The sequence below is a fragment of the Scardinius erythrophthalmus genome (genome assembly GCF_964197995.2).
Source record: "Scardinius erythrophthalmus genome assembly, chromosome: 3".
In the NCBI taxonomy this organism is placed as follows: domain Eukaryota; kingdom Metazoa; phylum Chordata; class Actinopteri; order Cypriniformes; family Leuciscidae; genus Scardinius; species Scardinius erythrophthalmus.
Window position 1 is genome coordinate 41,235,179 of NC_138223.1, and position 115,586 is coordinate 41,350,764.

General features: G+C 37.7%; 1 protein-coding gene across 24 annotated transcripts; it reads left to right on the forward strand.

Moving 5' to 3' along the window:
* Positions 1 to 17,303: 17,303 nt before the first annotated feature.
* On the forward strand, positions 17,304 to 111,735 carry nfixa (nuclear factor I/Xa). 24 transcript variants are annotated; one of them, XM_081361955.1, is made up of 14 exons: positions 17,304 to 18,345; positions 25,255 to 25,338; positions 60,480 to 61,011; positions 93,861 to 93,923; positions 94,139 to 94,213; positions 95,409 to 95,529; positions 95,701 to 95,736; positions 95,864 to 95,991; positions 97,463 to 97,543; positions 100,019 to 100,150; positions 102,985 to 103,154; positions 104,377 to 104,533; positions 107,432 to 107,526; positions 110,599 to 111,735. In XM_081361955.1, the coding sequence occupies exons 1-14, from the start codon at positions 18,343 to 18,345 to the stop codon at positions 110,611 to 110,613; spliced, it is 1,692 nt and encodes a 563-aa protein (XP_081218081.1). In that variant the 5' UTR covers positions 17,304 to 18,342; the 3' UTR covers positions 110,614 to 111,735. The 24 variants fall into 24 exon arrangements, with proteins under 24 accessions (XP_081218081.1, XP_081218092.1, XP_081218082.1 ...); XM_081361966.1 differs by having other exon boundaries at positions 107,435 to 107,526; XM_081361956.1 differs by lacking the exon at positions 104,377 to 104,533.
* Positions 111,736 to 115,586: the final 3,851 nt, after the last annotated feature.

The following is a 115,586-nucleotide window of genomic DNA, read 5'->3' on the forward strand; positions in this document are numbered from 1 at the left end:
AACTACAGATCTTATTAGGATCAACCAAAATGCAACTCAGCTGAAATAAACCTGCATCATGTTTTGGGAAATTATAATTTGTCCATTTATGTGTTTGCTGCAGTCATCAAGTGTTATTGTAAGATACTTTAAAAAAAAAAAAGAAAAAAAAAAAGTATTCATAAACCATACAAACCAATAGGCCTATGTCCCTATTTTTCTAACAGGCTTGAAGACATAGGCTATTTGAAAATATATGCCAAAATGATATAAAATAGTGGATAACCTTACCCCGATTAATTTAGAGCTGTCGGGACGGATTTCCCGGGAAACTTCATAGGCTACTTCCGTCCGTAAGTGTGTACGTCATGATTGTAAATAAAGGTCCCTTCTACGGCGCGTGTATGGTGTAACGTGTGAAAATAAACGTGTGGTTGAAGTTGTTTCAATTGATATTACTATAGGATATTTGTCTCTTTTTCTTTCTTTTACTATTTTTCAGGAGGGCGATAAGTTCACTTATAACCATACCAAGCCTCAAATCAGATTAATCGCGCGCAGAACAGCAAAGCAAAGCCTAATGTAGCCCAAACTATTTATTACACGTATAGCCAACGTAATATTATGCTTTAACCGCCAGAGGGCCAAACATAGTGTTAAGCAATTAACATCTAGAAATTAAATGAGTAAAACATAAAATAATTCAGATAAATGAATTACAAACGCATTAATTATGTTTTGATTAATATAGATCACTTCTAGGGACAATTTATCTAAACAAAACAACTAAAATCACTTGTACGCTTTGTTTTAGACATATACTTTGTCCTTTAATTCTTCTTGAAGGTTCTTCTAGATTATTTTTTCTGTTCCTTTTTGTTTGATTCTTTAGAAACACAGATGGTTTCTTTTTCATCTCTCTATCTCACACACTGCCTCCCATCATCTGACAGGTGCAGAACACACACACACACACACACACACACACACACACACACACACACACACACACACACACACACACACACACACACACACACACACACACACACACACACACACACACACACACATTATCAATGACATACGTCTCCTGAGAATGACAGTAGTCAGGGGCATTAAGACTCTGCCAGGCTGAGTTTGGCTCTGTATGAGTCTTTTGATAGAAACACCTGCAAGATGGCTGAGTTTATCTGTCTTTAACGCCTCTCCTGTCTTGGCATGGACTCTATAACACTTCGGAGACAAGAAAAACAGATGAGAGGGGGCTTTTATTCTCCTTAAGGTTGAGTGATCACTAGAACCGTGCGTGAGACAGGGGGTTTTAAGCTTGAATACATCCACTCTCATATGTGCGCCTCCTGATTAAGTGTTTACATGTTTTTTTTTTATATGTGTATGTATGAAAGTGTGTGTGAGGCAGATGGCATGGCTGGGTAGCTATGCCAGTTTCTGAAATATATTCAGTGTTGTGTTCCATCTGTGACCCTGCATGCCAAAACCTGGCCTGACCCTAAATCGATCTAAGTATCAGCAAATATATAGATGGCAATTTTATGTTCCAGAGTTTATATATATATATATATATATATATATATATATATATATATATATATATATATATGAAGGTCACATTATAACTTTATACCATCTCTTCATTAATGTTTTCCCCTACTTTTTAAATACCTTTAGTCTATAGATTATATTTTAGGTCTACTATTTGTTGTCCTGGACCAAGACTTTCAATCGAAACTATGAAAATCTGTTAAAAAATGCATTACATGTTTAAAACTATGATGATATGAATAAAGAGTAGAATAAAAACCATTTCAATATGTATTTGTGTAGATTTTAAAGTAATTTTCAAATGGCTATCCCTCATTTCGGTCTGAATTTCCACCATAAGGAATATTTCTTTTCCCCTAATTGATTTAATTATTATTTTTATTTTGTTATTGTTATTATTTTACATAATGGAAGATTATGAATGGAAAAGTTATGATGTGTGAAGGAAACAAATAGACTATGATAAATATCACTAGTGAACAAAATATTTTAAATCATAATTTAAAAATATAGCACTAAATTGTAAAAATAGCGTGAAATATAATTTAAATGGTACAGGGACAGGGTAAAGAGGGTCAAATAGGCCTAAATATGAATCAAATCACCACATACAACAGTTTGACTTTCTGAATTGTAGGCACATTACACGATGTAGAGAAAAGTAACAACAACTTCCTTTTTATTTTATATTTTAACGAGTTTAAAGTGTTTTTGGCGCATATTCTGAAAAATTGTCACGTGACTGTGTTTGCTGTATCTTTCCCGCCCGAACACTTGCCGCCTCTTTGCAGGGGGAGTCAGAAGTTCATCGGTAAGTGTTGAGCTTTATTAGTCCAAGTGCTCCTTTATGACACGGTGAATCCTGTCTTGTGCAGACTCAGACGACGCTCATGTCTGCCCATTGTTTACCTTTGTCGCTTTTAATTCTGCTATTGTTGAGAAAGCTAAAATGTGAGATCTACCATTACTACCTAGCCTACTATTAGACAAATAAACGGCTGGTTTCAGTTAGGCATCCTGACGAAATTTGTAATTGATCAAAACGTTGTGTATCCTGTCTAGAAGAAGTTTTAAAGATTAATTCGACCTACTTTTTAATAATCTCCATCCTTCCTGTAATTAACGTTTTGTTCAAAACAAACTTCCAGTTATTCCATCAATGAATTATCGAGTGTTGTATCAAACCCTGAAATACACTAGAGGGCGCCAGAGGTTATTTTGAAAATTAGTTTAATTTCCTACAGATAACTTAATATGGATCTACAAAAAAGCAAAAAAGTCACCCCGTCTCAATTTATGATACTCTGACAAATGTGTTTGTGCTTATTTTGTGTGAACAGATTGTAATAGACAGTTTTTTTATATCTATATTTCACTTTAAGAAACTCATATAAGATGAGAGTTTTGCTTTTAATGTCAACAGGTTTGTGTGAAGGCTTGGGTTTAGAGATGGGCTTTAGCAAATGGAATCACCCTCCTTTTTATATATTTTTTATTTTTATCTATTTATCTATGAAATGTCATCAATAATATATAGTGAAACATCCGCATGGATGTTTAAATGAGACTGCAAGTTTGGAAGAGACCCAGTACTGTATGCATTAAAAGAAAACACATTTAAACTAGGCTATATTTTCCGTTTAAAACTTTTACAATGTTCCTATGTTGTTAAGACACTGCAGGTAGATATTATTAAGGATTTCAACTTTTGTTGTTTAATGACAAAATTGACAAATTCGGTTTGCAGTCATTTTGACCTCTGCAAAAAAAAAAAAAAAAAAAAAAGTGTAGAAAAGTGCAATAAAGTAAAAATTGCTGAGTTGTTTCAACCCATGTTTGGGTCAAATATGAACAAACCCAACCATTGGATTTCTCAATTTCTATTTACCCCCCCCCCCCCCCCCCCACAAAAAAAAAAAACCTAGTGAATATCGATAAATAAAAATGTAACAAAACGATGTTTGTGTTGTGAAGCATGTTGACAGAACCTGAGCAGTGTGTTTTAGGTGAAAATATTCATGAAAGTAGAAGAAATCTTAATATGACCCTGTAAAAGTTAAACAAGCATAAATGTGGGGCGTTTTGACGTTTTAAAGTGCAGTTGTGTGTGTGTGGTAGTTGTTATAATGATGCAGCCTAGTATTTTTCAACATTCTGGGCATCTAGAGTGCCTGAGACTTAAAGGAACCTGGCATCGGTTTTTACAACACACACACACACACACACACACACACACACACACACACACACACACACACACACACACGCACACACACACAATAGTTTGCTTTATAAGGTGCCCACCGATACCATGGCAACCCCCATGTTCTCAGCGAGAAAGGATACCGTATGCCAAATAAATGCCATGGTAACTTAAAAAAGAACAACATGTTGCCCGGCAACCTTTGAAAGTTATTAAGGGAAATAAGTGGGTACAGAGAAATTGATAGGGTGTTAAAAAGAGATGGGGGAGGGGGAAGAGAAACAAACAGAGAAGGAAATCTGACATTTTAGTGTATCCTTTTTTTGGGGGGGGGGGGGGGTTATTGTGTATGGATATACATTTTGTTTGAGTTTATTAGAGGCTCTCGCAGGTCTTGTAACTGCAGATTTTGCTCAGATGTACACCGCTGTGTGTGTGCATGTAAAATCAGGAGTTTTGAAATGTGCTGTTGTAACACCTGGCTTAGAATCTGCTAGGTCTATATATTTTCATTCTTAGAGATTCATATACTCTGCGTAAAGAAATATAAAGAGACAAAATTCAGTTATTTGCTTTTATAAGATTCATAAGAAATCAAAGATGTTTGAAAATAAAGATGCATACCATTTCAATATTTATTTGTTTATAATTTAAAATGATTTCCACCAAGGAAAATTCTAATGAATTCTTTTAAATTATTATTTTTATTTTGTTGGTGCTCCTGGTTATGAGGAAAAAAGTGTCTTTGAATTGAAAGATATGATGTGAGAAGAAAATACAGACAAATAAGGCAAATATCACTGGTAAACAAAATATTTTATTGTGCATAATTTTGAAAATATGAACTCTGAATTAATTAACAGCATTTCTGCATAGCTACATTGGACATAAACATAATATAATATAATTCCAAAGCAGTTAGCAGGAAAGATAAGAATTAAACACAGAAACATACATTACTTTTCACAAGTTTGGGGTCAGTATAATTTTTATTTTGAAAGAAATTAATACTTTTATTTAGCAACGATGCATTAAATCGATTAATAATATTTATAATGTTACAAAAGATTTCTATTTTACTAATACATTTTTATTAATCAAGGAATCCTTAAAATCTGTCACTGCTTGCTTACACAAAAATATGAAGGAGCACAACTGTTTTCAACATTGATAATAATCATAAATGTTTCTTGAGCATCAGATCATCATATTAAAATGATTTCTGAAGGATCATGTGACACTGAAGACTGATGCTGAAAATTCAGCTTCGATCACAGGAATAAATGACATTTTACAATATTTTCAAATAGAAAACAGTTCTTTTAAATTGTAATAATATTTTACAATATTGCTATATATAATTGCAATAATTTACAATATTTTTACTGTTTCTGATGCAGCCTTGGTGCAGAAGAAACTTCTTTCAAAACATAAAAAAAATGAAAAAGTAAATCAATAAAAATAGAATTATGATCATTTTTTATAGTTAAAACACATTTGTGTATTTTCTCCATTCTTTTAGTGCGCTGCTGACGACAGTTTGAGAACCCTGTATGAAATCAACCTCATTACTCTGTTAAACTTGGTGTGTGTTTACATTTCTGTGCTTGGCACACACTTTCTTACCAAAGCCACGGTGAAGAAAGTGCATTTGTTGTGGTGTGATGATGATTGCTCGAGCTGATCGCTGGGGGACCAATTTGAGCAGTAAGACAAAACCACAGCATGCTAATAAGAGTGTAATTCCAACAAGACTTTAGTGCGGCACAATAAAGGAACTAATGTTTTCTTGGTAGGATTAGACAGTGTGCATGTCGAAAAATATATGTTTGTCTCTCTCTCTCTCTCTCTCCCTCTCTACCCCCCCCCTTCTCTCTCTCTCTCTCTGTCTCTCTCTCTGTCTCTCTCTCTCCCTGTGGTTGTAGCTTTCCATATAGCCTGGAGTGATATGGGCCTGGTGCCCGATCTCAGCTCTCTCTCTCTCTCTCTCTCTCTCTCTCTCTCTCTCTGTGTGTGTGTGTCCGTTGAGGCACAGGCAGATTAGACCAGGAATTGCTGCCACAAAAGCGCCCTGTCTAGTGCTCTTTAATTCCTCTAAATTAGCACCTCGCGCCAGGCACTTTACACACTCGCACACACACTCACTGAGGCAGTGCCGTGCTTTTAACTGCCTTGATAATCACAGCGTCAACTAATAGTCTTTCTCTCACACTTTCCTCGCTCGTACACACAGACAGACAGACCCTCTCACACGTTTTCTCCAACTCTTGGCGTCGTCTGAGTTTTTTTCCTCCTGTGAGACGCAGCTCTCAGTTAGCCGCTAATGTGAAGCTCATAGCGCCGGACGCTCTAATGCCCTTTAATTCACTTACCAGCGCTGAACTAACACAATACCTCTGTAGATACAATGAACCAACGTCTCAAATCCCTTTAACCCGCACATTGTGTTCTGTGTTGATAAAATACAGTCTGTCCCGCGGCTGAAAGGGCCGCCGTCCTACTGCAGGTGTGTGTGTGTGTGTGTCTGAATTAGTGCAGACAGAGGCCGGTTTGGTGAATGTGGTTGTTTGTACTTATACTTCCAGAGGGTACTAGTTTCATCTATCTATCTATCTATCTATCTATCTATCTATCTATCTATCTATCTATCTATCTATCTATCTATCTATCTATCTATCTATCTATCTATCTATCTATCTATCTATCTATCTATCTATCTATCTATCTCTGTCTAACTATCTATCTATCTATCTATCTATCTATCTATCTATCTATCTATCTATCTATCTATCTATCTATCTATCTATCTATCTATCTATCTATCTATCTATCTATCTATCTGTGTCTGTCTGTCTATCTATCTATCTATCTATCTATCTGTGTCTATCTATCTATCTCTGTCTAACTATCTATCTATCTATCTATCTATCTATCTATCTATCTATCTATCTATCTATCTATCTATCTATCTATCTATCTATCTATCTATCTATCTATCTATCTATCTATCTATCTATCTGTGTCTATCTATCTATCTCTGTCTAACTATCTATCTATCTATCTATCTATCTATCTATCTATCTATCTATCTATCTATCTATCTATCTATCTATCTATCTATCTATCTATCTATCTATCTATCTATCTATCTATCTATCTATCTATCTATCTGTCTATCTATCTATCTATCTATCTATGTGTCTATCTATCTATCTCTGTCTAACTATCTATCTATCTATCTATCTATCTATCTATCTATCTATCTATCTATCTATCTATCTATCTATCTATCTATCTATCTATCTATCTATCTATCTATCTATCTATCTATCTATCTATCTGTGTCTGTCTGTCTATCTATCTATCTATCTATCTATCTATCTATCTATCTATCTATCTATCTATCTATCTATCTATCTATCTATCTATCTATCTATCTATCTATCTATCTATCTATCTATCTATCTATCTGTCTATCTGTCTATCTGTCTGTCTGGTTCTATCTATCTGTCTGTCTATCAGTCTGTGCACATTGTATCTTGTGTATCGATCTGTTTAATCTATTGTTCATCAGGAAGTTTTTGATCTGTCTCTTTGTCTTTATACTGACACCTGTTGGTGTGGATGCATTGGTTTTAAGCACTGTCTCTCGGGTCTCAACTTTCATGTGTTGTTAGAGGTTCATGCAGGTGCGTAACCTGTCCTTCATCGCCTCAGACTTTCTGCTGTGAGTGGTGTCATATTTTGTTGTATATATTTATAGTTCCTATTGCTCTGCTGGTGGAGCATTGCTCTTCCAAAGTCACGGGTTGGATTTCCGGAAAACACAACCTGACAACATGCATACCTTAAATGCATTGCAACTCGCTTTGGATGGTAGCACCTGCCAAGTGAATAAATGTTTGTTTCTGTTTGCTTACTTTGCTGCGCAAATTTTTTTTTTATAATCTTGCACATTGACAAAAAGCTCTATACTGTATAAAGTAAAAATAATCTTTTACTATTATCAGTAGTTATCATTCTTGGTCATGTGACCTCAACATGGTGACCCCATGTACGTTTTTTATGCGTCTGGCAGACGCTTCTATGCAAAGCGACATATATTGCATTTAAATCATATTTGTCAAAATAACTATTATTATTATTATTAAATGATGAATAAGACAATAAGGGAGCATTTAACTTACTAAGTAATATTCTTGCGCGCTTGTGCGTGTGTGTGTGTGTGTGTGTGTGTGTGTGTGTGTGTGTGTGTGTGTGTGTGTGAAGCAGGCTGCATGTAGAGATCTATTCACTAATCCCCACTGTCCTCTGCATCTGCACACACACACACACACACACACACACACACACACACACACACACACACACACACACACACACACACACACACACACACACACACACACACACACACACACACACACACACACACACACACACACACACAGTGTGCTATCTGGGGCAGCAGAAGGTCTGGGCATGAGTTTTGCACTGTTGGCATCACAGCCTGGGCACTGGCACTCATGAGACTGAGAGAAAGCTGGGTGTGGTGTGAGTGTGTGTGTGTGTCTTAGTATACTAATGAAATTAAGGGAAGTGGCAAGGAAAGAAACAAGATGTATTATATAAATACTATACATAGCATATACTAAAGCACTGTGCATAACTGTTCATGACTGGGACAAGAGAGAGACATTGAGTGAGACAGAAAAAGGTAGAGTAATTGATTGGTTGGTTCAGGGACAGTAATAAAACACCACCCATCATTTCTGTCACAGTTCGACTGATATTTGTAATCTCTTCCTATCTGAGAGGGCAGATGCCCAGGTCATCCGGGAACAGCTGGCTCTCCATGTGCTGTGACCAAGTGTTGGAGGGTGTGTGTGTGTGTGTGTGGTTTCAGCAAGTCATCATAAATATTCATTGTCTCATTGAAATTTTATTGCCAAATGATTCTCACTAATGCCAAAGAATTAACTGTCCGTTGTTTTTGTCCTCATGCTCTCCTCTGTAGCTCTTTTTTTTTGTATTTCTATTATAATAAAGCTATATATATATATATATATCCTGACTATTAAAATGAATTGCATATATCAGTATTTGTTGACAAAAGCCTGCAGAATTACTATAATTTAAGACCTTAAATTATACAAAAAGATCAACAAAAAAGGAAAATTTATTTTAGATGCCGTTTTAATTGAATTTTTTAATGCATATTTAAACAGTTAAATAAAAATGTACTTTATGATCAAATATTGTTATATATATTATCAATGTCCTAAATCATAAATTACAGCCTTTTTATAGCCTTAAATAGTAAGTTTATTCAGTACTGCTGCAGTTTCTTGATGTTTCAGACATCTTGGAAGATTTATTTTCCTTTGACTCTTGCTGTCAGGAATTCATGAGGTAGAACTCAACTGAAATAACACACAGGGATGTTGATGCAACAACAGCAGATCAATACAGGTATGACTCCAGGTATGACTCCCTATGAATTCTGATTGATATGAATCACTTATGTAATCAGGGCCAGATGGAGAATTGGAAAGAAAACAGCTGAAGCTCACAAAACAGAGATGAGAAATGGAGTAAGAACCCAAGAGAAGACGACAGAAGCTAAACCTTTAAAAGACAGATGGGGGAGAGAGAACAGAAAGGCAAACAAAAAGAAAGATGTAAAGGCATTGTAAGGGAAGAGAGACAGGTAGAATACGTGTGAAAAGGAAAAATAGGCAGTGAAAAACATGAGCAGAATTCATCAGGCTTGAATTAAACAGGACGTCATCCAAAAATTGAAGAAAGAAAAGTGTTTAAAACAAAAGCCTCCCAGTCAGGAGTAGCAAACTCAACAAAACGTTAGCTATAAAATGGCTTTATTAAACTAATTCTTGCCTTGTTGCACACCAAGCACTGTGCTTCAAAGCTACCGTCAGCCAAGAGTAAAACAGCCGTGTTAACACTGGATGCCCTTGAGTCAAATCTGAACAGTGCTTCATGAATAACGGTTGAGAATGAAACAGAAGGACGCATTGTGATAAACATCTTCTATGACAACGTCTTTTTGTTTGTTTGTAATTGGAATTTTTGAATTCACCTGAGACTTCTGAAGAGATTTCTTTTCATCGAAGAACGGTTTGAATCTTTTCACATCATGTGCCCTTTTTACCTGGTTTTCGCCCCATTAAAAGTAGCTGTGGTGTTAAGTTACACAAAACCAAACTTGTTTGTAACTGGACATTTTTATTTGCATTATAACAATGCATGTGTGTGTGTATGAGTCCTTGCAATCTACAGAAATCTGACCCCAGAATACACACATCCAGCGATCCCGTTTCACACGCCAGTGACCCCCTATAGCATCTGCCCGAATGCCCTCGGCTCTGAAAGACCCCAAAGAGCCAAAGTCAACGCCCTCGACTCTTCAACAGCGACTGGATTGGTGGCGTCCGCCCAGGAGTCTGACCTCTTGCACCGCAGGGGCTTCCAGAAATGAGGTAACAAGGGCCAACGGAGACAATGAGGACGCATGTTGTCATCAAACAATTGCTTTCTTTGTCAACCTCATGCATTAGACTAGTAAGAGGCAGGAAAATTCATAGGCACTGGGACAACTTAGAAAAATCTCAAACTAAATTGATGAAATTGTCCTCAGTGGCACAGAATGGTTTGTTGTGTTTGTCTGGTGGGCTTTAGCTGTGAGTAAAGGACACGAGTTAGCCTGTCGCCTGAAGAGCAGCCAGGCATATGCAGTGACCCTAGGCGGATCTCCGGCCAAACGCCACGGGCAGTGTGCTCAGCTGATAAGGTCACTTTGCGGTGATCCAGTACAACAGAACATGATTTGGCTTTTAAGGAACATCGTTTGTGTGGAATTGCTGGTGGTCCAGGCTTAGCTAATCACAGACAGGCCTCGGGTTAAGATTGAACTTTACCATGATTAAAGTCAGAGTTGTGTGAGATGCACCTGGTCTTCCGCTGGTTGAAGAGTCCATCGTTGCAGAGGGATATTTTTAGGCCTACACAGACCCTGGTTCCCTCGACAAAAACCAAGTGGAGTTTTTTCATTGGCTTTTGGAAAATAAGCTCAGTGACCAACTAAAGTTTGATTCTTAAACGTTTTGTTCATCATGATAATCTTCACGATTTTTATGAAGCCTAAATACAATTGGCAAAAGGTAAAAGCTGAACGTAGGCTTCAACGTCACCATCACTAAGCTTTTCTGTCTTCATTTAAAAACGTTTTCTCTGAAAATGTGAGTTAAAATAGTTTGCAAGAGTGCGATTATAAACAATGAGGCTGTGAAAGCGGACAAGATAAGTTTACCTGTTCCAACGTTTTAACATACTCGACAAACTCGCATTTAGACACTTGTTAACAACTGTCTTAAGTCAAGTAGAAGACCACACGGGAGTATTATTGACATATTTTATGCCATAGAACAAAATGAAAATATCTTGAGCTTGTGTTCACCACAGATCTTATTTCAGGCATTTAGCCAAAAACACATTGACTTCAGGATGATGGAACCAGAAGAGCTAAAATGCTAGTTTACAGGTTTTGGCCTGCAAAAATACACCTGGGTCTGAAATGACATACTCTCTTGAGTAGGAACTTATTTCGAATAAGTAATTGCTTCACGACCGCTAAAAAAGCATGCTCTATATTCAGTATGTATGTGTAGTATGAATGTAATTCAAGCGTACATGTTACATTCGCCATGTTGTCATTATCATGTGTAAGTTGTGTCACTTCACTAGCATTCACAAATCCTCTCCTGTGGCCTCATGGGATTGTAAAGAGTCCATCTTGCACACTTAAGAAACTCCCCGGAAGAAGTCAGTAATCCAGGTACTTTTTACCTACTTTTTAATGAGTACTGTGAATTCAGACATACTTTTGTCACATACTGTTTTTCGCCTGCTATAAAGGAGGGAAGTATGTGTAAGTATGGAAGTATGCTAGGTTAAATGAATGCAAAAACTGAGTGCACTACACTAATAGTGAAAACTATGCAACAATAACAATGTCCTCGTTGTTCGTGGGAAGATTATTACACTATTTGCTTACGTAATAGCACTGGAACATGGGACACTGCAATGGAAAGTATGACCAGAAATTTCAAAATGACACAAATTGAAACATTAATTTCAAAGGGTTCTTCTGAGGCCCTTGTAGAGGCGTTTTCCCCCCCGGAAAATCTGCCTTGTGGTTAATGCAGGCTGTGTGGGAAACAGACGTGTTAAAGCAAAGAGAGATTATTAAATGAAGGGATGTTTGTGTGTGTGTGAGAGAGAGTGAGTGGAAAAAAAAGTTAAATGTCTTTGTGGCTTTGCTAAGAAAGAAATAGCAAGAGATTTGGATACAAATTTCAGTCACGGAACCAACAAGAGCATTCATAAATTTTGGGATTCTTTGTAAATAGTAGTTTAGAGGGTGAAATTAGCCAGTTAGGTTTAAGTCACAGCAGTGAACCTTTTATTCTTTATCGTAATCCTTCTTTGACATGTAACACTTGAAGAAACTTCCTTTATTTTGTGGTCTACGCTGACGTTTGACGAAACAACATTGGCCTTGTCATGCACGCATGTTGAGGCTCGGGTCACGTACGCCAAAACCACTCTCTTTCAGATTGTTGTAGACCAGGATTCTGCATGAAGATATGGTTATCCGCACCGAAGCGCCCTCGCTGTGGTCTGTGGGTTGCCAGGCAAATCTACAGTTATCAGACCACGAGGCCTGTGGTGGTGAACTGGAGATAAATGAACCGCTTGACGCACCCCTCGCTAAAATACCACACACACTGCTGCCGGTCACCTGAGCTGTGTGGAAAGTTAAGGTGGAATTCTTTTCTAAAGGTTTGTTGTGCCTTCAGGACACATAATGTGTCCGAGTCCTTTCGTTCTCAGAATCGAACTATATTTAGTTTATGATTTAAAATGATGTCAATTCCATTTCCTGTAATACTATTACAGGATATGACCACATGCCCTGCAGTGAATTATAATCCAATTTGTGTCAGATCTGTCTTAAATCCATTTGCACTTTCTGAAAACGTCCTCTTTTAGATGAGAAAATGTTAAGAGCAGCAGTCGAAGCCAAGACTCGCATTCTTGCCACTTTGTTGCTTGGGAGTAACTGTTTTTCTTTTTTTTTTTTTTCATTTCTGCTTAAAATGAACAGCAGAAGACCGTTACAGAATACCAAGAAAAGAAACGGCGGGGGAAAAAAGAGAGAATGTTTTGTAATTCAAAACTGCACGTAGAGAGCCAGATTAAAACAAGAGAGGAGGCTCACATGGCAGTTTTCATCTATCTCTCACAATATAAGTCAACTGAAGTCATGTAGTAATTTTACAGCCATTACTTGTCCTGTCTTATTTGTGACCAACCTGTCTTGTTAAAGAGGTTAATTTGTTTATATTGCAACAAGTACTATTTTTTAATAATTCTAAATCTAGTGTATTATTAAATATTTAAGAGTAATATTTTTTTTATAAATGTAAAAACAATTTCCTCAGTTTAAGAAAACTGGCACACAGTTGTAATTAAGTTATTTTAATGCTTATGATCTGTTTTCTGAATTATAATTACAACTCAAAGGCCTAAAGAGTCTTGCACCAATTTTATAAATAAAAAGTGATTGTCTTCTAGCTTGAGGAAAGGGGCATCACAAAAGGGAAACATCACATTTTTAAGGAATTTCTTATTTTCGTTATAGTTGTGTACATTGGACTGTTTGTATTGCATGTATTTGTTACATTGATGGTGTCTTTATTTAGGTGGCATTGTGCATCAGGCTGTAAAAAATGAAATGATCCATAAGTTATGACAAAATGTTTTTACATTGCTTCAACTCATCAAAACAAGTTTCAACTTAAGTACAAGATTCAATTCATTTTTTAAATCCGTTTAATGTAATTTAAGTTGAAATGACTTAATTTGGTTAAAACATCCAAGTTGATTGTACTTAAATTTAAGGCAGCAACTTTTTTTATTATTATTTTTTTTTTTTACAGTGATGCAGTCTTCATATGGTCAGTGTAACAAACAGAATTTAACGGATCAAGTACATTATTTTAGAATTGAATGACAGTTGTTTGTAATTGAAATTGTTCATACCTGAGCACACCAAATGTGCAGTGACCTCTAATACAAATAAATACTGTTCATGGTCCACACGGGTCAGATGCACACAGGTTTCTACAGCGCTTCTGTGCTGCACTGAGAGCCTTTTTAACTGTAGTTTATTACAGCTGCTGTCTTGTCTTCTGCCAGGTATTAAAACAGCGTGGTACCGCCTACGCTGCATTGCGGTCACATTAAGAGGTCCTGTGGCGAGCAGGGGCAGCGCTAGACTCTCGTTAACTTTAACCGGGATTTCAGTGTGAACCCGCGCCGGTCTCACTCTTTCCCGCGCTGTGCGAGCGCAATTAACGGCGAGTCCGATTCGCTCCAAACTCGACCTGGAACGCATTATTCGATCGTTAAAGACGAAGTTTACTGTTGCTTCTAATTGTTCCGTGTGAAAAAGAGCCACTGGGGAAGATTTCTCACAGTGAGAAGTTCTGCTTTCAGTTCCGTCAGTCGTTCCTCGGCCACTCGTTGCAATAAACTCACATCGGGGATTTAATAGTTTCACAGAATTCGATTACAAGCGGATAAATACACCGTTTGATGATCAAAACTGAGGCTGAATTATATTCCCGGTAGCTGCATGAAAGCGCAGGCCTATGTTCATTTTACACGTCTGAAAGTTATTAATTAGGCTTATTAACCACAGAACAGTTAAAAAGGACACACTTATATTGGGGTGTAAACATATTTTCGAAGAGATTCAAGTGGTTGCAGAACTGTTTGTATGCGAGTCGTTTTATGTTGTAGCCTAATAAATGCAGATTGTGATTTGAAATACCAAATATAATCTAGCCCATAGCCTACGTGTTTTCTTATAGCAAGATACAGTTTTATTTAATAGGATGTGTTTGTTGAAAATTATTATTTTTGGATATGGTCACGTTAATTCACCAATTTCCCCTTGACGTTCAAATTTTACTGTATTCAATTTTCACTGTATTTAAATGGCAAATTATTTTTGTTCTTTATACATTGTTCTTATATAAAATACATTAAAATACATTGATACATAAAATACATAAATATAGGCTATTGGGTTTATTCAGCTGATTAAATTGTTCTTCAATAATAGTTATCAATAAATGCGCAACATTATGTTATTGCTATAGCATTATTTTGTATGATCAATATATATTTGTATTACACAATTAAAGTGAGACATTAATTGATTTAAAATTCTGTTTGGCAAGCAGCACTGAATGGGAATGTATTTTAGAATATCACAATTATGATTAGAAATCATGTAGCCTAATTTATTTTGCGATACGAATGGTTATTTTTAGTTTGTGTTTAAAATAACTAATTGGTAAGTCTCAGGCCATTTGTTAAGCTTTGCTATATTTGTTACAGTGTTCAGACATGTTTTAAAATTATAGGCTATATTTAATAAACTAACGAAATCAATGTTGATAAATAACGAAGGATAAAACAAATTAATCAATTAAGCAATTTATCCGGAAATGCAATATAGTGCTTTTAATGCAAAATATTTGACTCTTTCACAAAGCAACGCTTTTGTTTGATGATCCGCACAATCGGAGCAGTTGTAAGTTGAATAAAATATTATGAAATGCCAAATAGTTTTTATTTTGATCAATTAACAGTTTAATTTATTTTAAAGAATATCTGGTAAGTGGGTAAAAAGAGTATGCGAGACGCTTATTTAAATATTGTTTAAAAACGTATTATTATTATTGTTTAGTATGTCATCTATTAAGATATAGCATTTGGCCAAACAACAGGAACAAAATTCTTCAACGTCTTATTTATTTTATCACTATTAATCATCAACATATAGTTATTTATTTTTTCCATTTAATTTCCCCATATCTAAATAAAAAATACAAGCGACGATGCTTGACTGCCCCAGAAAATGAAGCACTATCCGTGTGTCGGCCATTAAATTATTTTTTATTTCATTTGATCAAAAACTTTAAAAGGTTAATTAAAATAATCATTATATTAACAATAGCCTATATAGCCTATACAACAATGTAATTTTTTTTTAACCCTGCTGGATTTATTTTAATTTTAAGTGAAGATTTGTCAGAGTCAGGCCTATTTTCTCTGTATCAGATCATTGGTATTTTTGGGAAATTATTTAGAAATCCACAGTAATATTTATTATTATTTAGTAAACTGAATTATGTAGTTCAGTAACGGGTTTGCTGATGATTATTCGTACGCTGGAAACTGCGGTTTGTGAAATATGCTGCTCAACTGTTCAACGTTCTCAATTTCAATCAATGTTTATGTATTTGAATCACAATCTTATATCTCATGTATGGCTCTGTGTATAGAGGCTATCTCTCTCCAAGTCTAAAGAAATAGACAATCGGGGATAAACTTTGAAACCCTTTCTGAATACATGCAATCGTATTTTATTTAAACTAACAAGGTAATCTGATGCTACACCTTTTGGACGGTTTTGTATTGGAAGGTTGTGTTGATGCATTTTCTTGTATTATTGATGGGCCGTTGGGTCTTGTTTGTGGCGTTTCAGAAGTGACAGAATCTGAAGGATGGCAGAGACACCGGCTGAACGGGATCATCTTCACTCCTCGTGGCATCGCCGATACACCTGTAAGGATTAAGAGCTTCCCTGGCTTTTCTGATTCGATTGCCTTTAAATTTAGTGACTTGACCATAGGCTACCCCACAAAAAATGAGTTGGAAGGTCATAAGGTAGGCTATGCTCTCCCCCCACGTAAAATGTACGTTTCAACAACGTTTGAAATAATGTTCCAATAACCAAAAAGTCCTTAGAATTTAGTCATTATGCACTCTTAAAAACAGAGATGCAATAGAAGAACCATTTCTGGTTCCCCACAGAACCGTTCAGTAATCCGTTCCTAAAATAACCTTTTTTATATAGCCTACTCTTAAAGGTAAAGGTTTTATTGGCATTGATGGATCCACGAGGAACATTTCAATCCCACAAAATGTTCTTTAGTATTATATAATTATAGAATATTCTTCACACAAAGAAAAGCAAATGCTTCTTTTAAGAACTGTTCACTGAACGGTTCTTCGAGGAACCCAAAATGGTTCTCCTATGACAACCCGCTTTTTGAACCTGTAGTTTTAGGAGTGTGTGAAGAACCTTTTTCCACTATAAAGAACCTTTTTGTAAATAGATAGATTCCATGGATGTTAAAGGTTCTTCATCGAACCATTGATTCCAATAAAGAACCTTTAACAATAGCAAAAGCTGATCGATAACGGTATGATTAACGCAACCTTTAGCCTACTGTCATATTTACCAAGTTATTATAGAATTACACACCATATATAAACGGAGGTGTTTTGTTTAAAACATCTAAAATATCCTGACAGTTAGACAACTGCGCTAGGGGCGCCAAAAGACAATTTGGGTTGCGCAAGCCGAACCTCAGCCGATTGCGCCCAGAAAATTACAGACAGAAAGTGTTGATAAAATGTCGACCCCCCCTGAATAATCATCAGTGCTCCTGCGAGCAAGATAGAACTCATGGAATTTCTACACTTCTCGCACTTTAGCACGTGTTCTATTTAAGTTCTCTTCTTTTTTTTTTACCCGTCTATCCCTGTGTGTACCGTCTGGCTTGGTGTTCAGTAATCCGCGCAGTCCATGATTTTCCCACAGCCCTGCTAATGCCCCAAAGCTGCAGCTGCCACACCGGCCGGCCGCGGAGCGCCACACGCTGCCAGTTGCTACATTGATCAATAATTCACCAGCTCGACGCCTCCCCAAACCCGCTACCCCCGGTGCAGCTTCGGGTCGACTGAGGCGACAACTGATATTTACTCACGCGGAGGGGACGTTTACTCTCCCGTGCGTTTAAAAGCAGCGGTAAGCTTTAGCCAACAGGCGAGATCCCTTCGGTGCGTCTACGGATTAGACTGTCGCAATGTGCACGACTCGTGTTGGTGACTGACTGCGACGCCTCGCGCTTTCATCTGTCCGGGAACAGCGGGGGTCCCGTTATGGTGCGGGCAGTCGGAGGCTCGAAAGAGGGAGATGCAGTCAAGACAAACAGGAACTGACTTCAGGACATAAAGACGACGAAAAGTCACTCACATTCACGCAGAACGTACGTCCCTCACGCGAGCTGTTCTGCGTTCACCGGCGCTCGCGGAGCATTTCGACCGAGCCCGTGAATCCTCCGGTCGGTGCTGACAGGGAGGATCCGTCGCTCGGCCGATGACAGCTGGAGAAACATATTAAACACGGAACAGTGAACGAGCAGTGGCCGAGGACGTCGATAATTCCGTAAAAGTGCCAGAGAAAGCTTTTACTTTTACAGACGGAACAAACTCTGGGAAACAGCCCGACTTGTTGAGTTGTTTTTTCGCTTCCGGTATCACCGAAGAAACCGACGGGTGCACCCGCTCCCTCTCCTCTTTTTTGGACGCTGAAGGTTTTAAAGAAAAATGGGCTTTTGAGGAGAGCTGGCAATTTCCCCTGAACTACAATGGTACGTGCTATGAGAATCAATATCTTCCCCACTGTTTTCAGAAATCTTAGCCAACAGATTTCAAATGTCAAAGAACTGTTTAGAAATGTAAAAAAGGCACACTTTAACAACTTGTCGCTCAAAGATAAATATATACTTCTCTCTTTTATAGGCCATATGCCTGTTAACAAATAGCCTATTATAGTAATATTATGTAGCTTTTTGGAAAATGCTGTAAAAAACCAAAAACACTTTGTTTATATTTTAGTTTTTTTTTCTATCATGTCTGCAGTTAAATAATAATAATTATTATTACTTTTCCTGTAGATATATATAGAAAAGGTCATTAGTCTATTAATTTTTTTTTAAATCTGAATCAGTGTAACAGGTAATTTAGTTTTTTTTTTTTTTTTACCTTTAGGTTAATTTTACTTTTCAAGGTGTACTTGATACTTCATTTTTATTCAAAAATGCACACTCTCTTCAAAAGCAAGATCTAAACTGAAAGCAGACAACGTCTAAATCCACATGCTCAGTTCCACATCATATGGAAAAACTATCTGGCTTAATTAAACTGGTTTAAAGAGGATTTTATTTATGGAGACATGGTTGATGACCAACTAGCAAATGAAGAGTTCAGATGCAAAAGCCTCTAAGTGCCATCTGAAATTTTCTTCTAGAATGATCATTTTTATCAAGCTTGTATGTTTATGTTCAGTTATTTCACTTTAATGATATTGAAAATTACCTATTAATTGTCATTAAAGTGAAATTACTGAACCTAAATATACAAGCTTGATAAAAATACTTATTTTAGAAGAAAATTTCAGATGGCACTTAGAGGCTTTTGCATCTGAACTCTTCAAATATAAATTTTTTATTAAGTAATAAAAGTTTGCAAGACCGGCTTGTTCGAGGTTCTCTTATTAGAGTATTTATTTTATATTAGACGTTTATGTAGGCCGGTGTTGTGATGCTCAAGATAACCTTCTAGTTTAAACTTAAATACAAGACATTTCATCAGCCAGAAGAAAACTGATGAGATGTACTATATCACTGTAATGTGATGAAAACAGGATGATCTTTTTTTGAGGCAGGGTAGTTTGTCTTGAGAGATTTTCAGTCACAGATTTTTTGCACCACAAAAAATAGCATTATTCACATTAGAATATATGGGTCAGTTACATGATGTATATAATGAAACTCTATGCAAGAGAAAACAATACTTGTGATCTTTTCCCTTCACATCGACAGTGTTCGCAGAGACTTTCACAGGTGTGAGATAGAAACTCCAGTGTGTTCAGACGAGCAACTTCATTTCCAGTTATTTGTTAGTTTAGGATTCATACGCTCTAGTAATTGTGTCTGAATAAATATTTGCACAGCAAGCACATTAGGTTGTGTTTAGATAGTGAATTCTGTGCTTTAAGTCAGTCCTTAAATGTGAGATTGACAGGCCTTTGCAGGCTGAAGGGGTTGGATCTGAATACGAAACGCCACATTTGCCTGCAGCGAGCATTTTTTCTCCATGACAAACCTTTTCAAAGCTATGAACATCCTCTTCAGCCAAGCACACCTGTGAAATCTACGCAATAAAAGACATGCGAAGCTGTTCTCCGTGAACGAGGTCAAGCACTCAAGTCAGATTAAAGCGTCTGGATGGCGCACACACTCAACTCGCTCAAATCGGCCATTTAAATGCATTTCGCAAACCCGCATTTGCCGATCTTGGTCATGGAGACTCCGCTCAGGCTATGAATTCCAGAACCGTCTTTTCTAGATTGACTGGATGCCAGGGTTGCCATGGATGCGATGGACTGCTGCATGAACTTGTTTCTGGGTGTAAACTTCTCATGGGAGGACGTTTTTGTGTTTGTGGCATCTGTGTTGGCACATGAGATGCCATAATGCAAAGCCACCTACACACACTTTTATTCAGCCCATGATGACCATGTGCGAACGCACTGAAACACCACTGCACACCTGCACACACAAATGTAACTCCCAGTGAATGCGTGCATGTATAGATGCACCTGGACCAAGAACGTTACGGAGAAGACAAGCCGTGAAAGTGGAGATCAGAGGTGTCGGGTGCAAACGGGGTTTGGCGTGAGCCAGAAAACTCATGTCAAAACCCCAAACAGAGCTTTAATAATTAGCAGCCTCTCGTTCATTCCAGATTCTCTCCATCTCTCTCTTTCTCTTTCTCCTTCTGCTATTGCCTCTGAGATGCTGGTGTGAAAAATCACATTTTTCCAACAGTTCTCCCCGAGGTGCTACTGGCAGACACACAGAGAAAGGACGCTTCATCCTTTTATATAGCACTCGTTCTCTCGTTCCTCCTTCTTTTTACTCCTTTTTTTTCTCTCTCTCTCTCCGTCTCTCTTTGATGCGGTTGCCATAGAGGACAGGTTTATATGCGGTCTGATTTGGCTCGGTCCTGCCAGCTAGTAAATCATAATGATAAAAAACAATGGTGCTAATAGTAATTGCTGTGAGACAAACAAAAGACAAAGAAAAAGAGGTGAAAAAAGGAAAAATCAGTGGGACCTGTGCTGATTGTTCTCGGGCCAGCTGGTTTTTGAATGTGTGGAGGACAGCCAGGTGTGTGTGTGTTTGTGAGTGGGATTATTCTGCGTGAAGTTAGCAGATACATATGTGAATGAATAACTGCATTACTGCAAGCGCTAGGGCTGGGTGGTATGGCGATATATATCGGTAAATATAAGTGTGCGCACAGAAAGCTGCCTCTTTCAGAAGGCGTTCGTGAATTTGGTACGTACTCAATGTTAAAAAGTGTTATTAAGCACAAATAATAAGCGGTGAAAAAGAGCTCAATGCGGTGCTCGCGCTGACTGACACACAGAAAGCCGTGTCTCTCGGCATGCGATCGTGAATTTAGTTCTCTTTCACGTCTTATTGCTCTTGAATGGTCGAAAACACACGCAATTATGTCAAAATGCCCATCGTGTGAAGTATTCATGTAAACACAGCTGGTTATGTCTCAGGTGAAAGTAAACAGTTGGGTGTAAACCGGATGTGTATCAGTGTAATGGATCTGTGCGTTTGGTCTTAAAGTGACAGCAGCCTAATATTCCTGCGTAATGTGAATCAAACAAAAGAGAAAATAACTCACTGCTCTTGACTGAATCACTTTTTTAGCTTTAATAAGAATACATTTATATTTAATTCATACAGTGCAGACCTATGCAATATTTTATTTTACATTTGATTATTAGCTACATTTCTGTACTAATTCTAATATGTTAAATAAACCTATTTTACCTGAAAAACTTAATTTGTTTAATTTAGCCTATATTTTATTTATATTGTATTCGTCCTATTGTTTGTCATTTCCTTTTTTCTTATTTTTAAAAAAAACAGAAATGAGATAAAATAACTCAAAATAACTATATCGTGATATATATCGTTATCCTGAAATAAAATTTCTCATACCGTGAAATAAGAATTTGGTCAAATTACCCACCCTTAGAAAGAGCAAAGTTTTTTGATAAGCAACAGCTCGAAGGGCTATTACTTTTGCTCGTATTTTGGGGGGTTTCAAAACCCCTAACTCGAAGTAACTTTGGCGTGTAATATTTCGGCTTGTTGGGGAAAGATGTGCTATTACTTTTTATAAGGATCTAGGAAGCCTTAAAACAGGTTAAAAACTAGACTTGTATTGAAGAGTGTGGTGGTTGTTGTTGTTTTTGTCCATACAATGAAAGTCAATGTGGTCCAATGTTGTTTACAGGTTTGGAACAACATGAGATTGAGTAAATGATGTCCAAATTTTAATATTTGGGTGAGCTATCCCTTTAAGCAACCACCCAGACCACCCTGTAGCAATAGCAGTGCATTAACCAATTTAGCATGGACAATCACCACTCAAATTTCCTATGAAAAATGTGAAAGCCTAGTTCAAAGGTAAAGTGTGTAATTTTTTAAAATCTGTTTTTCAAACAACATTGGCTTAACCAATGACATGAGTTTGGGGGCGGGACTACCAGTTCGTGTCCGAGCAATAGTCGTCGAGGGTTTGAAAGTAGTTTGAAACAGACATTTATTTTGCTCTTCTATTTGGCGCTGACATTATGTACTTCGTTCTAAAACTCCAGACCACAAAAGTGTGTGTGTGTGTGTGTGAGAGAGAGAAACTTCAGATTTCAGGAATTTAACCACTTAAGCATTCCACTAAACCACAAACGTATTGCCATATGCCTCCAACCCATATACCTCTCTCTCTCTCTCTCTCTCTCTCTCCCCCATATATGGAGGAAACCCCCTCATTTGATTCCGTTATTCCCACCAATTAAACATTTTAAACAAAGAGCTCTATTTATCGGTGAGAGCGAGGAAACTTGTCGTAATTAACACATTTACATACATCTCCATTGACTCCAATTAGGTCAGAGGCTCCCAGAGCCGCTTTGAAATGTCCCTCTTTTCTCTGTGCGCTTCGCCTCTAAAATGTTAATTAAGAAGAGGCTTGAGATTCTGGCTGAGGGCTGGCCATATGGACCCTGCATATGCTCCATATGCAAACAGCCCATATATAATTAATAGATCGCAACAGAAAAATGGGAGCTTTTGGAGGCGAAGACGAGTCTGAAGGTTCCTTCTCTCAAAATGAGTATAATAGTGAAATTCAGAGAGTTCCTCCAGGTGCCAACATAGACTTCTGTTCTCCATCTGTGGACAAGACAAATGAACGGATGAGCTCAGCACCGCGAAATACGGCCGAGTTGAGTTTGTTCAGCTGGTTTGTGCGGCCTGGCCTCACCGACGGCTTTGATTTGCTGGTTTATCTTAAAGAGATGAAGATCGAGTCAATTAAATGAAGAGAAATCGAATGAGCAAGTGGAACGTTTTCCATTTTCTGCTTCAGTTCAGAGCGAGGGGAGCCTTTGGAAAGAGCATATGGTGAAATCTGGTTAGCTGATTTCCTGGAACATGAGAGTAATCAATACCCTGAAACTAAACAAAAGTAAACACTTGAGTCAATCAATACCCAAAATCCGCATAAAGAAATCCAACCATCATTCAGAGTTTATATCAGCCATTTTGACATTTGTGGAAGTGTTTTTAAACCTTCCAATTGCGTCAAGGCCAGAACTTTTTGCTAGACCTTTGATTAGATGTTCTTTGAGCGACAGTCAGGTTTTTTAGGAAGAGCTGGAGAACAAAACATCAGTGGAAAAACTCACCTGCCATTCACTACCCCATAAAATGCTCCTTCCTACAACTTTCACTCTTCGACTCTTCTGTTTTCAACACATTTCTCAGAGCGGCGAGAGCCGTGAAAGTGAACTCGCTTTTTAATCGTTCTCTTTAATTACGAAAATGCATGTTTATGTTCTAATAAAGCCAATCAGCAATTGTTCCCTGCTTGAATGAGATTTTAGCGCGCTGTAGCTAAGACCCTATAAAAGTGAGGGAAATTTGGGAAAGCTAACGTTTCATTGGGTGGATATGAATAGGCTTTGTTATTCACCACTGCCCGAGTCTAGTGCCAATGCCTGGGACTTATTATGAGCGAACCGTGTGTGCGTATGTGCTGGAATAGATGTTGATATGTATTTATGCACACAAACGTGCATTTGTGGTTAAAGTTTATTGTTCATATTTGAACATTATTAGTGTGTGTGTAGATGGTGGATAGTTGTTGAATGAGGTCCTGGTTGGCTCACTGGAAACCTGCTGTTGTAGTCTTTCAAATTGTACTTTTTCCTTTCTTTTTCATGGAGGTGAGGTCTGCACCACTTTATACCTTATAGACGTCTTTTTAAAAAGATTTCCGTCCATATATATCCATGCTTTCAATTCAAAAGTTCATTCACAAAATGCTCCAGACATTTTATTTGCCATCATTTACACAGATGATCATATACTCCTACTGATAATTATATAAGTGACCAAAGAGCAAGCACATATGTATTCATTTTTTTAAATATTGAAATAATAACCACTGTCTTAATGCATCAAAATACATTGCATTGTATGAAATGCATCATTTGCCATAATAATAATCATATGCAGTCAGCATCAACAATGTCAGCGCCAACTTGACAAGCTTTTGGAAATCCATTAGGCTAGCGAGTGCCTTCAGAAATCAACTCAGTGCAGAGGTTTGCATATTAAAATGGATATTACTGTATTTTAAAATCTTTTACATACTTTGTGCTACAATGCTACCATTTATTACTAAATGTTTATGCTCTTATTTATAATGTTTAGTGATTTCCGATGATGTTTTCTCCATATCACTGTAAAAATTATTTTTCAGTCGCAAATAAAACAAAGATCATTATAGAGAACGTTTTACAATAAAATACTGTCTTTCAGTTTGAGTTCATTGTGTTACTTCCCGTTTCTTTTTATCATCCATTTCTGTGCGAGTAAATCTTACACCATTGTTTTTCAGTGTACATACAGAAAAGTACGGAGGGACATGGTGATGAAAAACATTTTTTAAATTCAATGCTTTTGCATTTTCAATTAACTTTTGCAACAGAACACAGAAGCATTGACTTATTCTTTTTCTCCAATTTCATATTATTTTTTTCCACTACCAATGGATGAAGTTGCCTAGCTGCTGATAGAGTCAGATGGATCAATCGGAGTTCCCTATATCTATATTCAGAAAATATGCACATCATTCCTGTGATCAGGAAGGCTAAGCCTCACGAAGGCTCCACCTATGTTAATTGTGCTGCTGTCTGTTTGACGTACAAACATGAGAAACTGGTTTATTCAAGAATTGAACACAAATGGAACATGGAGAAGCAATAAGAGTTATAGACCACGTGACTGATGGAGGTATATTCCAGTAAAGTTTCATGTTTCAGGCTTTGCGATGCAGCTCTTTTGTCAGATTTAACTGTAAAAGTAAGACTAAATTTGCTCTGTATGTTTTGTGTTGTATTACAGGCCACAGAATCGTATCTGGTGCATGAAGGTCCCCATCGAGCCCCGGGCATCTCAGAGTGTTTCCTAGTGCCTGAATCCTACAGGGTACAAGCAATTTTCCTCTTTCTGTCCGTGTTTTTGTTGTTCATTTTCTTTTTTTTCTTCTATAAAACGACTGTAACCGGATGAATTGAACTTTGATTTCTTTCTCATGGCTGATGTAATTAATCTGCTTTCATGCCAGACTGAGTTGGACTTCAGATTGTGATAAGATGAGTTGGAATCAGTTAAGCAAACTTTGATAGAGCAGAGATATTATCTATACGCTCTTAAAAATAAAGGTTCTTGATGGTTCCATTCACTTTGACATTGAATCTTTCCATTCCACAAAAAGTTCTTTATAGTGGAAAAAGTGTTATTTGGATTATTAAAATGTTTTTCACACTACTTCTTCTTTTAAGCACTATTTAGGTTCTTTGGGGAACCAAAAATGGTTCTTCTAATTTATCTATCCTCAGTTTCCTTTTGGAACTTTTATTTTTAAGAGTGTAATGCATTAGATTTGTTTCTGTTTCATAGCCTGTGAAGCATATTTCAAGAGAACAGTGTGTACATATGCATCATAAATCTCATCGGCCGTTTATGATCTCGTGTGCTGCGTTTATATGGTAAGATGGTGGTTGGCGTTGAGAGGAATGCCGAGTTTATGTGGAGAAGCAGCTGCAGGAATTATCTACATAAAATACCATCAGGATTATTTAATTGCCAGCCACGAGGGAAGGGTAAAAAGCAAAGTGTGTGTGTTTGTGTTGGGCTAAAACCACACACACCGACTATATCGCTTGCATATGGTTCTCTTATGCGAGTTTTAATGGAAGTTTTAGCTGCTGCAACCGCAACCCGACCGTGGATCTGCTTAACAAAGAACTGGGTGTGTGCGTGTGTGTGCATGTATGTATTTGCTTGTGTGTGAAAGTATGCGTGCGCTGAAAGCAGAATTGTTTTCATGCTATTTCGTAGAGTAATGGCTGCAAGATCTGTGTGAAGCATGAAGACTGTGGTTTGGGATTTGTGCCTTTCGATGTTGTAATGCCAACCTATGTGCCCTTTCTCTGACCTCGCTCTTAACTTTTAATGTCAGTGTTTTTCTTGTTGTTATATTGGCTGTTTTGCAGATGGATTTTATCCTATTAAAAACATACTGTGTAGGATCTCGGAAAATCATATAGGTTTATGGGTTGCCTCTAACTGTATTTAGACCTATAACCTTATTTATAGCTGTTTTTTGCCATTAGGCCAAGGTGAATGAACAGCATCTATAAAAACAAAACTGTTTATGTGCTCATTGCATCTCAAGCAGGTCTGACATTATCAAATTAAGGGCACGTTTACACAACAACAAAGTACTAAAAACGAAAAAAAAATAAATAAATGTGTGTACAGATGACAACCCTGTGAAAACAATGCCCATTCAGACGGATCCGCGAAAACGGATTAAAAAGGCTGTAGTATTCATGCCAGGCCAGTAGATGGCGATGTCACTTTGTAAAGAAACACTATAGGTGAACACTTAATACACATTTGCATAAAGTCACCATTTTCACATATTTGTGTTTTTGTAGATAGCAAAGAAATTATAACGGTATCGTTTTCAGAAACTTGCACTTTTAAACCAGTTTCCAAATTTTGCGTTTTCAGGCCCCCAAAACGCAGTTGACGTGTAAATAAACGACAAAAATACATTAAAAGTTTTCAAACGGCCCCTAAATCTATTAAAATTCTGAATGGATTAGGGAACTCTTCTGAACTCTTCTTTGTGTCCAAAAAACAAATCAACAGATTGGTCAAATCCGTTTTCTGAACCTGTAGTGGTAAGTTCTAAAACTATTGGTTACCTTAAACCCCATCGTCTGTTTTCCCACATGTTGATTAAGCTTTATGCTGGATTAAGCTTGTAGTCCTGGATTAAATTGTGCAGTAATTGGTAAAACTCCTTTGTGGTGTTGGCTTAAGCAGTCTATGAGAAAGCAGTCCTAATAAAAGAGCAAGCTAATCTGCCTCTTAAAAGTTTGACAGCAGAGGCACAGCAGAGTTTCACGGCTGGAGAAGGTGCAAGATAAGCATAGTTGAGCGTGCTGCTAGGCAGCCTGGGCGCTGTGGTTTGCCACAAAACAGATGTGGATTTAGGAGACCACCCTGCAATACTGTGATGCAGGACTGGGGCCTATAGATGAGTCATAGAGGAAGAGAGTGGGGGAAAGAGGGGTTACTTACCTTCCATTACCTGATTAAAGATTGCAGGAGTATTGCACGGGGGAATGTTTAAAAGCAAATGTTTAAAAGACCATTGACAAATATTGCAGCCAGCCAGTCAGTCCTACTGTCGGTGATCAAGCTTTGCATTTTCTAATATTCTATCCTATTTTCTAAGGTTTATGTCATGTTTACTATTAGATTCATTGACACATTTTCAATGACCAATGGGTGACCGATATATACCTAATGGACTTTTTTTTCCCATTAGTCCTTTTTTTTTTTAATTATTTTTTTTTTATTTATTTTTTTTAGTAATTGATCATTGACAAGGATTTCGGAGATGAAATAAGTGGGAATTACCACTCAAAACTGACCTGGAAACATTGATCTATAGGCTAATAGATTATAACATGTAGCTACCAATAGTAAATGATAGTGTTGAACTGCTGTTATGGCAATTCGTGTATGTATTTACCAAACTTGTGTAGGCTATTTCATCTTTCCAATCGCTAATGAATAGCAGGCTGTCTTCTGCAAGGTTGTAGAGAATCAGAGAGCGAAGGGGGAGAGCAAGAAGGAGAGAAGTTTTTTTTCTTCCTAAAGTTTGAGCTTTCAGTTTCTGCTTCGAGGCGGGGTTAGCGGCGCGAGCAGCATGGAGTAGGCGAAGGGGGACGGCGAGCTATTGCAATGCAGCAACGCGGCGAACTTCCACTCAACTTCAAAACGCGATTCATTTCCCGCCTCTGAGATAACTATGTACTCTCCGTACTGCTTGACACAGGTAAAATGCATTCATTGTATTAATCGCTCGTGTCTGTGTGTTCGGATTCTGACCGTTGCCGTGTCTTGTCTTGTCTGTTGCTGCTCAACAAATGCATTACAAGTTATGCATTGCGCTTTTTAAAACATTATTTTCACGCGCGCGTTTATTTCCAGCTCTCTCGCGCGCGGTGTTGTTTCGGAATCGGAACTCTTCTCGTGCGTTTCATTGCACATGGGATCGAAGAGAAAATGGCGCTTCTCCCAAATCTATTTTATATAAAAGGAGATTGGTTTGACCCGAGAGAAAGCCCGACTGGTATTGTAAACAGTTCGAATTTTAGATGCCAAACTCTAAAACGTTATGGTAATATTTCTTTAAGCTGTTATCCCAAGCTGTGATGTTTCTGGAGTTTCAGGACTACAGCTCCCGTGCATGAACTTCTCCGCGCCCGAGTTCAGAGACACGACGTGACATTGATCTACCTGTCCGGAGTGAGAAATGGTTCCAAAATCTGTAAAATATGCTTTTCATGGTCGCGTTTTATTCCCCTGCAATTGTTTAGCTATTTTTATTTAGACGGAAGATAAAGAAAGTGTTAAAACGCGTTTACTTCTGACTTTTGCCTATATAGCCTATGCAATAAATGTTTTGTTGACTTTATGCAATAGGCTATTATATGCATAGCCTACATCTGTATATTATAACTTATTAAATGCTATTTAAATGTTTTGTAGTTCATATTGATTCATAATTTATGAAAAGAATGCTTGATTATGAAGCGAGCATATCACACGGGCCTAGTCTATTTTTGTACAGTAAAATCTTTTTGTTTGTAAAAAAAACAAAACATTAACATAGTCATAAATGTACTTTTATGATTATGCAATTAAATTATTCCCTTAAAAAGTTCCATGACAGTAGACTATTATAGGCTAAGATTCAATCCGAGCAATTCATGCCAACCTGACGGCTGACTTAATTTACCATTCACCATCTTAAAAAAAAAAAAAAAAGAGATGATCTTTCTCCACCGTCTATATAGTATTAACCAATAATTGGCAAAGTGTCAAACTTTTGCAGTTACAACATATTGGATTAAACTGTCTTATAGGTCAACAAAAACTTTGCTTTGTTTTGTTCTTTGTCTAAAGCTGGCTGTAGCACATTTATCTTTTGGCCACATAAAAAGATATAATGCTTACAAATATTAAGCAGTGTTTAATATGCAAATAGGCCTGTATTTGAATACAAATGTCCGTTTTTGAATCCCTGACGGCATACACTTGAAGCCTTTTTGCACAAGGTATCGGCATGGGCCTGTTATGATTATTGTTTTTTTCAAGAAGCATTTGTGTTCTTCAGAGGTGTGTGTATTTTAATAAATAATTCAAAAGTAAATTGAAAATGTATTTGCAGTGTTGTGCCATATATGCGCGCAGGGGCTTGTTTGTGCTTCACGCGATCTGCGGCGGCTGGAATCTCGTGCTTCTCCCTCGCGCGCGCAGTTTGGCCCGGGTTTGTGGCACTCACTCTTTCTGGCTCTTAAATATTCCTGTATAGCAGACATTCGACAGGTCTCTAAAATAACTTTCCTTTGGGGTGAGACATAGGCCTAAATAATTGAATTCTCTAGGCCTAAAGCTAATAGGCGTACCTAAACTTGTTCTCTCTCGTTCTTATAATTTCTTTATTCAAGGCTATTTCTTCATTTTTAGAGGATTTTGCTATTGGCTTCAATTTCTTGGCTGGAAATAGACCTTTCTCTTCCCCCCCAGACTGTGTCACGCCAAACTCGGTGAATCCAAAACGTGTCTAAAATAAATCTCATTTTCTCTCATTTTGCATAATTGACGGCTCTTGTTTTTCTGGCTATTAATTGTTTCCTTGCTTATTACATTTTTTTTAAAGCAAATGTCCAACTAGGCTGCCCTTTCCCCCCCAAATGTAAAGAAGGCCTGAACGGCATGCCGTTTAGTGTCTGCAATCAGTAGGCTATGTCTAATATTTTTGAAGAAGCATTTGTGTTCTTCAAAAGAAGTGTGTGAATTTTTATTTAGTTGCCTAATACTAAATAAAATGGAAATTTGTTTGCAGTCCTGTGCCATATATACACGAAGCACGTGCTTCTGCATCTCGCGGCCTATCAGCGCACGCGTTCAGTCGCGCGCATTCGAGTCTTAATTAGTATCCTAAGCTTCCGATTTTTCTTTTTTTCCTGGTCTTATGTTGTGTCAAGAACAACACGTTTATTATTATTTTACTTAGCTAGCACTTCCGTAACCGTAATTCCAATAGGTTTGAATATTTCAATATTTGCTTTGCAGAATGCAGTCGGCGAAAAGGGCGATAGAGATCAAGTTTAGAGTGAAAAGTAAACATTAGGGTCAGTGGCAAATAATGTCCAAGATAAAAAGGATTAATCTTTTATTAATCTAGTTTAAAACACGTGGCAAGTTCTTAAAACGTAGCCTACTTTTTTATTTTATTCATGTTATAGGCCTACAACATTTATAAAAAATGCATCAAGGTAAAATATTTTATACAGCATAAAGACTACAAATATAAAATGTTTTATAAATGCAAATATTTAAAGGTTATTCTGCTTGACTTGAACTGTTTCCCATTCAAGGTCAAATTATGTGATTTTTCAAAATGAAAAATGTTTTATGTGTTTGTGGCCAAACATGTTGCTATTTTGTGGCAAATACAAAGTATAAAGACTTTTATGTGGCAGTCAGCAACATTGTATACTGATTTTTTTGTGTGAAAAAAAGGAAATAATGGTAAATAATAAAAATATGCCAAATTACAATAATTTATTTTTGACTTTAAGCCTCAGATTTATTTGTTGTTGCATATTTCATGTCTTTCCCCCCATAGGCCTATAGTGAATCCGTTTGGGAAAGCAATTTCTCACAGGAGTTGATTGATTAATTTGTCATTAGGCCTATGTGTAGCCTAATTATTAGTGTTTATGTAACGTGTTTTCTTTTTCTTAAGTGTAACAAGTTGTTTTAAACAGTGCATGCGAGCAATAAAGACCACAGCTTTATCACACTATGATTTCCTCGTCCTCGTCTGAAATCTTTCAGCCCGCGTGTTGGCATTACCGACTGGGATTTTGATCGCGGTGATAAAGGATTCTTCAAACCTTCAATCGCGCCACGTAGTGCGTGTGTTAAAAGGAATCCCTCCTTTGTCTCTTGTGGCTTTTGATGCGATTCAGATTGTAGGCTGGATAAATCTTGCGGCACGCCACGTTTACGTGGAGTCAAAACTTGGGTGAGGTTTGGTGGTTTATGGGACGTTTCTGTGCCTTCATGGAAGATGGAGAAAAGAGGGAGGGTGCGATGTGTCTGCATGGTAATCCCATCAGCGTGGATGCTCTCGATCCCCATCCCACACTCACTCTATCCGGACGTTTGTTTTGTCGTCTTTCTTATTGAATTACGGTTAATTATTAAAACAAACGAGGACGCATACGGCGCGTCAACAAATGTGAACAATAACTGATGAATTATTAACGATGATAAAAGGTTTTCTGGAATGGACGGAACAGGTGGGGAATCTCAAGCTTACTACGTAATGGAAGTTAAGCATGGGTTGCCAAATGTGCAAAATGTCGTTTGGGGAGTCCAAGGGCCTCAATCGGGGCTGTGCACATATCTCAGGACAAGTGGTTAGCATTAAGTTTTAATGTATTTTGAATTTTCTTGCATTTGTCCCAGCAGGGGAGTATCTCGGATTTGAGGATATTGGGGGTTTAGCCCTGAGTCATGGCATTTCTTAAAGTTTAGCAAGTACATCTCAATAGGCTAAGTATGTATATATTGATATTTATGTATATTTATTTTTATATATGCAACAGATATTGATATTTTATGTGGACCCTGTGACATTATCAGCTTAGTAAATGTATACAAATGAGCAGATGAGAATGAGGCTTATACTTGTATACATTATTTTCAAAAATGAGTGTTTATGTAATCTAAAACACTGGTCAGTCACATGATGCTTTTTAATACATTTAGAAAAAAATAAAAATCAGTCAGTCTGCAAGTAGTATCACTGCATCACAAACACATTGCTTCATTGTCTTTCCCACTTCAGTTCTCTGTTGTTGTTGTTTTGACGGATATCTATATTATATTATTCATATTGTGGATATTAGGGGTGGACAATATGACCAAATTCTTATTTCACGAAATGAAACATTTTATTTCATGATAACTATACATCACAATATAATTGTGTTATGTCATCTCATTTCTTTTATTAAAAATAAGAAAAAAGAAGCAAATTACAAACAATAGGACAAATACAATATACATATAAATATGAATTTAACAAATTAAGTTTTTCAGGGACACTAGGTTTATTGAACATGTAGTGAGAATTAGTACAGAATCAAATGTAAATATAAAATATTACATAGTCTGTCGCTGTATGAATTAAATATAAATGTATTCTTATTAAAGCTAAAAAAGTGATTCAGTCAAGAGCAGTGAGTTATTTTCTCTTTTGTTTGATTCACATTACGCAGGAATATTAGGCTGCTGTCACTTTAAGACCAACCGCACAGATCCATTACACTGATACACATCCGGTTTACTTTCACCTGAGACATAACCAGCTGTGTTTACATGGTTACTTCACACGATGGGCATTTTGACATAATTGCGTGTGTATTCGACCATTCAAGCGCAATAAGACGTGAAAGAGAACTGAATTCACGATCGCATGCCGAGAGACACGGCTTTCTGTGTGTCAGTCACCGAGCACCGCATTGAGCTCTTTTTCACTGCTTATTATTTGTGCTTAACATTTCGTCCCAAATTAGTGAACTTTGGCAGTGTGCCAGTCAGCACAAGCTCATTTTAAGATAGATTGGACTTATAACTCTTTTTAACATCAAGCATGTCTGCTCTATATTCTCATTCATGCTTTTCATTTGTCAATAGTGCTGTATATTTACATACCGCGATATACACGATATAGTAAACCTCTAACGATATTATATACCGTGGTAACGATAAATATCGTCATACCACCCAGCCCGAGTGGATATTGTTTGACAGCATAATTTGCATTTTGAATGGTCCTTGCTCAATTCGACACGCACAATATATTTTAACAGTGACTCGTTCTAACACAAATCTCTGTAATGCTGGGTTAAATCGAGCAATTTCTGTTTCACATTAACCGAGTCATTTTCTATTCCACTTGTCTACTCACTGTTAACTAAGCTAAATTTCTAATTTATCAGTCGTTTGCTCTTATTTACTGGGTTCAGATGGGTGATTGGTACCCATTGCTTGAGTGATTTTAACCAAGCAGACAATTAATCTTACGTGTGCTGTCAGATTGTTTGTTTCACCTGGACTGAAGTGCTGCTTTTGCCAGGCCTCACTACTCACCCTTGATAGATATTACAGATTTCCGAAACGTAACAGGGCAGTTTAACGATAATGACAAATGCTGTTTTCTTGCCCTGTCTACCTTTATTGACTTTCCCCTTTCAGTAAGGGTCTTTTTGGGACATGGCTCTGAGGGAGGAGGACATTGCGTCAAACAAGAACATCAACTGCTCTTTCCTCCAGTTTTCTTGCTCAGCCTGGCGGGGAAATCAATGATACGGGAGGCTGTAACTGGGAGAAAGTGTATGGGAAATGCAGAAAACACTTTCAGAAAGCTGGAGAGAACAGGTTGGGACCGAGGCAGCAGCCCTGGGGAACACCATTCGATCTCCATCATAGGTCATTTCTTTATGGAAAAAACATATACTCTAGCTATAAAATGTCATACTCAATAAAATGCATGACTGTAAACACTTGTGCGCCCCAAGGGTGCCGTCTAGCTTTCCTAATGTTCACCCGAACGTGTTTTTGATTACGCTGAAGCAAATAAATGATCAGTGCTGATCGAGCCATAGCAAATCGGCAGACGCACCGAGCTTACAAAGAGCATCTGCACGAACATCAACAGCATTAAGAGTTACCGCGAGGTCTTTGCCTCTGTTCAGGTCTAGATCCAATCAGAATATAGTGAAAATTGTTCATATCTTCAGGTTCTTAATTCAGGAATCATTTAAAAAATCCTCCCCCGCAGCCCTGCTGGCATAACTGTTTGGTGTGGTAACAATATGCTAAGTTACATTATGTTTATGTTCCTGGCAGACAAAACGCATTAGAAGAAAATACATGTCCTGTGTTTTAGCTGGCAGATAAAGACGCAGCTCAAGTGCTATATGAAACCTCAGATTCTAAAAAGAACAAACATTCTTTTTAGAAAAGACATTACACTTAAAAATGTAGGTTCTTTATTGGCATTAATGGTTCCATGAAGAACCTTTAACATTCATGGAACCTTTCAATTGCAAAAGTTCTTCATGAAAATACAAAATGGTTCTTTTAAGAACTGTTGCATGAAAGGTTCTTTGAGGAACAAAAGTTGTCCTTTAGGAAAGAAAAAAAAAAAACACAACACTTTTGGAAACTTAATTCTGTGTATGCAGAGCATACTGGAGAGTTTAGATCTACTCTTGCATGGATACCAGGAGGATAGTTACTCATCTGCTTTCTCTCAGAGTCTCTGTCTGTGCTTTGCTTTTTAATCTTTGTTCCTACATCTCCATCATCCGTCTCTTATTAACCGTCAGCTGTAGTTGTCGTGGAGACCGGCGCGCACATACAGTATATGCGCACGCAACACCAAACACACTTTGCTCATTATTTTCCTCATAATCACTTCACTTAGCGGCACAAGTGTGTAACAATGCCGTCTTTCACAGCGGTGACCGCACTCTTGAATATGTCTTCTCTCTTGTTGCTCATTTAAAGAGTACCCACGTTCTGGCTCAGTGCTGCTGTAATTCACTAAAGTTGTGTGTCTTTCATTGGCCAGAAATAACCAAGTTCCATTGAAAGGTCATGGTCATATTGAGGCCAGCACAAGCATATGGTTTTCCTGCTTTTATGCTAGATCGACCTTTTTCCTTTACTGTTCATTATTTAACTTTATGGTGAAAGACCTCAAGGTGAGTGAACATGCATGCCTTGAGAACAGGCTATAAAAAATAGTTTGATTGGCTCTCGCACATAGAATGAATAAAGACACTAACTGTTTTGCTTTCCTTTGCTTTGTTTTTGTTTTGTTTTGAAAATCTTCCATTGACTTTTTGAGATCGTGCCATTCAAAACCTAATTGTCTTCAGACCAGGGTCAGATATGGACCAAGTCACAGTTTAATTTAATTTAATTGAAGTTTTTTTTTGTTGTATTATTATTTATTTTTTTGTTTTGTTAATTTAATTTGTTTTGTTATTTTGTTTGTTTTCTATTTTTATTATTTTGTATTATTTTATTTTGTTTTATTTTATTTATTAAGTTTTATTTATTTATTTTTTATTTAAAAAAATTATCCCTTCTAATTTAATATTTTTTATTTTATTTTTATTCCTGGTTTTCTTTTTTTTTGTTTACTTTGTTCCTTTTTTATTATTACTGTACTATACTATTTTATTATATTTTATTTCCAATTCCCTTTTTATTCCTGTTTATGTCATTATTTTTAATTTAATTGTTTTATTTTATTGCTTTTATTTTTTATTTGTTGTTTTTGTTTGATTTAATTAATTGTTTTCTATTCTATTCTATTCTATTCTATTCTATTCTATTCTATTCTATTCTATTCTATTCTATTCTATTCTATTCTATTCTATTCTATTCTATTCTTCTGAGGTAGCAGGCTGCTCCTCAGTAATATTTGTATCACAGTGTGAGGCTTTAGGATGGCAACTAACCATGAAATGAGAAAGAAAAGTCCCAAGAGCTACAAAAGGGTTTTGTAAAGGGCTTTCAGATGACGGCGTGTGTGAGTGTGTTTGACGAGCCCGTGGCTCTCTATGTAGCTGATAAATGGAGGGTTTAGAACAAGTGTTTATAGTAGCACAGTAGCTGAAGAGGCCTGCTGTACCGATGGGCCTAAGACACTCAAGGTCGATTATTTCTGTCCTACAGTCTGTCTGTGTGTGTGTGTGTGCGCGCCTCCTGAATACACCCGTCTCAAACAGTCAGTTGGTATCTATGACCGCAGCTCTGCCAATCTAGTTATATTTTCTGTAGAGGTCTGTACTGTGAATTGTATCGGATATGCAGATGTTAATGAAGTAGGTTCAGCTGTTTTGTTTTCAACATTGCATGGACGCAAATTCTTTGCTTGTTGCCGTGGCTGTCGGTTGCTCCCCATATTGTTGTTTGGCCTTAGGAATGGATCATGTGGAGCAGTGGCGAACTGGGGAAAACTGACAACAAACCTTAACATTACAACATTTTATCCTTAGAGGAAAAAAGATCAAGAAAGGTGAATAGGTTTGCTTGACAGCAGGTGATTTTTGTACTTGTTTTGTTAGGAACTATGCAGCATAACACTCTATGCACAGATCTTCCCAAAGTCGTGCAGAATTTTGCATTACTTTGCTATGAACGCTGAGCTGCGATACCCATGAGTGCTGTGATCTTGGGAAAAATAGAGCAATTAGTCTTTTCTGTCGTTTATGCAAACATTCCACTGTAGTGACTGTTGAATGTACACACAAGCTCTGGGGCTCTTGCCATTTGTGAAGGTATATAAGGTCTAAAAGCGGTATAGCTGGATTTATGGATTTATTACATTCTGTCAATGCATTGACAAACAAAAAATATTATTTTCCACTATTTGCACGCTTGTTTTATTTCCACAGATCTAGTGAACTCCCTTTCTGTCTGCTACCATAGGCAGCTTGTAAGACAGCACGCTAACTGAAATCTCATAAGTGAGTGATTTGGGATACTCTACATAGGCATCAACTCAACACTTCATAAAAAAGCACTCTTTCTGCAAATTTGTGTTTTCAGCGTTCTTCTTTGTTAAAGAAAAAACTTTTCTGATCACCAAGGCTGCATTTAATCGATCAAAAAAAATTCTGTAAAATCAGTAATATTGTGAAATATTATTACAGTTTAAAAATGTTAACAGTTTATGGAGTTTAACTGTTTTCTATTTGAATATATTGTCAGATGTAGTTTATTCCTGTGATCAAAGCTGAATTTTAGCATCATTACTCCAGTCTTCAGTGTCACATGATCCTTCAGAAATCACTCTAATATGATGATTTGCTGCTCAATTTATCAATGGTGAAAACAGTTGCGCTGCTTTCTATTTCTGTGTAAAACGTGATACTTTTTTTTCAGGATTCTTAGATGAACAGAAAGTTCAAAGTCACTTTTGATCAAAATTCCTGTCTACATTGGTTTTGTAACAGAGCCTCTATCAACACAGGCTTTCATGCATGGACGCAGCACGTGATTAACATTCAGAACTTCACACAGTGGCTGCGTGTATGATGGATATTTTACTGTCATCTTATCAACACAATTTTAGAGCGGGCGATGTGTGAGAAATGTGGCGCTGCAAGCATGTGTTGTCTGACCGAGGTGCATTCTGTAATCCTGCGTAATCTGGCTCAGGTCTATTAGCGATTAATTGATTGTGCATCTAATCTGAACGGACTATTATTTATGATGGTTATCATCGAAATTGCCCGTAATGGCAGATAATTATGTCCAGATGTGGTCAATCTGAGATTAGCTTTTAAAGTCAACACACATTACAGTAAACCATCGCAGATGTGTAATATCCACACACACCCTCCCCCTTAATCTAAGCATCATGTTTGTGGAATGCAAGAACATGCGCAACTTCAATCTCTCCTAACCTCAAATGAAAGACATTACCCCTTCTACACACACACACACACAGACACACACACACACACACACACACACACACACACACACACACACACACACACACACACACACACACACACACACACACACACACACACACACGTTTGTTTCACTGATTAGTGAGGACATTGTGACTTCCATTGATTTTATATCAGGTTAATTATATTTTCTATGGCAAACCTACTCATAACAGTAACATGTGCAAAACACTAGAATTAAATAAAAACACATTTTGGCCGATTTGTAAGCTTTCTAACTAGTGAGGACCAGTGAAATGTCCTCCCTAGTCGGCTGTCATAATGTTTTACTATATAAGTGAGGACATTATAGCTAAACCTGTACTCACTCACTCACTCACTCACTCACTCACTCACTCACTCACTCACTCACTCACTCACTCACTCACTCACTCACTCACTCACTCACTCACTCACTCACTCACTCACTCACTCACTCACTCACTCACTCACTCTCTTTCTCTTTCTCTCACTCTCACTCACTCTCTTTCTCTCACTCACTCACTCACTCACTCTTTCTCTCACTCACTCACTCACTCACTCACTCACTCACTCACTCACTCACTCACTCACTCACTCACTCACTCACTCACTCACTCACTCACTCACTCACTCACTCACTCACTCACTCACTCAGTCAGTCTTTCTCTCACTCTCACTCACTCACTCACTCACTCACTCTCTCTCACTCTCACTCACTCACTCACTCACTCACTCACTCACTCACTCACTCACTCACTCACTCACTCACTCACTCACTCACTCTTTCTCTCACTCACTCACTCACTCACTCACTCACTCACTCACTCACTCACTCACTCACTCTCTCTCTCACTCTCACTCACTCACTCACTCACTCACTCACTCACTCACTCACTCACTCACTCACTCACTCACTCACTCACTCTCACTCTCCCTCACTCACATTCACTCACTCACTCACTCACTCACTCACTCTCTTTCTCACTTGTTCGTTCGCTCGCTCGCTCGCTCACTCACTCACTCACTCACTCACTCACTCACTCACTCACTCACTCACTCACTCACTCACTCACTCACTCACTCACTCTCTTTCTTTCTCACTCACTCACTCACTCACTCACTCACTCACTCACTCACTCACTCACTCACTCACTCACTCACTCACTCACTCTCTTTCTCTCGCTCGCTCGCTCACACAGATCTAGGCAGGTGGTGCTGGGGAGGTGGAGGACAAGTCGCATAGCGCGCAGCGATAGTGTATTCATTTGATGCGACGAGGTGATATAGGGACAAGTTAATGGATACGTGAAATCGATTGGCTGGGAACATTACGTTTGGTGAACCAATCTGAACGCGAATAGAGTTTAATGGCTGAACTATTAATTTCTCTGAAATTATTTTTCACTAATTATTGCACTGTTGTTGTTGTTTGTCATGGCTAGCATCGCTTTTACATTTACTCACTTTTTTCCTGAACTTTTTTCCCTTTAGATTTTTGATGGCAGATGATAAAAAGGGTCTTCATTGTCACACAATATTTCAGAAATCATTGTAATATGCTGTTTTGGTTTTCAGGAGTCCAAAAGCATTGATGTCACAGAAGAATCATTTTTGGTTCCCCATCGAATCTTTCTGTCAACAGTTCTTAAAAGAACCGTTTTTGCCACTAAAAATAATCTTTTGTGCAATGGAAAGGTTTCATGGATGTTAAAGATGCTTCATGGAACCATCAATGCCAATAAAGAACCTTTATTTTTCAGAGTTTAGAAAGTTCAAAAGAGCTTGAAATATATTTTTTGATGATAATAAGGGTGACCCCCCCCCCCAGACTAGAATTGAAGGAGAGACCAGAATATCATAGTGATTTCCAGGTGTATTATTTAACTCGATCCAGTAAGTAACCACCTAGCTTCCACCCAGAACACATTAGCGTCATGTTAGCAAGATTTAACTTCCCAACCTTAATTTTACTTTGCACAATTTCTCATTGCATGCAGCTATGCCTTGTGCTTGTGTCTTGCCAATTAAGTGCACAAAAGTGAATCCCTTTGATAGTCTTGAAAGAGCCTTCATAGCTGCTGATCTTGGGTTTAGGTTTTAAGGCTGGTCACAGATCAGCATCAGTATCACCGTCACACTGTAGATTTAGGGAGGTATGTGGTGAAAAGGGAGGCATGGTGGTTTTTAAACGATTGGAGAGAGCGATGGTGGTTTTTAAACGAGTTCAGGGAGGGATGGTGGTTTTTAAAGGCATGGAGGAGGTGATGTTTATTGACTTACGAACCGCTGCAGCCATAGAGTGTTATTTGGAAGAATGGATGGCAGGGATCCAGGGATTGAGGGAGCTGGAGTGGGACGCGGCACATTCGTATGTGCATATGTGTGTTTTAACACATAACACTAATCATGCTTTGTTTCTTAAACAGGAACGAGACCTGGGTTAATGTTAAGAAAGAGCAAAGTAGAGAAAAACAGTCTCCCATAATCCCCCTGTGTTAAACAGATGTTAATTTTGTTGTAGGGTGTTATAAATGGGTGCCGGAGAAGTGGTGCCTGTTTCCTTATTGGGAGCATTTACATGGTTTAACTGTTTCTCTCACACACTTAGTTAAAACCTAATGAGCTGTCTATGTAGCTAGTATTTTAAAGCATCATAATTTGCGCATCCAACACTAAAACTGTTCCAAAAGGTAAGATACTGTATCTTCTTTTGGTGAATTTTTTTTAAAATAAAGGTTCTTAAAAATAAAAGTTTTTTATTGCCATCTGTGGTTCCATGAAGAACCTTTAACATCCATATTTTTTCCATTGCACGAAAGGTTCTTTATAGTAAAAAAAGTTCTTAAATCGTTCAGTTCTTCACCTAAAAATGGCTCTTTTAAGAACTATTCACTGAAAGATTCTTTGGGGAACCCGAAATAAGCTGACCCCCTTAAGGAACCTTATTTTTAAGAGAGTAGTCAGTGCATCTGTCCAAAATGGTGGATGTAGTGAGAAGAATGTTGATTTAGAAACATGTTTGCAAATCACTCATTCAATACAGAAAAGTATTGACTTATTATTATTTTACACAATGTGTGTGTTCTGTACATTTTCATGCATATTAGAGTGTTGCACCATTAGCTTAGCGACATGCTAATGCCAAACTCTGTTGAAATCATTTGTGTGTCACATTCGAGAGTTCCTGCTTATGTAGAGCGTTCCAAATCAGTGAGTTACGAGGTTCCACTTCAGTTTAGTCCCTATGTAGACACAAGGCAGATCACTAAGTTTTGGAACTGTTTTTTTCTCCTCACTGCATGTATTCATAAATCTCATTCACTGTGAAGTTCTCCGACATACTGAGATGTGTGCAGACGCCGCTTGGCAACCTAAGTTAAATTTCTGTCAAAGTGTTTTAAATACATGCCAAATTCTGCAGACACAAAATACAATTGCAGTTGATTTCCATAATTTGCCAAATAATGCACAGCTGTTTATTTTCTTCTCTCTTTTTCCCTTTGGAAGTATAGAATTCATGATTAGTCAAAGCACAATATCATCACAGAAGGCTCTGCAAACAACTCAAACCAGATTTGTTGGTAAACTGCTACACGTTGTGCCAATTTAAATGATGAATTGGGATTTCTGTTTATGTAAGTGAGCTAATCAGGGCGCATCTGTAAACAGATGACTGCTGTCAGTGTTATTATTCCCCATCTAAACTCATAAAACAAAAAAAGCAGTTGATGAAAGTCAAAGGATTTACAGCTGAGCTACAATTCTTTCAAATGCAGTGGGCAGCGCAATTCAAACGCTTAAAAGCCTAGCATATAGCATCTTAAAGGTGCAGTGTGTAATGAGACTGACATAACAGCGGGTTCCAGATGTAAAAATCCCATTCATTTTCTCCATAGGGAATTTATTTTCAACGATAAATTAAGTTTTAAAGACAGCCACGAGGTTGTCAATCGATGGTTTATGCTTTTGCTGAAGATGTCAGCCCATATTATTGCAAATTACTTTAAAATAATTTTTAACCGAATTTGCTGGTGGAAAACCACATTACCCATGATTCTGCACAAAAATCTCCACCAATCAGAGAACCGTGCCAAGCAAATCATGCCTAAAACTGTCTGCCTATATGCTCTCAAACTACTTAAATATTTGTATTTACATATTTTGAAATAAAAAAAACTAAATGTATTGCTTCTATACTCAACATCTTGAAATGAGTTGTTTTATACTAGCATTGTTTTTAATTCATTTAATGTCATTGGCAGTGCTTCATGGGATTGTAGTTCTCTCCCTTATTAAACACGTTAAATACACAATCTGGTATCTTTTGTCTTCATGTCCGATTTTCAAATTCCTTTCTGCTTCAAATCAAAGTTTATAGCGACTTGGTTCACCTCGTAGCTGGCTGGTTTAGTTCATGGCTTATAACTTTTTTTCAATGGAAGCTTGTTTCCACCACAGAATAAAACATTTTAAAAGATAATTGCAACTTTTTATCTCACAGCTGCGAGTTTACATCTCGCAATTGCGTGTTATAAAGTCAGAATTGTGAGATATAAACTATATTAAGTTTATATCATGCAATTCTGACTTTATAACACACAGTTGCGACTTTTTATCACACAATTCTCAAGAGTTGTGAGATAAAAAGTCGCAATTACCTTTTTTATTTTTGATTCTGTGTTGGAAACAAGCTTCCATATTTTTCGCTATTGAAACAATAGTGAAAAATTCTTCTGCTGAAAAAGTAGGCGGGCACTGCTGGGTCATAAGTTGGGGGCGGGACTACCTGTTTGTTTGACCGAGAGCAGATAAGAGGGAGTGTTCATGAAACAGCCATTATTGTTGTAGTTCTGTTCTGTGTTGCTAGTGGTTGGTGAATTACACACTTCTAAGCAATTTAATTGAAATATCTGTCACCGCAGCCATCAAATGCTTATCCAGTGTCTTTTTATGCAATAAAATAGCCTCAGTGAATCCGGTCCGCAGCTGTGGTGTGACTCGGGCCGTGTGGCACGGTGCCAGCTTCCAGCCTCACTCCCGTGATATGTGTGTTTAGACTGGCTTTCACTGAGGTGGTAAAATCCAGACCTTAACCTGAAGGCAGAGCACAGTCAGTCCTCTGAGTTATGCCAGCCTTTCAATGCCGCCCACCACAGGAAAGAGAGAGGGGCAGAATTTAAAGGCTTGCTCGAAATGTTTTGGCAGGGATGTAATCGTGATCTTGGCATTGAATGCAGGCTCAGTCTAAGGAACTGGGTCATGTTCGGGTTAGCACTTTTGCAGCGTCTGCTCGCGTACTCTCAGAGAATTACTAAATGAGCTCAATATCTGGCAGTGCTTGACATTGCTTATCGTTACTCTTTGAGTCGGCCGTCAAGGAGCAGAGTTTTATGTGCATTTTATAATTCGCTGAGGAGCTCGTGATGATGTCATCAGCTCATTACAGCTGGCGTCGGATCAGTTGATTCGTGAGCGTTTCGTAATAGAAGTAGATCATTGGCGGAGGGATGTTCTGGGATCAGTAAAAGATGTTAGAGTAATCCTGCATCCGACATCAGATAGTGAACCCAAGCATTAGCATGGGCACGGTGCTAGTTTACCTGTACCATAAAGAGCTTTTGGAGGCCACCTTTTTACTTTTATTATGTTAACATGTTGTCCTTATCTCCTCCATTGGAAGCAGTCTTAACTCTCTGTGTACAGACTCTATGGCAGGGACGCTCAAATTACACAGCTCGGGGGTCACTTTTAGAAAATGCACAGGGAATAAAATGACCTGATAATTCACTTGGGTTTAGAATATGCAGTAACCAACAATTGAGACGGTGACCGGATGCTTTTTCAGTGGCCTTGTTTTCGGAAGTATCTTTCTCCTTAGGGATTTAAAAAGATCAAGTCCTCAGGCCATGAACCAAACCAACAAACTTAATCGTGATGAAGTTAACGAAAGAAAGAAAAACGGAAAGAAGTCACAAAAAGAGTGCAACTGAATGGTGCAATAATATAAACCTATTGACTAAAGGTCATTCATTATAAATGAAACACTTGGAGTTTTTTCAACAAGTTCATTGCAAAATATTCCGAAATATACAAATGAGCAGTTTGAAAGTGTAGAGAGTCATTCTCGATGCGTAATGGGAGTGAGCGGTTGCTCGCTGCTGAGGTTTTTGGTTGAATTTTCCCATTTGCATTGTAACGGCTACTTTGATTGATGGACTATGAGTAGGCTACTGTTGTTTTTCACTGGGATTTGGCTATTAAATATGTGTAAGTTGCAAGTAAGTGTGAATTCAACATTTCTAGAAAATTTGTATGTATATCATCGCTAATCTCTGGGCTCATTGTTGGTCTTTCTTTTAAAGTTTTAATGTTAGTAATCAATAGAAAGGGATTGAATTTGTACTTAAAGCTAGTTCTTCTATCATTACCAAAACATTGTATTGTTACTTATCATATATCTTTTTTATCATCAAAATTGTACACTCTTAAAAGTAAAGGTTGTTTATTGGCATGGTTCCATGAAGAACCTTAAACATCCACAAAACCTTTTCATTGCACAAAAGTTGCTTAAAGGTTCCCCAAGTTTTCATAGAAGAACCATTTTTGGTTCCCAAAGAAAATTTAAGTGAACAGTTCCTTAAAAATATTTTTTTCTTACAGTGAAGAAAATTTTAATAATCTATATACTAAAGAGCCTTTTTCCACTTTAAAGAACCTTTTGTGCAATGGAAAGTTTCCAGACATATATAAGAGGTTCAACCACAGATACTAATAAAAGAACCTTTATTTTTAAGAGTGTAGTAGAAAAAGGTTCATCAGATTGTTAAAATGTTCACTTTTAAAGGTACAGTAAGCGATTTCTGAGAATCATCGTTGTCTTGCCTGATCATAACCCTTCATTTTCCAGTGATATTCCTCTGAGCTTTACTCTTTTGTAATGTCAGCCATCTCTCTATCTAGTCTTTCTTCAAATCTCCCTCTTTCTCATGGTCTCCCTCATCATGAGTGGGCACGCCCCCTACTGCTTATTGACATCAAGTTTGTTGTGGTGCTTGGTCCAATCCACTTTCAAAATCGCTTACTGCACCTTTAAGTACCGTTCACTGAAGGGTTCTTTGGGCAAGCCAAAATAGCTCTTCTATGGTAACGCTGCAAAACCCCCCATTTGCAACATTTATTTTTAAGAGTGTAGGTCAGTTTTTAATAGATGCTTTACATTTTCAGAACAGTGTCATCAAAGTGATTTTAAGCATGTAAATATTTTGTATACTTAATATTTGGAAAAACAAATAGACTATAATTGATGTGTACTTTGCAAAACCTTCACCCCGTCTGCAATGCAAACAAATGGCACAGCATGTAATCAGCCAGGACGTTGCAATAGATTGCGTGTCTATTTATTGTACTTTGTATTATTTTGCATGATACAGTTCAGACTGTGACTGCTCAAAATGCAACTACAACATCATTTGTTTTTTACATTATGCTGTAGATTCAGTAGCAGTAATACAATGTTCACTGCCCATCAGCAGACATAAATCATTCTGTGCCTGTTTTTTTTTTTTTTTTTTTTTTTAGATCTTGATTTCCAGACCTAATTGCACTAACTGGCTAGTGTGAGTGTTTTCTTTCATTGTATAAGAGGTAAGGCCTCGGGTAGAAGCATTGATATGCACATATTGGATTTCTTAAGGGGATGCAAAGGAATGTTAACCATATTATCCCACTTAGAGGCTCTTCAGGTTGCCAAGTCCTGTCTTGGGATCTCAGAAACTTTGTGCATTGTGCATGCCGTCCCTCACTGGTCTTCTCTGTGGTCGCAGTCCTTTGGAATGCATCTGAATTGTACGGTTGCCAGATATTATCGTTTTGATCAATGTCTCATGCTCCTAAAATGCACCTTGCAGGGTTTAGGTATTTTGTTCATCTTATCTTAGCAAGTCAGGAACTCAGAAACACTACACTGTGTGCTTCATACAGTCTGTTAAGGGGCCGGGACAGGGCGTCGTGTAATTTTTACTCCCAAATTCTGTCCTCTGGCATGCGTCCATTGCCACACCCCATCAGCATTTAAAGAAGTTGTTGTACAGTTGTCGATTTTTAGCTCTGGAATTCGAAGTGCTGTGAATGTACTGGGTAAATTCCCACAAAGGGCTTAACGGAAGAAACCGGATCAGACCCTTGGGTACTGCGGCGCAGAACTTCCCTGTTCTCCAACTGGACAAATTGTGCATTGAGCGTCTCGAGCAAGCCCGTAATGCAAAAGCCCACCTAAAAATGAAAATTCTTCCATCATTTACTAAGCCCTAATGTTTTTAAAAACTGATCATTTTTATCAAGCTCATATATTTAAATTCAGTAATTTCACTTAAATGACAATGAATAGGTAATCTTCATTGCCATTTAAGTGAAATTACTGAACTTAAATATACAAGCTTGATAAAAATTATCATTCTAGAAGAAAATTTAAGATGGCACTTAAAGGCTTTTGCATCTGAACTCTTCATATATATACACTCTAAAAAGTAATTACCTGTTACCACAATACATTTTTGTTAATTCAATCTTTTAAGTTGCAAACATTATTTTGTAGAGTTCTGTTGACATAATAACATTGTTCATTGCATCCACTTATATCGTCTGTAATTTAAACTCAAATTTCTGCATTAATTGACTTTTTTTTTAAATTAAGTTGTAGTTACTTCATGAAATTGTCTTGATAACTTCGGAGAAGTTATGTTAGCATGTGCTATGATAGCTGTTGATTTTAACTGAAATATATCAAATTAATTGGTCCAGGGCTACAACTCTGGTAGTTGGAGCAACTTAATTATTTGAATAATCAACTTAAAAATGTGTTTATGCTACAAAGGATTAAGTTCCTCTAACTCTTGATGCAAACTTTTTTTTTTGGATTGAGCCAACACATTCTTTTTTAGAGTGTGTGTATATATATATTCATATATATATATATATTATGGCACACATTTTACTTCTCTTTAGCATACAATGTATTCCACTGAAGATGTGGTTTGGACTGACCTAGAATTGTCATAGATTATGACTGTTCATTTTTGGGTTTTGGTTAACCAATGTCGAGCCAGTCTCACCAAGCTAGCATTTTCTCAATTTCACTTTTTCTCTTATACTTCCACCCTTTTGATATGATATTAAAGAGATAGTCACCCAAAATACTGAAAATTCATCATTTACTCCTGTAGCCTACATTTCTTTTACATAAAGCAAGATATTTTGAAGGAAATTTTGGAAATATTGCGGGGCACCATTGACCTCCAAAAAAAAAAAGAAGTAAATTACTATGGAAGTAAATAATGCCGCACTACTTTTTAGTTACAAACATTCTTCAAAATATCTTGTGTTCAGTAGAACAAACTAATTTATACAGGTTTGGAACAACTTGAGGGTGAGTAATATTTGCATTTTTGGGTGAACTGTCCCTTCAAGTTTTAAGTCTTGCACATGCAGCTTTAATATTGCTGTTTTTGCGTATGCAGTATCAACCCCCCAACCAGAAGTATGAAAAATCATAAAGCTGCATAATTAGTCCTGAATCTGTTCTCTTTTTATTTATATTTTTATGAGTGTACATTCCCACAGGTGTCAGGGCCACGAGACCTGAGCAAACACGCAGGCCAGTGCAGCCAAATGGAGGTCAGGTTATAGCGTGCTCTGGATTTATATCTCTGCGCTCTGGAGAGAAAATCTGGTTCCAAAGACAAGATGGAGGAAGAGGCAGGGCTGTAAAATAACTATCTGAAAGCCTTTTAAGCTGCTTTTGTAACCGTTTCAGTGTATTCTTAAAAACCTATAGCGTCCTCTTTACACAGTGTAAAACTAGTTACCTTAATTAGCGCTGCTGCTAATTACTCATCCTCATATTTGGAGGTTTTTCAAAACGCCTACTCTGTTCACTCTTAAAAATAAACACTCCAAAGAGAGTTTTCACAGCAGTGCCATTGAAGAACCATTTTTGGTTTCTAAAAAGAACCTTTTCGTGAAAAGTTTTTTTCTTAGTTTGAAGAACATTTGAAAAATCTAAAGAACCTTTTGTGCATTTGAAGAGTTCCATGAATGGGACCATAGATGCCATATAAGAACCTTTGTTTTTAATAGTGAACATTTCCGTGCCTAAATCATTCAATTTGTGCTACCATCATGCTACTTTTTCTTCATGGTTGGAATTTTAACCGGTGGATGATAATAAAATGGATAAAACCATCACACAGATTTAAAATAAATGGATGAACCCAAGCCGTGTCTATGTACTAGAATATTGTTTTTTTTTTGGCTTGGGCCAGTAAACAACCATCTAGAATTCAACCAGACGACTGGCAACTTCCCACAATGCCCTAGTACAGCCATTGGCAAGTTTTGCATGTGTAAGGCAAGCACACTCACATTTTCTTCAAAACATTTATTTATGTAGCCTTTTTTGTAGCTTATGCTTGTCTTCTGTACCACATTTACTCGCTGTAGGTTTCAGACTGAGAAAGCAGAGCATAGATGAGGTAGTAATATCTATCTGGCTCTGGCTGTGTCTTTAGTGCTCTCTAAAGAGCTCCAGCTGTTTCAGATCTTATTCCCACTTACTAGTTTTATAAGCTCTAGGAAGATTTTTTTGAGTGGACGATGATGACGATGATGATGTGGTTGTAATGTGAAGACATGTGATGTTTTTTTTTGTTCCTATAGCAGGCAGAGTAAAACGCAAGCAAAGAACTGTTATAAAACTTGAGGTTTTGAGAAGAAGGCTAAAACAGACACAAATATAGTGCCAGTAAACACAAACAACTCTTCCTCTCTCTCCAGTCTCTCTCCCACTTATAAACACACACACATACACATTCTTACCCCAGCTGCAGCACACACACGCATTCCCTAACCCTGGATTAAGCTTACTATAATGGGAAAGCCCTCAGTGCATGCAGTGTTACCCTCTCATTACCACTGCACCTGTCCTGAACTGACAGAACTAATGCTGGACGGCACTTAATGAGAGAAAGCGGCTGACAGATGAGACAAATACTGACACAGAGAGACAGAAAGAGAGAGAGAGTTCACTGTCAGAAATGAAATAGAATCCATTTCTGAACTTGTAATGTCATGCAGCAATCAAAGTTTCAGTTTTGATACTCTATCAGTTGAAAGTTTAAGGTCTGTATGATTTTTTTTAATGTTTTTGAAGTCTCAACAAGGCTGCAGTTATGTGACAAACATATAAAACTTGTGAAATATAACTCTTCTATTTGAATTTTTCAATGTTTTCCTGTGATGTGAAAGCTGAATTTTCAGCATCATTACTCCAGTCTTCAGTGTCACATGATCCTTCAGAAATCACTCTGATTATATTACAATTTTCTAATTTTCCTAGATACACAAAACATATCAGCCAGGACAACTAATCAGCCATTTTGAGATCATTATTGTTCCAAAATCTACTGACAGCCTTATCAATTAAAAAAAAAGTTTTAAAAATGTTCTAGTAAATATTGTATTTATTCCATTTCAACAATTTAGTGTCTTATTGAGTATTTAAATAATGTTATTTATATATTGATTATTAGATCTCTCTTTAGATATTGGCACAATTTATTGGAAACCCTCATATCTACCAACCACTAATTATTAATAATTCATTCTTAAGTGATTTAGTCAAAACTCTTTAACCTGTCTCTCTTTCTATCACATACTCGTATACACACTCCCACATCAGCTCTATTGTCTCTTTAACAAATGGTTTCATCACAGGCATTGTAGCTCATTGTGCACGTGTGAGCATGTCAAGCTCATGCGGCGAGTGGCCATTCACTGTCACCTTTGCCATTGTAATGTAATTACATCCAGTCATCACAGAGCGTGCGTGTGTGACCGGTGAGTTCATTTCGTGTTTTGTGTTTGTGTTGTCGATCTAGCTCTTGCACGGCTACTCGTTTTCTCTAGTCATCCAGAAAAGTAGTGGACTAGTCAGCGAGCCAATGTTTATCTTATGTAAATGTGCTGCCGTGCTGCTGGAGAGTGTGTCTGAGCAGCTGAGATGTGAAAATAAAATCTTATGGTGTGTTCCATTTGTCCTTGGAAGAGGGAAAGTCCTAGTTCCCAGTAGGAACGTTTAACTGGAACGCCTCAAGTCGAAGCAGCTCTGTTTTGTCAGCTACAGTATAAAACTGTAATTTAACAGCTGTTAAATTACAGTGTTTTTACAGTATATATATATATATATATATATGAAGTGCCATCTGAAATTTTCTTCTAGAATGATCATTTTTATCAAGCTCGTATATTTAAGTTCAGTAATTTCACTTAAATGACAATTAATAGGTAATTTTCATTGTCATTTTAGTGAAATTACGTAACTTAAATATATACGAGCTTGATAAAAATGATCATTCTAGAAGAAATTTTCAAATGGCACTTAGAGGCTTTTGCATCTGAACTCTTTATATATACATACATACATACATGCATTCCTGCTGCTGTTGGTGTTGTTACACACACACACACACACACACACACACACACACACACACACACACACACACACACACACACACACACACACACACACACTGTCAATGTCAATATATCCTATATACAATAAAATGTCAGTATACAATATATAATTATATACAATGTCAATATATATACACACACAGTCAGGGATTGGCATTAACTTTTTTGCTCACCATGCAGCCACTGGTTTTCCAAGCTTACTAGCCACTCAGAATTTTGACTGGCTACAATTTTGACATCATAATTTGGCAGCAGGAATATTAGGCTGCTGTCACTTTAAAGGGATAGTTCGCCCAAAAATGATATTAAACCCATGATTTACTCACCCTCAAGCCGTTCGAGATGCATATGTCAATCATTTTTCAGACGAACACATTTTCAGTTATTTTAGAAAATGTGTGAGATCTTTCAGTGGTTATAATGTGAAGTTATGGAGTCCACTGCTTCAAGTTCCAAAAATGTGCATGCATCCTTCACAATAGTAATCCATCCGGGTCCAGGGGGATAAACGAAGGCCTTCTGAGGGTAATCCGTGCGGTTTTGTCGTAAAAATATACATATTTAAAACTTTATAAACGAAAATAACTGGCTTCCGGTAGCGGTCGACGCGCGTTCACGGAGATGGATGCTGGCGTATGACGTAGGACGTAGCGTAGGAAGCGCTGTGACGTAGAACGAACGTGGAGTTTTGTTTTGCTCTCCTCTCTGGCTGCGCTGTCACGTTCGTTCTACGTCACGGCGCTTCCTACGCTACGTCCTACGTCATACGCCAGCATCCATCTCCATCGTGAACGCGCGTCGACCGCTACCGGAAGCCAGTTATTTTCGTTTATAAAGTTTTAAATATGTATATTTTTACGACAAAACCTCACCGATCTAACACATTTTCTAAAATAACTGAAAATGTGTTCGTCTGAAAAATGATTGACATATGCTTCTCGAACGGCTTGAGGGTGAGTAAATCATGGGTTTAATATAATTTTTTGGGCGAACTATCCCTTTAAGACCTGAGGCACGGATCCATTATACTGTTACACATGTGTTTTCTTTCTCAACTGTTAACGTTCACTTAAAACATAACTAACTGTGTTAATGTGAATACTCGCCAAGACCGGCATTTTGACTTTATTTTGTGCGTATTTTACTGTTTAAGCAGATAAGCAGCGAAAAAGTACTCAATTTAGTACTGAGAGGCGGCTTTATGTGTTTTCTTTGGGTGTGAGCATAAAATCTGCAGGAATGAGTACATTTATGCACAATACGCGCACGCTGAAATTCAAGCCCTGTGTGCCCTGATATATATATCTCATGACAACTCTCTGAAGATTTTCAGGATGTAACGGATATGACAATGTTAATGTGTTTGGTCTTGGTGGAATAGATCTGCCACACTGCTGCTGTTGACTGGTGTTGTTGTAAGTTATTGAGCAAGTACAGGAACTTCAGCATAAATGGCATACCTATATATAATGTCACTTACTAAAAAAAATATTAGATATTTAATCTGTTTATTGCATGTCGTGACCACTTAATGACATCAGAGAACGGTGAACATTCCTATTTAATTATTAAAGAATTCATTTCTCAGGTAAATACTTTTAGTAAATATATTTTACGTCCAAGGGATTTCAGGCTGACAAAAAAGTTTGGGAATCCCTGCCTTAAAATGGATGTGCATGAGAGAGAAAAGTGAGTGTGTGTGTGTGTTTACACTCGAGCTGTTAGTGGAGTGTTTGTGGATATTTAGTGCATGTTTGTCAGTTTGATCTTTGCAAAATTACTGTAAACACCCTTGAAAATGAAATTGCCCTGTAGCATGTGTTAATGAAGAAGTGCTCGAGGAGTGTGGTGTAATAGTGACATAACCATACAGGCTGGTGAGGAAGGTTTTCATCCTCTGGGAATACAGTGAGGCATGAAGATATCTCATAGAAAGACGTGAGACAGAGAGCTAGATTGATAGAATAATTAAAAAATGAGCGACAGAAGTTTGGAAAATTTGTGTAAATGCACAGGGGAAAAAAGACATATGACATGACCAGTGTGTGCGGGGCAAGACAGAGACAGAGTTAAGGAGCAAGATGGAAAGAGAGATAGAGTGGCAGAGAGACGGGAGGTGGTGGGTGCCTGATTAGCATAAAGGGTAGGGCACGATGCCCAGTTTGGGAGAAGGGTTGGCACCTCGCCTCGCGGAGTGGCGGAGGTAAAAGAAAAGAATGAGGATAAAAGCGAGGGTGGAGGGGTGCGTGTTGGAGAGCTCGGAACATCTCTAGTTTAAACCTGGCACTTGGCACTGGAGCTGCTGAAATATCAACCATAATTACACTGCAGTTATTTACAGGTTGTGATAGATGCATATGCGGTAACTGAACTTCCTCATGACTAGGAAGTACCAGGGTGATTCTAGGATTTCAGTTTTCTGTCGTTTGCAAACCAGACGGCGATAAATGATAAAGCTCTTCCATGTAAATAAGAGTTTTTGAATGTTCTGCTGTGGGCAGCCGACTGTGATAGAGCGTTTTGTTTAATGCACTTCAGAGCCGCGTCGCCTACAGACGCATCTCATTTACGTTGATACATTTGGATTTTTGGTTGCATTTTATGTTGATTATTTACAGTTTGCAGGAGAACCTTGCTCTTTCCGAAGCCATGGTTCTCCACCACCACCATGCACGAAACTTCATTTCATGATCTTTACAGCTTTTTAATGACCAAATGACTGATGTAGCATCTTCTGCTAGAATTAAAGATCAACTCATCCATGTCAGAAAACTGACTTTTTTTTTTTTTTTTTTTACTGTTTACAGAGCCTAGGGCTATCACAGAAACACACATTTCTGTGATATCTGTTATAGTAGCAACATTTATGTGTGATTTAAAAAAAATATTGCTTACATCTTTCATTGCAGACTTTTGGGGCGTTTTAATAATCACCTATGGCACTTTCCATGAATAGGGAAACAATATAGACTGAAACTCCATGTTTTCTTGAAACTATTGTTTGTTTGAAATTTTTTTACGATTAGATAAAAAATAAAAAAATACACCAGAATTAGTTAAAAAAAAAAAAAAAAACTCAATTGATGATGCCAAAGTGATGACATTGTTGTGCAATTTTAATAGTTAGATAGAGTTGTGAAAGTCATAGAGCTCTGTGATGGGACAGGATAATCAGCACTCAGAGGTGGACAGCCTGCAATTATTTTTAATGCATTAGATGTGTGCCTCTTATGCACAAAAAAAAAAAAAAAAAAAAAAAACCCTCAGTGTTCATCTAATGGTTCTTTTTAAACTTTTTAAATAAATTGTACTTTTACACACTCTCCCTGTCCCTAAATGAAAACTCTGCATTTTAATATTGATGAAGAGCCACTTGGCTCAAAATGTCACCTAGGGTGAGAACATGAAATACATATTTTTCTATTTTTGAAGCTGTGGTGTCTCAACTTTTCCTCCTTTTTTTTTACATTTTAATATTAAAAATTGAATTATTTGATTTCTTTGAGTTATTTACCTCTGAGGACGTCCACTATGGTGCTCTCTCTCTCTCTCTCTCTCTCTCTCTCTCTCTCTCTCTCTCTCTCTCACACACACACACACACACACACACACACACACACTCGGGGAGAGTTCATGCATGCGCTCCGCTCACAGCAGGCTGTTGTCAATATTTCGGTCAGTCGGAGCGGTTGTATTTAGTCTCTGCGTAAGCGGCAATGCTGTGCTGTCACGCCGAGCTCGTCTCTGCATTTTTTCCAGTTTACACTTCAGTCTCCAGAGTCCCGGCTGATCTCACCGGCCGCCGTACAGACACAAGCCAGTCTCTGATCTACCGACACATTTAATAGTCTCTAAATAGAAATCAGATTGTTATTCTTACAGCTAGGATTATTAATGTGCATGTAGCCGATCTAATTGACAGAATGACACCTGAATGGAAGACCAAATGGTAAAACTGTAGGATATCCAAATAGTTTCTAAATGAATAGGCTAATTATATTAATAATAGCCTATGAAATTCATTGTGCGGCTTTGCAAAGGAAATATTTGCTGTAAAACGTGCTGGTTACTTTTTAGACTGCCAACATTTTGTTTTGACATCCATTTGGGTGGTTCTGCTAATCTTAGGAACCTCAAACGGTGCCTTAAAAAACTAATATATATATTATTTTTATATATATTTATAAATATATATATATATTTATTTTTTTACAAAATGCATCTCAATAGCTTTTTTGTAGCCTATGCATTAAGAATATTTACCCGCGGAACTGAACTCACTTAAATTACTCCCAGATTTTCAAACGTCTTGGACACGAATCAGTTTATAAAAAATTAATGAATTGCACACAAAGTACAGCTACACAGCTCTCCAAAAACACCTCTATTAGTGAACGGATTTCTGTTTGTATAGGCCTAAGTAAAAAATATTTTCAGTTAGGCTGTTTGATCCTCAGGTTACATGGTTTCGAAATGTTAGGCTATACGAGCTGCTTGCTTTATTTGCATAGCCTTTTCTTATGAAGCCTAGGTTTGATGAAGAAATATTTTAGTGTTAAACTATTTTAGTTTGTTTTTAAATTTGTTAAAATATGTTTGAATTGGATGTCCTTATAAATAGACAAGTTAGTCATCCACCGTGGCATCATTTTAAAAGGTGTTTATTTAAAAATATGAATTAGTCTAATAGTAGTTAGGCTATGTCGAGATATTATACGAATAGTTTAAAATATCGGTATATAAAAAACAGATATTTATTTATTTAGGCTATTTATTGTGTAACGCAAGTAGCCTATCTCTTAATTGCTAACCAATTTGGCAGTTAAAGTTAAATAAATAGCCTATGCTTATTGAAATCGGTGTGTGAATAAGATCAATCTTATTTTGTATTTAGCTGTTCTCATGGGATAGGAAAGGAGGCATACATATTGTATTTACTTAAATAAATACTATTTGAATCAGTTATAAGCTACTTGGAACTCCCAATTTATACGATTTTCAGCTGGATCACAATTCACGGACATATTTTGTAGGCCTGTTTTCTTTGTATTCGATTTCGTTTTTTTTTTTTTTTTCATTCTTGTACGTTAAGAATGGTATTATGGTGGTGTTCTGCTAGTTGTTTAAATAAAATCTCTGGTTTTGACCTTTTAGGCAAGTAGCCTACTCTTTTCTCCTGCTCTTTTCTCCTTCTAACATACTCCATAAACTCATGGTAATAAAAGTGTTATTATATTTTGGGGGGGAAATATATATAGCCTATATTATACTACTTTACCTATATTTCATGTCAGATCCCTCAGCTCTCGCGCATCAGCCGCGCGAGCGTCGTCTTCTCCGCTCCATCCGCAGCCTTTTTTTCTGTCTCGCGCCAATATGATGGAGCTCGAGCTCCCGCCAATTAACGCGATTTAAAAAAAACAAAAACCGTTAGCGGTTTACAGCTACGTTGTCATAGTAGGCCTTTAAAGAAGGCACATAGAGTTGAAGAAATGGAAAATAATAAAATATATTCATCTTAAAAGAACAGACTGACGAACAAAGGTATGGTACTGTAATACAAGGACAACCATTTTATGTCGTTATTGGCCTTGAATTTCGGCCAGAATTGTATTCCTTTAGGTGTTAGGTTTGAAAATAAAAAAGGTACTTTTGAATCATAAGTTCATAACTAACCCTTTCTATGTAGGCTAAGTCAGAGGTGTGCCAAACTTAGACCCTTGCAAAAAAAAAAAAAAAAATGGAGTTGTATTGTAGCCTATATGTTGGCTACGCTAAAAGGCCAATCATACAAACTAAAACCTTTCAAAATGCTAACGGACATTTGATGAGCCCCCAGTTACAAAAAGCCCAAAACATCAGTCATTTTGACTGAAGTACAAATTAGAGTTAAACAAAATTCATAAATGTGCTAGGCACTTAACTTTGACAGGCTTTGTGTTTCACATGTAATATAGAGTAACAGGCAATTTCAGCATAGATTCTGTAAATAGTGTGTGTGTGTGTGTGTGTGAGTGTGTGCTGGCGAGTTTTCTTTTCACAATCTCAGCCTTTTTCTCTCTTTCTCTATAAGAAGGCCTTGCTATACAGACAAAAACACACAAGCAGTACGCAGCAGAGGGAGACAGCCTTTCGTAGAAATCTTGCTTTTTTTGTCTTCCTCTCTTTCTCAAACTTTTTTTATCTTCCTCTAGCGCTCTTCTTTTTTCTTGGGTAAAACAAAGGGCGCTGTTTAGAGAGGAGAGTGTCATACAAAGATAAGATAGGCTGTGGTATAAAAGAGTTTGAATAAGGTCATTCGGGCAATGAACAAATCCAGCAAGCTTGCTGGGGAACATGAGCAAACTCCGTTTTATATGCTGTTTATGGCTTGCATACTAATTTAAACACATGATAACAACACAAAGTTCATGCTGTCGAGTTTACTACATCCAATATGACAGATTTAATGCGATCGTTCAACCAATAATTCAATCAAGAACAATGAACTTGTTACTGACACCTTCCCCCCTAGGCTGTTTAATGCAGACTCTTTGTTTGGAGACATAGAAATTATTTAATGGAAATAAATGTGCCAGACACAAACAATCCATGTTGTCTGTCAAACTAAATCAGATACGCACTGCAACAACATGCAGAATGATTGACTCCGGTTTTGCCTGTAAAATGTATGCAAAACAAAATACCTAGACACCTTGTTCTGTACACAGTCAACTGATATGAATTGTGTAACTTTCTTTTCATTTGGATTGGAATTAAATCTGCGTTTACAGCTGAGGCTTCTTCACCCGGTGCTCTCGGGTAGGCCTGATGGTCGCCCTAAGGTGTCGCGTAGCCATGAAAGAGTGGCATATGTTGCTTAAACTCACTGTAGGGATTAAACCAGATTAAATCACTTGATATATGAATCTGCCCAACCAAGCTAGCGATTTCCATGAATCATAACGGATCATTGGGAACAGGGATTGACCAACCACTGAATTCCTTTAATATGTAGGCCTATACTGTATAGTTTAATGCAGGATTTAATCACTGAATGTTTGGTGTGCTGTGGGCTCAGGGCTAGTGTAGAGTTTCAGGCCGGTTGATGTTGTGACTGATGCAGTGTTGCCATTATGTCTGGTGTTCGTTGATCATCGTGCATATGTTTTGCAAACTTATTTGGTTTTCAGTGATGTAGTGAAGATTGTTGTTGCAAATCTTGCTGATTTAAATATGCAAATGTGGTCAATTTAGCTGGCTAACTTATATGAGGATGTTGAAATTGAGAGATTGATTTGCAGCAGTCTTGGACGCATGAGTTAGAATGGGTTGAAAATAATAAGATAATGTATGTCGCTGTTTTCCTGCAAAAGATTTCATTAAAGCTGTATAATTTACAGCTATAATTGCAAATTAAATTATTATTATTATTATTATTATTAATATATACATATTTAATAATAAATGAAGAAATATTTATGTTCGTCTGGCTATTATTTAGCATTTATATTATATTTGGTGAAGAATACTTTGTTCAATATATATTGAACAAAGTATTCTTCACCAAATATAATATAAATGCTAAATAATAGCCATATATGTGTGTGTGTATATATATATATATATATATATATATATATATATATATATATATATATATTAAATACTTTAATAAAATACATTTTTTTATGGTTGGACTCATAGAAATTGTTGAGTGCTGCTATGGTGTTGCTGTCTTGTAAGCAGAATGTGTCAACTCTTTGGATTATTCATTATAAGGAAATTGGGGATTTATTATTTTCTGTCAAGAAATACAGAATCATATTTTTTTATAGTAAAATCTTCAAAATCGGAAATACCAGTGGCAAAAAAAAAAAAAAAAAAAACCTTAATAATTACCGTCTCTGTTTATTGTGTCAATGTTTGCATCTGATGCTGACATGTCTTCAGAGGAAGTTTAGAGAGAGAGAGAGTGTTGTTCTGCAGGGGACTGTGTCTGTCTTTGCTCTTTGTGTGGCGAGTCTAAAGGCAGCTGCTGGTCTGTAGCGTCTGCTGGGAGTTCTGGCCCGCTCGTTCACACGCCGCTCAATGGAGGGAGGGGACGGGGCAAACGGGGACACTGCTGTGCGCTCGCTCACTCGCTCGATGGAGGAGATGGCAAGTGTATTGGTGAAAGTGGCAAAAGTGCATGTGTGCATCTGAGTGCAATTCTTGAGGACAAGAGGGGGAAAATGGAGGTAAATTGGGGTGGGAATGAAATACGGGCGGCGCCGCTGATTGGCGTATGTAAAATTAATGTGCTCTGGACTTTGCAGTTGCACAAGATAGGAACTTGTTAATTTGGCAAAGTAAGGAGCCAACCCAATGACCGAACCCTACACCCCCCCCCCCCCCACCTCGCTCTCGCTCCGTCTCTTTCACCCTCCCTCCGTCCCTGCCTCCCTCCCATTCAGCCCTTCAAGCGTGCGTATTGGCTGAGCGATCGGGCACCCGGTGCCAAATAGGTGGGCTCAGCTTCGCGCTGGCACACTCTGAGGCAATGGATAGGAAACGAGCATGGAGAGGAAGAGAGAGATAGAGTTGGAGAGGAAAAAGGGGAAAAAAAGAAGCTTCTATCGGGTTTGCCAGCGGTCGTACGCGCTCTTCCAACATTGATTCGGTTCTCTCGGTTTTTTTTTTTTTGCGCTCTCCATTCGCTCCTCTCTACCCCCCTCTCTGTCTCTCTCTCTTTCTCTCTCTCTCTGTCTATCTCCCATTCTCTGTCTATCTCTCGCTCTCTGTGAGTCGAATGCAGAGCACGCATATCTGAACAAACACCACTTACTGCTTTGCCAAACATTTTTTCTCTTTGTTGCGGTATTTGTGTATTTATTTGTGTATGTTTTTTCTCTAACAGTGAGTACAATACTTTTTGATTACGAGCAGTTTCGTTGTCCGCCTTCCTGTTTTCATATGTAATTTGTATGTTTTATTTTCTGTTTTGGTGACTGGCAAAATCCCCATTTGAAATTTTTTTTTTTGCTAACTTTTTCCCCCCCTTTCATTCCCCCCTCTCTGTTTCGTGTATTAAATATTTCTCTCTTGCAATCTCCCGAGCTATGCCACTGTTTGGCTCCTCCAAGATTTTCTGAATTTTTTTCTTCTTAACCGACTGGACATTTTTATAAAACTTTTCCTTTTTGAAATTATAATTTTGTGCAACAACAACAACAAAAAATATATCTACTAATAATCGGGGCATGTAGTGTCGAGTTGAGTGCCAAGAAGACATTTGACTTGTTTTTCCACTCCATATCGGCTGGCAGAGTTTATGATGAAAGTGCAGAATGGTAACTATTTTATTTTGCTGTTTTGCTGCATGTCTTGTGTGTTTTGTCTGTGGCGTTCTGTGTCTGTGTGGCGGTGTAGTTTGGATCAGGACGCGCGGTCGCAGGGGTTGGTTGTGCGGTTTGGCACAGGCGACAGTGAGCAGCTGTTGCGGACTCTTTACGCCTGTCCCTCAAAAACATCATTGTCTGTTTTGAACTGAGAAAAGAATCTCTTGAAAGCCAACAATGTCAGTGTAAAAAAAGAGAAATGCAGATTAGAGGGAAAAAAAGTGTTTTTTTTTTTAATGGAATGTCTACAGTTTTATTACATACTTTGTTAGGAATTCTTGTTAAATCTAAATCAGCGTTGCAGTATTTGTATTTATGTGATGCTTATGACGGATGTTTGTGTGTGTGTGCGTGTGTGTGTGTATGTGTGTGTGTTTGTAATCCTCACAAACACGCACTCATACGTTTCTCGTACCTTCCTTTGGCAGAGCGTCGCTGAGCCAAACCTGCTCTCGTTCGGCTCATGCTCCGTAATTCTAACGTCTTCTCACCTTCCCTCCTCTCCTCTCCCCTGCTTCCCGTCTCTCCCTCCCTCTCTCCATCCCTCCAGGATGAATTCCATCCCTTCATCGAGGCTCTCCTCCCGCACGTGCGGGCTTTCTCCTACACCTGGTTCAACCTGCAGGCCCGCAAGCGCAAGTACTTCAAAAAGCACGAGAAGCGCATGTCCAAGGACGAGGAGCGCGCCGTCAAAGACGAACTCCTGGGCGAGAAGCCCGAGATCAAGCAGAAGTGGGCGTCGCGGCTGCTGGCCAAATTGCGCAAGGACATCAGGCCGGAGTTTCGCGAGGACTTCGTGCTCACCATCACGGGGAAGAAGCAGCCGTGCTGCGTGCTGTCCAACCCCGACCAGAAGGGCAAGATCCGGCGCATCGATTGCCTGCGGCAAGCCGACAAGGTCTGGCGCCTGGACCTGGTGATGGTGATCCTGTTCAAGGGGAGCCCGCTGGAGAGCACGGACGGAGAGAGGCTGGTCAAGTCCCCGCAGTGCTCAAACCACACCCTGTGTGTGCAGCCACACCACATCGGGGTGTCCGTCAAGGAGCTGGACCTGTACCTGGCCTACTTCATCCACATGCCAGGTCAGTGGGTTACGCTGTCTTTCTCTGTCCTGCAGCTACTGATACTTGAACGTGTTTATTTAAGAGGGGTCAGAATGCGGGGTAAGGTGACACCACCCATAATCGTCATCACATCCAGCACACGTATAAACACTTGCTTTGAGCAGCTGTGTTCTGCAGCCAGGGACGAAATTACACTTCAGACTCTGGGTTCCCACGGTCATGGAAAAATCTGGGAGTAGTTGTAGACGGGGAAAAACTCATTTTAAAAATAATGCAAATGTATGTATTGAATTTATAATCTCTCTGGTTATGCTCTGTATGGAAATCCTATCAAACTGCATTTAAATCTCAGACTGATTTTTGTGCTTTTTAGAGACATTTGTACAATAATAAGGTTGTTTAAAATGATTATTTCTACAGATTATTATTACCTGGCTTTCAGAAATGTAAAAAAAAAAATATATATACAAATTAAGTGCTCAACTAGAATAATTCATGGAAATTAAATTGGGAACCCTGCTGAAATATGAATAACTAGTCTAGAATAAATGTAATGCGTTTCTGCCGTTTCTTATTTAATGAATCTCTTTTTTATGTTTTATAGTTTATAATATTTTGACTTCTTTTGTTTTGTGATGGTGCTTAAAATATAAGGTGTATTGGTTGTACCTTTTCAGTTCTTCAGTGCCATCCGGTTTTCTCATTGGCAGTGTGTTTTAGAGCCGTATCATTTTAGAGAGTGTGTGTGTGTGTGTATTCATGGATAAGTTACCAGCACAGTCTCATACACTCATTGCCAAACACTGTTTCTGACACGGCTAACACTCTTTCTGACGCACTCAAGATCGGCCAAACACGCTCAGGCCAAACGGCTCCATAATTCTGTGATTACGAAGCTGAAATTGCTTTCTTGCCTGATAATTCATTTTAATGTTAAAGCACAGCAAACGAACCACACTTTTGTAACAAAATTGTAAAGACCTGGCCTCTTTTCAGTTAAAACCATTACAGCAGCAAATTAACAAAATATTAGCAGCAGAATTGTAAAGCTTTCAGTCTCTCGTTCAGCGTACGCACCGGTTCACTCTGTGCCCAGCAGGGTTGGCCATCGCGCTGCCCGTTCAGAATGTTTGCTTCTGTACTGCGCTCTTATCTTATCAGGCTAATTCCAGTGTGCACTGGTGCTTTTATCAGGCTCCAAATAGCCCCGGCGGAGACTGGCACCCTGCAGGGCAGCCGTGCCGAATCCCGGGGCCCGTGGCATCCCGTGCCAGAGCTCAGGGGGCCTTTCTCAAGATGCACACCGTCTCCATGCGCTGCTCTGGTTGAGGGCGTTTTATAGTTATCATATTCATTTTTATTCTTGATTTAAATGGTGCATTCAATACTGAAACCACAATTTGAAACCTAATTTGAAATAGCCTGACGGTTGAAATCAGGTATTTGTTGTGCGTGCCAAAAAAAAATCTGCATTCTTTGTATTGAATGCTATGGTTCAGCTGTGTATTTAATTTGTTTGTGTTGCTTTGTGTTTATTTTGTCCTTGTGATGGTTTATTCGCGGCACAAACTGTTTGTTTATCATTATTAAATGTGGCCTTCATTGTCACACACTCAAATCGAGGATTCCTCTTTTGTGTCCATAAGAAAGCAAGGAAAGAACAAGAGAAAGGACAGCTTCGGGAGTCGCTACAGTAATTGCTCTAGTTGGCACTATTGCAATGCCTTTGGTGCAGGAGGATGTGTGTGTGTGCGTATGCATGTATGTGTGTGTGCATGACTATGAGTGTGTATGAACTCTGGACACTTTTTTTCTCTCTTGCCATTTTAAAACCGTTCACTTGAAAAGTTTTTGTTCAATACTTCACTAACCTTCACTAACATTTTTTCCTCTTGTTGTTATAGTGATAGGTTGCTGAGAGTTAGACTTTTTTATTTGTTATTAATCACTTACGTCTGCATCGTATGTTAACCTCAGAGTTTGAACCCAGGCCCAAATATTAAACCGCTACCCTATGCTTAACAGGTTTTTGGGATCTTACTCGAAAATGTTCCATACTTCACTAAATGTAGGGGTTTTTTTGTCTTAGAATGAAGTGCGAAATGAATAGTTTATTTAAGACCCTAAGTAATAGTCCAGGTGTATTGGAGGTAAATGTGTTTTAAATGTGTTTCCATTAAGATTGGCGATTATGGGAAAGTCATCCTAATGGAGGGAAGTGGCTTTTGGCTAAAGAGAATATTAATTTTATATCCAGGGTTGTATTGTTAGTGCTGCTAATATATCGTTATTATGAGAATATCATTTAAACTTTTCCCTGCTTCAGCTCACCACACAGGAAATTTGATATTTAACCATTAAAGAGGTGTGAACAATGTGCTTTATGCCATTTCATGTGTTTAACTGCTGCTCTTTAAATGGCCGTTACATTTAGGAGAAATCTTTTCATGAAAATCTGTGTTTGCTAGACTAGAGCATTTGTTTTCTGCATTATTTATTCTACTATATATATATATATACTGTATAATGATTTTTGTATTGTTTTAATTACTTTTATTACTTTTGTATTGTTTTCTTTAAATAATGCTAATAATGATTAGTGATAATAATGACTATTTCCTAATTATTATGAAAACAGATAGTTTTTCTTTGATTTGAAGGCGCTTTCTGAAAGGAACACATGCATAAGAGCCTGCAGTGGTGATTTCTCTCTGTCTGGATGCGGCATTGTGGGAGTGTTTTGTTTGGAAATGAAATGTTTGGAATAGCTGTTAAACAGATTATTTCAGCAGTCGTCATTCACTTCGAGCCAGTGTACATAACGCGTCTCTCTTTCTTTCATCACTTGTTCTGCTTCCAAGTGCCTCCTCTGTCTTTCTTTGTCTCCGTCAATCTTCCTGTCTTCCTGGCTCCTTCTGAAAGTCTGATAGACTGTTGAAATGGAAGGAAAATCCACCTCCTCGGGTCATAGGACAGATTGCACTGGTCAGAGAGATTTTCATGTGTAGAGAATCTCCAAACATAATTTTCCATCATCCTACATTTCTCCTATATTTAGGACTGCACTCGGCTCTGACTCACCTGGGCTTGTTTGGGTTATAATTATATATATATTTTTTTTTTTGCTTAAATATGCCACCGCAGTGCTATTAAGCTTCTGGGATTTCTTGACTATTTTTGTGATTTTCTTTTTTTTTTAAGTCTTCATGCTTGATTCATTCCAGTGGATTTGTTCAAGAAAGACGTGAAGTATAACTTTCTCAGCTCCTTACACACCGGAGACATTTATGGGCTTTTTAAGAGCACAAAGGAAGGATTGTAAAAGTGAAACACATTAACAAACAAACCAGTGTCAGCTCTACTGAATGAGCACCTGCTTTTAAACTCTACAGGAGGGACAGACAGAGAAAGAAAAGTAAAAAAAACTGAAGCTGAAGCTGAGAGTAAAACAAAAAGAGGCAAATGTTTTCTCTTCTCAGTTGCTGGTCTTTCTTTCGTTTTTTTTTGTATTCGTGTCAAGCATGAAATTTGTCTTCAATAGCACTGAGCAATATATTTACAAATAATAAATCTGAGATTCTTTTAGTGATGATATTATAAACAACTGAATATCAATCCTTCCTTATTCTACAAATATGAAGGATCTACAGATTTTCATTAATAGTGTCTCCAATTTATTATTTTGGTAAGTTCTGTTTTTTTTTTTACTTATTTATGCAGTCCTTGCATGCATTTTTTATGCATTAAAATCTTTTAATAAAAATGATGAAGGTAAATAATACTGTTTAACACTTATATTATATATATATATATATATATATATATATATATACACTGTATATATGACTCTGAATATCTATATGTGTACATGTATGTGTGCGTACATATATAATTTGCTCTGAAAAACTATGTTGAGAATGTTTTGGAAATATTTAATTAAAAAAATGTTGTCAGATATGCTGAAAGATGATCAGATATGCTGAAAGATTTTACACAAAAAAAGTAAAAACGTGTTTACGTGTATCTGGAGAGTAAGAGAGAGAGAGTGAGAGAGAGAGAGAGTAATGTGGCCCACTCACAACGACTCTGGTTACGAGTCAGAGAACACAATGCCGAGCTCAGTAACAGCACAGGCCTACTCATTACACACACACACACACACACACACACACACACACACACACACACACACACACACACACACACACACACACACACACACACACACACACACACGACGCAACGGCCATGGAAAGCTGAGCCATAACTCAAATCTATAGGAGTAGAAGTTCTGCATTAGTGCGCTGTTAGATTGAATTCTCATGGAGCTCATTAGATAAAACCTCTTTAGAAAGAGGAGAAAGGGATGATCAAGATTGCCGAGGGGCGAGAGAGAGGGAGACGGAGAAAAGGCGAGGGAACGGGGGCAGCCTCGTCTGCCATTTTTTGGCACCCTGTACGGTGAGCTCTATGTAGAAGGTGCCAGAACCTCATCGCTGCCAACCTCTCTCCCTCTGATCCTTTCTTCCTCTCCCTCTCCCTCTCTTTTCACCCATTCTCTGTGTCTCTCTCGGGGGGCTCAACCCCAGCGTCGCCCCCGTCGTCTTGATATGTCCTCCTATTTTCAGCTCAACAGTTACGTCAATTATTTTTATATACAATTAGATTTGTGTTTTGCATATTTGCATGGACATGTGCGGGGAGGTGGCACTTGTTTGCTTTCTTTTTTTTCTTTTTTTTCTTGATCGACTTTGTAGGACATCGAAGACAGTTTTCAGACATCTCATGAATAGGAATTGAAATCTGGATTCGGATTTCACTGGCTCCTAAACGATTCCTTTAAATATTCTTTTAGTACTTTTGAAGAAAGCCCTCTTTCAATAAAAAAAAAAATTGAATAATTATTAGTTTGAACAAAAAACAGTATAACAGGCTCAGTACAAGACTGAAGGTAACTTGCCGTTCAGTGAGTGAGTCATTTAATTCATTTTGACTGATTCACTGAAAGGAGTCACTGAATCAAACCATGGGTTTGTGAGTACTTTTGACACATTCGTTAAAGATGCACTTAGTAATTCTGTGCTTTTGTTGCAACGTTGTTGATGCAGCATCATGCAAAAGATTTCAGCTGATTACATTATTTTACCTGATTCCATTAAATCATATTTTACTGATTTCAAAAAGCTTTGAAATCACTAATCACAGTAGTAGTTAGCCATGAATAATTTGTTTCATGAATAAAAGTGTCCGGTTACCGAGGTAAAACATGATTTTAAAATGCTGTATTTATCAATCCTCCATGTTATATAAAATGCTTTCATTTGGCCACTGTCTATGACTGAAGTGCAAACGAACATTTAGTACCGTTTTTTTTTAGTAAAACTAATTAAAAAATGACTGGGTGCACCTTTCAATAGAATCGGCTGTTGTAAATCGAATTTCACTGGTGATGCTTTATGTTTGTTCATTTCTCATGAAAAAAAGAAAAAAACAGCACAGGTCTTTCAGAACAATCTGAGCCGTTTCTCAAAGGTCAGTTTCTGTCGGTCTCTCATGGGCTTCGCAGTTCCAGACTTCTCCTCTCCCAGCAGATGCACGAAGGGCACAAAACTCAGCGGCTTGTCTTCCTCAGTGAAAGCCCGAGCCGTCATAAACTAATTTTGCCGGTGTTACTTACCGCATGTGAAAGAGAGAAGGTGTTGTGTTTTTTTGGAGCTCCTAGTAAGGGAAAACGTTTGACAGGCACAACAGAAACACAGCGAATCAATTCTGGCATGCGTTTGTGTGTAAGGGAATAGGCCTGGAAAGCAGTTTGGACACAGATCTAGGCCGCCCGTCTCGGTGAGCGGGAAAGAACGCAGAGAACAAGGGATGAAACCGGAGAGAAAACGGCAAGGAACAGGGGGATGGGATAACAAGGGAAAGAAAAGCTGGTGTGTGTGTGTGCGCGTTTCATAATAAGAGTGTGAAAAATAGGCCTATAAATGAGAGTGTGTAAAGCTTCATGGCTCTCAGCTCCAGAAAGCCCCATTCATCAGACGGGAGCATCTTCCCGCTCTTAAAACAATGAAAGGCAACCCCCCCGTTCTCTCGAAGCAGAGGAGAGTCTGTCGTTTGTTTACAGAGATAACAGGATAAACGAGAGAAAGAGAGAGTGTGAGAAATAAAGTGTGTGTGTTTTTGTGTGCCGAGACAGAGGGCCCCTGTATGCCACCGGATGAAGTGATGGTGGGATAGCGCATGATTAGTATGTTAATAGGCAAATATAAAGTGTTTGTGTGTCTGTGTGTGTTTGCATTAGATCACTATGGGCCTTATACATATGCATCAACATACAGAAGCGTTTTTGTTTGTGCACATGGGTGTGTTGAGCTGTGTGTGTGTGCTTAATTGTGAGTTCACATTGAAGAATCGGTGTGTATTTGCATACGTACATGTTTCGGCATACATAGAGCGCATATATATGTGTGTGTGAGTGTGTTCAGGACTTTGGCACCTGTTGGTCTCTGTGGGGTTCAGATTTCTGATTTTGGTTTCCTCCGTTTGCTACTTTCATCTATTAAAAACTCCATAAAATAGCTTGACAAGACATTTTCTGTCTACTTTGTTCAAAAAGGCTTTAGTAACGTCACAGCCTTTAAATGTGATTTTGACACTTGCTGATTGGTTGTCGGGGAGGGACATTCTCATTCTAGAGAGCATTTGATTGGACAATGCAGTTCAGGATATTCATCAATGGTTTATTTTCCGGTTTATTTACATCAGAGAAAAGATATTGGTTGCAAATTGTTATATCTGTTAATTTTTTTTGTTAAAAATTGTGTCAACTATTAACATGCACAATGTGTAATGATATTCCTCAAACATTCTGGTTAAGGTTTATTAAATTTCGGTCTATTAAAAACCGTTTTCCAATGCAGCTTTAACCCCCCTAACCCCAAATATTAAACTTGCTTTATTGTAGGGATGCACTGATATGAAAATTTTGGCCGATTCCGATAACCGATAATTCTTTAATTTCAAAGCTGTTAACCGATATATTGGCCGATAAATCTAAATCCACATTTTTGTGTAATTTTTGAGAGCCTGATTACAAAAACAAAAGTCTCACCATTAAAAGCCATGACCAAAGCACACAATATTATATCTCATTATAATTTTATGTAGCCTATATGACAGACTTGAGCTGCACTTTACTGTATTTTCCCTTTATCGAAGTGATTCCAATCATATTTCATATTTCTTTGCGAACAGTATTCGTCTGAAGTGTCTCAGCTGGCGGAAATAATACATCATTTATTGGCTTTAATATATTGGCCAGATTTTCCGGGCCGATAACGATAACTCTAAAAATGAACGGCCGATACCGATATGGTGGCTGATATATCGTGCATCCCTACTATATTGATATATGATATGATGTGATATAATACTTTATTCGCATGACAGTATCAATGTTTACAACAATCAACATCCAATAAACATCGACATACACTTTTATTGTCACTTTTGATCAATTTATTGTAGCCTTGCTGGATAAAAGTTTCTTTAAAAACAAAATCTTACTGATTTTCACCATAAAGTCTGTAACAGAGTTTTCTAACACACACACACACAAAAAAAAAAATCTGTGGTGACAGCAGTCCCACACAAACACATGCTCCGCCTCCACAGTCCATTGGCAGTGATGGGATTGGCTCTGATTAAGGCTGGTGTCATGGCAACCAAAAAACCCAACATACCTTGTTGTCTGGGCTCCATTCAGGGGTTCTGTAAGGCCAGCGGCAGTTCACATGGAATCAGTGGCCGAATGTTGGGATAGACATCATTTGTCTCAGATGGGTTTTTAAGGGTAATATCTTAAGTACCACATCAGTCAGAAGGAGAGGGAGAGAGAAATATACATCTACAAATATAGAGAGGAAGGATTTGAGCGTCACACATATTTATGTAGCATGGCTAGTTGCCCAGAGCTGCCTCCTACACGTGAGAAAGAAAAGAGAGCGCGTCCATAATAAGCGACTGTACAGTTCTCTATTTTGAACCGCACCATTCGTCTCGCATGAATATTCAGCTGCATGCATATGATTTGCAATCTTTCTGTCACATTAAAAACCCTGCGGCTATGAAGGAAATATCCATCTGTAGGCCACGTTCAGCCTCAGAGCCAAACTAATACCACCTTACGCTATTCACACCAGCTCTCAGGAACATTTATTTATTCACTTTTGCAACATGTCTCACAGGCACTGGGATGTTTACACTTGTGGACACACACACGCACACACATACACACGCACGCACGCACGCATGCATTGTGCAAACAAAGATAGTGGTTTTGCATGACCGAGTTCAAGGTTTTTATTTGGTTTTCTGTAACTGCAAACAAATTTGAATATCTGCTCTATCCGTTGAAAGCCAAATATTCACGCTGACCAGAAACCTCTCAAATGATTTGTTCAATTTTACAGTTGTATTATCTGCGCCCAATTGTGTGTATGTACAGTAAGTGAAGGAGACTACAGTAATATTTATACAGTGATATTTATTTAGCATAAAACAGTGTTATGTGTCTGTATGCATATAGAAAGATTTGGGTGGTCCCTAAAATGGTGATTTCAGGTATTACTATACTTGTGGAGACGTTTAGTGTAGGCAAAAATCTTACACACACACACACACACACACACACACACACACACACACACACACACACACACACACACACACACACTCACACACACAAGGCCTGTAACAGTGAATGCATGCAGGCGATCTGGTCAGGAAATTTAGCATTACAGTATAAGCATTTGGCTTTAAATGATGCTGAGCAATGTTTAAGCAAGCCACACACACACACACACACACACACACACACACACACACACACACACACACACACACACACACACACACACACACACACACACACACACACAGAGAGAATATTTCACATCTGGCAGGGGGCATGTGTTAGTCTGATTTGCAGAATGCACTGAAATGTTCTGGCTGGCTCTTTATGCTAGCATGTCGCAGGCCTCTCTTCTGCACATGTGTGTTTAGGAAGAACAGACTTATATATTTCACTCTCTGGCCTGTAGCTCATGGCAATATGACTAAAACAATTATATCTTTACAGTAAAAATAGTAATATTGTGAAAAATCATTTCAATTTTCCAACTGTTTTCTATGTGAATATATTGTCAGATGTAATTTATTCCTGTTATCAAAGCTGTATTTTCAGCATCATTACGCCAGTCTTCAGTGTCACATGATCCTTCAGAAATCACTCTAATATGATGATGTTCAAGAAACATTTTGGATTATTATCAATGTTGAAAACAGTTTTGCTACTAAATATTATTTTTATTATTTTATTATTTTCTCTCTCTCTCTCTCTCTCTCTCTCTCTCTCTCTCTCTCTCTCTCTCTCTCTCTCTCTCTCTATATATATATATATATATATATATTCTCTCTCTCTCTCTCTCTATATATATATATATATATATATATATATATATAATTAAAAAACAGGATTTGATGAATGGGAAGATCAAAAGATTTATTTGTTTGAAAGAAAAAATATTTTTAGAGAAATCTTTTTTTAGAGACAATCTTTTTTGTACTCTCACTTTTGAATGCTAATTTATATTCTTTATATATATTTTTTGAAAAAGGTTAGGGACAAAGACAAAAGAAGTATTTTAGACAGCTAAGTAAACGTGTGTGTGTGTGTGTGTGTGTGTGTGTGTGTGTGTGTGTTTGTTTAATCCCAAATTTCACCTCTTGATTCAAAAGACCCATTAGACAACTAAGTAAACGTGTGTGTGTGTGTGTGTGTGTGTGTTTAATCCCAAATTTCACCTCTTGATTCAAAAGATCCGTTAGACAACTAAGTAAACGTGTGTGTGTGTGTGTGTGTGTGTGTGTTTAATCCCAAATTTCACCTCTTGATTCAAAAGAGCCATTAGACAACTAAGTAAACGTGTGTGTGTGTTTAATCCCAAATTTCACCTCTTGATTCAAAAGATCCGTTAGACAAGTAAACGTGTGTGTGTGTGTGTGTGTGTGTGTGTGTTTGTTTAATCCCAAATTTCACCTCTTGATTCAAAAGAGCCATTCCAAGACCAAAGGTGAAATAAATTGATTAAAGCAAGTGAAAGTGTTTAGACACATACAGACAAGTACAAGAGTGATATCTGGATCATGGATCATTACATGCTTTGTGTGTCTGTGTTTTTGACTTCTTGTCTGTGTATGTTTGTGTCTGTGAGTGTATTTGTGTCTGTACTAATTAGGATTAACTGCCTTTTTATCTCCAGCCCTCTTAATCTCTCTCTGTCACCTTCTCTCTAGAGTTTTTTGCCTCTTTGACACACACTCATACAGGTGTGTGTGCAGGGTTTGATGTGTGTGTGATGTCGCCCAAAGGCGTTCTGTGTAAATAGACTTGGGTCATTTAAGGTTGCTATAGTTTATGAGGAGGGTGTGACTTTATTTTGCAAGCTAATAGTGAACTTGTGAGAATGAAACAAAACAAATAAAATATGCAAAATCATTTTAATGGATGTTTTATATATTGTATTGAACTGTTAAAAAAAGCATTGTCATTGTCAAAACATGTCCATTCCTCCAAGTTTACCTTTAAGTATCAACGTTTAAGTGCTTGTTTAGTAAGAGAGTTTTAGAAGCACCAGGAGTTGTAGAACACTGCAAGTTCTAGTACATTATTCTGTGTTGAGTGGAGAATTCTGTCGTGTGAAATCTAGTACGGTTCTAGAATACTGTCATAAATGTTCTTGAACATTAGTTACTGTTCTAGCATATTCATTTGAGGGTTCTAGAACATTATTTTGAGATCTATAGCATGTTTCTTTGAGTGTTCTAGAACATCGAAAGGTATAGCACATTACTCTGAGGGCTCTGGTACTCTGAGGTTTCTAGAACATTAAACCAAGGGTTCTAGAACATTAAACCAAGGGTTCTAGAACATTGAGAGCTGTACAATAGAATGCAACATTGCTCTGAGGCTTCTAGAACATTACTCTGAGAGTTCTAGCTGTGAGTGTTCTAGAACATTATTATGAGAGCCTTAGCATGTTACTTTGTCAGTTCTATAACACTGATATAGTGCTATACAGTATCACATAACATTGCTCGGAGGGTTCTAGATCATTATTTTGTGAGTTCTAGAACATTCCTCTAAGATACCTATAGTAGCACATTATTCTCAGAGTACTACAACATGGTTCTTGTAGTTCTACATTACTCCATGGGTTCTGAGGGTTCTAGATCATTATTTTGTGAGTTCTAGAACATTCCTCTAAGATACCTAGCACATTATTCTGAGAGTTCTAGAGCATGGTTCTGGGAGTTCTACATTACTCCATGCATTCTAGAACACTTTAGAATATGATTGTGAGTTCTAGAGTCAAGTTGATTGTAATATTCTCGGATGGGCTGAGCATTCACTGTGTATGTACTGTAAATGCAGATGTCACCAGAACATGCTGTGTGTGTGCGTGTGTGTGTGTGTGTGCGTGTGTGTGTGTGCGTGTGTGTGTGTGTGTGTGTGTGTGTGTGTGTGTGCGTGCGTGCACATGAGAACCTCAGTATTCTTTAGTAACTATCAGAGCTCAGCAGAGGTGATGGACTTTAATCCAGTGTTTGATCACACACACAGATCTGAGTGAGGAATTCTGAGAGCAGAACACACACACACACACACACACACACACACACACACACACACACACACACACACACACACACACACACACACACACACACACACACACACACACACACACACACACACACACACACACACACACACAGTCCCTCTGAATATTTACAAGTCATGGCTTGACATGGAAGAAAGTCAGACAGAGAAAGAGAGAATTGGAAGATTGAAGGCAACGGTGAGAGAAATCAGAGACCGAATTAAGGGAATGTGACGAACACTAGTGTCAAAGGAAAGTGCTGTGTGTATGTGTGTGTGTGTGTGTGTGTGTGTGTGTGGGTTTTCTAAGGTCACAGTGCAGAATATCACACTGGAATGTGGAATGCTGAAACACTGCCAACACAAGCACATCAACTACACACACACTGTTCTCTCTCTCCACTCCCCCTCTCTTGACTCAGTCATTTGTGTTATGAAAAGTGCTTTAGTATGTGCATTATGTCCAGTCTGAGAGCTCTGTATACGTTATACATTAGACACAGTGTATCAAACACACATACTGGATCAAACCGTGTGTCAGCCACATGCTCACATTGCGAGAACCCAGGAGTGCTCTTCATTTACAATATTTCTCTCTCGGCTGTTTGTTTACTTTGCAGGTAAATCAGATGGCGTGCACACACACACACACACACACACACACACACACATTTGTTTGATGTTCTCCAAGAGCTCTGGAGACTCGCTGTATTTTTTTTCTTCTTCCCAATGGCACAAGCACAAAATTTTGTGGTATAAAAACAGCAGAGAGCGCCTTTAAAAAATAAGGAGAAATGAAGGAAACGGTAAAAAAGTGGCGTCTCCTGCCAAGAAAATGTTCCATGCGCCCTTAATGTTATAGCCAAGGAGGAATACAAGTCAGAAGGCACATTTGCAATCGATTTAGTATTCACAGAGCGAGCTGTGAAGCAGAACGTCTCTGGACAGGTAGGAAAGCTACAAAGGATTAAAGAGAGTCCAAAACTTTGGTGTTTTAAAACAATTTGCTAATACTAAAGTGTGTGTAAGAGTCTTATCTATATTTAGTCTGTATGTCCTTTTTGAGCACTGTATACATGTACACCAGTGCCACAGTTAAACACTGTTAAACACGGTAACAATTTATTAGTTACATGTTACATGTACTTACCATAGTAATAACAGTACATTATGCATAATTACATGCAACCCTAAACCAAACCCTTATCCTACACTAACCCTATAGTATACCTGCACTTTAGTGTATAATTACACTGTAACACGGACACCTTAAAGTGTAACCAAAATATATCTATCTATCTAATCTTCTATATTGTAAAATCAGAGATGTCTTTGATGAATAGAACATTCAAAAGCAGTATTAATTTTATATAGATTTCTTTTAACATAAATGTCTTTGTCACTTTTGATAAATTGAATACATCCTTGCTGAATTAACATTACTGGAAAAAAAATAAATAAAAATCTGGCTGACCCAAAACATCTGAACTTTAGTGTGTTTGTAAAGTAAGCACAGTTTATTTTTCTTATACTGGCTCACACTTCTTCAAGCATTTAACTTTCGGCTGCTGGTGTAAGTATGAATGTGCGGTGGTGACGTGTTCTCTCTGTAAGTTCAGTATGATGAAGATTTTCCATACAGGAGCGTCAGATAGCTCCACATCTGAGAAAACGATTCTTTCCGTGTGCTTTCTCTCTCTTACACTCGCTGTCTTCATGTTTCCGTACCTGTGTGCACGCATATGTGTGTGTGTTCGCTGTAGGCGGTTCTTAACCAGCAGGGGACCGCTGGCACCACAGGGGCTCCTTGTTTGGTCTAAGATTGATTCTTACAGTTCGTATATATATGTTTATGTGTGTGTGTGTGTGTGTGTGTGTGTGTGTGTGTGTGTGAGTGTGTGTGAGAGAGTATGCTATTGCTGCAGAGGATAGTGATTGTGCTTTGGCCTTCCCAGATGAGAGTAATGTATTCCTGCTCAGGAGCTTTGCAGGGTCCAATCAAATCATCGGAGGGGGAGACATCTGAGTGGAAATATAGCGAAGGAAAACCTACAGCCGGTTTATTTCTATATAACACACCGCTTATGTTTTTTTTTTCTGTTTGGAGTAAGAGCTTGAAAAAAACCGGAAGGACGGAAAAAGAAGAGTTATAATGTACAGCGAAGGAAAGAAAGAAACATGCAGCATATAAATAAATAAAACCTGTCTTGTGAAGCACATAATAGACTTAAAGTTTAGTGTCATGTTAAAGTAACTTCGTTAGAGAAATTGTCATTTCTCAACCTGTGTCCACCATTTTAGATTGCCTTTTCCATAAAACTGTTTTTTCAAACTAGGGTTTGTGTGTTGTTAAAATTGTATTAAATTAAATAAATAGATTTTTTTTTTTTTTTTTTTTTTTACGTGTGTCATGTGACCATTAAACAACATCAGAGAAATTTGCCTTGTCAAATTATTGAAATAATAATTTATAATCTCAGCTGTGGTTGCCAGAATAATTCTAAAATACAGTAAACCCTGCTACTAAAACACTCCACACACTGCTACTAAAATCCATGTTGCACCTTTAATGTTAACTGAAAACCACTATAATAATGCAGGTGGTAAAAGAGGAAGCCACACGAAGAATCATGAAGAAGTAGCTTTACCACAAGCTGAATTATACTAGTAAGCAGAAGGTTCACAAAACACCATGGTAACACATGACATTTAAATAATGCTAGAAACATTCAGAAAACAACAAAGATGCAACATAAAACCCAAATGTGCATAGCTGATACACACACATATATATGTGCAAAGAAATTATCTGAACAAAATGCCTTCAAGTGTGAAGTGTCACAGAGGGAATTCTGGGAAATAAATAATTTCATTTGTTCTGTTTTACTTCTAAAAGCTTTACATGAAATAAAAATGACATGGAATGTCCGATGAAACTTACTGTTAATCTATTAACAGTTTTTTCCCATAGTGTTTTAACAGTATTTTACAGTTAAAACTACCCTGATTTTTTATATTTTAGGTTAACGGGGTTTGGCTGACACAAAAAGTTTGGAAATCCCGGCTGTAAAGTATGTAATACTGCTTTAGAATGTAGTTATAAACCAACCTTTTGGTCTAGAGTGATGCCTTGAAATAATGTCTGCGTAGGCTTCTCAATAGGTTCTGGAAAAGAGCCATACTGTAAATAAACAACAAACAGGACAAGTACAACAGACCCGAGTGCGAGTGCGAGGGTCTGTCAGCTTTAATCAGTGTGTGTGTGTGTGTGTGTGTGTCTCAGTGTCACTGATGACTGGCAGTGTCATCCTTCCCAACACAAGATGTCTTTCTCTGGACTGTGCTGTCCACCAATCACACATTTGTGTCATTTGTTTTCATTGCAGCAAATTTCTCACTGTACTCGTCATCTGCGGTGACATCATATGCACAGTAGCAGGAGGGTCAGTCACTTCTCCCTTCACTCTTTGTCTTGCATATTTTGGATTTGGTCAGTGTTTTTTTTTTTTTTTTGAAAATACTTTTTTTTACAGCAAGGATGCATTAAATTGATCAAAAGTGATAATAAAGACATGTTTCAAACACATGCTGTTCTTTTGAACTTTCTATTTATCAAATAAATCCTGAAATATCACAGTTTCCACAAAATATTTTAATATATTTCAAAATATTACTGTTTTTACTGTATTTTTGATCAAATAAATGCAGTCTTGGTGAGAGACTTCTTTCAAAAACATTAAAACCCCATACAGACCCCAAACTTTGCATGCAATATGCATTTGTTAAGCTTCCCATCCTTAAACAGGACCTGTCAAATTAAATGAATGATTTTACTTTGTTTAAAATGGCAAAGAATGTTAAAATGAACTACTTAATTGCATGTTGACATGTTAATTTCACAGAAAAAACATTTTGAGTTTGGTATGCTCCCGTTGGATTCTTCTATCAGTTTACATAAACCACATGATAATTACCTCTAATGTTCTGAGGGGAAAGACTTCTTGCCCTCTAGAGAGTGATATAATTACACAGAGCTGTGTGTAATTAAATACCACGCATCAGTTCATTTCATAAACAAAAGTGTTGATCTCTTCTTACTTCACAGACTATCAGAGCTCTTAAAATGAGATTCTCCTGAGAAGAGGAGTTAATTCTTCATGTGCTTTAAAATAATTCAGTTATCTTTAATCTGAATGCACTATCTAAACCGAGCTTCAGAGGGCAATTCCGGAGGCAGTGCTAGATGTCGGCGCCTTCTTGCCAATTAATAAACAAAATGCAAATATGACTGACTTCACACAGCTGGCCACTTTCTGCTTAATTTCCAGATTGGCTTAAACGCCCTGCTGTTGGATTCCTGCTCTTTCTCTCCCATGTGTTTCCCGTTTAACCGACTACCATATTCATTAGGATGCATTATGATATTTCTCCCATTTTGACTCTACGATGCAGTCTCAGTAAGAAGTCAAGTCATTTTGGTTTCCTCACTGAAAGTGTAATGCTCAAAGTAGAAAGCAAGAGTTGGAGCGTGTGTTTTTGGCCCTGGATTCCCGACCCCAGTCTGTGGATTATGCAGTGCTGTGCTGTGTTAGTGTGAAAGTAATCCCTGCTCTTGTTTGAGGAGTGTTTCCTTGGGGGCTACTGAAGCATGTCATGGGGTCAGAGGTTAATACAACTGCACGTGTGAGGGTCATGCAGACGTGTTAACAATTACAAGCCGAAGGTCAAAGGTTAAAATAGCTGTTCGGCATGGCAGCTGTGTGTGTGTGTGTGCGCGCGCATTCACAATAGGATAATTACTACATGTCAGACTTTTACAAGCTTTGACTAGTAGATTTATACATCTTCTGAAGAAAAGTGGTGTAAAACTTGATGAATGAACACCATGATGAAGTCTAGCATGTTCTGAATAGTTTCTAGGTGGTTGCTAAGGAGTTCTGGGTTGTTGCTAGGCAATCATCACCCCCCATCATTGTAAGTCTTTTGCTTGTTTTTTATCTGGCAGGTTAATATTGTAAGTCTCGTTACTTAGAACAGAAGTTTTCCAACTTTTTTTGATACCATATAGTAGACCTCTAAACATGATGATTTCATTTCAGAGGACCCAATGAAGGATGCTATTTATTATTAATAATATATATTAACTATTAAAGAGCCATTTATTCTGTGAAAAATATATTATATGTGTAAAATGTTATTGGAAAAATTACTTTCTATTATTTTGACACTTATCTTTTTTTGTTATATAGAGTTAGAGACCTGAAGAGAAACATAAAACTATTGCTGTAAATAGAATTAATTAATTATTTCCTAGCAGTCTTTAGATGGCAGAATGTGTAATAATTGTATTATTTATTTATTTATTTATTCATACAATCATTCATTTACTTATTTTTTCATTTTAATACATTTCTTTGTTTTATTTTACTTTTATGTTTTACACCATTTTTAGGCTTTGTTTAAATTAATGATAAAAAACACTGATTTGTGTCCCGCTTGAGCCCAGTTTGAAAATTATTTTAGGCATAATTCATGTCCATTCATTCATGATGTTTAATAAGTCGGGTTATTTTTATTATTTCAAAATATCCTCTCTCTTTCTCTATTTCTCGGTTTCTTTCTCCCTTGTCTCAGAGGTCTGTTCTGTCTCTGCTCACATTTATAATTTAAAGAATATTTATTTGATTAATTTCTTCAGGGATTCATGTGTATTTTGGCTTGATGTCGAACATCCGTATCTCTATCTAGTCTCTCCATTCTCTCTTTTTATGTGTGTTTGTAATATGTTGCGGCTCAGATTAAAAACAGATTTCTCAAGGGCCTCCACTAGACTAGACACACACACACACACACACACACTTCCATATAATTGCACAGTGTGTCTCAGCTTAGTCCCAGTGGTTTGGCAGTAGATTTAAGCTGCGTGTGTGTTTTAAAAGTGCCAACATGCCCAGTGTTATTTTTTCTGTATATCCTCTCAATCCTCCCAAATGATAGGCTCCGCCACAATCACGTAAAGTGTGTGTGTTTGTGCGCTACGATTCAGTCTTACCTAACTGTTTTAGGATGTTATTTAGGTTGAGCTCTGATTGATTGAGATTTGGGTTGTTATGCAACTAAATCCCCCATTAAGAGACTAAACACCCTCTAACCTTTTGACCTCACACACACATACTCAATCTCACAAACATTTCAGAACCAGAACCAAGCAGTCTATTTACACAGACCCAAAAACATCTCAGAAATCCCTGGTTTGGGTGCTCTGATGAGCTCTGGTCATGCAATGTCTCATCGGTAAAGATGCTTGGTGACCCGTGAGATCAGTCAGTGGTGTGTGTCTGTTTGTGTGTAAAGCATCAGTCAAGAATTGGTTGTGGCAAGTGAAAAACAAGGGTTGTGGCAAGGGTTTACAGGTGTAAGGCCAAAACATATTCATACTCATTCAAGGTACACAGGCTTGATTGCGCATGTTCATGTTCAGTCTTGTGTTGCGTTGCCTCAAGTGGCACTATAACAACAGTGTAAATTCATTTGCATTGTCTTTTACGCCTAGTTTGCTCTGTCAAGTCCACAAGTTAGTCAAATTTGAAAAGTAACTCACACTCACCTGTGTAAGTTAAACACTTATGTTTAAAAAAAATATATATGTTTGCATACTTGCATACAGTATGGTCTTGGTAAAATAGCATGTTAGTACTATTTGTCAAATTTTTGTTTTGTTTCAGAAGTGGACTGTTAGTTTGAGTTTTATTTCATGGCCACATTTCCAAATATTTGCACAATTTTCTTTGGACTCTGTGGTAGTCGAACTTTTGGTTTGTTCCGTTTTTGTTCGGAGACATTCACATGCAACCTGCGTCACATGCTGTATCGCCATCTGCAGGTGGGATCTGACCTTCTATAATGATGATAAAATTATATCTTTTTAGTTTTTTTTTTGTTTATATTTATAGTTAATTTTAAGTTTAGTTTAAGTAGTTTTTTTCAACCACTTTTTTAATATTAATTTTAGTTTTTCACTTATTTTGTTAATTTATTTCAGTTTCTGAATATGTTTTTAACGCACTGGATAGTTTTAGTACGCAATAATTTGGCTGATGTGTATAAGCGAGTGATCAAGGGTGTGAGAAACAAGTGTGTGGGGGGAATCATGAGACGTCTGTTTGCTGCATTGTAAGTGTGTATTTGTCCGAGATGAAACATGAAAGGAAATGAAGGAGTGTGAGATTTGGACGTGTTGAGAGACTTCTGTGGTCTTGCTATTGGCAGACAAGTGTTTTCATTTGTCTACTCGCACTGCAATAAAATAACCATAACTAGAAAGAGAGAGAGAGAGTTGGCTGATGAAGACATTAGATATGTGAGTGGCTGCCAGAAAACTGCCTTTTCTCATCCTACTGTATTCATTTACATCTTTAACCATCACTCTCGGACGCCTGTTGGAAATAAACTTGCTATCCTAGCTGAAAGTCGTTAGCTACACTACATGTTACTAATGAATGGCAGATAACTATGTTGGGGCAATATTTATTTTTTCAGTTTGCTCATGTCAACTTGTCAGGATAATTGCCCAGCATTAAAAAGAGCTGTGTTGTTAAGTAGTTAAGTTAGTAACTCAACTCATTGTTCTCAAAAACAGAGGGAATGAAAAGGTTGTAATGTTTTGACTTGTTTCTCTACTCGTGTGCCTATTCCTAGTGAATGTTTCATTGAAGAGAGTCATTACGGCATGTCAGCCACCAGGGCAGTGAGGCAGAACCCACATTAAAGATCTTCTCCAGCGGCAGTAAGCAAGCGTGACCGGCCTATTAAAGCAACACACTCGAACACATCTACAGGATCAGGGCACTGACACATTGAGTGTGTGTAATGTTTGTGTGTGATGGGGCATCAAAGTGTCTGGAGGAAGTGTGTTATGGGGCGCTGTCATCACTGACACATTCTCTTGCTCTCATTCTATTTCTTACACACACACACACACACACACACACACACACACACACACACACACACACACACACACACACACACACACACACGTAAAGACACAAGTTGGGTTTTCATGTTTTATGGGGACTTTCCATAGACATAATGATTTTTATACTGTGCAAACTGTATTTTCTATCCCCTAACACTAACTAACTAACCCCTAAACCACCCATCATAGAAAACTATTTTTATTTAACATTTTCAAAACACATAATTTAGTCAGATTTTCACATTTTAAGCTATTTTCCACATGGGGGCCAAAAAGAAATTCCCCACAAGGACAAGGATTTCTTGTATTGCCATCCTTGTGGTGACATTTTGTCCCCATAACTTAGGGTTTACCTGTCACAAACACACACACACGTCACATTCAGGTCAGTGAGGATACAGTTCCTGCTTCCTCTTGTCTCAAACAATGGGAGCTTTATTACTGCCCAGAAATATTTAGAGAGAGAGAGAGAGAGAGAGAGAGAGAGAGAGAGAGAGAGAGAGAGAGTTATTTCAAAAACCTGTGTGCTCACCACCGCATACACAGACATATAGCATACAAATAAACCTTTTCAATAACACTTTCTTCCTGGTTATTCACTCATTTTCCTCAGTAAATATTTTTCCTCAGGCATTAAAAAACTACCAGTCTGGAAGATTTTTTGAGAGAAGTCTCTTCTGCTCACCAAGGCTGCATTTATTTGATCAGAAATACAGTAAAAATAGCAATATTGTGAAATATTATTACTATTTAAAATAATTGGTTTCTATTTTAATATATTTTAAAATGCAATTTATTCCAGTGATCAAAGCTGTATTTTCAGCATCATTACTCCAGTCTTCAGAGTCACCCTTCAGAAATCATTAAAAATGAATATGCTTAATTGTTTTCGTGGAAACCATGAAACATTTTTTTCCCCAAGATTTTTCGATCAATAGAAAGTTCAAAAGAACAGCATTTATTTTAAATAGAAATCTTTTGTAACATTATAAATGTCTTTAATGCCACTTCTGATTAATTTAATGCGCCCTTGCTGAATAAAACTGCACATTTCTTACCGACCCTTTTTTAAATGAATACATTTATTTGTCTGTTTGATCATTCATTCCCTTGAGGACCCATTTAAACTCTGCAGCTGTTAGTCTGTACATCTGTAATATGTCTATGTTGCTTCTTTTAATTCACTATACCAGTTAAGATGAATGCAACAGTATCTAGGGCTGCTACAGTTTTTAAATAAAATCAGTGCAAATAGATCATGAAAATGAGCCATTGTGCGTACCGTATTTCAGGAAAGGCGATTTGCACCCTAAAGCGATTTTCCTAAAGAGATTACCAGGCTGGCCATGTTCTATTGTTGATAGTTTATCTGCAAACAAAACAATTGCACTATTCATCCCAGAATCTGATCTGATGCTCATAACAGTCCTGCACACAGCATGCGTATTTAGTCTTCGGACTGATTTACTATTCTAAGATTATTTCTGTGTCTACATGTGCGTGTATTTATAGTGTTTTAGGCATATTTGTAGTACATTTTATCCATATATTTATCCTTTCCAGAACTGTAAGGCTCTTACACTGGCATTTGGGGATGAGTTCAGTAATCACACGCACCACCCATCAAAGTATGTTTTGCAGGCCTGTATTTAGCAGTGTGTTTGTGACTGCAGGGTATTACCGTATTTTATAGCTAAACCTACAGCAGATCAACGGCTACAAGCCACAAAGTATTAAACTGACTGATTGTAGGCAGAGATAAAGCCCAAATACGCTCACACAGACTCAGCCTGACCCCAGTACACACTTGCCAGGGCAAAATGAATGGGATAATGATGTAGAAGAGCTGGATATCTGTGAGGTTTTGCCTGTCACAGTCATCCCAGCATGCACTGGTGCGGGTCCCCAGGGAGTCGTGAAACATTAGTGAGGTAAAGAGAAAGACGTGCAGGAGAAATTAAATGCGGATCTAAACATGTTAATGGGTTCCAGCTGCTCTTATCGGAGAACCAGAAGAGGTTTTGAGATTCCAGAGATTTTGTTTTAGAACTTACTGTGCTGTTATTCTGCAGAGATGCCAAACAAAGTAATTAACTTGTAGAAAGTAATTACCTCAACTCAAAACTAATGAGAAAATGATCAGCTTCCTCAAAATGATGCAACTGAGCATCTTTAGCAGGGTATTCAGAAGCACGGTGAGTTTTAGTATAAAACTGGAGACAAAACCCCAGTTTCCACAAAAAATATGAAGCAGCACAACTGTTTTCAACATGGATAATATTAAGAAATGATTTTCGAGCAGCAAATCATCATATTAGAATGATTTCTGAAGGATCATGTGACACTGAAGACTTGAGTAATGATGCTGAAAATTCAGCTTTGATCACAGGAATAAATTACAGTTTAAAATATATTCAAATAGAAAACAGTTATTTGAAATTGTAATACTTTGCACAATATTATTGTTCGTACTGTATTTTCGATCAAATAAATGCAGCCTTGGTGAGCAGAAGAGACTTCTTTCACAAACATTTATAAAAATCTTACCGACCCCAAACGTTTGACTATAGGATCAACACCCAACAATACGACAATAATTAAGATGGACACTTGACCATCACAACCTTTCAAGCATCAGACAAGCCCTGTGTTTCTCTCTCTCTCTCTCTCTCTCTCTCTCTCTCTCTCTCTCTCTCTCTCTCTCTCTCTCTCTCTCTCTCTCTCTCTCTCTCTCTCTCTCCATCTGATTTCACTTATCTGGCAGTTTCGGTCTGAAAGGATACTGATGGCCTAATAATCCCACTTTCCTGCAATTATCTCTTTTTTCCCTCTCATTCCATCTTCAATCCCCCCCCCCCCCTCGTCACCCTTGATGAAAAGGGGGAAGTGTGTGGGACGCTTTTCTGTAACAGTGAGTGTGTGACTGAATTCCTGCACTCTCTATGAGAATCTGCAGATGTCGGTGGGGCCGCTACAGCGCCGCAAAAAATACTAGTCAAGATTCAAATAACTTTATTGCCAAGGTGAAAGAAATCTTAACATTACCAAAGCATTAATAACACTATACAATACAAAAAATGATAATAATATAAAATAAAAAAAACATATATGTATATGTATATGTATATGTATATACATATAATAACATAAAAAAAAAATACATGCTTTACATGAAAATAAACATAGTCCTTGAAAAGAACAGGGGATGGAAAAGGAGAGGAAGAAAAGGAGGGAAAACCCAGCGTCTCGGCCGCAGGGTATGTGCATTTGCTGCCAGAGAGGTGAACGCCACCCAACTAAAACAGAAAACTAAATCACTAAGCAAATGTTTAGATGTCTGAGCTGCATCTGGTGTTGTGAGCTGAAGGGTTGGACTCCGGCTCCTAGTAGCTGAAAAGAAATCAAATCACATGCATCAGATCAAATTAAGGAAAACAAGTGAAAACTCTGGCAGCATTAAAGGAATAGGTCATCCAAAAAAAAATTAAAGATTGGTCATTATTTACTCACTCTCATTTTGTTCCAAACCTTTTAGCTGTTCAAATGAGAATTTTTTTATATAGTTCATAGTGACCTTGTCTGTCAAGAAAGCACCAAAATAGTAAGGTACAGTCCCATTCAAAAAATTTTTAAATGTCTTTTATGAATCAGAATGAGCTTTATCACCACATATGCTTGCATATATACAAGGGTTTTGTCTTGGGGACAAGACACAGATAATAAAAATAAAATAAGTGAATTTATAGCCTATATATATATATATAAAAATACACAGTATACAAAATAGACAATATGTATGTACATGTATGTTATAGACAAATGCAAGGGAATGTGAATAAGAGGTATGTTAAATAAATACAATTATAAATAGTGTTGCATATTGCCCAGTGAGGTAGATGGCCTGAGGAAAGAAACTCTGTTCTCTCTATTGTGAAATATTATACAAAAAAAAAAAAAAACATTTTTTATTTTGAATTTTGAATCAGCATCATTACTCCAGTCTTCAGTGTCACATGATCCTTCAGAAATCCTTCTAATATTCTATTCTATTCTATTCTATTCTATTCTATTCTATTCTATTCTATTCTATTCTATTCTACTTGCTGCAACAATATTTATTATTATCAGTGTTGAAACAGTTGTCCTGCTTAATTTTTTTGTGGAAAATGGGAAGAATTTTTTCTTAATAAAAGGATTAATTAAAAAATGATATATATTAGCCTCTAGTTAGCCACAAACTTTTAAATGGTAGTGTACTTAGATCTGCTCTGATTGTCTTATAAAGGGTTAGTTCAAAACAAAATTTCTCATGTCGCTCCAAACCTCTATGAATTTCTTTCAGCTACTAGTGAAGTACTGTAAACACAAAATAAGATATTTTGGAGAATATTTTAACAGTAATTTTTCCATACAGTGAAAGTCAGTGGGCTGCACAACAACATGAGACCACAACGTCTCTCATTATATGGACAAAAAAATAAAAAATAATTCTTGTTTATTTCAAAGAAAGTCATACAGGTTTAGAACGGCATGAGGGTGAGTACATAAAAGCATTTTCAGTTTTGGGTGAACTATTGCTATAGGTCTTTTGAAACACTTCAAAATCATACAACTCTAAGTATAAAACAGTAAAAGTAAACTATACATTGCCTGTGCTCAGTTTGTAACAATCCATCTTGTAGAAGTGGTCACGCTCTGGAAAGCAGTGTTTAATGATAAATATCGCTGGCATCTGGGCCTGTAGGTGTTTCTGAGAGGCGGTCTGTCCCGCTCATCCCGAGGGCTGCTGAGGGCGGGAATAGAGCCGGTTCATTTAAGGTTATTGTGATTCGCTTCATGCCAGATGATAGACAGCACCTGCCGCCCAGCTGTGCTCTGCTGGAGTCGATGCATCTGTGGCCTGGAGGCTCCTCCTCTGTTCCTCACGTTAAACACCAACCTCACTTCCTGCTCGCTTCGGGGTGAGGGGACAACAGATTATTAATACGAAAAATATGTTCAAAGTAAACATTAAAAATACATACTGTTTTCACAGATTACAAGAGAAAACATTTTATTCTGTCATTTACTCACAAATTAAGATATCTTGAGAAAATGTCCCTCTGTAAAATAATATTGTGTAGCCTACAGTAATATTGTGAAATATTGTTACAATTTAATGTGACAGTTTTGTTTTACTATTTTTTCTATGTAATACAATATAATACATCCTAGCTGAATGAAAGCTTTTTTTTTTTTTGTTATTGACCCCAAACTTCTGTTTGTTAAACCCAGTAAGGATATGCACCAGATTACCAGAATAGCTATTGAGTGAGGTTTGCAGTGAATAATTCATGTAAAGGTTTTAACAAAAATGCTAGATTCATATTTAAAGTAATTAAAAGCATTATCAGATGTCTCCGTTCTCTTGGTTTGATGTGAGCAAATCACTTAAATGGAGGTGTGTGTTGGTCTTGACTCTTTTGGTACACATTCTACCAGGTAAAACAGGTAAACCATGGGCATCGGTGTTTCTTGGGCACCACCGTCACTAAATGGCAATCACTTTGTCAGCTTTCATGTGTTCAGGAATCACTCCTGCATCGCAGACACACATGTGAGGGTAACTCTGGGGAGTCATTTTAATAAGGTTATCACTCCCAAAACTTTGCAGTGCGTACGTGGCCTTTGTTTCTAACTGCAGACTCAACCTCTCTCTCTCTCCTTCTCTCTCTTCCAACGTTTCCTCTTTTTTTCCACATAAAGCTGTTTTTCATAAACTAGCCTGGAATAGCAGTCCCTGAGGCCGAGGCCTGAAACACTAGCTCTCTCTGAGCTTTCTGTGTGTGTGTGTGTGTGGAGGCTGAAACACTAGACTTTTCTGAGCTGCTGCCAAACAGATGCAGTCACTTGCAGTTCCACTAGAGAAACCTTCATGGCTCTTTCGCTCTCGTTCACTTTAACACTGCATCTCGAATCCTCATTCTCGGATCTGTTTGTGATGGATTTTCAAAGGATGATGCTTTCTGATCCCTCTACAGCTCTGTAAATATTAGTCATTCATACAAAATGAGTTTGATGTTATTTGTGGTGTTTTTTATGGCAGAGCCCCTAAACCTCAAATTGAAATTAAAATTGACTGACTTTACCTGGTCTTTCTGTGAATGATTAAACATGGAAAAAAAAATCTTTGTAATCTTTCATCAAAATGCAATAATTTGCTCCTCTTCAGAAATGACTTTCTTTTGTAGGTGATGTCACCAAGTCCTTTTAATGTTAAACCCCTTCGCTCCAACTTTTCATTATCCAATCAATGATCCAATCAATTCTGGAAGTAAAATGGGTTGCAAAATGTGTTTCAGATGCATCTGGCACCATTTGAGTTAAGGAAAGTAATTTTTTGACTTGGCCCAGCGAGTAACGACCTAGCAACCACCCACAATCCCTTAGCAACCGCATAGCAACACGCTAAATATCACACCAGTACACTTTAAAATAGGACTGCATGATTAATCGTATATTAATATACTCATTTCTCCTCCTCCTCCTTTCTGCACTGAAAAAACCCTGCTGATGATCTGAAAACACAGATACAAGAACGTTTTGGCGATCTCCATTGTGATTTTCTACTTAAACGAGGCTGCGTGTGCTATTTGCTACAATTCAATTTTGAGAGAAAGCCTTCTCGGTAACTCACTGTAATAATCCAAACTTCGACTATCTCGACTATATTGTTTGCGATTGTGGTTGCTGAATAAATGCTTTTACTCAACCTCTGTGCTTCAATACAAACATACTTTGGAATTATTGGAATTAATATTAGGAATTTCATTATTTTAGCTTTTAAGAGAAGCTTCTTAAAGTATATAATAAATATATTTTTCACTTGATTTTTGTGAAAATGCAAAAAATCTGATGAAATGCAAAAAGAATCAAATCGTAATTTTCACCATTATCATGGTGTTTTTGGAAACTGTACAACAATGCCTTTACAACCAACTAAACCCTCTAGCATTATGGCGCCAAGAATTTTAACCCTTGTGTGGCAATTAAAAAAAAAAGTTACGCATAGGTTCATGTCCAAAAACTGTCATAAAAATTTGAAGCTTGGGAGCACAGATTAAAGTTTGGTCTCATTTTAAAGCAGACCCTTGGCAGATTATTGTTAAAAAAGTAAAAAATAAATAAAATAAATATATATATATATATATATATATATATATATATATATATATATATATATATATATATATATATATATATATAAAACCAATTATATTGGTTTAAGTTGATGAAAATGATTTATGAACATTATTTTATATAAAATAAATGTTTTACTCTAAAACTGCTAGAAAATCTAAGTCATAAATCTAAATAAGTTGTGTTCCAAATTTGAGGTTGATATCTTAAAAAAGGAGCTTTCAGTAAGATTTTGTTTGGGCACAGTACCAAATTTTCCCTGTTAAATGCCAGCAAAGCTGTACTGGTGCACACAGTGGTTGGATTTGGGATTTTTAGTAAAGTTTTTTTTTGCAGCTTTAATGGGTTTCAATGGGGACATTTTTGTCCTTGAGGCCCTGAGAGCAACTATTTTGTGTTACTGTTGCAAAATAGATTTAATAAAAGGCTCTGTAGGCCTCTGCTGAATCCCACTCACTCCACGTTCCCCAGACAAGGTGAGAGGAGAAGGTCCCAGATCAACGTCAAGACCCGGTAGACTGTCAGCAGCCAATTATTAGTGACGTGACGAACAGTGAGAATCAAGACGGACAAACTCCTCTTCAAGCTTCTTATCTCATTTAATAAGATAAGAGCCAAACCACACACACACATACACACTTAGCTCAGGTCAGCACTGAACAGCTGTGTCTGCACTCCCTCGTCGAGATGTTGTGTTTGTGTATGTTTACACTCAGATTTTTGCTTGTTTTTAGGACCGCTGAGGATTCTGGGAAAAGCTTATTGGATCCTCTTATCATGTAGTGAGGTTTATTAGTGCGGTAGCGCTAAAGGATCATACCGATAAGCGCATAAACACACGCATGCATGCATGTTGCCCCAATTTCTAGTTTTAAACAACATGGATAAACTCGTGCGAAGGCTTCAAAGATGCGTATCCATGTGTAAAATTTCTTCCCCTGTCCAGCTGTCACGCTGACAGTGCGCTGACCCTCCGTGACCTCAGACGTCCCGCTGCAGAACACACACTCATGACATCATTGAGCATCTGTGTGCTTCAACTACACAATACACAAAGAACTGTGAGGGGGCGGAGTTTGGATCGGAACCCCCATATCTCATTGGCCTGTGCGTTTGGTTTCCAGCTCTGTGATTGGCTAGAAAAGGAAACTCCACCTTCCACATACAAGCATGTTAGGTTTCTGGCTCCGTGACTTAGGGTCAAAGTGCGTGTGTGTTCATGTATCAATGTGTGTCTTCTGTCTGTTATTCTGTTTGTTCTCCTCCTCTATTAGTTGTCTGTTCACTCTGTTCTCTTTGTCTAGATGTATGTTGTGTACTCCTCTCTTCTCTTCACTTTCCTTGGCAACAGATCCCGTCTGCCTTCCCCCTCCTAATTCTCTCTCCCGGCTTTTTTGGCAGAACCTTCTGTTCCCAGACCTCCTTCAGGCTCTTTCTCTTTGTATCACTTTCTTTCTCTTTCTGTGGCACAAAGTGGCATTTTTACGTCACATGATCAGTTCGGTGGATCTCTGTGGCTCTATCCAAAAAGATTTTGGCATTTTCTGAAGAACTAGAGTGGTGCTGCTGTGCGCAAAACTCACCGCTGTGATGCTAGCGTGGTGTTAGCATTGAGAAGTTTGTTTTTCAAATTAATAGTTTTATTCGGCAAGGATGCATTAAATTGATCAAAAGTGTGTGTGGTTCAGGTATTCTCTATGTTATGGGCAGAAAATGTCCTTGTTCTCATGGGGATATTTTTTGTCCCCATGAGGAAATAAGCTTATAAATCACACTAAATGAAGTTTTTCGAAAATGTAAAAATGCAGAGTTTTCTATGATGGGTTGGGTTAGTGTTATAGAATATACAGTTTGTACAGTATAAAAATCATTTTGTCTATGGAAAGTCCACATAAAACATGGCAACCCAACGTGTGTGTGTGTGTGTGTTATACCTGGTATCCTGTGCAGCTCTTCACACACTGAACTATTGTGAAGCCTATTTAACAGTCACATCCTGTCTGGGTCATGGGTTGTTCTGAGGACACACTCTCACACACATACACAAAAAAATCGATGCACATCCTGCTGAATCTCTCCAGATTCGGCCTTAGATAGCGCCGACTGATAGATAGTTTGTATTGCATAAGATTGTGCTTGTGATGTAATTTATTGGCCTTGTGCTTGTACTGTTGAGAAAGACAACCACAGTGATCAAACCACAAGTGTCAACAAACTGTGTTTATTTTTGTTGACACTGAAAGGTGATGTTTGTTGATGTGAAATTGCACACCTGTGACTGCCCTGAAATGGCCCAAATCACATCACCTGCTGTCTCCCAAAGCTCTAGGGCTTTTCCCTCGCTGTTTACATGCCCTCAGGAGCCCCCTACTGGACACAAGTAGAACAGACGTCAAATGCCTGTGAGAGGTAAACCTCAGGAAATCATCACCAGGTCACATCCAATGGCGAAACCCCCAAAAGCCACTTTATATTTAGCATAAAGAAAATTATTTCTTCTTTTTCATCAATCATTGCATCTTTTTACATAATTAGATGGAAATTAAGAATATTTCTCCACTGAATTGTTCAGTATTGTACATAAATGGTACATTCTCAAATAATTTAATATATATATATATATATATAAATTATATATATAAAATAACATTTTAAATAAAATTAAGAGAATATGATTTTGTACATTACATTTAAAAAAAGATTCAGCATTTGTTTGAAATAGAAATCTTTTGTAACATTATATCTTTACTGTCACTGTTTACTGTCATGAATCATTGCATCTTTTTACATAATTAGATGGAAATTAAGAATATTTCTCCACTGAATTGTTTAGTATTGTACATAAATAGTACATTCTTAAATAAATATATTATTTAATATATATATATATATATTAATAAAAATTATATATATAAAATAACATTTTAAATACAATTATTAAGAGAATATGATTTTGTACATTACATTTAAAAAAAAGTTCAGCATTTGTTTGAAATAGAAATCTTTTGTAACCTTATACCTTTACTGTCACTTTTGATCAATTTAATGTAAATAATTTAAATAATTTTACTATGTAAATAATAGTAAATAAATAATTTACTACGCAAAAATATTTATTTTTCTTGAATTTGAGTTCAAATGTGACAGGCTGGGCAGGCTTTTACAATAGAATATAATTGAAAAGAGTAGAATAGAACAAAATAGAGCAGAGTAGCACAGAATAGAATAGTTTATTTGAAGCAAATTATGATCTGTCATTGGGCGATTATTATTTCTGTAGTGATTTGAGAAACACAGTGCGATTAATATTCGACCTTCTCAATCCTCCTCTGTCTGTCTTTGTGGACAAGGGTTCTCCTGGGGTTCGGATCCAGTCAAAAGCTTGTAAAGAGCCCAAATCATGTCTTCAATAGCCAGGGTGCATCACGCTGGTGTGAGTGTGTGTATGTGTGTTAAAGCTATTTATGTCCACACACTGATGGAGATGCTTAGATTTATGTGTGAAAGATGCATCTCTGTTTTTATTTTTCTGCTCTCTTGTCTTGTCTCTCTGCTTATGTGTGTCTCTTTCTCCATTCGCTCTCTGTGTGTGTGTGTGTGTGTGTGTGTGTGTGTGTGTGTTGTGTTGGCAGACTCTGGCTGCAGACGGGCACACAGATGGGTGACAGGCTGTGCCGAAACCAATCTCACACACCTGCTCCTTCATACACAGACTTACACATGCATACATAGAAAAATGTACACACACAAATGCACATTGAAAACCAGCTTGCTTTTAATGAAATAACCTCACAAATGAGTTTACGTTCGCCGAGCTGCTCCCTTAAGCTCTTCATGTGTAAGTGCAGACAGATGTTTGTCTCGTCTGACTCCGTAACTCCCGAGCATCTGTAATCCAGCGCGCTCGCAGTCAAAAAACCCAGTACCGCTCACACACGAATGTCCTCGAGCTATGAGATATTTCACTGACACTGAGCTCAGGATGAGAAATAAATAATTAGAGCTGAAAGGAAGCCGGAGAATGATGACTATTGGCTGATAAATGAGTGCGGAGTGAGAAGGCGGAGGGGATTAGGATGCTTTGGAACACTTTAAGAGCATTATGGATTAAAAAAAGGTCAGAATGTTTAGCAACATAATGCTAAACCTCTTAAGCGAAACCCAACTGCATGCTGATAAACGGGGACGGAGGGAGGGGGCGAGGAAAACAGTGGCTGTATGGGGTTTAACATCTGTTTGGGTCAGAGAGAGACATCGTTTTATTGGTTCAAACACACACGTACCTAAAGTCTCATATCTCATGTCTTTAGAAATGATAATTAAAAGGACATGTATGGACATCTTCTCACTCCTTATGATGAAACTTAATGCAACGTGCAACAAATTCCATTTGACAGCTGCTGTGGATGATGGAGTTTTAACATAAAACTCAAAGTTTTGGTCTGCTTCAAACGCAAAGCCGTTTACAATTGATATAGTCTACTTTTATAAAAACTTTTAAGGTAAATTTTTTTTAGAAAAAGATTTTCTTCACAAAATCATATAAGAGAGAAAAGTTTAGGGTAAGATTTTTTTTTTTTATAGAAATTACTTATTTTAATTAGCAAAGATGCATTAAATTGACCAAAAGTGAGAGTAAAGACATTTATAGTCTTTTTTGCTGTTTTATTGTATTTTGGATCAAATTAATGCAACCTTGGTGAGCAGAAGACGCTTCTTCCAAAAGCATTAAAAAATATTACCAACCTCAAACTTTTAAATAGTAGTGTATATATATAAAAAAAAAAAAAAAAGTTGGGGCAGTTGTTTACTGACCTAAAACCTTAAAGAAAAAGTAGTTATAAAGGTGTTTTCCCTCCTTTTGTTGTGTCTTACCTCACCTACAACAGCACACCAAAAACAAAAGGTTCATGAAGCTGCTCTAGATGAACAGTACACACTGTATTAACATAATTTGTGTGGGTGAAGTCAGTTTGCAATCTTTGCAGTCTGCACTGATCTGTGTGCATGTGTAAGGTTTCATCCAGAGCGAGAGACACCAACTGCTCTCGTCTGTAGTAAAACTCTCATAGGTAAAAGTTCAATGACTTCATTATTAGCTCAACTTCATGTCGTTACAAACCTGTATGACTTTCTTACGTGGAACACAAAAGGTGAAATTTTGAAGAACGTCCCAGCTGCTCTTCTCTGTGTACTGATAGCAGAAGGTGTTCAAGCTCCAAAATAGTAACACCAGACAGGGCTTCTTTCAAATTCGTAGCAAATTAAAATGGTAGATGTCGCTCATGTCGCCAGAAATCTCCATTGAGACTGAATGACGGTCGCTGAGTGTATCGTCCTCCCCTTTTGAGCATCAGTGAGCTCAAACAGGACTGGGATGCTGTATGCCATCATATGAAACACAACCTACTGTACACATTTTCCAGCCGTGTTCATGGGTTTGGGCCTATGTTTGTGTGTGTGTGTGTGTGTGTCGTCAGCTAGCAGGAATGTGTGTACACCGCCAATACTAAGATGGCTGCCAAAGACTAAAATGGCTGCCAGAACTCCAGAAAAAGAGAAAGAGAGAGAGAGACAGAGATGGAGACTACATGCTAAATGGAGAGAAAAGAGATCGTCTCGCTCTTTCTCCTCCGTTCAGTCTGCTGTTCTTTTGTTTGTGCGGGTGTATTTGTCCTAATCTCTACACACTCTCTATCAAATCGTGCTGGCATGGGCCAGTGTGTTCCCTTATCACCCACAACCGCCCGATAAACACCTCCACAAGCACACATACACACGCAGCCTGCCACAAACTGTGCTGATAACGCACACTTGCATGCATATGTACTCAGACACTCGTTTCTCATTTTGAAAATATCCGCTCTCAATGTCGTTGTGTCCAAGTGCCTAAACGTCACTGAACAATCCAATTCGAACAGTAATAATTGAATATGAAGCATTTTCTGCCATTTAAATGCATATTTTTTTCTTTTTGTCTCAATGCAGAATCTGGGCAATCAGACAATTCCAGTCAACAAGGAGACTCAGACATCAAACCCCCACCAAACGGTGAGAAAAAAAATCACACAGACTGAAATATATATTTTTTGTGATATTATAAATGTCTTTATTCTCACTTTTGACCGATGTGATGCATCATTGCTGAATTAAAGTACTTCACTATAGTCTGATGCTTGATGCATGTGGTACTGGTCTCTTTAAACATGCTAGTATCACAGAGCCCAGGTTCCATTTGAGTGAGGCACGTGTTTATCTCTCTGCAGGACATCTGAGTTTTCAGGACTGTTTTGTGACTTCAGGAGTGTGGAACGTAGCCGAGCTGGTACGAGTGTCTCAGAGTAAGTGCTGTAACACCCACCCGTGTTTTCTTAAATCTGCAGAGCCACGGCACCTAATACTGTATTTAGCTACATTTTGTTTCTCAATTCATGAATAACTCGTTCAATTATTGCGGTTCTTATTAATGAATCAGTGGATGAATCAGTTTAGTAAACACTGAATCAGAAGAGTCATTGATGTAATTCGTAGTAAGAATTACTAACTTCCTCATTGAATCGTCTTGAGATGAATCACTTGCTGACTGAAGTTATTATGTCTGATCCAATTTCTAATTTGTAATGGTAATTTGTACAGTTAATTAGTCTTAGAGTTTCAAGTAGAAACTTAGAGTATTATTAGTCTTAGAATTAGTCTTAGAGTATCTTTTGGGGTACTGCCCCATGACAGCTTTTGTACCTTTTTTTCTGAGATGTGGTCTGCAAAAACATATAAATAAAAAATCCTATAGGAAATTCTGTAAGTAATACATCTTACACCGTGTCCTAACTACACACGACGCGATAAAAGGTATATTTTCCATGTTAATCAGAGTTTTTGTCCTAACCAGCCGCTACGGCGTCCCGCGACGATTTTAGAAACGGTTTCGATTTTTCTGCGACGTCGCCCTGGAACAACTAACACAAAGTGTGCAATGATAATCTCAGGGACTGTTTATGTGCTTTATTTAATGTTAAAAGCGTGTAATGTGGATTTGAATATCATTTAGTGCTCCAGCTTTGTAGCTGTAAAAGCAACAACGGATAATTTACCTCAGATCTTGAAATTAAACAAATGGGAACAAGAACGTTCAAACTATGAACAAACAAGTGTATTCTTTGACAAAGATTGTTTTAGTAACTCAGTAGCCTATGTATTTATAGTAATGTTTAAATAGTGTAATATTTGTGAATTTGATTATGTAGCTACTTATCCATTTTCTTGTGATTGCCATCAAGATTACTACTGGTGCTGTTCACTCACCGCGAGACTCCGCCCACACACTGTTCTGATTGGCTGTGGGTTTTAATTGATTTCGACGTATCTTGCAGTCACGTCGTGTCTACTGTGTGGACAGACAAATTATTTGTCGCTGGAATCTTATCACATCGCGTCTGGTTAGGACACGGTGTTACATTAATTTAGCATAGATTCATTAGTACTTCACTCTAAGTTCGATTTCTAAGTTTTTCTCCAACATTTTTATCTCTTCTGCAGCCCCAGTTGCAACAGCATCAGGTCCTAATTTCTCACTTGCGGATCTGGAAAGTCCCAGTTACTACAATATCAACCAAGTAGCACTTGGCAGACGTTCGCTTGCCTCTCCTCCATCCACAAGGTGAACACACACACACACACACACACACACACACACACACGCACACACACCCATATACCTGCTGTTTGTGCCTGTTTCAGTCTCTCTTCAGTGGAAATTTGATCTGTCTTGCTCTCCTTTTTGTCCTTCCTTCTGTTTTCCCCCTTGTCTGTCGTTCTTCTTGCGCTGTAGGTCTGAGGTGGAGCTGTACGCCAGTCTTCCTCGGAGGTACTCAGTCTGTCACAGTCTTCTGTATCTCTGCACCTTTTTCTGTGTTTCTCTCTGCCTGTCTACAGGAATCTATCACAGGGGCATTTAATAACCTCTCGCTCGGTCTCTCTCTCTCTCTCTGCAGCTCTAATAAGCGCAAGTCTATAGATGACAGTGAGATGGAGAGTCCTGTTGATGATGTCTTCTACTCCAGTCGTTCTCCGGCCGGCACCAGCTCTCAGTCCAGTGGCTGGCCAAATGACGTTGATGCAGGTGAGCATCGCATTTACACACAAATACAGCTTTTACACTGAAACGGTGCTGATGTCTGAGTCTGGTCTCTGCCAAACTGTAGCAGTCACCTTTGAGCACAAGCCCACATTTCCACTAACTTGAAAGCCGAACATTTGAAGCCGAAGATTTCAATTACTATTGTACAACATAAACTGCCTACAAACAGACTTCAAACACTACAAAAAGTGTTCATGACAGGATCCTAGGATGACTTGAGTAAATCATGGGCTAATTTTCATTTTTGGGTGAACTATCCCTTTAAAAAATCTTAAAATGTCCTATATTCAGTCAGATTAAGTATAATTAATCTAAAATTAAAGGTGCACTATGTAACTTTTGTCCTTCTTGCAGTTAATTGCATGCATTTTGCGGCAATCATACTGCTCATAAAACATTCATTAACTCTATTTACTGATGACAAGACACGCACGGGCGAGTGACGTATGCAAATTCCTGTGAAACCACTATGATTTAAATTTGGAGACTGAAAAACAGGAATTGTGATACAGCCTAATGTAATTATTATAATTCTTTTTTAATAATAATGACACTAAGCTTAACAAATTTGGCTAGATTGCTTATGATCTACATTTGACGAATAATGACAGTCTTTACTTTATGATGTTTGTAATTTGTTGTAGATTGTTGTAAGAATGCAGCTGGAAATAGTAAAGCATAGACATTTCAAAATAAGTGTCCCTTTGTATTTCATACTTGTTTATAATTAAAACTCCCCCATTATGTCTTACATTTAATTTTAACATAAACTCTTGTAGCTTCTTGTTACAGGAAAGAAAGAATGAGAACAGTTGCATAAACATAGCCGCTAAGTTAAGACTGTGTCTTAAGAACTAGTCCGACCAACTAGCAATTAGTTATGGCTAATTAGCCGTACTTTTCAGATTCAAATTAGACTATCTACCTTTTTATGTGACTGATTTAAAAAGTTAAGACTAGTCTTGAAAAAAAGAAATGAGATGACTAACCTGTAAAACTAGTTTATGCTACCAGCCCCAGGTCTTAAGTCTTAAAATTGATTTTATAAACTCTGATATTGGAACCAAATGTCATGAAAATAATTTGGTTCTAATATTAAGAATAATCAAAATTTCAAATGAATAAATTATCTGAATAATTTGTTCTCGGATCCCAACCCTATTAATTCTAGTTTATCTAGAATCTAGTTTTATTTTCCATGAGTTCAGTCAAACTAAGTTGTTGATTTGAAAACTATACATGGTGAGAACCCTCACGTCAGCCACTGACATCATAGCAGTTTGTGTTTTAAGACAACCAAGGAGGAAGTCCCGAAGAACAAGACGGTTTTTGAGTTGAGTGGAAATGTGTGGAATGAGGCCAGGTTGGGCACCGGCACCATGTCGGTGGAAAAGGCATTAAACACACCGTGACCATCATGACCTTCTTCCCTGTTAACAATTCCCTTCTCCAGTTGCAGTACAGCACCATTTGACGAATGTTCAAGAGAGGAAGATAAAACATGAGAATGATGGCGTGCAGTTTCCATACCATGGTTAGAACACACACCACACACACTTGCACATGTACATAAGCAGTGGGAGAAGACAGGTCAGTGTCAGGACAGGACAGTGCATCAGGTGTCAACTAAAGAGCAGAATAAAAGTGCTGCTTGGTTAGTCTGTTTTCACCCATGTTATTGATTTGTTTGTTGTTTACCATCATTGAAGTCACTTTAATGATAAAGTTTGATGTTATGCAGTATAATATGAGAGGTTTAGTGTTGATGAAGGGTGCTTTAATCTTACTGGGCTTTAGGGGTACCTAAGACACTAAACTAAATGAATACCTTAGTCACAATAAAGCAAGTAGTGTTGGAAGAACCCAGATGGGCCAGTCGAAGTCAGAGCAACACACAAACAAACACTGAGAAAATGCACAACACAGGTGCATCTTCTGTCCATGCATTAACCACACACACACACACACACACACACACACACACACACACACACACACATACACACACTCTCAGTCTGTGTTCTGGTCCCAGATGGCTCTTCCGTGTATCTACAGTAGTGGGAGACATCTGCTCTGCGTTTGTGTGTGAATGTCATAATCAGATAGCAATGCCTTTCACTGCATTTTCCCCCATGATGTCCTTTTATAATGTTAACAAAGGTTTCATGCACTAAAATTATTTTAGTTTTACACAATATTTTTTTAGCCTCTCTTTGACCATGTTAACCAGTCAAGGTATAAATATCTGGTATAGATGTCTTCATCTGCTACCATTCAAAAGTAGGTGGTCAGTAAGATTATTTCAATTATATGCAAAGAAACTAAACTAAAATTAATACTTTAATTCAGCAAGGATGCATTATATCAACCAAAAGTGACAGTAAAACATTCATAATGTTGCAAAATTGTTCCATTTCAAACAAATGCTGAATTTTAAACTTTCTATTCATCAAATAATCCAGAAACAAATTTATCCCGGTTTCCACAAAAAATGTTGATAATAATTAGAAATGTTTCTGAAGGCTCAAGTCACTTTTTAATGGTTGTGTAAGTGCACCATTCATTTCAGTTTATTAATTTGAAATATACCGGAGTAATATGTAAATTTAGCTGAAAACTGGGAGAGAAAAATCTATTTTTATAGTGCATCAAATTCTTATTTCAAAAGAACCAGGTGGCGAGAGTGTGTTGTGTGCATGTGTACACATTTTGTGATAAATATCCATATACAGACTTAACACTTTCAGACGCATTTGCACACTCCCACACACACACATACACACATGCGAGAACAAACGCACTCAAAAGTGCACTGAGAAAGGGGAATTAAGCTGAAATTGGATTTAATGCCTTGTAATGTAGAGAGGAAAAAATAGCATATAACTGAAGTGAAGTTCAAGTCTGTGTGTATGAGTAACGGTGAGCAATGGGTGCCAGGAGGACTGTGTGTGTCTGTGTGTGTGTGTGTGTTCTTTGGTTATCTTCCAATTATGAGCCATCCCTGTTCTGTTATCACTTTCTCCTGCTATTTCTCACCTTTTCATGTTATTTTCATCTCTTTCATCTTTCTGGTGATGGATTGAACCAGTTGAGGTGTTGCTAATTTAATAGTTAAGGAACACTTACAGAAGACTACGGTTGGGTGGCATGACGCTATACACTTTGCGAAGGTAGAAATGTGTCAACGTTTATACTGCTACAGGCTATATATGCTTGGCTATTTGAGGACAGGACTGCTTTACGTTATTTACACATTAAGGGCGGCAAAGAAACGTGGAGGAATGTGAAAATACAAAGCAGGACGCAAACCAAACAAGCCAAGACGTGGAGTAACGTTAGTTTTTTTTTTAAAGGAGTAGTGAAGCTGAATTTAGTTGTTCATGGTCGGCAAGCAACTTCGAAACTTGTTCGTGTGTGTGTGCATTTTGTATATTTTACAGTGTGGCTCATCCAGATTTTAGAATCAGAACTATCATTTTTATAATATGAATTATGCTGTTTTTAAGTCTTTTAACTCAAGCGTTTCACTGATAACATGTATCGTTCATTTTCGATACATTTTTTTTAATGATATTACAAAATATTACAACTTGTCGATCAAGTTCCAAATAAATATAAAAAATAGTTAAATATGATGAAGTATCTTTAATTTAGATGACTAGATTATCCAATAATAGACATTACCAAATAGTTATTAAAATAAAATTCTAGTAAAAATTGTGATGTGTATACTGTTACAGTAATATAAAATGGCTTTTTTAATTAAAGTTTTTGGTCATACCGCCCATTTTGATTTGTTCTGTTCGTCAGCATTGCTGGTATTAAAATGAGAAGACAGATGATTACCTCGAAACAAGTGAACATGCTCATTAAGTTTGTCATAAATCAGTCCCCTCCCTTCAAAAACCAAAAATGATCAGTCAAGTTAGTTGAGCTAGTCAGCGAGTGTTTGATTGGTGTGTGCTGTGCCCTGCTGCTGTTGTTGTTGTTGACGTGTGGTTTCTGGCAGGGTTGTCCTCTCCCGGGTCTCTAAAGAAGCCAGCGGGGAAATTCGATTTCAGCGCCCTGTCAGCACAGACGAGGTCCCCCCGAATGGCCTTCACACACCACCCGCTGCCCATGCTGGCAGGCGTGAGACCAGGTGAGACAGACACACTCCAGCAGGGAGAGAGAGAGAGAGAGAGAGAGAGAATGGAGGGGGAAAGGAGGGATTTAAAGTATTAGATTGCAGCGTAGACTTCTGATTGGTCCAAAAGTTCTGTCATGGCACCACACTAGTCCAAAATTACCCTCAGTGGCATTTGATTGGCTCTAAACAGTGGCGAGTTATTGATGGAGACCTCTGATTGGCTGGGCAGAGAGACAGAGAGAGTGAGGAGCTGCCACAGTTTATGAACGACACCATCCATCTACGTACCCTCTTGCTCTCCATCTTTTCCTCTCTTCTCTCATCATCATTTCATCCACAGCTTTTACCTCCATTTTTCAAGTGTGTTTGGTGGAAATGTCCTCATGTTTCTTTAAATGTGTGACCTACATTTTATTACATTTTATTTTATTTTAAGCAAATTATGTGTCGCTGTATGTAGAAAGATGTTATGTGAAATCTTTTTCAACTTTTGAAAGTTTAGAGTTTGAGAGTTTAAAACTTTTGCTTGGGTTGGGGCCAAGTATCGATTCTCGTCTTCTGTTTAGCAGATGTCAGATGTGCATTCTGCGACCATTGTGGACAAAATGGTCGCAGAATGCTTAATACTCTTAAAATACTTAAAATACTCTGACAGTGTTCCCAAGACATTTGTACATCTCTTTGCGACGATTGGTGCTCATTCAATCATTAAAGAACAGTGTGCAGAATGTCAGAGTTGAGTTCTTGATTCGCTGATTTCGTCTCATTTCAAGCATTCTTATTTCAACTTCCATGTGAATCACCAGAGACTATTTTGCGGTTGAAGAAAAGAGAAGGAGAGGGACGGAGACACAAACGGGAGAAGCCATGAGGGAATGTTTAGAAAGCTTCCCAATGCGTAACAGATGCGTGGCCAAGAGAATCGTATAAAAACTGTGCATTTCGCTCTCTGCGTTTTTAAAATTAGCCAGCGAGCATGTTGCTTGTTATACAGGCATGCTGTCATTCATATTGGCACAGGACAAAATGTGAAGGGGAGTGTGTGTATGTGGGGGATGATGCTCTTCTTGGCAGGCGTGTTCGGAACGCCATGAAAATCCCGTCAGTAAAACGATGATATTCAGAGGCATTAAGACTGCACTCTCACAGGCCACTCAAAACATCTCCATCCCCACCCAAAGGAGAGCGATTCAAAGCTCCCTCCCGTGTTGTCCCTGACGTCCCAGATGTTTAATCCCATCCGATGGCCCTGGGAAATCGCAGAATTCCTATCCGTTCGGGTCCGACTGCAGCCGGCGAGGCCTAATCAAGTAAAGGTCAGCGGGACAGAGAGCGCCAGCTTTAAATGGATTATACGTGCGTGTGATTATGGAAGTTTTTCTACGGCAGACGCTTCTGGTTAGGATGTTTATGCAGAGTCGAGACAGTGGAAAAAGCAAGGTTTGCGTTAGGCCGGGGGAAGAGGGAAGAGGGCAGAATGCGTGCGTTTGAGAAAGACTGTCTCGCTGCCGTTTCTAATGCGTTTGTGTGTGTTATGGATGGATGTTGGCCGCTGTTGTGAAAGAGATACTGTGGTTTGCTTTTGTGAGTGATGAATAACTCTTTGGAGATTGAGAAGATACCGTTTTTGTTTTTGTTTGTGTGTGTGTGTGTGTGTGTGTGTGTGTGTGTGTGTGTGTGTGTGTGTGTGTGTGTGTGTGTGTGAGAGGGCGTTTATGAGTGCATTTGAATGTGTGTGTGTGTGTGTGTGTGTGTGTGTGTGTGTGTGTGTGTTGGCACTCCATAGCGCCTGGCTCCTGCCCAGTACCTAATGAGATTAAGAAGCACCAAAAAAATGAAAGACTGAAGAAAAAGAGGGAGTTAGAGATAGACAAAAAAGAGGGACAGGATGAGATAGATAAAGAGGAAAGAGAGGATGGTGAAAATGGCATTTAAAAAAAAAAACAGTACATCCAAAAATGAATTTCTGTCAACATTTACTCATCCCCATGTTTTTCCAAACCTGTATGACTTATTTTCTTGTGTGGATAAAGAAAAGAAATGTTACTCAGAATGTTCATGCTGCTCTTTTCCATATAATAGAGGTGAATAGGAAGCTGTCAAGGTGCAAACATTTACACTGTTGATTTAGTCTATATAACTTATGTGCTTTATTTCTTTATTCGGCAAATAAAGAAATTTATATTATAAATTAAAATGGGTAAGAGTGAAAGTAAAGACATTTATAAATGATTAATATTCCAAATAAATGCTTTGTTTGAAAAAAAGTATCACGGTTTCCACAAAAGCAGCAAAACTGTTTTCAACATTGAAAATAATCAGAAATGTTTCTTGAGCATCAAATCATCATATAAGAGTGATCTCTGAAGGATCATGTGACACTGAAGACTGGAGTAATGATGCTGAAAATTCAGCTTTGATCACAGGAATAAATGACATTTGACAATATATTCAAATAGAAAACAGTTATTTTAAATGGTAATAATATTTAAAAATGTTACTGTATCTTTGATCAAAATCAATGTAGCCTTGGTGAGCAGAAGAGACTCCTTTCAAAGGATCTAAACAAAAATCTTATTGACTCCAAACTTTTTGAACGGTAGCATACCATATCTCCATGGATTTTAAGTCATTTACTGAAAATCTTTGTCTTGCTTGGTCTTAAGGCACCATTTGTGATTAAATAAATGAGATTTAAGAGTCTTTAAAGAGGTTTTAAAAAGTCCCCATTCACTTTCACTGAATGGAAAACAGCAGCGTGAACATTCTGCTTTAGGTCTCCTTTTGTGTTTCATGTGGGTGAGTAAATGCACGTAGCGCTCACTCTTCCTCTCTCTCTTTCTCAGGGAGTCCGCGTGCCTCAGCCTCTGCCCTTCATTTCCCTGCTCCCTCCATCATCCAGCAGTCCAGTCCATATTTCACCCACCCCACCATCCGCTATCACCACCATCAGGACCCGCTCAAAGAGTTCGTCCAGTTCGTCTGTGCTGACGGCTCGGGGCAGCCGGGGGCACAGGTAACACACGCACACACACACACACCATCATCACGATTCAAACAGCACCAGTGGACAGGACACACACACACACACTGACACACATCTCTGCTAAAGTCCCTCTCTCTTTCTCTTCTTTTCTCTTTCTCTCCATTATCTAACACTTGACAGTCTCCGTTTTTCATGTTTTGAGTTTGATTTCATCCTCTCATCCTTGTGTCATGAAACACTAAAATATATTTTCAAAACAGATATGGCCGTGCTGAGCAATGATTGCAGTTTTTTAAAGGTTTAAATTAAAGGTTCATCATGTGGATTATAAGCCATATCAGTTTAGTCCTTCAGTTCATTTAGCATCTATTTTCTTTGCACCACTGCCAAGCTTAAAAAAAAGTTATATTTCTCTAAAATAAGGGGAAAATTAATTTAAAATAAATGTATAAATAAATGTAGTCCATTTAACTTGTGCATTGTATCTCAAATCATAACATAGTTTGTGTTAGGAAAAGACTGAAATTGAAGTTATTATGTTTTGATTAAACGCAGGTACACATGAGATTTGAGGGATGTTTTTCTTTGAGGAAACACTGAAATTTCAATCTGTTCCTCACACAAAACGAAATATAGTCAAATGAATGTCAAATGAACTACTGTTATGATGCTTTTATGTCCTTTTTCGGAGCTCCATTCACTTTTATTGTATGAACTATAGAAAATAAATGTTTAATTTATAATAATTAAATGATTATATAATAATAATTACATTAAAATAATTATTATAAAAATAATAATAAAAAAATTATTAATAAATAAATAAATAAAAGTAAATTAAATAAACATTTAATATTAGTCTTTTGTTGGTTGGAGAGAATTGCAATAGTTTTATAAATAAAATGCTGTAACATGATTCAAAATTGTGAGATGGCAAATCATAATTTTAAAGGTGGATTTTAGCTAAAAGTCAGTTTGTGAAATAGATGTAGCTGGACTGCTTTACCCTTAAGTTTTTGCCTCTTTCAAAACTGATCCGAACCAAAATTTTATGACGACACTTTAATAACTCAGTGGATGTGTGTATGTTTATTAAGTTTTCAATGTCTCTGTACGTTTGTAACATTCCAATCTCACCTTTTGTGATTGCACGCCTCCACATTTCTGTATCTGTCTGTATGTGTGTGTGTGTGTGTGTGTGTGCCTCTTTCACCCCCTCATCATCTGTATGTGTGTGTGTGTGTATCTGCAGCATAACGGGAGCGGTCAGAACAAACTGCCCGGCTCCTTCTTACTGCCACCTCCTCCTCCTCCGGTAGCGCGACCGGTGCCGATGCCCCTCCCCCTGCCCGAGCACAAATCCAGCCACACACACCCCGAGAGCGGAGTCGGCTCCCCGGCCTCGCCCTGTAAGTGTCCGCTCAAGCACCAGACCCACCAGAGCCCTTGAAATCGCCCCATTACCGCTGCGCTAAAACAACTCATCAACTCTTTGAGTGATAGGGCCACGATTTTTGACTATTAGGCCCGAAAAATACCTTACGCAAGTACACCAACACAGACAGTTGGAGCTACGCAAGTTTAATTTCACCTGTCGCTGCGTTTTCAAAAAATGTTCAGAGCGCATAGTGCGCATTTGCTTAAAATATCGTCTGCTATGGTCCGTTTTCTCTAAAAGCTAGTTAAACAGTTTACATTTATATCTAGCTATCTGGATAATAAAATAACAGGTTTAGTGGTACAGATATTTTAAGGAAACTCTAGCGCCTCCTTGAGTACTGAAATGTTTTACGAAACAATAACACACACTAATATGTATTTGAATTGAATTGAATACGTTTATTGTCTCATTGGAAAAGTGCACACACACCCATTCCACAAGTATAAATATAAACTAATGTAAACAACTGGTACAGAATGTAAATGTAAACAGTGCAAAATTATAATAAAAAATATTAATAATAATAAATATGTACAATAGAAAAAAAGAAAAAAAAGAAAAGAAAAAAAAAACAGTACCAGACTAAGCATTCCTGTCTGTATTTGCATACTTGCGTAAAGTATATTTCTGGCTTTAGATGCCCTGCTCTTCTCCATCTGACTTTTTTCTTTGATCATTTTCCTCGTTCAATTCCCTTTTCATCCTGCTTTTTCCATTTATTTATCCAATTGCAATCAGTCACGGACTTTTGCAATTGAATGGGGATGGAGACACTTTGCTGCCTCTCTCATTGGCTGAAAAAAAGCACAAAAAAAACAGCCAATCATTCTCATAGATCAGCCTCCCTCCTCATCGCTCTCACTTTTCATTTTTCTTTCTTTCTTTTCTTCCTTCAATAGATCAAATTCAGGGCAGCTGGCATGGACTCCAAACAAACAAACAAAAAAATGACGCCCCACATTAAGCGCCTTTCCATTGACACATCAAGCTAAATACAAAAAGGAAATGTGTGTAGACGTGCAGGTGAAGGGATTTGTGATGTGTCTGGCAGTGTGTGAGAGCGGGCGGCACTGGGTTGTGGGTCTTTGCTTGGGATGTGTGTGTGTCGCGTGCTGTCAGCAGGGCGGGTGGGCAACAGGAGGAGCCTGGTCGAGCAAACCTTTCAGAAGACCATCCCTTCTTTCTTTTTTTCTTCTCACACATCAATGTTCTTTTTCTTACTGTGTTTTCTCATTCGTTCATTTCATATTTATGGAATGGTGTATCGGTCTCAACCTGTCGTATCCCTCCATTTTTATTTTTTTTACCTTCCATCTTTCGGTGCTTTTACACACAACAGCCTTTTTCAGTCATGTTTTAGACTCCAAAAATCACTCACACACACACATACACAAATTCACATACTTGCAAACACGCTCAGTCTCATGAACACCTCCTATTTCATGGAGTCCACTCCGCACAACTGCCCTGAATTTGAAATTTGAATTTGAAAGTGAATTTTTTTCCAAAATCTTTTCAATTTTGCTGTTTGCTGTTTTTCCTCCCATTCCCTTCCCATTTTACACAACAGCCCTGAATTTGAATTTGGAAGTGAATTTTAGAATGTTTGAATTTGAAATTTAAACTGAAAGTTTATATTTTTCTCCATTTTAAATCCTTCCTCCTACTTCACACGCCTGCCGTGAATTTGAATTTGAAAGTGAATTTTAGAATGTTTGAATTTGAAAGTGAATTTTAGAATGTTTGAATTTGAATTTTAAACTGAAAGTTTATATTTTTCTCCATTTAAATCCTCCCTCCTACTTCACACGCCTGCCGTGAATTTGAAATTTGAATTTGAAAGCCTAATGAATTTTTGAATTTTAAATTTGGGTGTTTTTCAACAGAAATATTTTTAAAGTAGTGTAGCACTTATTACTGTTAAAAATGAGATTTCTGCACAACCAGCAGCAAAAAAAAAAAACGGAATATTTCAAGCACTCACCCTGTCTGCCATTGGTCCAAGGACTATAATACCTAGAGAAATCTATCCATTAGCATTCCCATTCATCTCAGTGGCAGTTTTTTGGCTGGTGTGCTTGCTTATGTTTGATTATGGGTTCTCAGAGCCAAGCCCTTCAGTATTGACTATCCTGAGCTGTGTCATTAAAGGCAGCAGAAGGCAAACTGGCGGTGGTAACCAGCAAAACCTTGACTCCTTGAAACCAGTGGGACCGCATTTCTAGGACCTTTTTTTCCCCCTTCTTTTATATGTATTAGCAGTTTATACTATTTTAGAGCACTTACTATTCAGTTCTGTACTTGTATTATTCATTTTCAGGAAGGAGTTGTTTAATTATTCAAATTTATACTGATATATTGTCTTAACCAACCCTAAACACAACCGTTGGTAACCCTCCTGAAATATTTAACCTAACTTGTTTCAATATACAAGGCCCTATATTCAGGTTTTAAATTCAGTTTTGATGGATAAGTTATTTTTCAACACAGAAGCAAGATATTTTCTTTGTATGTATACGACACAAGACCACAGCTCGGCGTGGAGCTTCTCATCTGGTGTGTGACCGACTTAAAGTGCAGTAAGTGGTAAAACTGTTTGGCTACAAACTAGTGCGTTTATTAGTGCAAACTAGGGTCCTAGAACTGCGGTCCTGAAACTGTAGCCTCCGGTATTGCAGGAATATAGTATTGCTTGGTTCACTCAAACAAACAGATTGCAGTTCCATATAGTGCCAACAGTGCACACTTCAAGCCACATGTTGATTTAGCATTTTAGTGCCAGTAATTAAAAAGTGAGCTTGAATTTTTTACAATAAAAGCACGTAAATCACAGCTGTGAATGCTGACAGACGTGTGTGTGTCCCAGCAGCATACCCAGCGCCAGGCTCCACAGCTTCCAACAGGTTTGTCGGCATCGGATCACGGGACAACAACTTTCTGAACATCCCACAGCAGACTCAGGTACATGCACACACGCAGACTTAGGGACATGTGTGTAATGCTGTTGCTTAGCCTACCACAGACAGTGTGTGTATAAACAAACAGGAAACATGTTTACAGTAAATACACTTTCAATTTAGGCTTACCAGGCAAGCGGAGAGCATTTTGTCCATTTTGATTTCACTCGAACACACATACGAGTTTTAACCCTCAGGCCTGCATGTCTGGGCTTCTAATGAAAGTGTATTTACTGTAAACGCATGTCCTGTTTGTTTATACATACTGAGGGATGAGTCTGTGGTAATCAGAATCATGTTAAACAATGCGGTGCATAGGCATTGGGTTGAAAATAGCCCAGAGTATGCCTTTAAATTGAAAATAGCACGCTCTTCAGTCCACCCATCCATCAATCATGTGTTTTTGATCAGCGAGTCTGAGCGCTGTTAAGTGCGTGTGGTAGCAGTCAGCGACTCTCTGGGGGTTTGCTGAGGGACACGCTGCTCATGTCAAATGGATTTTGTGGCCGTGTTCCCACTCGCACCAGCTACAGAAACCACAAGCACTACCAATAAGACCAAACACATGGAAACAATCGTTTCCTCCTCCTACTCCTCACTGACTCCAAAACCAAATGTCTTATGATTCATCAGATTTATTATGTAAGTAAGTATGACGTTATATTGTCATCATCTTTGTATTGTAAAGCCTGCATACACATTTCCACAGTTGCAGGGTCCAAAACATACTTTTTACTTCATCTGTTGATGGTGGGTGAATTGAGAACATTTACCAGCAGTGACAGTCTATTTTGCAATACTTTTAGTACGATTTTAAACACAGTACCGTTCAAAACTTTGGTGTTTTAATGTTTTTTTTTTTTTTCTGCTCACCAAGACTGCATTTATGTAATCAAACAGTAATATTGTGAAATATTATTACTATTTAAAATAACTTAAAAATATATTTTGAATGTATTTTAAAATGTAATTTATTCCTGTGATCAGAGCTGCATCATCAAAGAATCCAGAATTTTTCTTTGATGATAATAATGAATGTTTTTTGAGCATGAAATCACAATATTATAATGATTTCTGAAGGATCATGTGACACTGAAGACTGGAGTAATGATGCTGAAAATTCAGCTTTGCATCACACAAATAAATTACATTTCAAAATATATTCAAATACAAAACAGTTATTTTAAATTGTCATAATATTTAACAATAATACTTTTTTTTTTTTTTTTTTGCATTTCTAAGAAAAGAAATGCAGCCTTGGTGAGCATAAGAGACTTCTTTTAAAAACATTAAATATATACATAAGGACAGTATACATAGATATATACAGTATTGTCCTTATAGCTTTGGTATTATGTAATGACAGCAGAAATTAATGTGCAGCTCTATTATTTATGAGATTAGTCAGTCTCCATCTTTTGGTTAAACGCCACCTGTCACAAAAATGTGAAGGCGGCCCATTGCGATTTTCTTCCTGTTCTTGTTCTGGTCGCTCATTGCAAAGAATATTCCACATATGTGCCGCCACATGGAGTTCTGCTGGGAAAAAAGTCCTTGATGAATCCTAGTAAACTTCTGGTTATAACATTTCAACTGAGAGAAAAAAAAAAGTTTAGCTCAAATTTAGCTCACAGTGTGGGCCGTACTGTCGTTCTTACTAACTTTTGTCATTTTTAACTTACTGACTGGCGAGTAATACAGTTTTTACCTATTGCAGATGGATGTGCTTTGACGGACTGACAGTGATCTAGTTCACATGTGTTCAAAGTGCTTTTAACTTGCAGATCTATGCAAGAGAGAAAGTCTGACTTACTGAAGAGAGAGAGAGAGAGAGAGAGAGAGAGAGAGAGAGAGAAAAAGTGTCACGTCCCGACTGTCTGGTTGCCCTCAGCAACCAGACATGATGTCATAGGTAGTTGAACATGAACTTCAACAGGAGGGAACTTAAGAAAAAGGATGGACACTACTGGCGAGGAGTACAGCGAGAGAGAAACAAAAAGATAATATGGGTCCCACAGGGGTCATTAGATTGTAGAAGTTAAACTTCTAGTAATTTAAAACATCAATAAAACATCTTGTTTTTCTCTTCATATAGCATCTTTGTTTAACCATTAGTTTTGCCATGGGAAGCAGTGACATTGATCTCTCTGAGCTGGTCTGTAGTGGTGTGTGTGTTCAGCAGTGTGTCCACTGTACTCTAGTGGTTATTCTGAGAACTGTTCCTCTCAAGTGTGTGGTGGACGCTGATCGAAACCTCAAACTTTAAAGAAATGGTTCTCTTAACAGTGCAAATGATGTACTTGCCTTCATGTCTTTCCAAACCACATGACTTTCTGCCTGAAACCTGGAAAAAATTGTGAATTCCAAGACTGGAAAAGTGTTTTTTTATACACACTACCTTTCAAATGTTTGGGGTTGGCAAGGTTATTGAATGTTTTCTGAAAGATCTCTCACCAAAGCTAGTAATATTGTGATATATTATTACATTTTAAAACAACTGTTATATTTTAAAGTGTAATTTATTCCTGTTGATCAAAGCTGAATTTTCACAAGGACAATAATGTCACTAGGAATCTGCAAATATCAAAATGCATTTTAACTTTGGCTACAACTATTTATGATGCATACATTATGAATACCATAATGCATTGTTGTACATAAAGGCTTGAAGTGTTACCGAAATCTTTTATAACATCATAAATGAGAAAAAAAAAAAAAAAACACTTTTTAAAAAACCCAAACCTTTGAATGTAAGTGGTGTGATTACATTTAAGTCATCATTTGCTGATAACGGTCTGCTGAAAATCCTCCACTGTGTCTGTTTTCCAAACAAATATATGCTAAATTTTACCTTTACGTTCCACGGAAGCGAGAAAGTCCTGGGTTTTGAGAATGACATGAGTGTGAGTAAAATTGACATCATTTTCATTTTTGAGTGAACTATTCTTTTCAAGATGAATTGGTTAGAAATCTCAGATATTAGGCAGGAATGTGAGACTAATGTTACCTAGTTTGTTTCTGTTCAACATAGTGTTGTACTTTTATGATGACTCACCTTCATTTCCTTTTCTTACAGTCATGGTTCCTTTGACAAGACTTTTCATGAACACAGACAAAAATCCGCAATGAAAACTGGAAATGGAGTCACGAAGCTAAGTATGGAACTTTCCCACGTGCCCCTCTGTAAAGTCTCACTCACACACAAACACACACACACATACACAAATACACACACAATTCCCAAAACACTGGCAAATCTGGAAAACTTCAGCATTACCCTGCCAGTCTGGAGAGCTCAGAGAACCATCCGAACCATCCAAAGGAATGACGCAACAGCTCAACGTCTTTGTCGTGTTCCTGAGGCATCCAGCACATAGACCAATCCTTTTTTTAATTTGTTCATTCATCCACCAGTCATACGCCATGGTGAGGAAAATCCATCTCTTCACAGTCAGAACTCTATTCGGAAGTTGAACTCATCGAAAAGGGACATTTGAAATGGAACCTGGATGATGTCAATCACGGACGCGTGTGATTGGATGGAGAGACTCGGCGGGAGCCTTCTGATTGGCTCTGGATTTGCTGATCTTGGTGACGCCCTCCAGCGCAGTGTGAACTCGACATCCTCTCGCTGTTTACACGTTGACAAGCAATAGACTGTGAGCGAAACAACAGATAACACTAACCGTGTGCAATTCACCTAAACATATGCACTATATGATTAATGATAAGGGATGACAGATGCTTTGGCCTTAGATTTGCGATGTGGAGTCAGGCTACATGTGTCTAAGGTAATACACACACACACACACACACAGCACAGCAATAGAACACACAAACACACACATCACAGCATCACATAGACCGCTGATGACAGGAATGGGAAGGGTCAAGCACGAGTGACCTTAATGTCAAGCTTCTGACTCAAAGATAATTTTTCATTTTGTAGTGTTTATGAATTAAAAGGCCAGTGATTTGAGTCATAAAATCGATCGATTGGAATGAACCAGAGGGTTTTGGTGCATCCATCGCTGACCTCTTCACCAGCATTGATCAATCTGAGTGCTTGTGCATCAATATCCTACAGTCAGCCCTGAACACGAGGGCTTCTTCTGCTTTACTTTGCGTTTGGTTTTGCAGTACATTTTTGGGTGGATGTCATAAAACCTTTCCAGGTCATATTTGCCCCCAAAACCAAAAAAAAAAAAAGAAATACGATGATTTCATTTAATTGTGAAATAATTTTCATAATAATTAAGCCCTTTTCCCCAAAATAATTCTCATCACCATAATGCAACAATCATTAGCGTATTGTAATGCAAAACATTTTCTTACAATTTGATTACCTATGGCAGAAAATGTGCTTAATTGTTGTCACAGTGCAAAAAAATCTCAAAGACCCCTAAATAGGCTTAATTTTCTTCATCAATTTTTTTTTTTACATTTCTTTTGATTTAGTGGTGAAATGTGACTTGGACATGTTTTTGTGACATTCGCTCTTTCACTTGTGTTTGTTTTCTGGTTTTGCGCGATTTTAGTTTGCATAGCGTAGCCGCTCCTGCTCCGGCAGATCGGACTGCATGTTGAATTGTGCTTTCCAAAGTGTTTTTTGTTTTAGTTTTAGAATAACAGTTTAAGAACAAACGGACAATCTCTAGTTTCCATTAACCAGTTGTTTGGGGTCGCTATGATTTCGACAGTGCTCTGCCCTTCCTACCAATCACATTCTCCATCACTCTACAGTTCGTTCACAACTCAACTTTTTTTGTTTCAGTTCACCGGTTCAGCCTGACTCACAAGACAATCTACGTATGGCTGCCATTTCATTTAGCCTATCAGCTCAGTGGTACATACACGCACACGTACGCAAACATTGCACTATGACACATACCCACGTCATTAAAGGACAAAGGGAAACCTTTAAACTCAGACCCCTCGATCAAACATGATTTAACAGTATGCAAATGTACTTCATATTTAGATTTTAGATGAAAATGTCATTTTCAAAACAAACGCTCGAAAGCACTGACCTCACTAAATAACTGGACTGCCTGGCTGTCAATCACATGTCAGGGACTCTGATTGGCTGAGAGCTGACGATTTCATCATCCACTTGAAACACATCAAAGTGCCTCGGTGTCCCCTTTACATGCAATTCAGGGTCTTCACTTTCTTGTATAAGCAACAGAAAATATGTACAATATGTATCATGGGCTTAGCAAACAACATATGAGCAACCGCAAACATCATATTTATAGATATATGTTATCCAGAACATATCATACTGTGTGTGTATATATATAAATATATATATATGGACATATGTATAGTTCTTCCGCTGTGAAATTAGCTCTACGGCAGTCTAGTTATTTTCTGATCTTTAACCCGAGTCAGTGAGGTTATCGTTAAAATGTCCAAACATACTAAAACCCACAAACATCAGATCATCTCTTCAGAAGCGCAGGTGTCGAATCAGGCAAAAAAAACACAAAAAAAAACCACACACACAAACACACCTTCAGAACAGAAACAAATTTGTCAATTTTCTGTTGAAAAGTGTTATTATTGAGAGAAAAAAAAGTTATATGTGGACTGAGCCGTGTGCAATGTGTTGGGTAGATATCTGTGTTTGTCTTCAGATTTTTAAGAAAGCGAAGCAAGTGAAAAAAGACAAAAAAAAAAAAAAAGTTGAAGTCTGCAAGCTCCTGGACTCTAAACACGAGGGCCACAAAAAGAATCCCAGTCTTTGTAAGCGTTGGGGAATTCAATTTTTACTTTTCATTTACCTTTTTTTAATGTTTTATTTGTAAGCTTTTGTTTTTAAACTATTTCAGGGGTGGGGCTGAAGGAACGATTTTACAAAAGCAAATGTATTACAGCAAACAAAAAGAAAAGAAAATACTGGTGCTTCTGTTACTCATGAGTGATTAATACCACACCAGAACGACTGTTTCTGATGAGACGAGTTTTACGAACCTCTGTTTCTCTCTTCTTCTCTTTTGTATTCACTAAGGGGGGGGTTCAGATTATTTTATATATATATATATATATATATATATATATATATATATATATATATATATATATATATATATATATATATATATATATTATCTCGGTTCTGACAAAAGGCATTTTACTACAACCTTTAAGAAAGCAGCGCCCCTTCTTACTCCTTCAAATGTCCAGATATATGGTGCGTTCAAGTCGTGTCGGAAAGATCGTATTTATGAGGCACAAAGAAATGGAGCAAACTATCGATGCAGTGTCTGTATTTGGCTGTAAATTTGTTGCTTTTATTTTCATTTGCAAAAAAAGATAGCCAAGTTGCATATACAAAACATGATAGTAGACTATTGCACAATTACAAAATAATAGTAGCCCACTGATTCAGTTCACAGCAGCTTCATAAACTGAATAAAAGCAAAAACACCTTCTTTATTCATCATTTTGTAGAAATAGTTAAAGGCCCAATGAAGCGCCCGTTGTATGATGCGTTGATGTAATTTCCACTGAAACAGGAAGCTACGGCGGGGCAGATTGAATGGCTCCTCCCGTTTATAGCATAGGGGGCGGGACGCTTTAGATTCTAGAGAGCATTTGATTGGACAGAATATGTGATGAGAAGCTGAAGTCCAAGGTGATGTCATAAAAATCCATGATCCATGTTAGCGGAAGTGAGAGACTAAGTTTTGAATGCTTAATCTCCTAAATGCGAATCTTGTCATTGTATTGGAACACACCAGCGTATTCCTAACCTTAAGGCTAACATATTCATACTAAAAACTAAAAATTAACTTAATTTTCAGGAGGCCTTTAATGTTGCCTTCACATGCTATTGAAATCAATTTAGTCTTTTCTTTAAAGTAGTTAATATTTACATATATGCTATGTATAACTATTTTAAGCATATTGTATGTTTTATACACAGCCTGTCAAAAATAGCCTGTATTTGACCGAAATATGCGTTATTGAAAATTAAATATCTTTCAATACATTTTGGCTTTGATAAGATTTCCCCAAGAATATACCTGGCTGGTGTCCTCCATGATTCATATTCTTTCTGACAACAAAGCACTTGAACGCCACAAGTTTGTAATCACGACTTCAGAAGTGGGAAGTAGGAAATTTCCAATATCATGTGAGGGCACTAAGTATTAACACAACCTTGCTGTACATTTTTGTGAAGAAGAAGAAGGTACAGACGCCATCATGCTCCGATCAAACTGACTTGAAAGCACCCGACGTCATCATTACGGCTTCGCGACTTGTAAAAACGAACTTCCCAGGAGGACTTGAACGCACCAAAATACCAGATGAATATGCAGAAATTAGAGCATGTTTTGTTTAGAGGAACGGCCATTATTGAGTGTCAAGATTCAGAATACACTAGAGGGTTGGTTACAATCAGTTCACATTCGCTCCAAATCTAGGTGAGATCGTGTCGATGTAAACGTGAGTAGGGTTTTGTTAGTCATAGTTTAGCGCACACGTGGTTCAAGACGAGAGGCAGTAACGCGTCGGGGGGGAAATCAGTGCCGCGTATCGTCCTGGAAACACTTCCTGTATGTAAATGAGCTCCCATAGTGTTCGTGCTGTAGTGTATAGGTGAGCATTTAAAGGTTGTCCCATTCAAAGTGCCTTTTGTTCACAGACACCATCTTGTAAATGATGAACGCCCGTCTTTCCTTCTTCTGAGCTTTCTCAAGCCGTATACACAGTATATAGTACTACACGAAAATGGATGTGATTTCGTTCTTTTTATTGTACAATGATGGAAAAAAAAAAAGTTAAAAAGGCAAAAAAAAATTATAATTCGGGTCCCTTTCTCTCTGTACCTCTGTCTTTATCGGTCTCTCGCTCTTGGCACTGTTAGTAGATGTCTATCCTTACCTTTCCTCCCTCTCCCTTCTTTGATGAAAAATGTTGAACCTCTTTTTCTCTTGAGCAAGATGTTGTAAACTCTGTTATATCCCTGTCTGTGTGCTTCACATGTTTATATCATACACATCTCTCCCTTCTTCGGTCAAACGCAGTAGAAACTGACCTGGGACCGTCCCGCTG

Excerpts from the sequence above, each read along its gene's own strand:
- nfixa (XM_081361955.1), top strand. Across the intron at positions 61,012-93,860 it reads CTACTTCATCCACATGCCAG|AATCTGGGCAATCAGACAAT; the intron begins GTCAGTGGGTTA and ends GTCTCAATGCAG. Across the intron at positions 104,534-107,431 it reads CGGCTCCCCGGCCTCGCCCT|CAGCATACCCAGCGCCAGGC; the intron begins GTAAGTGTCCGC and ends TGTGTGTCCCAG.